Source organism: Malaclemys terrapin, chromosome 16, assembly GCF_027887155.1.
Source record: "Malaclemys terrapin pileata isolate rMalTer1 chromosome 16, rMalTer1.hap1, whole genome shotgun sequence".
Taxonomy (NCBI): domain Eukaryota; kingdom Metazoa; phylum Chordata; order Testudines; family Emydidae; genus Malaclemys; species Malaclemys terrapin.
In genome coordinates this window covers 13777718-13917875 of record NC_071520.1, presented here as the reverse complement: position 1 = coordinate 13917875, position 140158 = coordinate 13777718, and the positions used below count along the sequence as shown (strand labels likewise).

At 48.8% G+C, this 140158-nt stretch overlaps 7 protein-coding genes and 1 gene segment (V, D, J or C); 3 read left to right on the top strand and 5 right to left on the bottom strand.

Annotated features, from left to right (window-relative positions):
• Positions 1–934: 934 nt before the first annotated feature.
• Positions 935–1442, bottom strand: LOC128824808 (immunoglobulin lambda variable 5-52-like). The segment is given in 2 exon segments: positions 935–1272; positions 1361–1442. Coding segments are annotated over 2 exon segments (387 nt in total).
• Positions 1443–12006: 10564 nt separating this feature from the next.
• On the bottom strand, positions 12007–12420 carry LOC128824736 (pre-B lymphocyte protein 3-like). Its single transcript, XM_054006582.1, has one exon. It carries the CDS (start codon positions 12418–12420, stop codon positions 12007–12009), a length of 414 nt encoding a protein of 137 aa, XP_053862557.1.
• A 7625-nt stretch (positions 12421–20045) lies between these two features.
• On the bottom strand, positions 20046–27655 carry LOC128824930 (uncharacterized). Of its 2 annotated transcripts, XM_054006867.1 has the most exons (5): positions 27491–27655; positions 25626–25988; positions 22109–22192; positions 20940–21091; positions 20046–20235 (listed from the first exon to the last, which is right to left on the bottom strand). In XM_054006867.1, the coding sequence occupies exons 1-5, from the start codon at positions 27549–27551 to the stop codon at positions 20116–20118; spliced, it is 780 nt and encodes a 259-aa protein (XP_053862842.1). In that variant the 5' UTR covers positions 27552–27655; the 3' UTR covers positions 20046–20115. The 2 variants fall into 2 exon arrangements, with proteins under 2 accessions (XP_053862842.1, XP_053862843.1); XM_054006868.1 differs by lacking the exon at positions 20940–21091.
• A 4405-nt stretch (positions 27656–32060) lies between these two features.
• On the top strand, positions 32061–42782 carry C16H22orf15 (chromosome 16 C22orf15 homolog). The gene is made up of 6 exons (XM_054006862.1): positions 32061–32133; positions 33828–33914; positions 34676–34801; positions 35268–35342; positions 35999–36130; positions 41729–42782. Exons 1-6 carry the CDS (start codon positions 32109–32111, stop codon positions 41878–41880), a joined length of 597 nt encoding a protein of 198 aa, XP_053862837.1. The 5' UTR covers positions 32061–32108; the 3' UTR covers positions 41881–42782.
• On the bottom strand, positions 38506–44352 carry CHCHD10 (coiled-coil-helix-coiled-coil-helix domain containing 10). 2 transcript variants are annotated; one of them, XM_054006863.1, is made up of 4 exons: positions 44227–44352; positions 42789–43011; positions 39497–39644; positions 38506–38847 (listed from the first exon to the last, which is right to left on the bottom strand). In XM_054006863.1, exons 1-4 carry the CDS (start codon positions 44271–44273, stop codon positions 38828–38830), a joined length of 438 nt encoding a protein of 145 aa, XP_053862838.1. In that variant the 5' UTR covers positions 44274–44352; the 3' UTR covers positions 38506–38827. The 2 variants fall into 2 exon arrangements, with proteins under 2 accessions (XP_053862838.1, XP_053862839.1); XM_054006864.1 differs by having other exon boundaries at positions 42789–43008; positions 44227–44351.
• A 22546-nt stretch (positions 44353–66898) lies between these two features.
• Positions 66899–99790, top strand: MMP11 (matrix metallopeptidase 11). The gene is made up of 8 exons (XM_054006949.1): positions 66899–67177; positions 82282–82532; positions 86973–87116; positions 88135–88268; positions 91154–91401; positions 92264–92477; positions 96140–96397; positions 98184–99790. Exons 1-8 carry the CDS (start codon positions 67070–67072, stop codon positions 98315–98317), a joined length of 1491 nt encoding a protein of 496 aa, XP_053862924.1. The 5' UTR covers positions 66899–67069; the 3' UTR covers positions 98318–99790.
• Positions 99791–102369: 2579 nt separating this feature from the next.
• SMARCB1 (SWI/SNF related, matrix associated, actin dependent regulator of chromatin, subfamily b, member 1) lies at positions 102370–121065 on the top strand. Of its 2 annotated transcripts, none has more exons than XM_054006102.1 (10): positions 102370–102529; positions 105187–105298; positions 105862–105891; positions 108797–108926; positions 109703–109840; positions 111997–112124; positions 112810–112976; positions 113463–113653; positions 119562–119693; positions 120672–121065. In XM_054006102.1, exons 1-10 carry the CDS (start codon positions 102437–102439, stop codon positions 120709–120711), a joined length of 1161 nt encoding a protein of 386 aa, XP_053862077.1. In that variant the 5' UTR covers positions 102370–102436; the 3' UTR covers positions 120712–121065. The 2 variants fall into 2 exon arrangements, with proteins under 2 accessions (XP_053862077.1, XP_053862078.1); XM_054006103.1 differs by lacking the exon at positions 102370–102529 and adding an exon at positions 103038–103235.
• Positions 121066–121790: 725 nt separating this feature from the next.
• On the bottom strand, positions 121791–132208 carry LOC128824520 (derlin-2-like). The gene is made up of 7 exons (XM_054006104.1): positions 132031–132208; positions 130018–130083; positions 129224–129297; positions 128493–128586; positions 125297–125492; positions 124602–124692; positions 121791–124013 (listed from the first exon to the last, which is right to left on the bottom strand). Exons 1-7 carry the CDS (start codon positions 132121–132123, stop codon positions 123896–123898), a joined length of 732 nt encoding a protein of 243 aa, XP_053862079.1. The 5' UTR covers positions 132124–132208; the 3' UTR covers positions 121791–123895.
• Positions 132209–140158: the final 7950 nt, after the last annotated feature.

Here is a 140158-nt window from a genome sequence, read left to right as displayed (position 1 = left end):
GTTTGCAGCTGGGCTAGGGACGTAACCACAGGCCTCCATTGCTCACAGGCTGCCCGCCCCACTGAGCAGGAACAGCCCTTATTTCTTTTAGCAAAGCTGTTACCATTGTTTTCACTCCGTCCACCAAGAACCATTATCTTTGCTCCCCCTCAAGCATCACAGGGGTCCCATTCCCCAGCACACAGGAACCGGTCCATAGCGGTCATCTTCCGTTTCTTGGCATTTCAGAGCAATGTTCCCCTCTAGGGACGGGGGGAGGTACTGCGCTGGGACTCAGCGCGTGGGTAATGTAATAGAAGCTTTAGGACTTGGGGACTAAGACTCGGGCGATTGTTCTCATGCTCGGGAATGGGGCAGACGTTGATTTCTGCCTCTGTTTGGCTGTAATGTTCTGACACTGCACTGGCATGGCCCAGCACACACACTCATGCTGTCCACCTGGCCGTCTGTCGCCTACCTCTCTCTCTTCATTTGCCTTTGTCTCCTTCTCAGGAGGGGACAGAGCGAATTTCCTCACTCTGTGGCATTATCCTCTTTACAGGTACAGTGCCTTTGTGATCAGGGACCCTTTCACTGCAAGGGCAGGGGCCAATCTTTTGGGAGCTGCACTTGGCACCATCAGCAGCGGCTCCTTCGGCTCTGCTTCTCCCTGCTGCTGCGTTATTGGAAAAACAGACCAGCCCTTCCTCAGCGCTGTGCTCCAGGGCGCTGCAGGGGTGAAATCAAGGCAGAACCTGCCAGGAGGCCATTCTGCAGATCTCATGGAGGCAAAGGCCTGTGCAGTTCCTTCACAGCCAGCTCCCCGCCACACTGCGCCTGAGGCCCACGGGCAAATCCAGCCTCTGCTGCCTTCTTGAGAGGAGGCCGAGGGGTCTCACACACAGAACGAGCCCAGTGAGGATCCGTGGTGCTCGGAGGATTCAGTCTCAGTTCCCTATCTGCCTGTCACACTGTGACCCACAGCAGCACTCAATGTGAGACAGTAATAATCCGCCTCGTCCTCTGCTTGGGCCCCGGTGAGGATTAAATGGCAGGTGTTAGTGGAGGCGTCTTTGGAAGCTGAGAATCGGTCAGAGACCCCAGACCCCAGCCCCTTGGCAGATTCGTCTTTGTAGTAGAGCAGGTATCTCGGAGGGTTCCCTGCTCTCTGCTGCAGCCAGCTTATGTAGTAGCCACTGATGCTGGTCCCATGGCTCATGGCGCAGGAGAGTCTGACAGTGGCTCCTGGGGACACAGTCTCCGAGGCCGGCTGAGTAAATAGGCCACCGGCAGCTGTGAGAAACAAACAGACATATTAGAAGTGACCACAGCCAAATCCATGCTGTACTCTGTGTGTGCCCTGAATTCCTAGCGTCATCACCTGCCAGGGACAGCCCCAGGAGGCAGAGAGCCAGAGCACATTGGGCCATGGCGCCAGGAGGAGATGGAGAGAGAAGAGAAAGAGCTCGACTCAGTAGCAGGGCTTCTGCTGGTTTGCAGCCCAGTGCTGACTTCGTAACCCCCCCGGTGGCTGCTTTAGAGCCTGTAGCTGTGGGGCAGGGGCAACCCACTATGTAAATGAGCCCTGCAGACCACGGCAGGGTCAGTGTGGCCTGAAATTATTAAACGAGGCAGAGTGAAGGAAACTCGAGGGGTCAGTCAGACCTCAGGGCCAGGCAGTTAGAGCAGCAGCCCACCATTGTGAGTGGTCAGGCTGAGGCAGCGCGGCCAGGGAACGAAGCCAGGCCTGGCTGCAACGCCCCAGCATCCAAATAATCCCTGAGATCCCCCGGGAGAGTCAGACACAGAGCACGGAGCCTTGAAGCGGCAAAGGGCCGTTTCTGACCCGGTGAGTGGGGTCGAGGAGGGTGGGGGAGCCTGTGTTTCATCTGACATCTTAGCTGCTCTTTCACCAAGCCAGGGGCTGGCAGGACCCTTAGCGGCTCCTGTGCTGACTTAGCTCTTCTGAGGGGGGTTTCAGCACCCATTGCCACAGAGCAAGACCCAAGCGTCGTGGGGGAGAACCAGGGAACTCCTGGCTGCTCCTGGAACCCTACTGGCGATCCCGAGTCAGAGGGGATTTCAGGGGGACCTCAAGTCACCAGACTCTTTTCATATGGCTTGTAACGGCACCCCCGGAGTCAGTGGGCACTGACCCTGTCACATGACAGACAGACGTGTTCAGCCTCCGCCCCAGGGCAGGTGACTGAGGCTTGGAAACAAAGCCAGTCTCTTCCCACCACTCCCGTGTGTCACGCTGCTCTTGTGTGACTCTCCACCTAAGTCAGAATTCCTGGAGCACCGTAGCAGCCACAGCACCATCCCATAGCAACGGCACACGGCGCTGTGACGCGTTCCCTTTGCCTGCGTACTTCCTACACCTCAAGACTTGGACAACTGAGAGCCGGGCGATTTATTAATCGCCGTGTCCGAACTGCGTTTGTAAATGATATTGCAATATGCTGGGACTCAGTTATGGAGAAACCAGAGGTTGGTTAGGACTCACCTGGGCCTGGCGTTCGCACAACAGTAAGGTCACCCACAAGCACAGCCAGATGCAGGGTGCACCAGCCCAGCAGCCATGTCACAGTCCAGCACCGGCTCTCCCAGCCCCGTCCCTCAGACCGCTCTGTCTGACACCGCTGGGCCTATGGGATCCCATGCACATGGCTACCATCGCCCCAGAGTTCATCTCCCCTCCTGGGGTCCTGTGCCAGTAACAACCTGCTGTGCACCAGGCCACCGGCACTCAGGGATTCACTGCTGTGTCTGGACCCCCCAACCCCAGGCCTCACACACAGGGATCCTGCCTCAGTGCTCCCTTGTAATGAGAGCAGACAGCAAAACCCCTCAGGGGCAAGCAGCTCCCAAAGGGCAGCAGGCAGCACAGAGTTCCCCGCCCAAAGCCTCATTCCTGAGCACGTTTTCAGAAGGATTTCCATGCCCAGCCTCGTTATATTGGCCAGCGAAGAGCCACTGACTGCTGTGGATACAGCATTGTTCTCAGATAGCCTGACCTTATGCACAGTGAGCTGTATTGGGAAACATATGGCCCTTCTCCCAGCGGCCTCCCGGGAGTCTGCCCCGTGAAACCAGAGTCCCCCAAGCAGCGGAATTTTCTCCATCAATGGAGATTCCACCATTTATCCTTCAAGCCTGTGAGCGCTGAGATGCTAGAAAGCAAGTGCCCTGGAGGCACGAGGGAAGCGTGCAGGCAGTTGTGTGTGTGATGCCTTGGGGGGTTTTGGTCTCAGTTCCCCGTGAAGCTGTTGTGCAGTGTTACTCGCCACCACTCGATGTTAGACAGTAATAACTGGCCTCATCCTCTGCTTCGACTGCAGAGATGGCTAAATAACAGGTGTTAGTGGAGGCCTCTTTGGTAGCCGAGAACCAGTTGGAGGCCCCCGAGGCCAGCCCTTCGCTGGATTCATCTTTACAAGAGAGCAGGTATCTGGGTGGGTTCCCTGATTTCTGCTGCAGCCAGCTCACGTGGGCGCTACTGATGCTGCTGCCCGCGCTCAAGGTGCAGGACAGTTTAGCAGCGATTCCTGGAGACACTGACACCGAGGCCGCCTGGGTCAATACAGCCTTTGTGTAGGGCACTGTCAGAAACCAAGAGACAAGTTAGCAGTGACCAAAGCTGAATTCAGACTGTATTTCATGTGCCCGATGAGTTGCTAGAGGAATTACCTGCCAGGGAAAGCCCCAGGAGACAGAGAGTTAGAGAAGCCAGGGCCATGGTGCAGGGAGGTGATGGACGGCGGAACGGAGAACCCCGATGTTGTACTTGGGTTTCTGTGGCTTTGCACCCCAGTCCAACCCCTGACTTTGTGCAATTCTACAGCAGCTTTTAGAGCCCTGAGGACAGAGGTGGGGCCGCCCAATATGCAAATGAGCCCTGAGGGGTGGCGCCATTATTCCACAATCCCACTCCGTACCCTGAAGCACCACCAGCATCGCCAGTGCTGCTGAGCCCTGAGATCTCATCCTGACTGCAGGCCTGACCCACTCACACCCATCACCAGGGTCCCCTTCGGGTAACACCACAGCTCCTGGTGTTGTGAAAGGGGTCACAGAGCTTAATGCTAAAGTTCTACATCAGTACAGGACACAGTAGCGCCCCCCGCAGTAACAAAATCACCATGCAGGGCCCGGGTGTGATGAGTTAATCGGGTGACACGTTGGTTTGTGGCCAGAAATTTACTGAAAGAAAATGCCAAGAGGCAAGGTTAAGAACAACTCATTAATCCCTGATCAGCCGTGTAGGTGCCTTATGCACTATGTATGTGTGCAGCACACAAACCGACGGGTAGGGCCCCCTTTCACTACAGCACTTACACACACAACTTTAACCTCATGCTTAAATTTAAACAGGTGCTTCAATGCTTTGCCAAAATGGGGCCTAATTTATTAAGTGCATATTAGTGTGTGAACTAAGTGTGTCATGCCATTTTAATGGTTCTATTTCCAGTTCTGTTTCCATCAGTTCAGTGACTTGTCCACTGAGATTTCCAAATGTGACTGGGGGAATTGCGGGTATATCACGTATGGAAATGAGGCTCTTTATAGCCATCCTTTCCCCTCTCCACTCAGAGAGGAAGCAGGCAGCTCCTTCCACTGACGCATCTGGCCATAGGCTCACAGTTCTGCACGTGTTTCAAGAGAGAAGATCCAAATGGGCTGGAACAGCACCAAGGCAGTCTCTAAACTGGGTCCCATGCTGGGAAACTTACTAAAACATTGCTAGTGCTGCCTAATGAACAGCTGTTCCCATGGAAATTAATGAGTGCAACTTGCACGTTACACTAAGTATTTATTTTGTATACGTAAAAACACCCTTATCCCATTGCTCTAAATAAATCACCTCACACTTCTGGTCAGGCATTTACTTGGCACTATTGAAAAAAGTTCATTAAGAACAAATCACACTACAAAACAAATCATGGTTTTATAACTCTAGAGACTTCTTCCCTTGTGCCTCACATTGGACAAGATTGTCGGTAACGTTATTGGGCCTTCTCCTATGCTGCCCCCTGGTGGTCATTATCTGTCTCTTCTCTATACCGTCCACAAAAAGAAGAACAGGAGTACTTGTGGCACCTTAGAGACTAACAAATTTATTAGAGCATAAGCTTTCGTGGACTACAGCCCACTTCTTCGGATGCATATAGAATGGAACATATAATGAGGAGATATATATACACACATACAGAGAGCATAAACAGGTGGGAGTTGTCTTACCAACTCTGAGAGGCCAATTAATTAAGAGAAAAAAAAACTTTTGAAGTGATAATCAAGCTAGTCGAGTACAGACAGTGTGATAAGAAGTGTGAGAATACTTACAAGGGGAGATAGAGTCAACGTTTGTAATGGCTCAGCCATTCCCAGTCCTTATTCAAACTGGAGTTGATTGTGTCTAGTTTGCATATCAATTCTAGCTCTGCAGTCTCTCTTTGGAGTCTGTTTTTGAAGTTTTTCTGTTGTAATATAGCCAACCGCAGGTCTGTCACTGAATGACCAGACAGGTTAAAGTGTTCTCCCACTGGTTTTTGAGTATTTCGATTCCTGATGTCAGATTTGTGTCCATTAATTCTTTTGCGTAGAGACTGTCCGGTTTGGCCAATGTACATGGCAGAGGGGCATTGCTGGCACATGATGGCATATATCACATTGGTAGATGTGCAGGTGAACGAGCCCCTGATGGTATGGCTGATGTGATTAGGTCCTATGATGATGTCACTTGAATAGATATGTGGACAGAGTTGGCATCGGGGTTTGTTACAAGGATAGGTTCCTGGGTTAGTGGTTTTGTTCAGTGATGTGTGGTTGCTGGTGAGTATTTGCTTTAGGTTGGGGGGTTGTCTGTAAGCGAGGACAGGTCTGTCTCCCAAGATCTGTGAGAGTATCTCACACTTCTTATCACACTGTCTGTACTCGGCTAGCTTGATTATCACTTCAAAAGTTTTTTTTTTCTCTTAATTAATTGGCCTCTCAGAGTTGGTAAGACAACTCCCACCTGTTTATGCTCTCTGTATGTGTGTATATATATCTCCTCATTATATGTTCCATTCTATATGCATCCGAAGAAGTGGGCTGTAGTCCACGAAAGCTTATGCTCTAATAAATTTGTTAGTCTCTAAGGTGCCACAAGTACTCCTGTTCTTCTTTTTGCGGATACAGACTAACACGGCTGTTACTCTGAAACTTGTCATTGTATGTAAAGTTAGAAGATTCCACTGTATGTAAGGGCAAGCTCACACCTTGGCCAGGTGTAAACAAGACCAATGGGCCATTACCTGCTCAGTGGCTCTTCATTGGTAGGAAAAGGGGCATGGGTGAAAAATCTACATCTTAGCAAAGAAATAGCATGGAGTTCCTGTCCAGTCTGCCTGTTGCCATGGTCTCAGCTGGTGATGCTTCTCAAAGAGGGAAGAGGACTATACAAAGAAAGGGGAGACACCCAAAAGCTCCCCCTCCTCCTCTCTCTCTGCCCATTGATTCAGTGCCCCAGAAGGAACACAGAGAGCAGCCATTCAACTGGGGAAGGGGTCCTGGCCTGAGAAGTGTGGCCACTAAGAGTCTGTTGAGAGCCTGAGATGAGAAAACTTTGTTTTGTGTTTAACATAGTTATTGAGTTAGGCACTAACTGTGTTTCATCTTTATTTTCCTTGTAACCATTTCTCATTTTTGTGCGTCATTACTTATACTCCCTTCAAATCTCTCTCTTTGTAGTTCATAAACTTGGAATGACTCGGATTGGCTATTTGTTGTATTTATTCTAGTGTGTTTGTATTTATTCTGTTGTATTTATTGTTGTATTTATTCTAGTGTGTTTGAATTGAAGTGTTTGGAAAACTCCATTGAAGGTAATAAGATGTATACATATCATCAGATAAAATGACGGACTTTATATAAGCTTGTATTGTCCAGGAGAGGGCTGGGCAGTGCAGGACATACATTCCTGGGGGGAAATCAGGGAGTGGGAGTGTGTTGGGGTCACCCTGCAGTATAATTCAGGCTGGTAAGAGCCAAGGTGTGGCTGGCTGGCTGCAGCACACACAGAGACACGACTTGGAGTGACCTACATGCCGGAAGCTGTTTGTGGGCAATCCAGGCTGGAGGCTACAGCAGCAAGGCATTGTACAGGGCACCCCAGATTGAGGGCAGGGGTGACACAGCTACTCAGTAGTCTGGATTGTACCCTGGGCATGTCACAGATGTGTGGATGATAAGTGCTATATTAGTGCTACAGGGTTCTCAGTATTCTTCAGTGTATCCCAGCCTTAGCAGTTGTGTTTTCTGCTCTTCCCCACCAGTGGAGTCTCTGCCCACCCCCATCTCCCACCAAAGGGGAGAGGCTGTTTCTGCTCAGGCAAGAGCAGCAGGTAAATACTGTTCCTGGCTACCCCTCTCAGTCCTTAGAACTTCATTGGCCATGCTGCGGTCAGTGCAAAGGATTCTGGGTGTCTTTGAGAGCTAAATGTTTCCCCCATACAATGACGCTGGAACCAGGGCACCCATCTGGAGGAAGGTTGATGCAGAACCAGGAGCGGTGGTGGGAACGAAGGGAGCAGGAAGGGGCTGGCAGGGGCTCACTCTCCTTGTTGCCAAGGTGCCCTGCACCAGGGGCTATTTTAGGCTGCATGTTATCAGGGGCTTCCCTGAGCCTCCCTTCCAATCCACCCCAGCCCTGTCAGCCTCAGCTCTTGAGTGACAAGACGACTATCAGAAACCAAGAGACCCGTGAGCAGTGACCAGGCCTGAGCTCACAGGGTATTTCAGTGCTGAGGGTGCGTCTCCCGCATGAGGAGCTGTGAGGGGAGCAGGAGCCAACGCCCCCCGTGTAAAAAGCAGGCTGGTGCTCAGAGCAGGCGCAGCCTTGCCGCAGGGCTGCAGTGGAGTGAGAAGGTTTTTGTCTCACTTCCCCATAGGACGGTAGCACTGTGCAAGCACTCCCAGTCCACGTAACACAGTAATAGATGGCATCATCCTCTGCCTGGGCCCCAGTGATGGTTAAATAGCCAATCTTGTCGGAGCCAGAGCGAGAGCCAGCGAACCGGCTGGGGACCCCCGAGCCCATGCCTTTGTTAGATTCAGTGAAAAAATACAGCAGGTATCTGGGGACGCTGCCCGGTCTCTGCTGTATCCAAACGACACGGTTGGCACTGACGGTGTAACTGCCCTCTAGCGTGCAGGAGAGCTGGACATTCCCCCCAGGAGACACGAACTCGGAGGGCGGCTGAGTCACCTGAGCGTAGCAACCTGCAGAAAGCAAAGAGCAGGGGGGTGAGCACCGCTATTACTGCCACGTTTTCAGCTGACCTCGGTTTCCAGGCGTGGTCAGACGTCAATCTGCTGTAGCCGTTACCTGTCAGGAAAAGCCCCAGGAGACAGAGAGGCAGCGTGGGCTGGGCCATGGTGCAGGGAGATGGGGAGAGGTCACAGGAGCTGGGTTTCTGCTGGTTTGCAGCCTGTTCCCTGCCTTTGTGAAACCCTGTGGCAGCCTTTAGAGCCCTTATGGGCAGGGGTAGGGCAGCCACATATGCAAATGAGCCCTCCAGGGTCAAGCTGGTGCAGCCCAGTATGCAAATGAGACTCAGGGGTGGAGGTCAGACATCGTGCTCTTTTCATGATCCAGATGCCCTCAGTTCTCAGCCCTGCTGCCCCGGGTCAGACCAACGCTCCAGCCACAGTTTCCTGGCTCCAGAAGTGGCCAGAGTAAAGAGTTCCACCCCCTTCTTGAACAATTCTGCAACGATCCCAATGGCCTTTTGCTCTGGATATGTCCCTGGGAATGGCTCAAGCCTCCCCCTGAGCGTGTGGGTGTGGGGCACTCGGCAGGATAAGTATCTGGGTACATCTCACTTAACCATTGCCCTGCTACTGGTGCACCTCCGTCCCTCCTGTTCTCTGCCTGTGGCACAGGCCAGTCTAGCCTCCCGAGGTTGTTGGGTTCCGTGTGCAGGTGCTGGGTAGGGATTAGTGGCCTGTGATGTACAGGAAGTCAGGCTAGATGATATGATGGTCCCTTGTGGCCCTTCTGAATCTAAGTAAGAGTGAATGACAATGACAGGGGTAGACAACAGAAAGCGCGTTTGTAGAGAAGGTTCAAAGATTCTAAGGCCAGAAGGGACCATTGTGACCATTAGTCTGGTCTCCTGTAGAACTCAGGCCATAGAAGTTCCCCACAATAATTCCTAGAGCAGAGCTTGTAGTAAAACATCCCTGATGGAGACTCCACCAGGAAGCTGGGTAAATTGTTCCAGTGATTAATTACACTCACCTTAAAAATTTACACCTTTTTTCCAATCTGAATTTGTCTAGCTTCAGCTTCTAGCCAATGGATCTTGTACTTTTGCTAGACTGAAGAGCCCATTATTATATATTTGTTCCCCATGTACGTACTTATAGACTGTAATCAAGTCACCCCTTAACTGTCTCGTTTTGGTAAGCTAAATCGATTGAGCTGCTTGAGTCTATCACTGTGAGGCAGGTTTTCTAATCCATTAATCATTCTCATTGCTGACCCCTCTCCAATTTATCAACAGCTTTCATGAATTGTGGGCACCAGAGCTGGACACAGGATTCCAGCAGTGCCAGGTACAGAGGTGAAATAACCGCTCTACTCCAATGCAAGATTTCCCTGGTTTTGCATCCCAGGATTGCATTCGCTTTTTTGGCCACAGCATCACACTGGGCTCTTATGTTCCGTTGAGACACTACTTCAGGCGAAGGTTTAGCCTGTTAGAGTTACATTTAGACTCTTTTAAGCGTGTTACCACTTTTGTTTTGTCTGTAACCATTTCTGTTTCCATTAGTATCCTTACCCACTAACCCATAACTCTGAGCCTTTGATAAGAGACGTGCGATAGTGGTCACTACGCAGCTATCTCAGTGCTGTGAGGTGATAAGGGAGCTGATCCTCCGCTGACTCAAAGGGGTTGCTGTGGGCCGAGTACTGCCTGCCCAGAGCCAGCAAGGCCTGCGGGGGCCTGGGAGGCAGGGCTGTGTTGCCAGACGCTGTTGGTTTCAGGCAGCTGAGCTACGGCCGGCACAGACACGCCGGCTTCACGCTAAGGGCAGGTCGTGGTGAGGTGCCTCACAACCCCGGGTGCCCCTGGGGAGCGTCACAGGAACCAGGCAGTCTGAGATTCAGACCAGCAGCGTCAGTAAAAGAGCTCTAACTCTGTGTTGTGTCTGGACCAATGGCAGCGACGCATCCAACTGCAGTTTAGAAAAAATAACAATTGGGAGAGGGTAAAGAGAGACTGTTCCAAGTGTCCCAATGAGCTCCACGCTGCACAGGATACAAGACACGCAGCTAATTATTCGCATTTATTCTTTGTATTGCAGAATCTCACAAAAGCCTCAACCAGGATCCAGCCCCCATCACGCTGGGTGTTCTGCATAGCAAGTGACACGCAAGGGAGAAGCGTCACATCATCAGAACGTTGCTGGACATGCCCTAAGGGCAGGATGCAGTTAGCTAGATAACACTGACAGCTGAGTCACCCTCCGTGGGTGTCCCATACACCAAACCTCTCCAGTGTACAACACTAGAGCGAAGAATGTGTTACAGCAAAGTAAGGCCCCAAAAGCACAAGCAGAGATCTGAAAATCGGGCCCTGGGATTGTCAAAACAGGCTCATTTTGGCTCCAAACCTGCACAGGCAAAACTTTCCTCTCCTGAGCAGCCCCTTTGCCATTAAATCTGGGTTTCCTTGGTCCAATAAAAGGAGCCTCTTGGGGGGCTGTTTTCCTCTGGTTTGGACTTGGGAATACATTGAATGGAATGCCCCGTGCTCAGCAATTGTGGTGGTGCTCAGAGTTAGCTAATCACCCATTCCCTGGTACACACCAGAGAGAGCGGCTGTTCCCAAAGATTGGCAGGCAGGTCCGCTGAGGGCCCCAAGGCCAGGCCAGCTGTGATGGAAAGTTATCATTCATGTTTATTATTTACCCAGCACCAGAGTGTGCAGGGCACTCGCTCCCCCTGCCCAGCCACGCTAACAATCTGTCTGAATTTCTCAGCTGCTGTCTTGGCGATGGCTGAACTCAACTCACGGAGCTCTTCGTTCTTCCCTCCGGGTCCTGTGAGTCTGAGCTAAGGACTGGTGGTTTTACCCCCTGGAACATGTGCATGCTGCTGGCTGATGGCCACGGTTTCATGGTGAGTGCGGCCGTGGGCAGTGATGTGCTGCCACCATCTTACGGAAAAGCCCCCATCAAGTTCTCTCTCTCAGCCCCATGGGCCAATGGCCTTGAAGAGAGCCGGGATGAGAGACCAGGAATTTATTTGTCTTTCCATTTAAACAAAAACACTTCCTCAGAACCTCAGAGCTGAGAAAGAAGGCAGCAGCAGCTGGCAAACACTTATGCTGAGTATAAATCAGAGAAGCCCCGAGACTGCTCTAACTTACATCAGGCACTAGGCAGGGCCCTGAATGGGCCCCGAATACAGGAAGTGCACAGGTCGCTTAAAGGGACTGTCTCTCTCCACCGCCATCAGCATCCTTTGTTCCTGTCCCAAGCCCCAGAAGCAGAGTAAGTGAGAACACAGCCCGGTGTATGTGGGAAAGGCAGATAACATACTCCTGAACATCAGAACTAGTGCTTTAGAAATCTGGCTTTTGTGTCAAGCTGTACTGGGTGCCCCACATGCAGTTGACAGGGATCTGAGCAGATGGACAGGGGCCTGCGGGCATGAAAGACCAGCTCCGTTAGGTAGGGTCTCTGTGCAGTGGGAGCTGCAGGTGCCAGCACCTGGCAGGATCTGGCCCTGCGTGTCTCATAGCATTCTGCACTCCACCAGGTGACATGCGTCAAACAGGAAGCCACCATCCGTCACAGCTCTCTGAGCATAACTGACCGGGGGGGCCTCACCTCTAGGCTAATTCAAGGGTGGAGAACATGAGCCGTTTCTTTTTTCCGTTCCTTATAGGGCTGCGGTTCCTTCAGCACGAGGCTCTGCAAGCAGGGGCTCTTCAGAGTCCCCCGGGAGCCAGCACAGGTTTTGGTTCCACATTTCTAGAGATAGTAGATGGGATACCTGATGGAGCAGTAATAGTCAGCGTGGTCCTCAGCCTGGACCGCGGCGATGGTCAGAACGCAGGCGTTGCTGGCGGGGTCTTTGGACGCAGAGAAGCGGTCCGGAATCCCAGAGGGCTTGTCCTTGTCCACCTCCGAGTTGTAATAGAGCAGGTACCTCGGAGGGCTGCCAGGTCTCTGCTGGTACCAGGAGACCCCGAACTCCCGGATGTTGTACCCAGGATTCAGAGCACACGAGAGTTTCACCGTTTGTCCCGGAAACACTAAAATGGAGGCCGGCTGTGTCAGCACCGGCTGCGCCCTGGAAGCTGAACGAAACAAGGGCGCAGTTACGGACAGAATGTGCCGATCCCTCCCCCAGTGGCTGAACTGTGACATTATCCCCTCCGGCATCGCCTCCGCACCAGCTACAGGTTAACCTCTCGCGTGCCACACCTCCGGCAGCCCACCTGACCACACCTGCCTGCCCCTCCCGGCCCTGTCTGCAGCGCAGCAATAGCTCAGCACAGGAGCCTCGCCCTTGGGTCCCTCCCTCTGCAGAACTCCCTGATCGCCTCTGCCTCCCACGGGAACCTACCTGGCACCAAAACCCCTGGGAGGAGGAGAGCCAGGAGGCGCAGCACCATGGCGAAGGCCTTGGAGGGAGCCAGAGGGAAAGGAATCGGCAGCCGCTGTGCAGCTGGGCCCCTGGCTCTGTGCAAACCTGCAGCAGCTTCAGAGCCCTGGGGGGCCAGGCAAGCCAGGTGGTCTATGCAAATGAGCCCTGGGGCTCAGGGACTCCAGCAGCTGATCAGGTGACTATCGGCTGCTCTCTGCACTATTCAGCCACAAGGCCGACACTTGAGGATGAAGCTTCAGTCACCGCAGGGAAGAACGGATTCAGGGCTGACACCCCGGCTGTATTTTGGGCTCTGGCATTTGCTGCAGAATCCAGCCTCCTCCTCTTGTCTGTCCCCCTCCCCCCTGCAGGTGCCGTGCGTATGAGACATGGAGCCGGGTTCCATTCCAGCTCTGCCCACAGACCTCCCGTGTTCCCGTAGGTAGCTCACGTTCTCTCTCTGGGTCTCCGTTTCCCCACTTTTAAAGCAGGGATAATAAAACCCACCTCCCCCACAGGAGCTGGAAGGTTGAACTCATCCATATTTGAGAAATGCTCAGGTGGAAAGTGCTACGGGAGGAGAATCTAAGACCAGGCTCCTTTCTGGGCAGAGCAAGCCGCTTTCCTTCAGAGACTGGAGATCCATCCAGAGCCGGTCCCTGCGCTAGGTGTCAAAGTGCAGGAGCCTTTCCCCAGGCTGCTGTCTAATCACAGACACTAACCACAGACGGACCTGAGACAAAATCACCATGAGAAGAGCTACTGCTGTTCGACCGTGGAACACAGGAACAACACTCCCGGCCTTCTCCCTGGATGCCAGCGCTGGAGCAGCCCTGCCGCAAGTGTGTGTGGAACCAGAGGATCGGTCTAGGAACCTGGTCTCTCTGCTATGGCTGCTCCTGTAATAATAGCAGCACATAAATACACCTAGGGGCACGCCCAGGCCTCCACTGAATCCCTCAGGCTGTGCTGGAGACAGTGACATGGAGAGTGTCTGTGGGATCTGGAAGCGGAGGAGAAAAGGGGCTGCCAACATCACACATGATAAGACACATCCTCAGGGACATCAGGCCCCAGAGGGGAAATGCTGCATCCTACATGGTACTGGCACCACCAGGAGAGGCCCAGAGAGAGACACCACAGGAACATTTTGCAGCAGTCAAAGGCCAAAGCCCCAAGGCTACAGACTTTAGAGTGACATGGGAGATCATTAGGCAAATTAGCTCCAGGCCCCTCAGATGTTATTGGACAGATAAATCAATACCTGAATGCTCCCTATGGTAATTCAGAGGATTGGCCTGTAGCTTCATGTAATGATTTAAAGGCCACGTCTCAAGTATCAGTGACGCACTCTCTGCAATTGCAGGGTAAGGAACTGGAAAGAAATTCCTGGGCTTGCAAATCTTTTAAACGGAGGCCTCAGCCGACAGCATGCCGGCCAGCCAGGGCTCTGGATGTAGAGGGGAAGGTGGTTTGTTAGAGGGCCTGGCTTGGCCGGACCAAACAAGCTTAACTGGGGATGAGTAGACCCTGGAGTATGGGAGAAGGTTCTGATGGACATTCGTGGGGAAGAGCAGAGGGATGAGGGATTTTCACAGGTCTGGAGGTTCGGATAAGCACCACATTTAAAATTGAATCATCCAGCATTTTGGGGGTCACTCATCACTACTGCCAAGTCAGCATCTCTTCAGGAGACCCCCAAGGCTGAAATAGCAGCAGATGCCATAGGTCAGGATTGGGGGGCGTTGGTGCAATTGTGTGGAGGACGTGTGCACAGGACCTGCCCATGTGAGGGGCACGTGGAAATGAGCAATGAGCAATAATGCCGGGGGTCAGTGAAGAGCAGAAATGGGTCCTGGCTGGAAGGGAAGCTCAGCTCCATTTGCTGATATGATTGAATCGAATCCCACCTTTGACGTCAAACGAACGGCAGTGGGTCAGCGGCGGCTCTGGAGATCGCAGTGCTGGGACACCTGCGGAGGGTGTGATTGGGGAAGGGAATGGAGGGATTTCCAAGCCTGCAACAGTGATTCAGAGAAAGAAAAGAGAGAGTAAAATGTACAGGAAGGCGAAAGAAGATGAGACAAGGAGAGATGTCATTGCTGGTCATGGCTGAGGGCCTGAGCACTGTCCTTCACGCTGTGTGCTATGAAGCTACTGAGGGGTTCCCACGCTGGTTCTCTATGTGACTATAGCACTGTGCACTTTGTGGGTTTTGTCCCAAGTTGAACAATAATAATCAGCCTCATCCTCGGGCTGCACCCGCGAAATGTTTAAATATCCTTCATCGAGGCTGTGATCTTTGGAGCCCGAGAATCTCTCCGGAACCCCCTCTCCTCTCTTTAAACCACTTTTTACACAGTACTCCAGAATGATACTGGGGGCACTGCCAGATTTTTGCTGGTACCAGTCTACACAATAATCCTTGAACTTGGCCGCACTCATGACACATTTCAGAGTGACTGGTTCCCCGGGTGCGATAGACACAGAGGGCTCTTGGGTCAGGACAGGCTGGGTCTGTAAGTCTGCAGGAAGCAAAGACAGTGTTATTGAGACTGCTAGTGGGCAAGCAATGCTGTCAACTGGGCTTGCAATAGTCATCGAACCAAAGGGTTCTCCAACCTACTGCACCAGCCCCCTAATCTGGTGTAGACCCAAGTGACATAACTTTACTAAAACTCCATACAGAAGGGGGACAGAGCTGGCTCTGCCCCCTGGGAGACGCTGAGAAAGCAAACCCTTCTTTGCTTTCAAGGGTTTCCTCTGCGAGGCTATAGAAAACTCCTGACAGCACTAAGTTAGCAAGACTCAAAGAACTATACCGAGAACTTATATGCTAAAGAAAGCACCAGGAGTCCCAGTGCCACAGGAAGCTGGGGTAGCATGACTGTCCTGCACCGAGGAGTCAATGAACGAGAGCACGGCAAAGTCCTTCTGTGCGTCTTTGGCTCTGCTATGGACCACATGACCTTTGCTGGGGCATTTAAAGCCGGAGAGAGCCATGCAAATCTGCCACTCCCTTGGGAGAATTTAGGTGGGGAATTGGTTTTCACCACAGCGCCAGAATTGGACCCAAAACCCTCCCATGCAAACAGAGGGGCCCGAAGAGATCAGCTGGAGTGGAAGCCCAGGAGCAGCGACCGGTGTCAATGAGCTCACTCAGGAGGCTGCAGTGCCCCAGGCAGTGTTGATACACCTGGTCTGGATGCACTGCATTGTACTGTGCGCTCCGAGTGCCACGAGGGATTAATACGGCCAAAAGCTCAGCAGGATTCACGGGTTAGACATGTATAAATGAACACGAGCGATAACTTGTTGTCTATGTACTATGCCTTTAAGTGAATACTAGTCTATGCACACAATGTATTACACCTATAACCGGAGACTGTAGAACATGATCTCATGCCCTGCGCCATCCCCTGGCCCCTGCACTGCACTGCCAGGCCAGGCTGATGGTCCATCTAGTCTGGTGCCTTGTCTTTAGCCGGGGCCGGGACCAGATGCTGAAGAGGAAGGCGTAAAACCCCCATAATGGGTAATTATGCAGCGATCCAGACGGCTGCGTGACCGTGATGTCGCCCTGGGATCAGACAGCGCCTAGTGAGAGGGAACGACAATGACTGCAGCTTCATCGGAGCAGCAAGGGTGAAAATCCCACTGAGCCCCACCCAATCAGTGCCAAGGGGTTAAAGGGTTTGAATTCGATTTGAAATGCTCAGCATGTGTGTTCGCACCGTGCCCTGCACAAGGGGGCTCTGGTCCTGACTGGGGCCTCTGGGCACTAATGCAATTCATCATCATCCTCTCCCATCTCCGAATGCAGCAGTGACCTGCAGAGACGGGGCAAGCAGCATGAAATCAGGTGTTGGAATGTACTGCCCTCTAGTGGGGACTGGGTGCTATAGCACTGCCTGTGTGCAAGCCTTGCTACGTGAGTGTCCAGTTTATAATGAGGGTGCTCTCCTGGTAACGGGAAATGAGCAATCCCCGTAGGGACACACTCGGCCCATGTGCAGCATGTGACCATTCCGCCTCCTCTGGCTTCTCTCACGCCAATGGCCTGGAAGGGATTTTGCAGATTTAGGGTCAGGCGGCCACACAGACAAACACAAACTGGGCTAAGCCGCCTGGATGACTCCTTTAACACCCTGGGGGCCAGACATGCCAAACCTGCGAAAAAACGCAGAAATTGGGCTTGGTTTTGGCTTAATCGTGAGTTGCTTGTTGGCTAGTTTTTGCTTGTAGCTTGTTGTAACTTGTTGCTTCTTTTTTTGATTGGCTCCTGGCAAGCAGGGGCAAGGGGGGGAGAGAGTCAGGGGCGCACAGCAGGCCCACCACAGTCCCAGACTGCACACTGGGGGGACCTAGTCACATAGGGTGTTGGGTTCTTAGGGACTGGCTTGTTCTGGCCTTGTTTTGAAATGGGATTAGCTTGATTTTTGCTTATTGTGAAAGACGCGGTGCTTATTTACCGTGTGAAACTTGGCAACTGTGCTTGAGGGCCAGCCAGTGTTAATGACACTCCTTCCCCTGGGTCCTGGCTGCACCGCACCTGGGGAATCTGGGAGGGACTGTGCCTCCTCCTCCCAGAACTCCCTGGTGCACAGGGGACTATGCAATCTGCACCCTCCCTTAGCAGTGTAGCCTGCTCCCCTCAGCAGGCCTGCCAGGGATTGGGGGTGCATGGAGGGAGCAGTCCCTATGCTCCCCTGAGCTCATGGACTAATATTGACCTACCCTTTGCCGGGAGTGGCAGTGCTCTCCCCAGTCACCCACACAAAAGTAAGGCACAGTCTGGCCCAGAACATCCCACCTGAAGGGAACCTCCACCAACCCCCACAGAGCATCCAACCCCCAGAAAGGCCTGCAGCCCCCAAGCCGTATCCAGCCGCACAGAGCCTGCAGCCCACAGAGACCAGTCAAGCCACACACAGCGTTTGACCCAGATGGAGTCTGACCCAGCCTGAGCATCTGAAACACACAAAGGATCAAACCCATCGGGAGCCTCCAACCCAGACCGACTGCCTCTGCCTAACCTCCCTGGGCCAGTCTGGCTCCCCCCCTCCTGCCACCCAGGTGTTTCTAACCTACTGAGAGTGTTCGGTGGATGCAGCTTCACATTCCAGACCCAGAGCGTGCTTGAACTTTGAACATTTCCTGTTCTGTTCCTGTTCCTGTCAGAGGGTGGTGATGGACGGCAGGAGAGAGATCACTTGATTCCCTGTTCTGCTCACTCCCTCTGGAGCACCTGTCATTGGCCACTGTCGGTAGACAGGATACTGGGCTGGATGGACCTTCGCTCTGATCCCATACGGCCATTCTTATGTTCTTATGGGAGGTCTCTACGACACACAGTTTGGAGCTGTAATGCAGACGGCAGGGAAGAGGGATAACCCAATACAGCCAGGACAACAGGACCAGCCTCAACCACCTGACCCTTGTGTGATGCCCAGTGGTAGCCTCTCAAAGTACACAGGGAAAACCAACATAGAAAGATTTGCTCAGAGCCAGTTTTACAGCAGCTGGTAGAGAACATACAGGGCTTAATCCAAGGACCATTAAAGCCAGTGGAGAGATTCCCATTGACTTCAGTGGGCTTTGGGTCAGCCCAGGCAGGATAGAAATAGGTAATGACTGGGATAGAGGGTGGTCTTGAAACATCCTAATCGTGTCTGAGAACTGTACACTCATAACCTGGGAAAATGCAAACTGTGAGTCCTACATTTCTGTGACCATTTCTTTTCAGACTCAGACATAAGCTTTGGTGTGGGAATAAACAGTGAGCGACCACCAGGTTTGTGTGTGAGAGAGAGATCCGCCCTCCCACGCAAACCTGGTGTGAATGTCCGCTCCACAGAGACCTAGTACGAACTCCCTGTGCATTGCTCTGGTGCAATGTGAGAGCAGAAGAGGTTCCTGTTGCTTGAGTGGCTTAGTGAGAAACCAAGACTCTCTTTTGGGTGTGTGGCTTCACACTTCATTCTGCAGGGGAAGCAAAGGGGGTGGAGGTGTCAGCACATCTCCCCCAGCAACAGCTCCCGCGCCTCACCACCAGAGCAAGAGGTCTCTGCAGAACCTGCCTCTGCTCTGCCTGGTTTCCTACTTCCTACAGCTCTGAGCTGTTCACGCCTTGGAAGGAGCAATGCTGTCCCTGCTTGTGATGATGTGGCAGTATCTGGGGGCTACCACAAGAGATCATAGTGCTGTGCAAAGGTGTGATTCCATACCACTCCATACCAGCTCTTCTTGAGCAGCCACATGCATCGCTGCAGAGTTTCACTTTTAGTTAAACTTACAGCCCCTGTGGGTGGGAAGAAAATCTCTAAACAGGACCCGCTGCAGCACTGTCCTGAGTCTGCAGACGATAGATTGAAACTGTGCCAGATTCTGATCTCAGTGGCACTGTGAATAACTCCACCAAAGTCAACGAAAGGCAGTTGAGTTACTCCACATTGATAGTGTAACTGAGATCAGAACGTGGGCAGGGGGGCGTCAGAGAACCGTGAGCTATGTGGAGCTGTGTGTAGTGTTTGGGGATGGGGCAGAGCCTGAGTAAAACACCAGCACTATTTCTGACCCATGGTGAGTAGAAATTATTGAGACTGGAGTGATTTAGGAAAATAACAACTGGCTTTCTTGGGGGATTTAGCTGAACTGTGGAGAGAGACTCTTCTCCAAGCTGGAGAGAGACATTTCAGATCAGAAATGCAGGTATGTGAAGCTGGGCGTATCCAGCACTGTGACAGTGTGAAAGGCATCTGTCCCCGGAGCATTCCCAACTCCCTGCGCCACAGATTGATTTCCTTGGGGTCCCTAGTTTGGGTCTTTGTCATGTAGTGTTAACGTCAGTGCCACACGTTGTGACCTTGCACTCCATATGCTTTATGAAAATATCCTTATAAATGTGAATATGATGTAACTGGATTATGCTTTATGCAAAAGGTCTCTTGTAAGGTATCATTACCTCTGGATAGCTCAGTGGTTTGAGCAATGGCCTGCTAAACCCAGGGTTGTGAGTTCAATCCTTGAGGGGGCCACTTGGGGAGCTGGGGCAAAATCAGTACTTGGTCCTGCCTAGTGAAGGCAGGGGGCTGGACTCGATGACCTTTGGTCCCTTCCAGTTCTAGGAGATGGGATATCTCCATTAATTTATTACAAAGCTTATCATCCCTGCGGGAATGGCAAAGAGGAAGATGGCAGAGTTTGGTACAATACAATCAGAGACAGGGAGGGAAGAGAGGGACCTCAGACCCTTCTCACTGCAGGGCATGGGCCTCAACAACAAAGGCCAACTGGACATTTCACAGCAATATTGTAGGGGCCTGAGGAATACTGTATTCATGTCCCATAGACGCGCTCCACCTAAAGATCAGCTTCACCCAACCACACAACTTTCATCAGTACATTTATTACATGCCAGAGTCACACCACTGAAGAAAAGGGGTGTTTGCTGGAGACATTTGTGTTACATGCGTCGGAGGGGAATACATTCACGGTGCCTGAAGCATGGCATACACAGTGTCCGTTCCTGGGTCACTGCTCCCCGCTCTGGGCTCCTTCTCTGTCACTGGCTCGCCAGAGTGAGCGCTCCCCCCTGGAGAGGACACCATCTGCGAACAAGCAGAACCCCAGATCAGCACAGGGAACAGTGACATTCTCTGAGCTGGGAACCTCAGCCCAAGGCAGAAGTGGCTGAGATGAAGTGAATGAGGCAGCTCCATGTATCAGCCACAGTGAGAGCGGGGCCCGAATGCTGGGCTGCACCACAGCCCCCACAACTGCAGCGGCTCTTCCAGTGTCTGAGCTGCAATAGCAGCCGCAGCCTCTCCACGCCAGCTGCAGGGACTCCCGGGCCCCTGGATTCATGTAAACACGAACCTGCGTCACCTTCCCCTGCCCTCCAAAAACGTGGCCTTCCAGGCTGGCCTGGGCAGAGCCAGTTCAGAGATCTGTCTCATGGCGCATAGCGCTGGGTAGACACCCCCCATGGCCATCCCAGTGGATCCCCTGCTCAGTCCCTGTGTGGGGCTTAGAAGGTGCAGAGGCTTTGCACAAGCCCTCTGCACTGGGGTGAATTTCACTCCATGACCTGGGGCAAGTCAGCTCATGCCTCAGTTTACTCATCGGTAACTATAGGAGAGGAATATCCACCTACCTCGCAGCATACGGTGAGGTTTGTAAAGCACTTAAAAAGCCACAGATGCTACAGAAGTACAAAAAGTTACTGCTCTCATCATCTACATTAGTTATCAGAGTGACTCCGCTGGGACTGGAATGACGTCTGAGCACTTTCAGCACAGAGATCAGCACTTACACTGGACTTGCTCCACTGCAGTTTTGAATAGATCATTTCACTGCCGACGGGCTGTGTAAAGGACTCTCTCCGGGCAGGGGCAGGGGTGCTGCAAATGGGATCGGACATTTCCAGAGAAGCTTCTGGTTTCTTGGCCTGGATTTGGCACTTTACTAATATAAAATACGGAAGGACACATGCATATTATGGAATGACCTGGAAATATCTACTGCAGGCCTGAGGGGAAAGACTGAATTCTACCTCAGTGTCTCTATTTATAGGCTGGGTTCTGGCTTTGTAGGGGCTTTCAATATTTTTCTTCTGTTAATTTATTTTACACCAAAAGGGCCTGATCTAAAACCCCTTGCAATTAAAGGGAAACTTTCCATTGACTTCAGTTGGCTCTCAATCAGGCTCTAGCAGCTGAGGGGCCATACACTGACTATATCCACGCTCGCAACTCCCGTTAACATCACTGGAAATTCTGCCTCTAGTGTGGAAATGTATATATGAGACCTTGCACTGGAGATATAAAGAGTGTGGAGATTTGGTGACCTTCTCTAGCTGTTAGGTATTAGAACAGGGGTGGCCAAACGGCGGTTTGCAGGGCACATGCAGCTCTTTTGCAGTTAAAGTCTGGCTCCCGGAGCCCACCATGCCTCCCATTCTCCACCTAACAGACTGGTGTACAGGGGAGCTCAGAGCTTCTGCCCTGGGATGGGGCGGTGGGACTCGGGGCTTCAGCCCCATGGGGCGCGCCTGCCAGGGCCCTGAGCCTTGGCAGGTGCCTCCTGGGGGACTGAAGTCTGAAGCCCCAGCACCCTGTTATGAAGATTATCGTATGCAGCTCAGAGGGTAAGTTTGGCCACCCCTGTATTAGAACATGACTGCTTTGTGCATGTACCAATCACGTCCTGTCATAATTAAGAGGTTTCTTATCTTCTCATTCTTTGCTTTGAACTTAAAGAATGTTACAGACTTGTCAATAAAGAAGAGAAATAGCATGGAGCCATGTATGAATTTAGGAAAGACATCCTGAACTGGTCATTTCCCAGAAGATTTGCTGTACCTCACTGAGCCAACAACAGTAACTAAGATCACTTAAAACAAACCATGGCTGCAACGTGTAAGATGATGCCTAAAGAGAGGCAGGGGAGGTTGTTTGCACTTCTTTACTAGCAACTACTTACATGTAAAATACAAGCCCAAAGCAAGGAGGAACAGAAGTAGCCCAGCAGTCAGACTGGAGATCAGCAGAACATTCTCTCGGGGGGCTATAAAGGAAAACAAATAATATTTGTGAAAAGTCAAAAAAAGGAAAAGAAAACTGAATCCCTTCCATTCGCTCCTGTGCAAAGCCTCGGGCAATATTGCCCCTTCGATTAAGGATGAGAAAGGCACTCAGATATTATCGTATCAGGCCCTGAATAGACTAGAAAGACAACTCCAGTATACATGCAGGATCGCAGCAAGTCTCCCAACCAAACCGTACGTAACATTCCTGGTATTTCAAAGGTAAAGCACAAGCCGAAAGCCCCTTACAAAAGTCCTTCTTCGTACATGTTAAAAGAGGGAAAAGACAAACCCCACAAACCCACTGTTGAAACTGTCCTTGGCAGGTCACCTTGACATAGACGCTTATCCTTTTTTGGCACTGTTCCAAGACTGAACAGACCAAGTCCTAACCTCAAAACAATGTGATTTTCACTCCCTGTTCACATATTTACCAGTACCATCCGCTGTGAATCAGAATTACCTCATCATAAATTCAGCTTGCTACCTTCATAACTTCATCCCTTGTCCACAGATTTGTTACACGGTAAATGCAGTGAGGATTGTCTCAGGACAACCTTTGTTAGTTGGTATCACACGTTACTTACTGTTACCTAACGGAATTGTAACACTAGCTCCATATCACCAGTAATCAGCAATACTAATCAGCCACCAATAAGTCATCTCACCAGCAGTAAACAGCCTCAGATACCCAACATTAATAGCAGACACTTAGGTCGGTATCTGTGTGAACAAGTGGCGTGTGTTTGTGGTTTTGTAGATGCTTTAAGTTTTTCCGTTGATTGATCCCCAGCTCTTTTTCTTGATAGCAATCACTGGACTTGCAAAACCCAACCTCGCTGCACTTCAAAGGGTTTCTCTTCTCAGCCAGGCACCATGAGCAATGCTATTCTACAGCCACGCCGTGTGAATACTGCAAAGCTTTGAGAAGCGTTTCCGGTTGGGCTAAAGGCACCGGCCAGGCAGTCTGTGTGGACGGGAACTCCATGCTGTTTCATTGCTAAAATGGAGATTGTTTTTGGCCCTGCCCTCTTGCCTGCCAAAAAATAGCCACTTAGCAAGCAATGGCCCATCGGCCTTGTTTACACCTGGCTGAGGCATCAGCTTACTCTTTTGTTTCCCTTCCTGCTGATGACTCTGTTAACAGTTTAAATGCAAATTAGGCAGAGCACACATTCCTTGGTTTGAGGACAGACCAGTTTGCCAGCTTCTGTTTGGGCAGGGCTGTGGTTTGGAACGTGCGTTACCACCACCACACAGGGGCATCTTACAACTTCACAGTGTTGCCGCACATATTTTACCAGCACAATGTGGACCAGCCAATTATGAGTTTTCAAATGATACCTTATAAGACATACCTTGTACAAAGATTATTACAATAGTGTGTGGGAGCTGGACACAGGGGTACATTCTATCACAGAGAGTGACTGGTTTCTTGGGACTGAGTGTAACCTGAATATGTTGTGATTTTTGGTGGAAGCTGGGCATAATTTTGCAGGGCAAGGGGGGGCATTGCCCCCCCACAAACTGCAAGCCTTGGACAGTTGCTGAATTTGCCTCTCCCCCCTCCCCCCACACACACGGTCCCGTTGGCCTGACTGGAGCTACCCCCTCAAATATAGACGTCAAACTATGCCTATGGGTGTAAGTGACCATTTAATATAGTCCAGCTTGCCTGGGTGGCAAGATAGACTGGAGAGTCTAAACCTTAGACTCTAAGGGGATGGACAGTGACTCCCTGGTAAGACTGTTACAGTGATCTAGGAGTTCTCATTTGTTACTCACTTGGTGAAATCTAATTATAGAACATACCACCAGTTTGGGGTGTCTGCCCTGCTTTTGACAGTCAGCCCGGAGGTAGGCACTCACAGTCGTGAGCTACTCTAAACAATGTGACAACAACGATCACTGTCCCTACTTCTTCAGACACACAGCTGAGTGTCTGTATTTTAAAAGTGCACTGATGCTTTTCTAAAATATCCAAAGAGGGTAAAGAGCAAAGGTTTTGCTAATATGTAAAAAACAAGCAAATCCTTTGCAGTTTTCTTGTGCAAGGAATCTGAATTCTCAGTTCTTAATTGTTCTACACAATCCAGTTCCCGATGTATTAAACTATGAACATTCATCCAAAACAATTAGTTTAATATAAAAATATGCTTAAAGAACAAGGGAAATGAGAGAGAGAAATAAGATGAACATCTTACAACAATCCACAGCAAATGCAATGTTGTAGGGATACTGCTAATGCCGTAATTTTTCTTGTAGTCCTAGGATATATCAAATATATTTGATGATAATGATGACTATACCCATCCTGAATTAATAGATCTAACAAACTAGATTCCAGAAAATAGACCTTGTTCCAGTTATTAAAAAAAATACAATCCAATATTAGAAAAATCAACAGATTTCTGTAGACCATTTGTTTTTAGACTAATATAGTTATTCTGTTATAAAAGCAACTTTAAAATTCTGTAACTGTGGACTACATTTTTATTTTTTCAATTTGATTACTATTTTATAATTGTCCATTAAAATAGGCTAAAATATTATTATAAATAACACAGATCAGGAACCCTTTTTTTAAAATAAGTTTTTTTATTATGGCAATATTCCATAATTTTGTGTTTAGATTTAGCACTGCTAAATTAGCAGGACATTTTTGAAAACAGAGTATGGTTCTGTAGAATAGTACAGGGGAGGCAAATAATTACTCTGTCTCATAAATTCAAGGAAGGAAATACAGTAGGTATAATAACTAGAATTTATAGTATAATTTTTGCCTTAGGGATGGAAAGTATCTACTAGAAAGTCTACCATTGCTATAAAATATGTCAATTTTGCCTTTTTCGTCAAAATTTGCAAATTCATTCACAGAAAATATATTCAAGAAGCTATGTACATATATGATTTTTTTTTGTAAGCAAACTGCAATTTTTTCTCCCCAATCCTCAACTACAGAGGTTATCATGGAGCCATCTCACACTATAAAATATATATGTATTTTAAATCAAACCAATGTAATGTCACAAACTTGTCTTGGATCATATTAAGCTCAGAGTTCCAGATAGTCCATGCACGGTGTGACATATTTAGGAGAATTACAGCCAACGTACAATTTCACAGCACCAGAGAGGGTGAAATGTAAGTATATCTTGGTTTGATAAATAAGCTAATGTTCCATGTAATGTTCAAAGAAAGTGATGCAATGGAAATATTGACAAGGAAAGTGTTATAGTTGAAATATAATTGCATGGTCATATGTTGAAGAACCTTTTAAACAAGTCATAAACATGCTTGCATCATAAGTCTTATTTCATAGGAAGCAAGAGAGCTAAGATTTCTCATACACACGCAACAGAGTGTCTGACAGAGAGAAAGAAATAGGAGAGACAGAAAAAGAGAGACACTCACCCGTGACAATGAGACAAGTCCCGTTTGTTTTTGATTTAACATGGTCTGGCACTGTGTTCACTTCGCAGTAATACAGGCCGCTGTCATTCACCCACACCTCGGGGATGACGAGACAACTGGTGTTCTTTTCAAAGTCTAAATGACCCCTAAAATAGCCTTCGGTGACTGAGACAGGGACGCTGGGATTGGGACGAGTCATCCTAAAGGACAGGATCCTCTTGGACACATTTTTATGGGTCATATTATACATCCAGATTATCTCGTAGAATGGATTGCCAACAGCAGGGGATCCATCAAAGGAACACTCAAAGGAGACGGGTTCCCCTTCAGTTACCAAGATCGGTGGAGGGTTTTCCCCAGAACCTAAAAGGGAAAAGTGTAATTAAAAGCAGGTATCTCAGCAAACTCTGGACCTTGCTGTTTTGTAGGGAATGACTTCAATTAGTTCAACCTACTTCCATTTTATTTGCTGTTAGTGGTTTTGTGTGTGTGTGTGTGAATGTAGCACTGGTGACAGATTGACACCTTGGAGAATTAATTTCTCTGTTTAGCCACTGATCAGACACAGCATAGACAAGTCTCCAGTGTTACAAGCTTCCACCACATTGTCCAGCAATATGCCTCATTGCTGACCTTGACTTTAATCCCTGTGGAGTCCTTGAGTATTCATCATTGTTACATTTCTGTTACTGTGTATGATGTGATGGGGTTTTGTGTTTTTCTATCCATTGAGTTAATTGTACAATCAGATACTATTGGGAACACCACCTCCATCTGATGCTGTGTGTGCCTTCTGTTCAATAAAGTAATCTTATTTAGACTGAACATAACTTTATAGGATATAAATGCCCTAGGCTTTTCATTCATCTCAGGGGAACTGTCAAGGATTTTGCAAATGTTCTTTCTTACATTTTTCGATAGCAATAAAATCTAGTTTGATACATAACAATGCCCCCAATTTTTAACCTGTTCCCCCAAATATTTAATGCTACGAAGATAATATTTCCTTATCAATTATATTACTCAATTTACTTTTATAATAAATTCCAAGAACTAATTATTTAATCTCATCATTATACAGAGCCCAAAAGAAAATATGACTGGAAAAAAATCTAATTAAATTCAATTAAATTGTTTCTTTGTATATAGGAAAAGGGATTTTTTTCCATTTCAAAGCAACTGGGTCCCATCTACTTTCCATGTTAATTCTCCAATATTGCAATCATGAGTTATATTTGAATGCTAAAGCATAATTACATAGACATTGTGATATATATTTTTTCATTTGAACACAGTTCAGAAGAAAACTACACCTGCTATTCATCACAAAAGCATTTTTATTCACTCATTTTTCCATCTATATAAAAGCAGGTACTCTTTTTGGTGAGTATCTCATTGCTAATCTGGATTCAGCACAGTTTGTATGTCAAGTTCCATAAAAAAACAAAACCCAAAAAGAATAATTCTCCTTCGATATACCAGAAATATTGTAATTCAAACAACGTATAAAGATTGTCAGCAAGAAAACACAGCCCTAATTAACAGAGCTAGACCTAGCCCACAAAATTCAATTCAAACCCAGATTTCAAGCCCTTTAGAGATCTGGAGGTGTTTGGATCTGGTGGTTTGGTTCGGCTCATTAGAGGAATGGGCCAGATCCATGTTTGGATTCTGAGTTTCTCCAAGTTCAGGGCAGTTCTGATCTGGGTTTGGGGTTCAGGCTCATCTTTAATATTTCATCTTTCCATTTTCCAGTCTCAACCACCCCAACCCCAGTACTGCAGGTTTACATCTGTCTCTTCCACTGAGCAAACTTTCCAAACGCCCAAGGCAGGAGAATACCTAAGTGGTGCGACTCTGCTTACCTAGGGAAAGGAACACTTCCGGCAAGAAGGAGAGCACCAACACAGAAACGAGAAGAGCCATGTTTATCCCATGTCCTCTTGTCTCTCTCTCTATCTCCAAAGCCTCATGTTGCTCGTAGAGTCTGCAGATACCATTAATTGACAGTAGAGGCTGCAACCTGGGCGTGCGTCTGAATAGGAAAGAGAAAAAATCTCTCACCTCACCCAGGGACGTAGTCTGCAGTGTGCATACGACGAAACAGTGTGATAAGTAACCCTAATAATAACCCTGCTCTGCCCCCACGGCCTTGCAGTGAAGACAGCCTAAAGCACATGCTTCAGAGGAGACGTGTCCCACATCAATGCAACCCCAGCACATTGACCTTTTCAAGAAATAACAACAGGGGAGAGTGGATAATGGAAAGAAGATGATCAGAGAAATTAATTGCCATACTGAAATTACCTGGATGGAAATTTCCTTGTGCCTGCTTCCCCTGGAGGAGAACTCCCAGTTCCCTGATGGAACCCCATATTAAAAAGGACATTTTCTGCTGGAGAGTTTCCTTCCCCCTCACACTTTGACTCTTGACTCTTCCTCACCTCACAGTCCCTCATCACCACTGTCCATAATGTTCAACTTTTACACTGTCCCATCTCACCCAGCAGCCTCACCCTCACTGCCTCCCTTGGCCTCCAACCCCAGATCAGCTCACCTCTCATCCCTCAGGCCTTCCTACACCTAGGCAGCAAGTGTTGGAGTTCTGCTCTGGAGCGAGAGGGCTGGGAGCCCTTGTCCTAGGTAGCAGGCGATATTCTTATCACACTTCAAGCTGAAAGCCCCTATTTTGAATGTGAAAATCTCGTGTTACTAACATTATGAAATTTGCGGTGTTGTTGTAGCCGTGTTGGTCCCAGGATACGAGAGAGACAAGGTGGGTGAGGTAATAGCTTTTATTGGACCAACTTCTGTTGGTGAACGAAACAACTTTTGAGCTAAACAAACCTTTGTGTAGCTCAAAAGCTTGTCTCCTTCAGCAACAGAAGATGGTCCAATAAAAGCTATTACCTCACCCACCTTGTCTCTCTAACATTATGAGGAACCTCTACCGTAAATGAGAGTGATGCAGAGGGCAGAGGAGTCTGATGGACTGAAACGAGGCGGAGAAAGTGGGATGGGGGAGAGGAGCTGGAACTGGCAGCAGCACCCCGATATGACTCATTTACATTTTCTTGATCGCCTCAGGGCAGCGGGATGGTGAAGATGAGGCCACTATAGGCAAGTGCAGCTGTGGTGGCAGTGTCCATCGGTGAACCAGGCCACACCGACTGAGTGTGCAGGGTTGGATGGGAGATGAGGGGTCATGGATGGCAGTGAGTTTAATGGGGACAGAGCAGCCATTCCTGATTGAGCAGAAGGGGGTGAAGAAGGGTAGGGGGGACTAGGGATGAGGCAGTCAATTCACAGAAGAGGAGGTGAATCAATGTTAGATAATGAATTCATTACTTAGAGAGACAAATAAAAATGTCAGTTAAATCAGTTAATGAATCGATAATTAATTATCAGGTAGACAATTAAAGCTGCCAAATAAGCGTGATGGGCCAACTAGCAGGGCAATGGATGGGCAATAGGGAAGGTGGCCGGATGGGCGGCAGGCAGTGCTACAGGAGGATGTGTAGCCAGTTACCAAGGAGCAGTTCAGCCAGCTGAGGCGAGACATCAGCAGCAGTCTGTGGAAGTAGAAAAGGCTGCTGAGGTCTCCTCCCCAGCACTGCCGGTGAGACGGGCTGGACTCCCCAGGGCAGGGGACAGGCCGGAGAGGGGAGAGCCATGCAAGAAGACAAATGACTGGAATTCGAGCATGATGCTGGCACAAGCAGCCCTGCTCTTACCAAAACTGCCATGGGGTCTTTAATACACGGTGCTCAGAACCTCGATTTGACATCTCATCTGAAATACAGCACCTGTCCCAGCTCAGTGTTTGCTGATGCCATGCTGGGTCCTTGCATTCAGTGCTGACTGACTGGGACCCATGGCACTTTTCGAGTCCCCAATACCCCTTCCTTGAAGCCCCTTGAGTTTCCCCTGGGGAGCAAGGCTTAATTTGTCATGAAAGAGGTGGCGGGGCTCCAGCAAATTTTTTTACATTCATAACTGACGCAGCAAGCCCAGAGGCGCCGGAGCAATGAACTGCCGAGCCCAGAGGCGCCGGAGCAATGATCTGCCAAGCCCAGAGGCGCCGGGGTTATGAACTGCCGAGCCCAGAGGTGCCGGGACTATGAGCTGCCAGGCCCAGAGGAGCCGGGGCTGAGGCCTGGCAAGACCTGGCACAAATTAAGCACTGTTTGGGGGTCTCCAAGCCAAGGACTGAGCAGAACCGACCCTGCCAACCGGCTCACAGCACAAGGTGCTATGTCTGCGAGTCGTGTGTTTCACCATAAACAAATAAATACTCCCCTCAAGTGGTGGCTCAGTGGTATTTACATCTTTGCATCTGGAAGGAAACCACTGAGATCAGTGAAGGTGGGGTCATCTCTGAAACAGTAACACAGAGGTGGTTGGAGTGCTAGTCGTTGGGAATGGGTCTGCTTTATGGGGGGGGGGTGAACTGGGTGTTAATGTTGAGGCTGATGTCAGAGTTGTTGAGGTACCTTTAGCTGGTGATTTCCTTAGCTTAGTTTGAGGTGGGGATTGTTCTGTGAATGACTTCGATTACCCCTCTTCTCTTAAATTGCGCTTAGCAACTGTAACCATCAACCAACCAGATCCTTTGTTTCTGGATAATATCATAAGCTACGTAGCTCTGTGGTATCAGAACAGACCTGGGTCTAACCCATGCTGGCCCTATGTTGTAAACATGCTACCCACCAGTGAGGCCTGGGACTCCCCTGAGAGGATTCTGGGCAGATTTGATGCCTCCATCAGCTCTGCCCCCCTCTTCCCAGCTAAAGCTGAGGATGAGAGAGTTTAGCCATAACATGAGAGTTTGCACCTTATTTCCCAAGACACACCAATCCACTCCCACACACACACGCACACTCTCAGCCATATAAGGCAACCTTGTCAGCTACACACTTAGGTCTATAGCCATGAATACACAGCAGAGGCTGTGTGGAGATGACGCCACTAAAAGGCCCCAAGGGACCAAAATATAAATACCTCACTGTTTGCCTGGCAACCATCGCTATGGGGACAGTTTGCAGCAGAAAGTGTTGCATTTAGGGTTATATCCCAGCTCAGAGTTCTTCCAGTGTTTTGTGTTACCATGGAAACAGTCCCAAAGCCAGGAGGAGGCATTGGGCCCCTTGCTGGGAGAGGGAGAGCCCGCCACTGTAAATAAATGGATTGATAGAAGTAGGAAAGGCCCGAAGGGGAGTCAGCATGAACCAGAACACCATTCAAACTGGCATTCCCCAGCGCCTCCAGGCCAATCCCAGCTCCCCCACTGACTCACTGGGTGGCCTGGGGCGTGAGTCTCAGTCCCTGTTCTGTAAAAAGGGGATAAATGAGGCTTTGCCCATGGTGGTCGCGAAGCAACATGTATTCCCTGCTGTTTGTAAATGGCTCAGAAGAGGTGCTGTGCACTAGGAATGATCACCATTCAAATGGAGGGAAGGAGGGCTTTGAACCTGAGGCACAAAGTACAGCAGTGGCTAGAAATGCAGCCCTGTGATCATCTTGCTTTGCCAGCTTTCCCCACATCCATCATATTGAACGTGCTCTGTTTACAGTACAGTTATCTCCATGGGACAGATGGGGAGGCTGAGATACAGAGTGACTTACCCAAGTCACCCAGCACAAGAGCTGGGAATAGAACCCACAGCTGCTGTGTCCCTATTCAGCCCGCTATCTCCTGGACACCACAGCCCCTCTGGCCAAGCCTGGCCTGGCTGCCAGGCCAGACGCTCAGCCCTGTCTCTGGAGCCGCAGCGATTGCTATTACTCTGCCAGTTCTCAGCACCAGCAATTGAGACTGTGGAGTCAGGACTGTGCTGGGGATTCGCTGATGCAGCAGACAGCCGAGACCAGAGACGCCCTTGTGCAGTCAGCCTGGCTCTGCAGTGCGGACGGCTTTCAGTGGTGGTTGGTTCAGCTGGGCCGGGGCGAGCTGGAAGACATGCAGGGAGAACACAGCGCAGCACCGGGGTTGCTGAGGCCCTGAAAAAAGATAGGCAAGGAATCCTCTGAATCCAAAGCAGAGGCCCCCGGGATTGTTATTTGGTGGCAATGAGACAGTGGCATCAAGACGGTCTGGAACAATACGATGCCTTGATGGGCTGGGCAGCCCTCCCAGATGCCTCTGCCTGTTTCAGCACAGCCCCTGCCCCTAGCCCCTGTCAGAGCTTCGCTGAGAAGCTTTGGAATCTGCAGGAGTTATTTCCCCGTTGCTGGGAAATCGGGTTGTTGAAACCAATAAGAGCATTAACAAGGGAAATGCTCACCCCTCCCCCAGGCTCTCAGCGGGCTAATTATGCCAGTCTTAATAACAGCCTTTTGTCACCCAGGCTGCCTGCAAGTCTGCCCCAAAACACAAGGCAGTCGGAGCACCGTCCGCAAAGTCCTCTGGCTTGGGGGAGAGGGGCAGCAGTCCCGACGAAGGGGGCTGCTGAGGAGGTTTGGGCCCAGGAGAGTGGAAGCACCATGTTCGTTACGGTGAGATATGGAGGTAAGTGGGGGAAGCTCAGACTTTGCCCTCTGGACCCAGCTTCTCCGAATCAGCTGGTTTCTCTGATCGTGAAACCTGACAGCATACTTTGTGTTCCTCTTGCCACCGTTCAGTGATCCTATCCGTTTCCCTTAAGTCAGTGGCCTGGGCAGGTGTATTTGGGGAGACAGTGTTGTCTAGTAGCTAGGGAACAGTGCAGGGAGTCAGGAGACCACTGACTCACTGTGTGAGTGCTCTGTGACTCAGTTTCCCCATCTGTAAAACCGGTATTTCACCTCCTTTGTAAAGAGCTTTGAGATTGAGGGATTAAAAAAAAACTTAAATCAGAGCTAAGCATTATCTGGTATTATTTGCAGACAGACCTCAGACTTTACTCCATCTTTCTAAGGGAGGATGGTCACTGCAGACTTTTACTGTTCTGTGGTTTCAGGGCCATACAGCATAATGAAACAATCTGAGAAAAGACACCTGATGAAAACCAAGTTCCCGGGTTTTCCAGCTGCCCCTGCTCCACAGAGGGGTCTGTGCTTCTCTGAAGTGCAGCTCCTGCATCCTCAGCAAAGTAACTGTGTAGAAATGGCATCTCTGCTCCCTGTGTGTCTGCAGAGTCATCTCTGATCACATCAGTGACTATAGCTTTTATATTCATTCGTACTCCATGTCCCCTTCCTGCCGAGTCTCACCTGCCTGCTGGGCAACACTGGCAGCTTTGGGCCCCTGGCAAAACAGGGGCTGGGGGCAGCTTGTATCACTGCAGCCCAACTCCCAGCTCACTTGCTCCAAGTGGACTTGCTGTGACCCCGGGCCCACAGCCTGGGCACCAGCAGCAGAGTGAAGGTAGCCCACTGACTGAAGGGCTGTTTAGCTGCAGAAACGGCTCCCCTGAGAAAATGATAGTTTGTTGATTTGCTTTGCTTTTGAGCACTCTTAAAATGAAGGATTGACAGCTCAGGCGAGGCCCAGCAATAGCATTAGTGGGCACCGTGGAGGCCTTCCCCAAACTCAGCTAATGGCCCTCAATCGCAACCTTACAAACTCTGCTATCCAAGCTCTGAGCCCTCAAACATCTCTTCGAAAGCACTGCAGTCCTGACCTGCAGCTCCCCCTGCTAGCCTCTCTCTGGATCCCTGCCCCCAGTCTGTTGCTGCACGTCCATACTGGCCTGCACCACCCCTTGCTGTTCATGTCCCGGGCCTCTCCAATCTCGCTGAATTAGCAAGTTTTTTAGGCAAATATCCCCTGGTGACTAAGCTGAGACTCCCAAACTCAAGTCACATGTGACATTCGTGGGTTTGCAGAGGGGAAAGCGAAGAGCCCGATCACACCCTAAGTTTCCTATTTCTTCTATTTTATGAGACCAAGTTTAAAAAACCAAACTGAACCCACAGGCATCTTATGAAGCAGTGAGACGTATTCCTAAACCACCAGAAGATTCTGGATGCCTCCTGGTCCGGTTTGATTGTGGTTCTAAGGACCAGGGAAGGAGAAGCACAGGTCTGCAGCACCCCAGGTCTGGCTGTGACACATCCCCTTCTGCAGTAAAACTTCCCCTCCCTTTTCTGTCTGCCACATTCGCTGACATGAGCAGATAATGTCTGTCTCTTCACTGGTTCAGCTCATTGGGTTGTGCAGCCCTTAAACTTGGGGAAAATCTCTGTCTCCTCCTGTGCTAATTTCCTTTCCCTGCTTCACAGCTGACTGCCAAGAGATTGTGAACGTGCACTGCCGGGTCCTGAGCCTCACCGCGCATCTGAAGAAGAAATGCCAGTGCAGGCCAGAAGGTACTGTCTCTCCATCCCCCTCTTAACGGGAGTGAAGGCCACCTGCCTGATGGACAGACACAGATGCTCTTAGAGTATCAGACATGATGAGGGAGCTGGCGGAAAGGTGAAAAATGGGTCAAACTGGGATTAAGGAGATCAGACTGAATCACAAAAAAGAGGGGGTGGAGCAGATAACGTATTTCTCTGTCCTGTCTCATAAAGGGTCATAAACTTTGTGATCAATGTAACATACTAAAGATAATACACTGGAAAATACATTTATAGAGCTCCTTGGGATCCCAAAGTCTTTTACTAAGCAATAGACAAATTAGACAGTCTGTAATGGTTTGCTGGGTGTTTTAGTGACCTAAAAATAGTGATGTTACAAAACATGGGGGCATAACCACTGCATACCAGAGGAGGCAAGTGAATTTCATGTCTCTGTAACCAGGTCACTTGTCAAGGTTGAGTCTCTCCCTGGCTGTGCCAAATGGGAGTAGCTCCACACCGGTCCTGGACAGTGCGGATGCAGCTGAGGGCTGCACTGGACACTCAGGAAAGTTAATCCAAATGAACTAAAGCTGAGAATTTAAACTGGATTAGTTAAACTGCATTAGATGCTTGTGTGGACACACTTATTCAGAATTAAAGTGACCTTAATTTGGTTTAATTTAAGTCACTTTCCTGAGTCACCCTGTGTAGATAAACCAGCCCTAACTCTGTATGAATTGTAGAATTATGGGTACATAGGAACTTCTTAATCCAATCTCTCTCTCCAGATTGCATTGATCTTCTAGATGAATCAGGGACCCTGATGAACCTGAGCGAAGTGGAAAGTCCTGCATCTGAGCTGGCCAGTAAATATCTACAGGAGAGACAGTGCTACATCCTCATCAGAGTCATTCGTAAGTTACTTGCCAAGTCCTTCTGTGGACTGAGAATGCTACTGTGCTCCCTCCAGGGCAATGTCCCCCATTATAAGAAAGGATCCCCACTCCTTCCTTCTCTGGGATTTTGTCTGTTCTAAACAAAGGTACATGAACGAAGTTAGTGGGCTATCCATCCTACTGTAGGGAAATGAATGAAAAGCACACGAGAGCAAAGGTACAAGTGAACAAAGGAAATTATCAGCATCCATTGCAAATGGACAATGCAAAATAATGTATGGATGTAGGTAGGTGGATAGATAGAAACCATGTGGCAATTGTATCCTGACAAACTCCCGAAACAAAGTGCCCTGCTAGTGTGAAACAATTACTTCTTCTTGAAGTGACTTGGCAGAACTACCCAAGCTAAAGCAGGTCTGATGGCCAAGTAATTTTTTCCAGGCTATGAAATGAAGGAGCATGGTTCTGCTAATTCTGTTGGCAGGAGGAGAAGGCTCGGAACCAACCTACTACGAATCTCTACTGGAGAACCTGGGAAAACACCACCCTGAGCTAGCAGGTGAGAGCTGGGCTCCCAGTGCATCAAAGCACCATAGGGAGACCAATGATATAGATGTGTAACATCAAACATTGTCAGTCAAATCCTTGCCCCATGCACCCTCATGAGCCCCTGTATTTCATACCCCTTTTGCAGAATTTGGCCTGAGGTTTGATTGTGACTTTTCCCAGAACTGACTTGGCCAAAAAGTGTTGTTGGTGTGGCTAAAGGAACAAAAGATCCAAGGAACATAGGTGAAAAAAGGAACAAAACTAACAAAAAGCCAAAATATGTATATTTAGCTTAAGCCAGAAAGTATTTCCCATCGTACTAGGCATGCAGTTTTCCATCTTCAGTGTTCTGCAAACATTGTCTTACTAATCCTCATTACATCCAGGGTTGGTGGGTAAGTTACCAACCCCATTTCCTGCACGGGACAACAGAGGCAGAGGGATGAAGTGTTTTACATTAGGATAAAGAGAGATGGATGGTCAGAGCAGGGATTAGAAAACACAGGAGTTCCTGTCTCCTAATCCTGGGCTCAGGCCACTAGCCTTCATCACTCTTTCTATTGCTCTATAAACAAAGGAAGGAAACAGTTAGCTGGCAGAATCCCTGGTTTAGTAGACAGGAGCCTAGCAAGAAACTAACAGCGGGTTTCTGGGTTTGCTTCCCAGAGCGGCTGCAGAAGTTATCGGCACACCCTCAGCTGAAGGACAACACAAGGAGGAGTTCTATGCAGAGAAAGTTTCGCCCACTTAAGGAACCACTCCTGGGCTCCCCAGCCAAAGTCAGAAGCACACAGCAGAGTAAGAAAGGCTCTGCTCTCTCCAGCAGGCCCACCTAGGTAGGGTATCATCCCTTGCGGGAAACAAGGCCTCCAGCAGTTTGGAAGCATCTTCCAGAGATCCTACACAGGGTCAAAGACAGCCAGCCAGGTGTAGTCAAACTGTAGGGCAGGATGCAAAAGGCCACTGCTTTATAAGCAGCACACTGCATCCTCCCCACAACCAGACTGAGCCATAATCAGAGACCCCCTGGAACATTTTAAATGGAAGGCTAGCTAGGCTCATGCCACCCTCTGAAAAAGAGTTTAGAGCTGGCAGGGGTAACAGACTATAGTAGTACAGACTTACGTTTGGTACTAGCAACTGACACACACAGAGCAGGTCTCTTCTGCAAGAAGGTGCCCCATCTATAGTCAGTCACAACCCAACACACATTAGTTAGTTCCCAATGAAGTGTACAATGGGAACACCTTCTAACAACCCCTACTAGAACTAGGGGAACTTTGTGATCCGCCAGTGTTCTCAAGCCTACTTGCTGCAAGCCCTTTCTCCTGCACTGTAAATTCATCTCCCCTCCTCACGCTAAGGGCAACTAGTACATTTATTTAAAAAAAAAAAAAACTATTGACATTAGTGAGAGATAAATGTGTATTACTTTATTCCTGTTCCCACCACCCTAAGTATGGGAGAGCAAAGTGGATTGTATTCTGTCTGCTTTATCAAAAGCATTATTTACATTCCAATGAGAGGCTCTTTATGCCTGATCATGCATAATCCAGAAAAAAACTCAGCTTGACTTTCAATTGCAGGTTGAGTTTGTAGGGCTGGCTATCAAAGAGAAAATATAGTCTTGGAGACTGAGCAAGTCTGATATGGAAACTTTGCAAGGCAGCCAGCCAGGAATCCCCATGTCTTTCACAGCAACTGCTCTGGAAGTGGCCTTTCTGAAAGCTCAGTTCCAATGTCTCCTGCCTCAATCCGAACAGGTTCTCATTGTACAGTAGGTTTTTTTTGACTGATAAGGGAAAATGGCTCCTGAAGGAATATTTTATGAACCAGACTAGAATGTAATTCATAAAATACTGAATACATAGAATAAAAACAGTAGTTTAAAGGATTGTGGGAAATGCAGTTTAGTTCAGCGGGGAACTGGTTTCTTTCACAGATGCTTTAGCAGATGTGCAAACACTGGTCCAATTTTGATCTCATTTTCACTATCTGTTTAGAGTAGCTCTGACTCATTAGTTATTCCAGATTTATATTGGTTTTCCCGAGATCAGAAACTCACCCTTTATTCACAAAGCGGCAAGACTTCAGAGTGTCCTTTGCACTTAGATTTTCCTTAGCAGTCTCTCCCAGGACACTGCACAGGGCAGTCTGACTGCAAGCCATGCATCGTTCAGGAGACAATAACCACTGCCAAAAAGTTAAGGTCATGAAGTTTGGGGGGGGGGGGGGGGGGAAGAGAGGGGAGAAAGAAGAGGCTTACATTGCAAGACTGGGGTATATCCACCGTTTTGTTAGTTTTAGAGGATAAATACAGCTTCCCCGTTTTGCTAAACAGCAAAGAGTAACCGAACTGCACCAGCATAGATTGTTTCCAGCCACTGTCTTCCTTACAAATCCATACAAGGAATGAGATTCAGACAATACTGTCCAGTGTTCAGCAGCAGCTAGAAAGCTATGACAACTAAAATAATCAAGAGTTAAGAGATTTTATCCATCTGTAAAGAAAAACATTAGTATGCAAAGCATTCTTTTGCTGGTCACACAGCAGCTACATTCCTTCCAGCTGAAGCCTCCTGACTGTTAGTGTCAGTTTCACTTGTGCCAAGGTAACTGGAGTTGCTCCATAGTCCATAAAACTGAAAATGTTGGCTTTCTGCAGAGCCAGGTCTGTGTGGAGTGTCAAATGCATTTCAATTACTGACTAGTTGTACCTGATTTTGTTAGGTGAAGCCTTGCAGCTCCTAGTCCAATGTTAAAGCTACATGTGGCACCAGTGAATTTAACCTGATGCTAATGACCTTCAGCATATTACTTAACCCACTAAGACCCAAAATAAGATCAGCCAGCTGTGTTCTTAGTCAGCCAATTGACCAGGTCACATTTTTCCTTCCATGCCTCTGTCTCCATCATGTCCGTGAGCGGAGAGGATACTGAGATTTACAAGAATCCTAGTCAATGAAGCACTTGCAGGGCAGTGCTCTTAAAAATTCTCTCTGCTCTGGCCTTCTGAGCAGATAAAAGTAATACAGCAGTGGGTCGTATAAGTGTCCTGTGAGAGGAAATCCAGGCCTGGCCTTGTTTGGTTTTGCTGAGTCATCCAGCTACATGGATTTTAATTATTCTGCTCCCCTTGTTTGGGGAGGAGACGAAGAAAACACATTCAGAGATTAGAATGACATCCTGCAATTTAATCTACAGTAAGAAACACAACATACAAACTATTCATAGATTAAAATAAACCATCTCCTTTTATTACATATTTCACTGTAGCAAATCAAACGAGATCTGGATTCTAAAAGCCCAATCAAATTCCAACCATTGTTCTTTCCTGGCCATTATAGAAGCATGTTAGCACTAAGTGGTTCTTTCCGCTGGTCAGACTAGCATTCCCTTCACCTGGTTACTTTGGTCACTAGCTATTCCTTCTAGTCTCTTCCGTTCTTGTCTGTACTCCAGGCTCCTGTTTCCCTGTGTTAGCGCTGAATGTCTTCACAAGAGGGAGGAGACACCTACAATAGGAGAGATTGGAGAAGCTCAAGTTCAACATTAGGCAGAAAGGATCCTCATATGTCAAATGCCTGAGTGAGGTGAATGCCCCATGATTAGCCAGAACGTGCAAACAGGGGTACCAGTTCAACCAAGCACAAAAGGGGGTTTTGTCTACTCATCACTTCATTTATTTAGCATGTTGCTCCAGGAGAAGGGAACCCTTCTCCCCCGGCAAATGGGCAAGAAACCAGGGAACTGGCTGGCAGTGCTCTGGGAAAGGAATAGGCTCCCCAAAGGAACATGGCAATAGAGCATCCAACCCCTAAAAAGGGATCTCCAAGCCCACTATCGGGAACACCATTTTCATTCTGCTAAGACATGGACCAAAGTGTCCCTCTTCCCCTTTCCATAATTCCTGAGCATCTTTATGGAGAGGACTACATTACTGAAACGGCAGAGATGTGAGACTTTGGAGTTACTTCAAAGACAAGGCCAGCGACCTCTTCCACATTTAGAGGGTTTGGTTTCTTTAGGAGGAACTATTAACAAGCTGCTGTTTGAAAGCTCAGAGCCCTACCACACTACTCTTTCAAACATTAGCTCGTCAGTCCCAGACTTCATAGCTGCCCATCTCTGCACCCTGCAGCAAAACCAAGCAAAAAAACTCACCATTATTATATTTGCACTGCTTCAGTGCCTCGCTGAAACCTTCACACAAGGTCAAGTCACTCTGATTGGTAGCACAGTCCAAGAACTGCTTCATCTCATAGTGGCAAGGTCCATACTGTGGCTGCTGGAACGCAGGCTGCCTGGGCTCCTACGGACACCCCAAGAAGAAAAAAACATCCCAGTTTAGGGAGAAACTCTGGGACAGAAGGAGATGAATACAATGATCTATCATGTCTAGATTTTTCTGTTTACTTGCCAGTCAGGGCAAATGTGTGAATAAACTGAGCTCATATCCCATCATCTTGATTTGTTTTCAAAATAATTACAGTCCCAAATTCTCAGTGCATAATCAAATAGAAGGGAGGGCCATAACTGAGAAATAAAAACCTTTCCTAGACACCAATAGTCTCACGTTAGCAAAAGCAGCATTCCAAATGAAAGGATTTTCCCCCATTCAGAGAGGTAATGGAAGCTTCCATCATGTTACTCAAGTTGTTCGGATGTATACACTTAGGACTATGTTGTAATAATTCAGCCTGCAAATTTGCCCTGATTGTGAGCTCAGCTGTGAGAAGTGAGTGAAACTTCATCACATCACAACAAATGCTGATTGGAAAAGGTGTAAAGGACAGACTAACTAGTCCAAACAAAAAAGGCCCACAACTATAATTTAAGGACTGTGTTAAGATCATGCCTAGTAACAAGAAAAATGCACCAAAATTGGTGTCAGATATTCTGTCAACCAATTAGGCCTAATAACTTGGGAATGGGCTATTCCACCCATCACTCCCTTTTGGGGTCCTCAAAGAAAGATACTTTGGGGAGGAAAAATTGGCTACTGGAGCAAGCTTCACCATCAGGGCTGCCACCCCTACCATCTCCTGAGACTCCAGGCCTCATCATCCTGATCCTGAGAGATGTCCTGACCTGACCAGGCCACAGAGTGGAACCCAGATGACATCTGGGATATGAGACTTCCTTCCCTATCGTCTCTCTTTTTTCCCTTCTGTCTAATAAGCATCTGGCGTATCTGGCCATGACTGCATATTTGGCAACAATGCTATAACCCAGTAACCAGAAAGAGGCAGCTAAAAGTAATACCCCAAGCAGCTCAATGCCAGTACAAATTTGCCAGATCTCAGTGCTGATAGAACCGTGTGCTGTGCCTGGGTTTTTCCAGCATCCAGGTTGCAAATAAGAGAGTCAAAACTAGAGACAAAAGCTCTATTGTCTCTCTTTGCGGTTCTCTCTCCCTCGTGTTCATCTTGTTTTGTCTCAAAAGAAGCAGGATTAGACTTAAACAGCAACAGCTCCAAACCACCTCAACTAACTTATTCTCTTCTCCCCAGAAAGGACAGTTATTTTTGATACTATCAAAGAGACTGTCGGACAAGAGGGGAGGAGAAATCCAGCTAAAAGGGAAAAAAGGCCTTAAAACTTTACATTTCAAATGCTGTAATGGTCTTTCATTCTTTTCTGAATCTTTTAATAAAAGTTAAAGGATTTTTAATGGTGCATTTGCCATGGTACTAAGCAGGCTGAGGTCTCTGTATGCCAAACCCCAGACCTTGTTTAAAAAGATTTACTGTTGGGCAGTGACTGGGCTAGGTTAACACCTTTGACTCTTTGGGACCATACATCCATGTAAATTACTAGAACAGCGACCAACATTCAGCCAAACAAACCACATTTTATGTTGAGTTCCAGTGAGCTCCTGTTTTGATACTTTGTTCCTTCAGGACAGGTGGAAATTGGAGGTTTCTGGACTTTAACTGGCTATGTAGACTGCACCACTAGATACCAAGGCAGGGATTCTGATCTGTTTTCACAGTGGCTAGTACAATTGGACCACAATCCCCATTTACAATACTCAGGTGCTACCACAACAGAAATACAGACTGCCTTATGTCCCATTTAAAGAAATATTCTAGAGAGGGCAATGATGAGAAGCAGGGAGGCAGAATGACTGGGAAGGCAACATCTCCATCAGTCTGTACTGGGGGCCTTTTAAGAAACAGCTCCACATCGAGCAAGTAACCTTGACTACAAGAGTCCAGAGCTTTGGAGAAAAAGCCTTTCTAAAGGAGATTCTAGGGTTTCTTGTACAGGCCACAGCCTGCCTTCCCAGCACCTAGAGATCTAGCTAATCCTCATGGCAGGCTCTGTTTTATGTAATAGTTACTCCACGGGTTGCACTTTGCTAATAATTTCTACTTTCGGATGCCCCACCAGGTGATGGGAATTGCACAACATCTCTCCAAGGGGACAGGTGGATCCCAACACTGCTTCCAGGCAGAAAGGAAACAAGACTCACTGCTCTGCATCTCCAAAAGCTCTTTATGGACCTCAATCTTCAACAGCCCAGTAAAACTGGTCAGGATTAGTCTCCCTTTACACAGAGGAAGTGAAGCAGAGCAATTCAGCAACTCCAGTGCCAAAGAGTAACCATCATCAGGGGCAGGATTAGAACTAGTGAGTTCCTGCCTTCCAGTCCCAGGACCAGTTCAAACAAATGGGGGCCCAGAAAAGTCATCTAATTGCCCCTCCTTTTAAGCAGCAAGGCCCAAGGCTAGTGTGCTCTGCCCCAACTGGCTAGAAGGTCAATCTCACAAGTGCAGGGCTGGAGACCAGAGAACATGTCTGGCACTTTGAGAGTTTGGGATGACAGTTCAGGTAACAGGGAGTGGAGGTTTCCTATTAAACATGAAAAAGGGGGAGGCAGGGAAGAGACATGTTTTGTGCCCCAGTCAGAACCAGTGTTAATTTCTCCAGCTAGGAAAGATGAAGGCAGGTTAATGTCAATTGATTTATTTTAATCTAACTCCTAAAGCCAAGGTAGGCTTTCAGAAATTAAGTTCAGCTAGTTTCAAAATACCTATACCCATTGATTTTTAATAGATAAAAATGACAGGTTTTTTTCTCTTGTAATAAAGGCATCTTATTAAGTTTAAAGCCAAACTGACCAGCAAAGTTCAATAAATCAATGTTCCAAATCCAGAGAGAGAATATACATGTGGCTGTTTCCTCTACCGACTAGCATCAGGTTCTGTTCTCCTGTCCCCACTTAAATCTCAGGTTTAGCCTGACCAAACTGGTTCTAGGCACCAACACACCCCTACACACAAGGGCACCTCAGAGGCTTCTTAGTAATAGCAGGACTTAAAGTGGATATTGTTTTTGTGATCCTGGAGTGTATGAAGGCCCTCTAGGACACCTGACAACCAGCCCTGCTTCCTGGACTCCAGGAACCTCTGAAGAATAGTTTCTTGGTGAAACCATGGAGCTGCATTACCTGGATAGTACTGGCTGGTTTCGCTGGCTCAGTGCTGCTACCACCACTGAATGCCCCAGTGAGAGCACTGCCAACCACATGGCCCACTGCAGATCCAACAGCAACCCCGGCAGCAGTGGTAGCCATCTGGGCCATCAGGCCAGGCTGCTGGGGCTGACCTGGGGCTGCAACAGCTGAAGGTGGAGGATGAGCTGGTGGGTGAGCATGAGCTGGGGCTGCACTGCTGAGCACAAGGGAAATGAACAAGGGGAGGAGAAAGAGTTTAGTGAAATTTGTAAATGAAGGAGCTTACATTAGACATAACTATCATAGGAATATCATACCCCAGCAGCTCACTTGCTTGTGGTCCCACCTAGGTATATGCCAAGGGGGGGTAAGAGGGAGACTACCCTGTGGGGTACTTTTCGGAGACTGATTTGCATCCAGTTTAGCAGCAAGTGAAACAAAAAGGACCCCATGCCACTGCTCAGTTTTCACACAAGTCAGCTCAATAGCTTTGTGGTTACAAATCTGGCACTGCCACCCCAGAAACAGATCTTATTTACTTCCTCCCATGCTTCTGTGGGCACAAACTCAGGAATTTATTCCACCTTCTAAACATACACCCACTTGCAGACAAATATGTCAAGATGACACCACCATGGCTAAAGTCACCTTGAGACACCCATCCCTGTCAGCTAGCCAAGGGCATTGGTAGGAATACAGCTGGCATTGTACTTTCACAGCTGGTTAGTAACTAGTTGTGGAGCAGGGTCAGGATCCCAGAGGGTGAGGTTGGTCTTTCCAGCCACAGGAGGAAGTGCAGCATTTATAGTTGGTGTGATTATGGGGGAGGAGCAGGTGAACAGACAGACCAAAGGTGACCCCACAGCTGACTTGATGAGTGACTATGTGAGGCCCTCCTTGGGGTGATCACCAGGGCAAAGGACAGCCCAGGCTGGAAACAACGGCACCGCTAGCCCATTAAGGGGCAGGGATTATACATTACCAGTCGGGAGAGATTCACCACGTCACCGTGAATGGTCCCTTACAACGTGAGCTAAGGATTTGTGCTAAACCAGCTGTTTGACCTTGTATGGGGCTGGGAGGCTCAGCGCACCTGTCCCAGGCCCGAGGAAGAGCTGGGTGCGTGGCCAATGCCACCTCCCCCACCTTGTCACTCCGGAGAGAGGCGCTGCTTAAACACAGGGCATGTTAGGAGCCGGCCTTGGGGCGCAGGGCCTCCCGCAGGAACAGGGCTAGCGCCAGCGCTAACTAATGCCCGCACCTTTCGCCGGGGGGTCACAAAGGAGCCCGGAGCCCCGGGAGCAGGGGCTGGGCTGGAGCCCACTCGCGCTCTGGAGCAGGGCCAGGGACTCACGCGGACTGTCACTCCCGGGCAGCCCCTGGAGCTCGGGACCCTGCACCCGCCATAGGGTCCCCCCTGCCCCAGCCCCACCTGACTGCGGCCGGCCGGGCCGCCGCGCTTCTGCTCCCCCTGGGCATCCTCAGGCCGCCTCCGTCCCGAGTCTCCTTGAGCACAGGCGCCGCGCAGCCGGTTTAAAGGGCTGGCGAGGGAACCCACGTGGCCAGGCTCGCCCACTACTGAGCATGCGCCCCGTGAATCGCGCATGCTCAGTGACGGCACGTGAAGCCGCTGCCCAGACTAGGCCTGCCATCGCTTTGGTCTCTGCGCAGGCGCCCTCCCTCCACGTGGCCCCAGGCCAGAAGCTGGCTGTCCTAGAGCCACACGTTTGACCTTCAGCTGCTTTCCAGAGAGTGCTGGCGGGAGCCAGGCAGGGACGGGCCTTGTGGTCAGTGCAGGATAATGCCCAATGAAGGCACCTTGGCCTAAGACTCCAATGCCACTGGGAAGAGTCATTCCCACTAGATCAGTCTGTGTGTCCATGAGCTCTCAACCCTGCCACAGCATAGCATCATCCAGGGTCATCCTGGCCAGTCTCCCTGGCCTTCTGGTTAATTGGGGGAGGAATCCTGTAAAAAAAATTTTGAGATAACTTGAGGTCATGAGTGGAAAAGGCTGAAAACCACTGGTCTGTCTGTCCCTGCATTTCTAAAGCCCCCACCATGGTATAGATATGAAGAGCTGTAGATGAGTGATACAGAGTGCCCCTTGGTATATTTCTCACATGGCCTGCGACTGTATGGCTTGGGCTGTGAGCCCATCACACCCCAGCAATTAAGTAGAGTTGGTTCTAGGGGCTTCTTGGACAGGGCACCTCCAAGGGACGTCCAGTGATAGCGCTTCTGCTCTTCCTTAGTAAGAACTGAACTCGTGCCCTGATGTTGTGGGAGGGCGTGCTGTGCTGTGCTATTGGAGGTGTCCTCTGCTTCCAGGACAGCCAGCCTGCTCCCTTCTCCTGGCCAGGCAACATTGTTGGAGACTAGTTGTTTGTCTCTGCACACCACTGACCTCCAGTACAACATCTTTAGTATATCCATAGCATTCCCATTGTTGTTCCAGAAGACACATAAATTACTGCAATGGCAATTAGTTTTCCCAGGGCTAACATCATAATGGCAAGTTGACGTATTTTTGGTAAAGTCTCCTGTACCTGCTCACTAATCATAGATATAATTATCGCACCAGAATTCAGTCAGTTTAAATGATTATCACTGTGTCCTTTTGTCATGAGACAAACAACTCGTGTGTCACATGGTTCAGTAACTAGCCATGTGCCCACCAGAGGGTGCTATCTGACTTCTTTTAGCTGCAGTACCATAAAGTTCAGTATGGTGGGTGTATGGAAGGAAGATACATGCACACACACACACTCACCTCTGAAGGTGCTCCTTTTACGTAATCTGTTACAAAACATTGTTCAGCTCTCACGGGAAATCAGGATTTTAATATTTGTCTATCAGGTATTTCTAAGGCATCTGTCACCTTAGTATCTAAATCAATGCACATTCAATGAGCATTTTACCCCAAACAAGGTTTATCACAGTTGAAGAAGTCTTATATTGCTAGCGGTAGGTTTAAATTGAGAGGTAGGGTGCTGGCCTGCGGCTTGGAATACCTGGGTCAGTTCCCTCTTCGGCCCCAGACTTCGTGTTTGATCCTGGGGAAGGCTCTCTGGACCTCAGTTCCTTGTTTGTAAAATAGGAATAATAGTACGGCCCTGCCTCACAGGGGCGCTGTGAGGATATATCAGAGACTGAGCAGAGCACAGATACTGCAGTAATGGGGCCGGGTAAGTACCTAAGATACTTTGTCCCCAAATCAGTAGTAACTGAGTGGGCTATAGTATCAAACAGAGGCGTTGTCTTTTCATTTTTCTGAAAGTGGCTCCAACAGGTGTACCCTCAAAATCCTTAGGGGGTGCTTTATTCTCTGCACTGGCTCTCCGATGCATGTAGAGCCCCGTTCAGCCTCTCTGTCTTCATAGTCTAAAGTTTCCAAGGGACTGGCCCTAGCTACTTTTCCCTTCACAACTATCAACTAGGACTTCCCACCAACAGCAGAGGTTCACAAATGCAGGAGAAAGAATTTCAGGAGCTGGCCTTAGCCTCTGCAATTCATCTCGCACATGATCAGAACAACCCATAGGCTTCACCCTTCAGCATTGCCACTTCTCCCAATTTGTGAAAGCCCCAGGTGCTGGAGTCGCGGGATTAGGTGAGCATCTGAACTTCCATTTAGAAAAAGATTTTAGCTCTGATGGTTGTAGAGAAATGCTTGAAAATATGAATCCTAAAGACTATGACACCGGAAGACAAGTAAAAGGAACCCACAAATTATTCCATTCAAAAATCTCATGATTTTTAATCCTCTCTCATGTAGGTTGGTGATAGTGCCGCTTCCAGAACTAAATGCAAACCCAATCGTTTTAGCTCAGCTGCTGCACTAATGGGGGCTGCATAAGTACCGATAGAGATAGATTAGAGAGTTATACAGACAGACCTCTTGACGATTTCTTACTCCCCTTTCACCCTGCTTTGGCATCTCCACCAGTCCGCAGCTCAGCCCCATATTTTTCTGAGAGAAACGGAGTTAGTGTTTCTGGAAATGGCAAGTAGGTGACGCGTCACTTCTATGGTGTAGGAGAGACACTCTCCATCCTGACCTCACCCCGCTACTAGGGTCTATGAGATGCAACCCCCAGCTCCAGACTCTGATCCCTGCAGGGGCTGAGCACATCCAGGAGGTCACAAGCTACTGAACTGTGCCCCACATATGTTCCCCTTCTCACCAGAGAGCCCAGCCAACCACCCCAAGACGCCCTGAAAACCAAATGGAAAGACACTGCCCCAGAACCAGGGATTTTTTCCATTGGCTGCTCAACCCTTTTCATTATGGCAGGAGGGGGAATGGAGAAAAGGCACCAAAAGCCAAAGCACCGTAGGAAACCTCACCGTCTTCACCACCAAATTCCAGAGAGCTTGTTCACCAAGGCAGAAAAGTGGAGATATTGTGAGCACAGCTGCAGGTTCATGACACCCTGTGCAAACAGACCCAGTTCAGACAGGTTACAAAGTAGCAGCCGTGTTAGTCTGTATCCGCAAAAAGAACAGGAGTACTTGTGGCACCTTAGAGACTAACAAATTTATTTCAGCATAAGCTTTCGTGGGCTACAGCCCACTTCTTCAGATGCATAGAGTGGAACACACAGACAGAAGATATTTATACATACAGAGAACATGAAAAGGTGGAAGTACGCATACCAATTGTAAGAGGCCAATCAATTGAGATGAGCTATCAGTAGCAGCAGAAGAAAAAACTTTGAAGTGATAATTGAGATGACCCATAGAAGGTGTGAGGAGAATTTAACATGGGGGGAAAAAATTCAATTAGTGTAATAACCCAACCATTCCCAGTCTCTGTTTAGGCCTAAATTAATTGTGTCTACTTTGCATATTAATTCGAGTTCAGCAGTCTCTCTTTGGAGTCTGTTTTTGAAGTTTTTTTGTTGCAAAACTGACACCTTCAAGTCTGTCACTGAGTGGTTAGAGAGGTTGAAGTGTTCTCCCACTGGTTTTTGAATGTTATGATTCCTGATGTCAGACTTGTGTCCATTTATTCTTTTGTGTAGAGACTGTCCAGTTTGGCCAATGTACATGGCAGAGGGGCATTGCTGGCACATGATGGCATATATCACGTTGGTAGATGTGCAGGTGAACGAGCCCCTGATGGTATGGCTGATGTGATTAGGTCCTATGATGGTGTCATTTGAATAGATATGTGGACAGAGCTGGCATCGGGGTTTGTTGCAAGGTTAGGTTCCTGGGTTAGTGTTTTTGTTGTATGGTGTGCGGTTGCTGGTGAGTATTTGCTTAAGGTTGGGAGGCTGTCTGTAAGCGAGGACTGGTCTGTCTCCCAAGATCTGTGAGAGTGAGGGATCATCTTTCAGGATAGGTTGTAGATCTTTGATGATGCGCTGGAGAGGTTTCAGTTGGGGGCTGAAGGTGGCGGCTAGTGGCGTTCTGTTATTTTCTTTGTTGGGCCTGTCCTGTAGTAGGTGGCTTCTGGGTACTCTTCTGGCTCTGTCAATCTGTTTTTTCACTTCAGCAGGTGGGTACTGTAGTTTTAAGAATGCTTGATAGAGATCTTGTAGGTGTTTATCTCTGTCTGAGGGATTGGAGCAAATGCGGTTGTATCTTAGAGCTTGGCTGTAGACAATGGATCATGTGGTGTGTCCTGGATGGAAGCTGGAGGCATGTAGGTAAGTATAGCGGTCAGTGGGTTTCCGGTATAGGGTGGTGTTTATGTGACCATCGCTTATTAGCACAGTAGTGTCTAGGAAATGGACCACTTGTGTGGATTGGTCTAGGCTGAGGTTGATGGTGGGATGGAAATTGTTAAAATCATGATGGAATTCATCGAGGGCTTCTTTTCTATGGGTCCAAATGATGAAGATATCATCAATGTAGCGCAAGTAGAGTAGGGGCGTTAGGGAACGAGAGCTAAGGAAGCGTTGTTCTAAGTCAGCCATAAAGATGTTGGCATGCTGTGGGGCCATCATGTGCCAGCAATGCCCCTCTGCCATGTACATTGGCCAAACTGGGCAGTCTCTACGCAAAAGAATAAATGGACACAAATCTGACATCAGGAATCATAACATTCAAAAACCAGTGGGAGAACACTTCAACCTCTCTAATCACTCAGTGACAGACTTGAAGGTGTCAGTTTTGCAACAAAAAAACAGACTCCAAAGAGAGACTGCTGAACTCGAATTAATATGCAAATTAGACACAATTAACTGAGGCCTAAACAGAGACTGGAAATGGTTGGGTCATTACACTAATGTTAAGTTCTCCTCACACCTTCTATGGGTCATCTCAATTATCACTTCAAAGTTTTTTCTTCTGCTGCTACTGATAGCTCATCTCAATTGATTGGCCTCTTACAATTGGTATGCGTACTTCCACCTTTTCATGTTCTCTGTATGTATAAATATCTTCTGTCTGTGTGTTCCACTCTATGCATCTGAAGAAGTGGGCTGTAGTCCACGAAAGCTTATGCTGAAATAAATTTGTTAGTCTCTAAGGTGCCACAAGTACTCCTGTTCTTTTTCCAGTTCAGACAGGCTGACTTTGTTCAGAAGTAAGAGCCCCAAACCGTAACAGAGAGCGGGGGGAGGCACCACATCCGCCGGAGTCTGACTAGGGGAGTTTCATAGCCCTTTCCCTATTATCGTCTGGCAATCGCCATCCCTTTCCGTCATCACATGCACCCTTAAGAGAGGATCTTTGCAATGGACCTTTGTTGTTTCTTGCCCAGAAGCTACTGCAGGCTGCAGGGAGGTTGCTAAAGAGAATAGCACATTCCCAGGGGAGTTAGTGAGGCTGGGGAAGCACTGAGGGAAACCTGCAACTGAGGGAGAATATCCTAAGCTGACTTAGATATCTGTATCTGTGATGTCAGGAGTCGCCATAGGGCTTGGCTGATGCCCAGAAGCTGCTTCCTGGTTCAAACCACGGTGCTCCCAATCAGCATGGAAGCTTGTGCTTGTCAGCCCTGGGCAGCAATGTCCGGGAGTGATACCGAGAAGGCTGTGTTCCCAGTATACCCTGGACTGCAGGCTGTGGCTGGTTGCTTCAAATCACCTGGCCTGCAAAGTGTCCACCTTTGGGGCCATGGCGGTTTTGTTTTGGAGAGCTTCTCAAAGGGGAATTTAGTGCTAACAAATGTGTCACAATCCAGGTGTGGCCCAAGCACAAGTAGCCATGCAAGTGTTCCTACCTCCCAAGCTCAGTGGTGAGAGGGTAGCACATCCAATCCTTAGCCTAGATGCTGATACTGCCAAAGAAGGCACCCGCTGGTTCTGATAATACATGCACCAGGAACTGGACTGAGTTGCAGACTCGTGTCAGGAAGGCCACTGAACAAACCTCAGATGCAGAATTGGTTGGGCTGTTCTCCCCGCTGCGCTGAGGTCCAGGCTCAGTATGTGTGTTCTGCAGTTGCTGAGGTATTTGTTACTCAGGCTTTCCAGAGTGTGCTGTGCAGTGTCCCACTGAGTCTGGTTTTCCTAGATTACATCCCAGATGCTCTGCATGTTGTTATCTACAGGAACGCACTCAGAGCTGACAATAGCCAACTGCAGCCAGCTTCACACGCTGCTAGGGAAGCCGGAGAGTTTTGTCATGTCTGCCTCAGTATCTGATTTTCAGGTCTGACCCACCCTTTGCTTTATCTGGCCCCTATGCACTGTGATGATGACCCTGTAGTTGTGAGATCCAGGTTCTCAGAGGTGAGCTGACAGGGGTTTTATTACAGGGTGGAATAACTTTTCTCTCTCCTGATGGCTTTTACCTTCTTATGAAGCAACCCGCGAGGAGACGGGAAGGCACGTGAATGCAGAGCTCACACTCTGACGTCTGTTATGAATTTGCACTTCACTTTCTACAGCACAGCGCTGCCAGATAGAGACAACAAAAAACCCTGAGAGGGCAAACCACTCTCTTAAAGTGCTTGGATACTTAGTTTTTTCTTACTACCCCAAGCAGACAGTATCTCAGGGATTAAGTGATACGGGGCAAGCGGCTTTCATCTCTGGACACATCTGTCCAAATGTGCCTGACTGCGTTTAGCTGGTCTCAGTGTACTGGGCCACATCACAAAACCACCCCACAGTGTGGCATGGCTAGCAGCAGTCTCTGCCCCCCCCCCCCCCCCCGAAGGCCAGGGCAGGTTCAGCAGATCAGAAATGAGAGGGATGGGTGGAGCTGTGTAGGGGAAGCTTTCACACTGCTTGTCTGCACTATGTCTGGCTCTAGCCATTGCTAGCCCTCTCTTCGGAGAACGCAAAATCACTGCAAAATGAAGAAGCCTCGCCTGTCCGTGAGACTGGCTGACTCAGGGGATGGCTAATGGGACAAGGAGCCTTGCTCTTGTAGGTCACCGGCCCAGACCCCAGTCAGGTCTATGATAACCAAAAATCCTGTCGGAGGGTTGTGCACATCCCAAGAACACTACGACTGGTAAAGAGGCCAAGAACTGAACGTGCCATGGGGACTGGCTATCTATCTTAGGTACTCATCTGGCCCCTGTCACTGTCGTATCTGAATGCCTCACAATCCTCCCCACGGCCTGTGAGGTGGGATTGGGAAGACGGAACTCTCTTCCCCGTCAGGGTTGAGGCACATTGGCCCGGCACCATGAGGGCAGCTTGTAATGTGGCTAGATCCAGGACTTCTGTCTCCAGGGCATTACAGCCACTTTATAAGAGTTTAATGGAAAGAGGACATTGCAGCTTGGGAGCAGAACAAAGCTACTTGTTAAAGAGCTGCAGATAAGATGTATATGAATTTGATTTCAGTGGGATAAGAAGTATCCTTATCTGCTTATTTATTAAGCTGTTCTTTGCAGCAGGCATTTCCCTAACTAGATTCCCCAGAGGGGATGCTCCTCCGCTCTGCTCTCTCTCTTCTCTTTCTTTGATCCTCTCCTCATTCTCTTGCCTTGGCTTTTGGTCTTTGCCCTGAAATGGAGATGGGGAATCTGTCAGTGCCACCCACGCCCCTGGCGGATCAATCCCAATGCTGCACCCTGCAGAAATAATTCCTGAGAGCCAATGAATCATCACATAGCGCAGGCCACACCACAGCCCTCTATAATGTTTCCCTTATTTCTTCAGCTTCGCCTACCTCTATGGTTATTTCTCTCTCAGGCCGTATGCCGTAGTGAACACTTTTCCTGGCTGGTGTTTTCACTCACAGCCCCTGTGTGCCACTTTCTCAGCGACTCAGGAATTTCTCACATCTTCTCAGAACTTACAGGTTGATGGGGATTAGTGCTGGTGAGACTAGATGAGCATTGACGTGTTTATGGGTTTCATGTCATGCACCCCAATAGTAACACCACGGGTACATGTTGCAAGCCTGGATTCACAGAGTGCTCACAGGTTCCAGTCGGGGCAGACTGAGATGTTTAGTAGCTTTGACTGTGCTCAGTTGAGAATTTTTATTATTGTTATTATCATCACCCCAAACTGAGTATTTCTGAAAGTCAGCGCAAGCCAGGGCAGAACTAGAGATCAGGATCTGAATGCTGCCCAGGGGCTGGCAAAGGCATTCAAGTCTTGGTAGACATTAGACATCTGATTTATGGGCACAACCCTTGAGAGACTAAGACCCTGAACTGGCTTTCTGTGCCTATCTGCACTGGGTTCTGGGGGCAGCTCCTGAGAAGAAGGATCTGAACTGGATTTCTATCTCTATACTTCTATGGGCCCCATCATACCTGAGCGCCTCACAATCTTGTGACATATTGATCCCCACAGCCCCCCTCGGAGGTAGGGAAATTATATTACACCCGTTTCATGTACAGGGGAGTGAGGCATACAGTCAGTCAGTCACACACAAACAGGAAATTGAGCCTTGGTCCCCCAAGTCCCAGGCTAGTGCCCTAACTACTGTACCATCCGACCGCTCCTCTGTCGGAATCTGGCATGAGTGAATCCACCTGCGGGGAGGAGAACTCGAACTGGATTTCAGTGCCTGCCTGGAAGCTAGCATGGATTCCTGGCACAGTGCAGCCCTGGGAGGCAATGAATCGTAGAATCTGTGGCATGAGAGGTGGAGGAGGTCTGCTTTCTCACCTAGCCCATCCCTTACCAACGCAGTGTGTTGTCTGGAACCCAAACTGGAGTTCTGGGCCTGCCTTCAGTTGCACAGGCACAGAGTTTATTATTGCTCCTTCCAGCTTTAGTGCATGAAACTGGCTCCCTCCAGCCTGTGCAGCAAAAGCGATTTAAAAAGTAGACAAGAATCAGGAGGTTGCCCTGCCTAAAAAAAACACCTCAGCTATGTGATGGCTTAAGGGCTGTGTTCATACATTCAGTATCTTATAAAAACTCCTCTTTTGGCTGGCTTCAGTGACTGGCAGGAATTAGAGTGCTGGCTTGGTAATTAACTGCTGCATAAATGTTCTTGGCGGCTAGTGTTAGAGCGCTCTCCCCTAGCACATGTGCACAGAGGAATTAGCGCACATTAGGGCTTCCAGGGTATATTTCCCACAGTCATACAGTGTGGGTAGCCCTTCTTTCATGGGTATCTTTCCTCTTGTGTATTCCGTCAGCATGGCCCCTTTCCTTGGGTTACTCTGTGTTTTTATGGTAGCCCCTGGTAATGGTAGATTGCCATATGATTCCACACAATCCTAATCCATATGGCTGCATATGGTAATTGCCTAATGGCACTGGGCATTGCATGGGTTCACACAGCACAGCCCTTTGATGCATCATTTGCAGATGCTTATTGCATTTACTGTCTGCCTCCCTACGCGTTTGCACATGGAATCACCTAATTACCACATGCATGGGCAGATCTGGGCAGTGCAATGGGTGTATAGACACTTTTGCCCTTCTTCAAATGTTTGGCTGCATGTAGTTCGTTGGCACATCACACGGTATGGTTGCTTGTAGAGCTGGACAAACTATTCAGATGAATTTAGCCCCTTGTTTGTGAATTATCGTCCAAAAATCTTTGATGTTTACAAACGTGCTTTTTACTCAAAATGATTTCATGACAGAATATATTTCACCCTGTGGGTTTCATGTCCTATTTTTATTCTTATTTTATTATTCACCACAACTACTGCTTGGTATGTGCACTATTCATAATCCACTATTTGTGTCAGGTGCTTGATCACCAAAATCAAGTCGTTGTAATTCTACTCCCTAATTGGATGACTCCCAAACGCACAAAGAAATTTCAAACCTGGTGCAAATACTTCGGAAAGCAATATGTATGCAAATATCTAGGTGCATGCATAATCACAACACTTCCTTTATCCCATAAACCTTTTTGCAAACAAAAATTCACTCATTTGCTGGGAGAAAATCTATGAGGGGTGAATCAAAATAATTAATAGGATTTCTTGGAGCAAATGAATAGACTTTTTGCAGTATTTGTCCATCTCAGGTTGAATAATGCATGACTTAGCAGTGGATGGTAATGACACGATAATAGCATTGTGACACATGGTAATATATCGAGAACAGAGACATAACATGGATTGTCTTTTTGTTCTGTGTTTGTACAGTACCTAGCACAATGGGGTCGTGGCCCACCACAGGGGCTCCGACCTGCTGTGATAATACAAATAATATAATAATGAAAATAACAACATGGACTTTTGAAGGTATTTCCTCAGACAATGAATTTCCTGTTACCCCTATCGCACCTCAGCCACTTCTGATTTGAGGGTTTATTTTACTGCAAAAAGACAAGTGTTAGAAACCAGAAAACTGAGAAATGAAGAGAGAAAGCCCAAGAGAAGAAAAAGGAACGTCAAAAAGGCCAGGGGACAGACAGGTAGGCATGACGGAGAAGGAACGAGTGCAGTGGGTAGGAAGATAGCAAAAGGAGAGCAGCGTTTCAGCTTTCAAGTCTTGAACTCTCAAGTTTTACATGCCATTTCTTGGATGTGGTTTACCCCGAGGGCAAACACAACAGCTGTGAAGTTTCAGCAGATGAACAATGTAGTTTTCAATAAACTTCATAAAGCAAATGAAAAGGACTTTTAACCCGTTCACGTTGGCCTAGTGTCAGTTCTGTAGGTTCTTATCCCCTGATGATTGACCTGAAACGATACATGTGACGTTTGTTTCTCGATTGAACACCAGGAATTGATTCCAGAGCAGACAGGCTTATGGTATATACAGAGCGGGTATTGCCGAAGAGATTGCTCTGTTCTCTGTCTTCTGAAGACCGCTCCCCCAAAACGGACTCTTTCACAGCAAGGCCCAGCGGGGTACAGGGGGGTAACCACATTCCTGTAGGGCTTTCTCCATGTCCTTATTCAGAGTCTGCTGTATCCACAGAAATCCATTGTGGAACATTTGGGACTTGTCAAAGCTTCAGCCTCTGAGTTATTGTTCAATTGCCCACATGCATAAACATTGTGGATGGCTCGGAGGCAGGCGATTCTGTGGACCTGGAGAAGCTTCTTATAGTTAAACTATGTAATCACGAACATCCAGTCCTGTAGGAAGAGTTTGTCCCTCGCGATGTGGTGGGGAACTTCCCAGATCCCCTTGTCATCTCCGGTGCCATTAGGATGTCATAAGATCAAGACAATGGCCCAGTTCTGGCCTCCATTGTAGCCACACCACCAAAGTTTTGCTGGGAGAGAATTCTGGATAAAGGCTTCCAGATTTGGCCCATCTCTGGCTGTCCACGGAAACATCAAAATCAGTGTAAAATACAAATAAAAGTCAATCCACGTGGTGAAATAGGATGAGGAATCCTGGGGTGTTTCACTGACCACCGCAGTGTGCATATGGCACATACAGTGAGGTAATGCTAGCATATTATTCTGTAATAATAAGAAGATTAAGAGGCCAGATATCTACAGCTATTGTCCATGGAACGATGCTGACTTATACCAGCTGAGTCTCTGGGCCATAAAGCTTATCTCTGAAACCTATTGAGGTGCAATCAGTCTGCAAGGAGGAGAGATCCATTGGCATGGCTTTGCTGTGGATAATGTGTTATGAAGATCCTCCAGGGCTGGTGTCTGTGAACTGAGACACTCAGCATGAGCCAAGGTGACAGAACTGGGCCTTTAGTTTTTTACTGTCAACTGTATTCATGGGGATTAAAGTCAATGGGGGTTTGCCTGAGTGAGGACTGAACAGAAGCCGAGCGAGGGCCTCGGGATTTGGATTTTATAGAAGCAATTATTTGTTGCGTTTCCCCTTTTGTGGTGCGGATTTGCCCGGGTGGCAGGGAGTCTGGGACAATGAGAGCTCAATCTTACAGCTACTCTAGCTGGGGAAGGGCTGTGGTGCCATTTGATACTGAACTCACCCTGGCTCTGCGGGGAGGTAATGAGTCTAAACAAATCCTTGAAGGCATTTCACACATTTCACGCAGCATCACTTTTTAAATTGAATTCTATTGGGTTTTTAGCTCATGCCTTAAAAGCTTCTGCCTCATCCAAGTGCTGAGGACTAAGTCACGTCCCTCCTCTACCATCTCTCTGTGTCTTGCCCCTATTTCCCTCCTGGCTCAGACGTATTGCACACATACAGGAAAGGTCACCAGAAAGTGCCTGAGTCATTTACCGGAGCAGGGCTAGACGGGATTGGTGGCTGAGCCATACCAGGGCCGGGCTGTATACCTGTGGCAGTGAGGTTACTTTTTCTGGTTACGTTAGAGCAGGGGTCGGCAACATTTGGCACGCGGCTCACCAGGGTAAGCACCCTAGAGGGCCGGGCCAGTTTATTTACCTGCTGACGTGGCAGGTTCGGCCAATTGCGGCCCCCACTGGCCGCGGTTCGCCGTCCCGAGCCAATGGGGGTGGCAGGAAGCAGCGCGGGCAAGGGATGTGCTGGCCGCGGCTTTCCGCCGCCCCCATTGGCCCAGGACGGCGAACCGCGGCCAGTGGGGGCCACGATTAGCCGAACCTGCCGCGTCAGCAGGTAAATAAACTGGCCCGGCCCGCTAGGGCGCTTACCCTGGCGAGCCGCGTGCCAAACGTTGCCGACCCCTGCGTTAGAGCCTGGATTTGTTATGCTAAAGCCCATCTCTTCCCCACAGGCTTTTAGGAAGGGGGTAAGCTGTGTATTACACAGTCCTGTATGACTTTGGATACACTAATTTATGTGACGGGCACCCAGAGCACAGAATGAGAGCTAAGAGAGTGTTGGTACAGCAGCCAGCACAATGGGGTCCTGGTTCAGGACTGGTTCTCCTAGAAGCTACCCTAATACAAATAATAATAAACACAACTACCTTCTTCCCACTCACTCCCTGAGCTTCTCTCTCTCTCATGCCCATTATCTCCTTTGTTTTTCTGCCTAATCCCTCACCTCCCTCCCCTGCTGTATCTGCCTGTCCCTCTGGCTCATGAACCGCTGCTTTCATGTGGCTTGCTTAACCCAGAGCATAACCCAATTGAAATGAGACGGGAAGCCCTGAGCCCTGCCTGTTTCAGCCCACCTGGCATCAATCAAGGCAGCCGCTTCCCTGGGGAGAGCCCAGCCGCCCCTCCGGCGCTAACGAGACTCGGGGAGCACTCCGGAGGGCGCCTGGCACTCGGCCAGTGCCCTCTGCGGTTACTACTAATGACCTCAGCTTTCGGAGCTGACCTGTGCGTCTTGAGGCCCTCATGCCTTCCCCTTATCAAAGGGGAAAGCGTGCCCTGTGGGGAGCAAGGCGGGGCAGGGGCAGGCGACGAGGAAGAGCTGGGAGAGATGAAAAAGTTATAGGAGTAAAGCCATACCCTCACCCCCCAGCTCAGCTCATGGCACAGCTGGTAGTACCTCACCTTGCAGAGCCTGCCTCCCTCTCTCTTCTCCCCCCCCCCCGCCCTTGCTGGATTTTATGAACACAGCCTCCCTAAGGCTAGAAGGAAGAATATCCCATCCAACATTCCATTCTGAACGCTGCCTTTCAAGGGGATCAGAGAGAGGGAGGGAGGAGGGGACACCTCACCAGCCCGGGTTTCCTTTGTGGGGAACTGGCAGGGTGGAAGTGCTGCAAGACGGCACTAGCAACCTCCGTATCCGTGGGGCGAGCCGCAGGTTCGAGTCAGGGGCTCTGCAGCGAGCTCTGCCTGGCACACGCTCCCTGCTTCGGCTGCCCTCTCGCAGAGCAGTGATTGAGGCTCTGTCCGAAGGGCAGTCGGACAGCGAGTTAGCGGTGCCACGGCTGTGCTGCTAGCGGGAGTGCAACCACAGTGTGGATACCACAGGGCCGGAAAAGTGTCCGTCAGGTCACAGCTTCCCGGGAGGGAAATAGGCTGTGAGCTCTCACCCTGCTGGGAAACAGCATTTCTCGCCCTGCCCTTTTAACGCCCACTCTGCACTGGGGCTCCCCCAGCTTAAGGACACTTGTAGTGAGGCCGGCGTGTGAGACCGGCTCCCCACAATTCTCTCTGCGCACAAGTTGGGGCTGAAACATCTCGCCAGAAAGAAGAACTGGTTCCCAGGCATCTGGCCAGGTGAATTGCGGTGTGTGCTGGGCCAGGGCCAGGAAAGCGCCGGCGGATGAAACTCCGTCTCAGGCCCATAGATGCACAGCTGAGCGTGTTTGTCTTCCCCAGCCTGACAGGCAGGCAGGGTTTGTTGATGTTTGTGTGCACCGGGATCACCATGGCTCACATTTCTGAGCCTGTGTTCAGCTTATGGAGAGCCGCACGCTGAATACCGGCCTACTGGGAGCTATTTGCTTTGGGGCAAACCCTGCCCCCACCTCTGAGACGCTGGAGGAACCTTGGCAGCGTAGCCAGTGCAGTTCTGCTGTGCAAATGCCTGGAGAGTGCATGCAAAGGAGCCACATGGGGCAGTGCAAGGTGGAGCCCTGCCCCGTGCACCCTCCTTGTGTGGCTGTGTGAAGTGTGGGGAGAGAGTAGGATGTGGTGAGGCTAAGGGAGGCACAGGGCTGGAGGATCATGCTAGTTCGCAGATTCCCCCCTGCGCAGAAGGGTGATATAAAGGCCTACGGAGCACACAACTCCCACTTGCACCTCACCCAGGCATGTGCCTGTCCCCTGTTCAGCCCCTTCGGCCTGGTGCTGGGCTCTAGTGTGGTTTTCTTTCTCTCGCCCGTGTTCTCTTCTGCCTGAAGCTTAATGGGCCTGATTCTTCTGCGGTCAGTGGAGTTATTCCTCATTTACACTGGTCGGACGGGAGTCTCGGGCCCACTATCTTCCTCCTGCTTCCATCTTCTCTTCTTCACTTTCTGTACCATCCTCTTTGCTGGGAGTGTTGGTGCAGGGCTGCCATCGGCATCTCCCTGTCTGGGGCAGCTGGACTAAGCTCACTTCCAGCAGCCTCCCCTGTCTGTGCCTATTCTCACTTGGCCCCCGTGAGCGAGTGTCTGTAGGGTGACCAGATAGGAAGTGCAAAAAATCCGGACAGGGGGTGGGGGGTAATAGGTGCCTATAAATTAAATTAATGGAGATACCCTATCTCCTAGAACTGGAAGGGACCTTGAAAAGTCATTGAGTCTAGCCCCCTGCCTTCACTAGCAGGACCAAGTACTATTTTTGTCCCAGATCCCTAACAGGCCCCCTCAAGGATTGAACTCACAACCCTGGGTTTAGCAGGCCAATGCTCAAACCACTGAGCTATCCTTCCCCCCCCCCAATATATAAGAAAAAGCCCCCCAAATCGGGACTGTCCCTATAAAACCAGGACATCTGGTCACCCTAAGTGTCTGTGATGGGAGGAGAGGGACGTGGGACAGAGAAGCGTTCGGAAAACGAAATCAAAGGGCGAGAGCCTTTTGCTTGAACACCCCTGGCAGCATAGCCAGGGGCTAGTGAGGCACATGGCACTCTGATAACAAGTCTTGCTTTGGTTCCACATCACACTCGATGGGAAGACTCAGGTGACCCTGCTAACCCGGGTGAGGCTTGGTCTGTCATTACGTGATGCTGAAATTGGGAATTCCCAGGCAGAGAGTAACTGATGCCGTTTTGTCACTGTTACAGTATGCGACATGGTAGAGAATGAAACATTCTGGAGAAAAGGCCAGCCAAGGGCTGGAATCCTGCTCAAAATTCAGTCAAATGGGGATTATCCAGAAGAGCGGACCAGTGGTTGGAGAAGAAGAGCAGGGCGTCTATCAGGATCAGGCAGAAGGGGAATCGTCCAGTCTTGCATGGATACACACATTTCACTCTTCCAAATGACCATGCTGAGATCACATCATTCATTTCACGTTACCTGGTACAGCACACATGAACCCACGTTTCCCTACAGCATTCACTCACTGTCCTGTGGAAACTGGTCCTGGCCCCCCACCCTCCTTGCAGAATTCAGCCGTAATTGGAATAACCTTAACTCCTGGTGCTGTGTGATAGGGTAGAAAATGGCTCCTGGTATTTTAACGCTTCCCCTCAAACTTCTTTTGTGGTGGGGGTGAGCGAGTGGAAATGTCTGCCGGGAGCAACAGAGGAGCCGTAGTTACTGTGAGCCCTCAATGGGACAGAGCCGAGATGCCGACACCCAGTGTCCCTAGCACTGCGGAAGTCCTCCACCATCACCATCCTCCTGGTTATTTGTACCACACCCTTTACAGGCCCCTGCCCCCAGGAGCTTACACACATGATACATGCACAAGGCAGGATACAACACGGACGGCAAGAGGCACAGCATGAACCTATTGTCCTCAGCTGAACACATTGCTCCTGTTAGCTGAGACTCTTCAGTGACCCTGGAATGAGTATCAGTCTTTTCCAAACCAGGACCCTAGTCCCATTACCCGTTCCACAGCCCATCTCTCTGGGCTCTAGCCAGGGACCTTCTCCCATTTGGGAAGGGGAGGGTGGTCGCGAGCCCCTGACACCTGCTCACAACCCCCAGGTTGAGAGACTCCTGTTATGTTGTATTGGTGAAAATAAATCAGTTAAACAAAATAACCGGAGGGAACTGAAGCTATGATTCACAGCTCTTCTGCACTCTGGGCTTCTGGCAGAGCCAGGCAAGCAGCCAACAAGGATCCTACCGTGGCGTGGGCATGTGCTCGCCAAGCCCTGCCTGACATGCACACGGTTGTGCCCCAGTAGCCAGCTTGTCTCCTGGAGTTGGGAGTGGGGCAGTGGAGGATAAATCCCATCTGTCTACCTCGCGGCTTACAAGTCCCCCCATCACTGGAGCGTTTGAGCTCCAGAACAGCCCTGCCTCCTTTCAGAATTGGCGGGAGAGCGGGAACGCTGGCTGGGAGGATTGGAAAAACACTGCACCAACTCTCTAACTTGTTAGGACAGGAACATGTCAAGACAGTAGCAAAGCAAGAGGGCCCAGGTGCGGCGGGTGCGGTATTGCTGACGTCCATGATTGTGGCTCAGGGAAGGCTGCAAGGACTCCAGTGATCTGTCTCCGGCAAGCAGTTGCAGCCACAACGTCAGGAACCGGTTGCTTGGAAGGTCAGTCTCTGGCCATTTGACAACCGGCAGGTCTCCCAGAGATTCCAGGCCAGTCTCTCTGCAGAGCAATGCCAGGCCTTCAGTATCAAGGTGGCCACAATGCGAGCCCCTGAGCTAAGCTGCCAGCAGACTGATTAAATTCATCAGGCTAACCATCTGAATTATGCGTAAGTGATGTGTGCATGGCCATGATGATTAGCTGAAACCCACCTGTCTCTCCCAGTGGTGGAAGGAGGGATCAACACCGTTCAGACACCTATTTACCTACCTCATAAGTACGGCCCCTATCATAGTACTGCCTGAGCTGATGAAACTAGTTAATTCAAAGGAGCATCTTCTTGTTAGTAAAAAGGAACCCGCTCTGCATGCTGCGCTGGGAATTCTTATTTTGGTTAGAGACAACTCTGAAATACATAGTGCCATTTAGGTCTGTATACGCATCTTTGCAGGAATCTGAGCTTGCATCACTCAGACTCACCTGCAATTCTCCAACACACAACAAAGTGTTTCTCTCTTTAAAGGGGAGCCCCTGCCTACTGCTGGTCCACACAACTGCAGGAGGTTTATTCCCTGCAGCACAGGTGAGGGTCTGGCAGGAGCTGATCGAGCTCCTTCCAGGCAGCATGGGGTGGGGAGAGTGGATGGCTAGATAACAGATTCACCAGCCATTCAAAGGAAAAAGACAAAAAAGGAAAGGTACTTGGAGAGAGTCAGGAGAACTTTTTCTCATTGTAACCAAAATGCCTGGATCTCCAGGTAAGACCAGCCAAGGTGTAACTGTTTTCTGCCTGCAAACCCCAAACCTAACCCTGCCAAGAGAGTAGGAGCTTCCCCAGAGGAAATCACAGGAACTCTATCCTCATGCGCTCTGGACAGAGCCAGGATAGTAGGAGAAGTCTTAATTCTGCTCCTTGAACTCTGAGCCCCATGAAAACTGGTTCCTTCCTTCTCTTCGGCACCTCTTGCAGTTAACTCCTCAGGGCTGCTCTAAGCAGGCTTTGGACTGATGCGGAGATGAGGCAAACTAGACTTTGGAGGGCAAGATAGTGGAGTTGTGCTTGATGCCAGGGCATTCATCTGTCCAATTAGCAGGGTATCAGTTTTAGATACATTTGTGGGGCAGTGGACTGTGCATGGAGATGGGAGTTCGGAGACCTGCGCTGATTCCTGACTCTGCCGGCCCCATGCCATGTGGTCTTCGGCAAGTTATTTCACTTCTCTGCCTTGGCTTCCCCTGTCTGTCAAATGTTTGTCTCCTCTGGTAAAGGACTTAAGGATCTGTGGGGGAAATGCTCCATATCAGTATTGTCATTGTTCTATTTCTTTTTACATCTGTTAAATGTATGCAGTATTTACATTCTAAATATGGTTCATATCAAACAAAATGTGAACAATACATCACAGAAGTGTAAATCAATAACGTAATACTGCGTGCCAGGAAACTTTACTCTCTCCACACACACCAGGAAGAGATCAAAGCTTTATTACTTGCATACATTTCTTGAAGCAATTTGTAGTCAAACTTACAGTCCGCGCAGGGGTTGTCGATAAAGACCAGGACTTCTCCCATATAATGCACCCAGAGACAATGCTGCAGTGCCCTCACTGGCTTTGTCTCCCAGCTGATTCAATCCAGAGTTCGCAGTCTCCAAAATGGACTTGGATGGCTTCCTTTCCCTATCTCCACCCGCTCTCACGTGGTGAATTAGATTGGGCATGGGTAAATGAATGGTAGTGTACGCACAGCTGACTTCAGAACTGTCATTCACACACAGTGCATGTGACATGAATACACTTTGTGCGTTAAAATCAGACATATATCCATCCTCCATCAGGACTGAGGGGTCAGGAATTTGAGTGGAGGCTCTTGCTTCTAAGAACAAGCATCTGCTTCATTAGAGAGGGTATGCAAATACGAGGATCACTGCGGGAAATCGCTCCCACCCAAACACCACAATCCACTGTCAGAATGCAGTAGGACGTATGTGGCGGGAAGGCAGATGCCTGGATCATGGTGCCGCCAGCTGATTGTGCACTTGATCACTGTTGTAACTCCTCAGACTAAACTTCTCTTCTCTCTCAGTCTGATCTGGGATGGCTGGAGCAGTCTGTATGAAACAAGGACCAGAGGAAACCCTTTATGACAGTGCTGCCCAGCCTTATACCACAGGAGGGCCGCAGAAATCTCAGCACAACCTTGTGTGGGCCAAACAGAATCTACATATTTTAATAAGTTTTAAAGTCAACTGGTCTGATTTGTATTTTAAGTTCAGCTTGTTTCGTATGTATTTAGACAGGTTGTTTCTATGTACAGTTTTATCTATTTACACACTTGTGTAAACTAAAATGATGCAAACATAATGACAAAATGCTAATGAATTGTTGAATGCTGAAGCAGGCTGTGGGCCTTAGGAAATGCTCTGGGCACCCCTGCCTTCTGAGGTGCAAAACACCTCAGCTGATTCTTTTAAACCGGTTAAAACCTTGCCCACTTCAGGCCCTTTGTGTTTTCAGCCGGGAGAGGGAGTGGGGATCTGAAAGTCCTAGGGGAGCAGTTTGTGCAGAACCCCCAGCCCTGGCAGAAGCAGAAAGGACTGGAAATAGCATTAGAGCATGTGCTCTCGTAGTAAGGGTCTGGGACAAATTTTGTGTAGGCAGTCTGGGCCATACCCTCTGGCAGGGGCAGGGGGAGACTTACATGCATGTAAACCCGGCTTACATGGGTTCCGCTTGCACCTGTAGTACCTTGTGCATGCACTGCAAGCTAAACTAACTTCAAACCGACAGAAGTGTGCACTCACAGAGCTGCGCTGGTTTAATTAAAACACGTTCACATCACGCCTTTAGTTAAAGTGGGGCAGCCGCTTTGCATAGAAAATTCCTGAGTGACACTCATTGGAAAAAAGAAGCCTCCTTCCCAGCTAATAAGCCCTGGGTTTAGTGTCCCTAGTAAAAAAAAAAAAAAAAGTGGCATTCCCAAAACAATAGCCAAGGCCGATTCCCCTCAGGCCCCAGCTAAGAGGGTGAAATGCGCTCTTGAGAGAGGGAGACTCTGTTGGAAAGAACTTCTCTCCCCTTCATGCTTCTTACTGCTGTGCTAGCTACTCTGGGAGGGAGAATGTAGGGAAGTAAAACAATTCTTTAAATGGAAAATTGGAGTATTTTGGATGTCAATGAAGACCTGAGGGAACAGCTGATAACAAATAGCAGCAGTTAACAAGTAATCGTTTACATTTCGATGTACAACATCATTAATCCCAACATACATATTTGGCTTGAGAACATGGGTGAGATCTCATCTACACTACAAAATGAAAATGTGCTCTAATCATGTCAGGAGACATTAACCATTTCACTTCTGCTCTTTGCAGAATCCCTTGTCCAGTCCCTGATTCTGCACGTCTGACTTGAAGCATGAGTTGTCCCAGTGACTTCAATTAAACTCAGCATGACTGCTCATATGTTTCGAGTTAGGCACATGCTGAATCAAGGCCCTAAAGGGCTTATCCTGTGTGGCTTGTTCTTATAGACATGGAGATGGAAAACCCCACTAGGGTCATCTAATCCAGCCTCCCTCACACTTGGAGGCTAGATCATGCCTTACAGCCTATATCAGTGGTTCTCAAACTTTTGTACTGGTGACCCCTTTCACACAGTGATCCCCCCCTTATACATTAAAAAACACTTTTTATATATGTAACATTGTTATAAATGCTGGCGGCAAAGCGGAGTTTGGGGTGGCGGCTGACAGCTCGCGACCCCCCATGTAATAACCTTGTGACCCCCTGAGGGGTCATGACCCCCAGTTTGAGAACCCCTGGATATACTAAGTCTGCATCTACACTGGTAAAATGTGGACCTGGACCAACAGTGGGAGCTGTAGCATAGACAGGACTGAGGTGTTTTTACCCCCATATCTAACCCTGCTCTGAGAAAATCTTGATCCATTTGGATAGCACCACAATATGAGTGGATGAAAAGAAAATGCATTAGTAAAGTAATTGATAGACTGCCTCACAAAACCCTACTCTCCACATTACTTCTAATTGTCTATTACTGTGCCACCATGATGTGGACTGAAAACTGGCAAAGGAACTGTCAACAAAAGCTAATTCCATTTCTAGTGCTAATTTGTCGAGTTTGCAGTTTGCCCATCCTACTCCCTCAAGGCGCATCAACAGCAACCTTCAAGAATGCATGCGAATATAACACTGCAAATGAACGGCATTGGCTACGTTAGAACCGGGGAGGTGTCAGGTAGGATACCATGCATAGGTCTGGTTCTACTTAACATCTTCATTGATGATCTCGAAGAGGGAATAAACAGCGTGCTAATGAACTTCACAGATGAATATACATTGGGCGGGGTTGCAAAGACCCATGAGGAGAGAGAAATAAGACAAAGGGACCAAGAGAAGTTTGCAGACATGGACAGAAAATAACACAGGGAGATTTTCCTTGGTAAAACGCAAGCTAATACGTCAGGGAAAAGTTATCCACATCAGACACGCAGGAGGAGACAGGAAGCTGGAAGCAGGGGAGGAAGACCAAGAGGTGAGCCGGGGGACCATTAGATATGAATTTGCCGTGGAACATGGCAGCTAAAAGGGCCTGTGAAATCCTGAGTTCCATATGCAGACATTGCACGATGCGGACAAGGGGGGATGGCTTTTCTAAACAACTCTGGTGCGACTGCACCTGGAATGCTGTATTTAGTTTTGGGCAGATAATCAAAAAGGCTATAGGCAAACTGGAGGGAGTTTAGAGAAAAACAACCCCAGTGATCAGGGCCTGGGAGGACCTATTGATTGATTGACTGATGAGGGAAGATGTAAGGAGTTAAATATGTATAGCTTGGCTAAGGCCTCGGTCCTACAAGCCTTTCCACATGTGCAGCCCCTGATGCCCACACAGAGCCCCGCTGCAAAACGTAACAGATCACACATCCACGGAGGTCCTGGAGGCAGAGGGATTGTTAGAGGTGGCACAAGGGGATATAATCAGGGCTAAAGGATGATAGTAATAAAAGGTGAATGTAGACTCACTCTGAGGTCTCCGGGGCAGGTGCTGCCTTTGTGTTGTTTGTACCTCATCCAGTGCAATGGGACCATAACAATCATGAGATCTACCGGCCTGGAAGGGAGGAGTGTGTCCCAGGGGAAGTGGCAGGAGCCCTGTGGGGATTAGTCTGGCACTGCAGGGATGGCGTGGGTCACCCAGTCGGGACTGATGCCGTCATGGCCCCGATCCTGCAAGTCACAACAGCTGGGCAGACCCTGTGCCTGCCCAGGGGACTGCCTGTGGACATCAGTGGGTCTGTGCGGACAGAAGGGCCCGGCCACACTCACCCTGCAGGATTGGGGCCCCCAGGATATTTAAATCCTTTCCCCAATGCTGCAACTTCCATTGACTTCAAGAGAGTCAGGATCCCCCCCCCCCTCCCGGGACACATCCTCCATTCAGCTACTGCAGAGCGATGGGGGCACCTGAGCGAGCAGCAACGGGTCCTGCTCACCCCCCCCCCCCCGCCCCCACGGTGAACATGCCCCATAGCAGCACTCTCGGGGATGGCGTTGGGAGCTTGTGCCCAGGCAGGGCTGATTTCCTGCCTGCTCGGCCAGCGGGGTCCCCCCGTGTAACGCTGTGGCCGGGGGGCGCGGGAGGGGAAAGCGGCCTCTCCCCGGCGCGGAAGGAGTTAACGCCGCCCTTGTCCTGGCTCCAGCCGGGCTCCCGGGATTCCGCCCCCCGCCGCCCCACGTGGTGCCGCCGGGATGTGTCACTTCGGCAGCCCACGAACGTGTAATTCGAAGAGGGAGAACAAAAGGCAGGAGCGCGTATAAAAGGGGCTGCGGGACATCCCCGGCCCCATGTCTGCGCCAGGCAGCGCCCGGACCCGGCACGCTCCGCTCCGGCCCCGGCCCGCCTGCACCCTGCGCTCGTCCCAGCCGCGACGGGGATGGCTCGGGCGCCGCTTTCCGCCCTGCTCGCTGCCTTGTTCCTGCCCTGGCTGCTGGGGGGCCAGGCGCTGCCCGCATCGCGGGGGACCCGCCGGCACAAACCCCTGGTGAGTACAAGGGGCCCGGGGGCTCCCTGCGCCCCCAGATCTCTGCACGGACTCCTCTTGCCCGGGCCATGCGGCTCCCTCTGTGCCCTGGGTCGCAATCCCATCTCGCCCCTTCCTACATTTCAAACGCCGCCGCTGCCCTCCCCTCTCGCTGTGCGGGGGGGCTGGACAGACAGACAGATGGCCGGAGACCCCCACTCGGGGACACCCGTCACACGCTGTGCCCAGGGACACCGCTTCCCAGAGTGACTGCACCCCTCGTCTTGTTTACATCCCGACTAGCTGCCCATTGCGTGCCGGCTCTGGGAGAAACCCTGCCCGGGGCTGGATGAAGAATGTCACAGCCCCTCTGGCTGCATGTGTTTGCTTTGCTGCTATTGTGTGTCCCTCTGCGCCCCTTCAGAGTCCCATGTTCTTTTGTGCATTCCCTTTTCTTTAGGAATCAGCAGCTGCTGCCCATTGGGACATTTCCTTGGCAAACCCCTCCCTGCTCCAAAAAAGAACTTGGAAACTTTTTGTTGTTGTTGTTCTGCTGGGGAAACAAACCCACCCCTCTCTTTTTCTCCCCTCCCCCCTGTCCTGCCCACCCTCCCAGTGAAGCTCCCCCAGTAGCAGATGCATGTTTGTTTTAGAGCTGGAAGTATTCTGTAATATCAACCTGTCTCCTGCTTTGTTGCAGGGCAGTGAAATCTGCATGCTGGCTTTTTGCATGTCCGGATGTAGTTTTAAAATGTGCCCTCTTTTGTGGGGTGGGTGGGAGATGACCGTAATTACTGGTTAGAAGACGACAAGGGATTTTTCCCCTTCTCCTTAAAGGTATGGTGGCATTCATTGCCTGGGGAATGCGGCAGTTCCAGATGAAAGCGAGAACTGTTAAGGGGTTACAAAACTAAATAGATGAATAAAACCTACAAGCAGGGGGGAAGCACAGCAGGGCTGTCCTTCACAGACGTGCCTGCCAAAATCTGGCACTTGGGATGGGGCCGTTAGCTATTGGAGGTGCTGATGCTGGCATGGGGGAGAAGTTTGGGGGATTGGAGAGGACAGAGTGCTGCCTGCACTGGGGCTGTGTGTGTGTAATTGGGTTATTATATGCACGTGTTTTCCTGGTGCATAAACTGGTGACAGAGCAATGCCCGGTAGCATCACTGGGGATTAGCGCAGGTCCTGTCGATGGTTTTATTATCAAGCTCTGTCATCTGAGAGGTTTATAACTTGGCTGTTAAATCTGCTTGGGGGCTGGAGCTTGGCTTAAACATTCTTGGCCTAGGAAGCGCTTTTATTATTCAAAACAAAATGTCATTGAACTCATCCCAGCTGTGCCTCCATGGACAGTAAGGCAGAGCACATGCTGAATGGAGATGCATTTCTTTGCACACCCCCAGCTGTGTTAGGGCTTCAACTACATTTAGCAACTGGTTGATCCGTAGCTCTGCCAATAAGCCAGAGTTAGTAATTTACAAATCTGGAGCCCTGCTCCTTCCTGCAGAGACATGAACTGGTATGGGGGGAGGGGGAAGGGGGAGCGGCGCTGAGCCACCCCATGGTGTCCTAATATAAAGAAACAAAGGAATCCCCATTCTTGAATGGACCAACAGTGCATCTAATCTGGGTCCTGAGGCCAACAGGGGTCCATGCTGGATTCTTTGTAGGAAGGCAGTGCTAGCCCTAGATTTAAAGTGTCCTGTGTAAATTAAGGTCCCCATATAACTTTGCCCCCCTGAGACTAGTGCCCCCCCATACACTCTCTCATACCCATGACCCTCACTCAATGCTGCCAAGGGAGTGCCAAAGTTGCTGAGGCATTACAAACTGGCCAGCACGCCTGGAGCACAGCAGGGAGCTGGGAGGAAAAGCGAGCTGGCACAGTGCCTTGGTAAGACGGAAATTCCATACCAAATCAGGCCAGCGGGCCGTCTTGTTCAGTGTCCGATACCAGATGCTTCAGAGGATGGTATAACTCCCATAAGGGAGTGAGTGCAGTCCACCTGGCTATGAGAAAAGCTTCTCCTTAATCCCAGGCAGCCAGCTGTTGATTTATATTATTCTGTTAACTACCCTGATATAGCAAGAGTAATGCTGGATGATATCCATATTATTCCTAACCAATAGCTACACCTTTTTGGCATCCTAATAAGCATTTGGTTCAAGAGCTTCTTCTGACAGAGTGTTCCACCCACTGGCTGTGTTAATGGTGTGTCACGCAAAAAAACTTACTTCCATGGTTTCTAAAGGGACACAGGCAATTTGGTCTTTTTAATCATCTGATTTTTTTTTTAAATCCTTTTCTGGTGGAGCACCCCCTCAGTACCCAATAGTGTGGTCCCTTTCCACAAGGATTTTCTGATCTCCTGGCAGCGTTTATAAGGATCTTTCCAGCAAGCGAGAAACTAACTTTGCAGTGCAAACAGTGACACTAACGGTACAGGAGGTATTCTCAAATATACCAAGTAAAGAAGCTGAAAGAGTAGACACTACTTTCCACCACTAACTTCTTTCAGTCATTGAAGGTGTTACTTGTAACTATAGTAGGTCTAGAATTTCAGAGAAATGTGATTTTTCAAGTTGGTGTCCATTTAATCTTGTTGCTATTTAATTTAATTGGATGCCGCCTGGTTATTAAATTAAGACAGGGTTACCTGGGATTTCTGGATTGACCTCTTAATGGAGGGCAAAAATCCTTCACTGCACCCAGACAATGTACAAAAACATACCATGACATGGTGGAGGGGGGGGTGATGGATTTCTTCCTGACCTCAGCAGGTCAGTTTTAGTCCTGAAGCATGAGGTTTGATAGCTTTTGATACACCAACATTTACCGTTGGGGTGCTCAAGGGCTAAGGTTTGTTACAAGGTAAAACTAGGTGGGGGGAATTTAGAAGTCCTGGAGCTCTCAGAGCTCTGGTCAGGAGGGCACAGCTTTTAAGTTGGCACCTGAGGAAGGCAAGTATTAGAGCAAAAGCCAAGCTATCTGCAGTGGTTCTTTTAAAATCTCAAATTCTCAGGGCAATGCACACCAGACCAAATGAAACACCTGGTGATGGCCTGGCTCAGGCCCCCTCTGGGAAATTAACATCAATGCATTTCACTGAGAAACTAGCCTTGGGGAAAACTGGTGGCCTCATGCCTAGTTGGCTGGTGTAATCCAGCCATATGTTATTTCCTGGAACTCTCGCCTCTCCAGAGCCAGCAATCCTACCTGGAATGCACTGTGCTTCCTTGTAGCTGCATGGCATGCAGATATCTGGGCCAGGAGCAGAGAGGGGTGACATTAGGAGAAGTAGCTCGGCCCATGCAGGCTCCTCCCTCTCCATGCAGAGAAAGTTTACAAAAGCGGTTGATATATGCTGTTTGTTTTCACTCTTTAAATATTGAAATGAGCGTTCAGGATAATTTAGACATGTTTATCCTTCACTTCAGCAGGGAATCAAGAGCACATGTAAACATTTACTCCAGGGTTTGTGCATGCTTTGGCAGTGTCCACCTTCCCCCTCACAGAGACACATGCACACACCAGCAAACTGCAGTTCTTGAAGGCTTTGTGTTAGCACCTGGGCTCTCGCAAAGTGGACAGGAAGGGAGAATAGGAGCAAAAGGAAATTAGTGTATCCAGGTGCTGTGCCCCATGCTCTGAGTCACATCTGCCGTTCTCCTGGGAAGGATAAAAATAACAGCAAAGACTATCAAGCCTCATGCTTCTGGGCAGGAACATGTTGTCAGCTGGGGTCAGAAGAGATTCCTCACCATCCCCTGGGGACCCTCTTCTCCCCATAATAGAAGTGGCATAAGGAGAGTGGCTGGTTTTCTCTGACAATGCTGTCAGGGGTGGAGGATTCTCCAAAGGCTCAGAGCAGTGGGTCTGATGAGCAGCAAAGAATGGTATCCAAATCTTATTGGCTTATTCAAGCCTCATTGGTCTCTGAACTAGCCCGGAAACATCACAAGAACAAGCTTTCTCCTGAGGTTCGGGTTCTATCCCATTGCAGCCAGGACAGCGAGAATGGTGGTTCTTGTGAGATCTGGGTATTTGGGCTGTGGGTGTGGCTTAAACCAGGAAGCAGAAGGCACATGGAAATGAAAGAGTCACCTGAGCATTTGCAACCTTCAGAAAAGCATCACTTTGGGTTTGGCTCAAGTTTAGAGGGCCAAAGGTCTGTTCTAAGTGTATTCAAAGTGCGGCAGACATCTCTAACTGCTTAGGCCACTGAGGAACAGATGGAACAGGTGGTGTCTAGGGAGGACAAATGGAGGATTCCCTGGAGAACCCATCAAAGGGCTTTGCTCTGTCGAGAATAGATGAGAATAATCAGGCTTGGATAGAGCCTGTGGAGTTCTCAGGATGTTGCTGGGGGCAGAGGCTCCGGGGCTGGTTTATTACTTACGGGGTGTGTGTGTGTGTGTGTGTGTGTGTGTGTGCAGATCATATTGTTAATCAGCTTGATGGTACGACATCCTTGCTGTGCTTCAGAGTTTCCATACTGAAAAGGCCACCATGCAAGGGTAAAATAGAAACCTGTGTCAGTCAGGAAGATGCTCTGAAGTCACTACATATGTATAGAACTCTTGAGCCCACACAGATGCAGCTCTTTTCATTCCATCCTCCCAGGAGCCGGAGGATCTCCACTTGTGGGCCAGAGAGTTGGGGATGTCCCTCAGCATATGTTCAAAGTTCAGGGGTCCCTGGCCCAAGTGGGTTCTGCTCCTGTAGATCCCGGTCCCTGGCGTGGACAGGCACATCCTCCCCATAAATAAGGGGTGCTGGTCCCTGGCCCAACTAGTGCTTGTCCCCCATGGGTTGGGGGAGGGGGTCAATCCCTGGCCCAGGCTGGCACATGCCCCTTATGAGTGGGGGAGGGGGTCCCAGCACATGTGGCCCCATAGGTCAGTGGGTCCCAGTCCCTGGCATGTGCTGAGAGCTGATGCTTCATTTTAGCTTTGACCTTACATATGCATAAAAAACAACCCTATTGTGACTGGACTGCACAAAGTCCCAGGGTGGGTTTCTTGGTTTTCAGGGGATTCCTGTCATCAGATTAGGGGCTCGTGAGATCTTTGTCCAGCCAGGGCTCCTGGTGAGTACTCTTGCCTCTGGTTGTCTAGGCTTTCGCTGTGTTGCCTGCTCAGGAATGGTGCCACTGATGGACCAAAGCTTGGACTATCACCTAACTAAACCGGCTGCTAATGAAAATAACCCTGACGAGTTTATTAATTCGCCCTCCCTCTTTGTATCAGCTTAGGCTTTCACTGGCTTTGTGGGCATAAACATTTGCAGTTCTCAGTGTTTCATGTTTCCTGTTGCTTAGGAAAAATAAACATTTTCTTTCTGCGTTGCCAACAACAACCACCACCAGATAAACGGGAAACAGAGTCTGGTCGCAGGGAGATTGCACTTGCGGATTCCTAAGGCGAATGGCAGGAGAGGGGCCCTTGGTCTGTGTGTACAAGGAGCTCTGTTCCTGTATCCTCCCCTGCCTTAGCCCATCTGACTTCACATTCCTGATGGCTTTCTCTTCATGTTGATCAGAATGCAGCCCAGCGGACCAGAGGACGTGGGCTGGTCCTGTGATGAGAGTGCTCTGTGTCTGTGTATATGTAAATAGTTAATAGATTCGGTGCCTGAAGATGGCATTTAAGAATATGCACCGTTCTGGGTTTTGTAAGATCAATAAAATATCTCGTGCTGCCTTTCTTTGTGCAACTCTTTACATCAGCACCTAATAGGTCCCATTGGGCAGAGATACCAGGGTGCTATACACACAAAACAAGCAGGGGCTGGCCTACATCACCGAATACTGGTCCCTTCCAGCCATGAAATGGCTACAATTCTCTGGTAGCATTAGCATCGGTGAGCATGGACTCTGGTCTACATGGCCTAGTGTCTGAGATGCCCTGATTCGGTGTGGAACTGACTCTCTCTGAGGAAGCAGAACTTTACTGCTAAACAGCAGCTCCAGCAGCGCTTGGAATCCAAATCGGCTCTGGGTTAAAGGACGGGCTTGCTAAACACAGGGGGCGAAGGTGATCAGTGCTACTGTGTTGTTTTGAACCAAGGCAGGGGCTGCCGCACCTCTTGGGGAGCAAGAAGGGGTGCGCACACCCCAGGAATGAGGGGGAGGAGGCTGTCCTGGAGCAGAACCACAGAAACAAGAATCTGGGCACAGATGGCAGCAATTTCTTACCCTACAGTGTGGGAGGAAATAGCTTTACTTGCGTGTGTAAAGACACGGATCTTTCCCCTCCCCTGGGGGTGGAGCTGAGAGAAGAAGGAGGAGGGCGGGTGCAGAAGTACAGTGCCCTTGTGTGCAGACTGTTGGATGGTCCTAAAGGATGATATTTTGTCCCCTCGAGTGGCTAGAGTATCCATGGGATCAGTTGTGGAAGCAGCAAACACTGTGACAGCATAGATGGCTTGGAGGGAGAGAAGGGGGCTGGTTGAGAAGGAGACTGTCTCCGCTCCCACAGGGAAAGGAGCGGCAGGAGAGACCTGGGCTGTGTCACAGGAAGCTCTCTGAGGGTGGCCGTAGTTCTGATTCCAGACTCCCGCGGTGCCTCTCCATTGTAGGAGAGCAGGTGGCCTGGCCTGCTGGGAAGGGATCAGTGAACTGCAAAGCTCTTGTGGTTACTGAGCAGCATCTGTGCCACTACAAAGCCCATAAGATGAGGAGTGACATGACAGAGAGAATTGCTTTGTACTAGTTATCCCAGAGGGCTGAGCTCTGCGTGCTCCACACAGGTATTTCTAGGAGTACCATGACACAGAAGCACTAGAAAAGGGCAAATATAGTACTGGTCTATAAATGGGAATAAGGACAACCCAGGGAAATATAGACCAACCAGCTTAACTTGGGTCCCCAGAAAGATAATGGAGCAAATAATCAAGCAATCAATTTGTAACTGCCTAGAAGAAAATAAAGTGATAAGTAACACCTTTACAAATAAACAGGGATTTGTCAAGAACAAATATTAAACCAACCTAATACCCATCTTTGACAGGGTAACAAGCCTTGTGGATAGTGTGGAAGTGGTGGTTGTGTTGTATCTCTACTTTAGTAAGGCTTTTGATACTGCATCTCATGACCTTCTCAAAAACTAACTAGAGAAATGTAGTCTAGACAAACCTACTATAAGGCGGGTGCACAATTGGTTAGAAAAGCATACATGGAGTCATTGTTAATGGTTCTCAACCAAGCCAGAAGGACATATCAAGTAGCATCCTGTGGAGATCTGTCCTGGGCTTGGTTCTAAACCAAATCATTTATGAAGATACACTTCTACCTCGATATAACGCTGTCCTCGGGAGCCAAAAAATCTTACTGTGTTATAGGTGAAACCGCGTTATATCGAACTTGCTTTGATCCGCCCGAGTACACAGCCCCATGCCCCCAGAGCACTGCTTTACCGTGTTCTATGTGAATTCATGTTATCAGGTCGCATTGTATCGGGGTAGAGGTGTATTGTAAATAGCCTAGAGAGTACACTCATACAGTTTACAGATGATTCCAAGCTGGGAGGGATTGCAAGCATTTTGGAGGACAGGATTAAAATTCAAAATGATTTTGACAAACTAGAGAAATTATCTGAAATAAGATGAAATCTAATATGGACTAACGCAAAGTGCCACGCTTAGGAAGGAATAGTCGACTGCACAAATACAAAATGGGAAATGCCTGCCTAGGAAGGAGAGACAAGGTGGGCGAGGTAATATTTTTGATTGGATCAAACTCTTTTTGGCGAGAGAGACAAATGTTCAAGCTTGCACAGAGCTCTTCAGATCTGGGAAATTTATGCCCAGTGTCACAGCTAAATACAAGATGGAACAGATTTTTTTTTAGTCCAAGTAGTTAACACATTTTTCAAGGGACTATTCAAGGTGATGTGGCCTGCTAACACCCCTCCAGTCATAGGGAAGAAGCAGATGGGGGAGGTTGTTAGTGGATTATCGATTGTTGTAATAAACCATAAATCCAGTGTCTCTATTCAGTGCATGAATTTTAGTGTCTAGCAAAGTTATGAATTCAAGCTCCCTGTTTTTTCTTTTGAAAGTGCTGTGCCGGTTCCCTGTGAGGATGAGGACTGATAGGTCAGATATAGAGTGATCGCTTTCTGAAAAATGTTCACCCACAGGTGAGGTGGTGGTTTGTTTTTCATCATTTTCCTGTGTAAGCTCATTGGAGAGTGCAGTGATTGTCTGGTTTCACCTACATAGTTGCTATTGGGACATTTAGTGCACTGGACAAGGTACACCACATGTTGTGATAGGCATGTGTAGGACCCCTGGATCGTGAAAGGTGTGTTGGGGTGTGTGTTGATTGTAGCAGTGGAGCTTTGTGGAGCTTGAATGCTTGTTTCTTTCACCAACAGAAGTTAGTCCAATAAAAGAGATTACCCCACCCACCTAATATCCTGGGACCAACCATGGCTACAACCACACTGCCTAGGAAGGAGAACTGCAGAAAAAGATGTGGGAGTTACAGTGGATCACAAACTAAACAGGAGTCAACAATGTAACACTGTTGCAAAAAAAAGCGAACATCATTCTGGGATGTATTAGCAGAAGTATTGTAAGCAAGACACAAGAAGTAATTCTTCCAATCTGCGGATAAGTTGCAGAAAGTTCAGAGGAAAGCAACAAAAATGATTAAAGGTCTAGAAAACATGACCTGCGAGGGAAGATTGGAAAAAAATTGGGTTTGTTTAGTCTGGAGAAGAGAAGACTGAGAGGGGACATGATAACATCTTCAAGTACCTAAAAGGTTATCAAGATGAGGGAGATAAATTGTTCTCCTTAACCACACTGAGGACAGGATGCAAAGCAATAGGCTTAAATTGCAGCTATGGAGATTTAGCTTAGACATTAGGAAGAGTTTCCTAACTGTCAGGGTCATCCATGCCAGGAAGTGAAATATGTCAGAAAGGCCAGTCTGGAGGTCGGAAAGCAGGAGAACTCTCAGGTTCCTTGAAGGAGGGCGAGTCACTGGGTTTTCCACCTTGAAGGTGGGATCACAAATGTAAGTGATGGAGGGGAGGGGGAGAAACCAGCTGAGTCTGTTCCCCTGCAGGGCAGGCTATAGCCCCCCAGTAGGAGTCGTATCCAATATTAAACGGATCTAAGCCAGGATTGCAGGATAGTAAGCCCCTCCCAGCTGGCTGGGAACAAGGATGTCAATGTGGTATCTGTGTTGTGGTGGTGCCTGGGAGCCTCTGTCATGGCCCAGGGTCCATTGTGCAAGGCACTGTACAAACCCAGAACAAAGCAATGAACCCTGCCCCAATGAGGGAAGACCAGACACCAGGTGGAGACAGCCAGCCCAGTGTGGGAGCGCAAGGAACCAATGAGAGGGTGTTGGTCAGCAGGACGGGCAGTGGGCTTTGCACACCAGTAGCCTCATTGTTAAGTTTTTTGTTGACAGAAAATGTCCTGCTTTGCTGCTGCTCCTGGGTCTCTGTGGCGGGGCTGCCCTGTTTGCAGCCTCCTTCCAGACACGGCATTTGACCTCTACATGCAGAACGCTGTGATCTCTACATGCCAGCTCCAGGACAATTGCCCTGCCCCTAACTGGAGAGGTTAAAGGTCCACTGTATCTCATGAATGCGGATGGGACACTGACTGGGAACCTGACTGTTTTCCATGTGGCCTCATGTGATGTCTGTCATGTTCTGCAATGTGCCCGTGTGCACGTGATGATGTCGGTGCAAACCCTGGGAGAACCGAGCAGGCAGTCTGTTCCTTGCGGGGCTGTCTGCTCTCCACTGGGATTAGACCTTTCCTGCTCTCATTCCGGGCTGGAGTCTCAGTTTGCTGGGAATCTGTTCATTTTTCAAAGGCCACCCTCCCAATGTGCTGCTTAGCCCTGTGTGTGTATCATTGCAGCCTGCCCCACGAGGGAGAAATACCTACAGAAGGCAGAGACCTTGGCTCATTAGTGTCCCCAGGGCTTTTACTTGGGATTTTCGCCAGTATGGGATGTACAGTTGGATAGTCATCCAAACTCCATATTGCAAATCCTTTGCCCCATTCCCTTGGCTGGGAGACATCAGTTCACAAACCCCTGGCAGTGAATATCCCCCTCTTAGCGGGCTCTTGTCTGTGCTCCGTGCGAGGGTTTGGAAAGTCGTATAAAAGCCAATGAGAATTAGCTGCATAAATCCTCCCTCCTTGTCCTGAGCAAGACAGACTCATAGGACCACCCTGATAGTAAGAAGCAACCTACCCATGGGCAGTCAGGGGGACCATTGGCAGAATAAGACACTCCCCCAGGCATGAGTAAGGGTCTCACAATCCAGCCTGCTGCCAGCAGCCCCATGGGAGTGAGGATCGTGACACTCACTGGCAGACATTGCTTGAGAGTGATGCGTGGTACTCCCTTCCGCAGACGGTGCTGATTTCCGTGGCCCCAGGCTCCACCTTCACAGGCTCCAGGAGCAGCTTTTGCTCCTCAGCTGTGATGGCTTCTCTTTCCTTTTGGCCCACTGGAATTTTATCTCCCCTCCAGATCAGGGAGGGGGAGGGAAGCCCCTGACACTGCTAAGTAGTTAATGCTTTTCTTAGGAAAGCAAAGCTGCCAAGAAAGGCTTTTGCAGCAGCATTCCAGCCCCGGTGCGCACTCCTAATGGAGCTGCGGGTCAGGAGGGGCGATCACGGTTTACAGAAAAGGAACCGAGGCGACATCAAAGCCGACAGCCAGGTCTTCTACCCCGTCCCTGCTCCAGTGCGCAAAGCGAGCCCGGTTGAGCACATACTGCCTGGCACATGGTTTCAGTGCAGTAGCGGGTGGAATCCCCCATCGACAAGCAGGGCATGTTTCCTGAGCCACCTCTCTCCCCTTGAAAGGCGCCAGGCCAGGGATGTGTCTCCGGTGACCAGAGAGATGAGTCCAGCCAAGTAGGTTCATATCTCTGGCTAGAAAAGTCTCCAGAGAACTCCGTGGCAAATGGCACCAGCCTCTCAGCCAGCCCCTGGGTGGCTTTGCATGTCTGGCTGTGGCTAACGCCAGTGGTTTCCAGGAAATTTCCTATGGTTGTGCTAACACTCGGACAGCTCCAGCAATGGCAACAATGATGGGACAGATTGGCTGTGGCAGTGAAGTCTCTTTGCACCACCTATGCTGGTGCAGAGGGAACCACAGGATGGGTAGAAACCCACACAGCACAAGGGGCCCGTATACCGTGTGCAGAGCCAACTCCGTCAGCTCCGTGCTGCTCTTCTGGCCTCCCTCGCTCAGCAGTGCAGGGTGCTCTGAGGCCTGGCAGAGGTGCACAGGGGACAGGTCGGGGTGGGGTCAGAGCTGGGAGGGGTGGGGCAGGCTGGGGGTAAGCCCAGAGGTCCAGTGGCTCTGGATAGCTGCAGTGGCCCATTACAACAGGGGCACAAGTTAGCCAAATCAGCCCCGGAATAGGGGAGAGAAACTGCCTCCCCTCTGTCTCTGGACCGGCACCAATGTGCATCTGACCATTAATGTAGACAGGGCACAGGTATTTCTACCACCACACAGCTCAGGGCAGGATGATTGCCTCCACCAGCATAGGGTGTGGGTATAATAGGCCAGGGCAAGCTAAGCCTGCCTTGGCACAGTTGCGGCCGCTGATTGCGGAGTTTGCAGGGAAGCGTTTGCTTATTATGCACCATGCAGGTTCCAGGGTGGCTGAGGAGGCAGTATGTGCTGCTCAGCTTCCTAGGTTCATCCCTGGACTCCAGGGAGATTACTGATGAACCCAGGAAGCTGAATAATACACACGACCTCCTCAGCTGCCCCAGGACCTGCATGGCGAATATAAAAAGCTCAAGTTCTTTGGAAGAGTTCAGAGTGGCTTGGGGTCCCAGGAGGGGAGCCACGGCATGGCTGGGGGGGCCTCGAGCCACGGCATGGCTGGGGGGGGCCTCCAGCCAGCCCAGGGCTCCTTCGGCCATGGGGTGGGGGTGAGGGAGTTCGGGGCCCCAACTGGCCTGGGGGTCTTCCAGTCACAGAGCGGGGGGGTTGGAGCCTCTCAGGAGGAAGGGGTGAGGTGGGAGGGGGCTAGCCTCCCTGAAGGGGGGCTCCATCCGCCACCCATGTCCACCTGGACTTGCACCTGTGGAGCTAACAAGATCCCACCATCGAGAGACCCACCCGCTCCTCCAGCAAAGCCAGGGAAACCAGGGGGATGATCCTAATACTACTAAGGTTAATAAAAAAAACAAACAAGCAGGTGGGAAAAATTCCTTCCAGGCCTTCTCTGTATGTCAGAAGGGCCCAAGCTCAGTTGGGTAAAACTCCTTTGCGGGTACCTCTTTAGTCAAACCAGCCCAGGACTGCACATGCACGACTCGGCCAACTGTCCTGCAGTCACGAGGGGCCCTGAGGCCACAGGCCACTCCCCACCCACCACTGGGGCTCATCTCTGTTGTGCAATTCACTGGCTTCCCCCCTTGCACTTCTCCTTTGCACCAGTCCCGTGGATGCTCCCTGCAGGGTCCTTTCTAGGCCTGCGGAACCCAGACACCTCCATCTCTAGCTGTTCTTGCTGCGTAGCAGGTCCTGCTCCGGCGTCTGAGGTGAGCACCCGTTAGCTGGTGCAGCCTGCACGGTGCCTGACAAAGAGAGAGCCCCATTAGTCTGGGACTGCCCTGGACTCAGCCTCCGAGTCCATAGCATGCATCCCTGGTGAGCAGCACAGCAATACGCTGACAGCTCGTCTTGTTACCAGCCTCGTTGTAAAAGTCTGGGTACCTCTTATTCTGTAAGGCTCTGCTCTTGTGAGCCGCTGGTGTGAGAGGAGTGCCCAGGGGACCGATCAGGACAGGCCGCACCTGCATCCCCACCTCCTCTTTCTCATAAACCGTCTAAAAGCTCGACTGGTTCTTGGGGGCCTGGGCCTACGTGCTGAGCGCAGTGTTCCTGGGTGCTGTTCATCCTCCCAGAGCTGGGGGATGGGGCGATTGCTGTGGCCTGCAAAGCGCTTTGGGATGTAAGATCAGTCTGAGGACTGAGGCTGGCTTCTCAGACAAGGACCGCAAGAGGTGATAGCCGCCGAGCTAAAGGAGTGTCTGGCTGGCTGCGGCAGGGCAGGACGGGCTGGTGGAATAATGCTAGCAATGAGTGGCGAGTCTACCATGTGCCTTCCTGTGACCTGCCAAGTTCCTGTGTCCATCACTGCAGCCCGTCCGGAGGGCCGGGTGCTGTGATCTAGATGTTAGCCCTGATAGTGGAATTAATGCCAAGGGCTTCACACTTCATTACAGCCCACATGAATGGAACTATTGTGCTGGAACAGAGAGATGGCAATTCATGGGATTAAACTGCAGCTCCATCCGTAGCAAACCAGCCAGCGCCGCGCCACGCTGACCGTAAGGTCCCTGGCTGGGTGATGCAGGGGGCCGGCCTGTCTGCTGGCACCTGAGAGACCAGGCTGTGTGAGTCTGTCGGCACAGAGAGGCCCCAATTAAGTCACAGGGAACTAGAGAATTATAGGAAACAAATGGGCAGGGCAGAGCCTGGAGGCTCCAAGGACCCTGATTCCTTCAGGATAAAGGGAGCTTCCCTCACCCCAGCATCGTGCCCCGTCGGTCTTGCTTCTAACGTGTCCCAAGGGATATCTCCCATACCCCGTAATTGCCCCTGGAGGGAAGAATCCAAGAGTCAGCAGCAGCGAAAGAGTTTGCTGTATGCTCCTGTGACACCAGTGGGCTTTGTAACCTACTGGAACCACATCAACTATAACTTCTTAGCTGCTGCCGGGGACGGAGCAGGCTGTTCAGAGACTGTAAGAGAAGGGCGGTGGAATAGCCTGAGAGTAGGGCTAGGAGGCAGGAATCCACAGCTTTTACGCTGACTCCCTCTGCCACGTCACTTGGCCCAACATTTTCAAATGTGGATGCCTAAAATTAAGCAGCTGAGTCCACGTTTGGGCACCTGAATTACGCAGGCTGATTTTCTACAGCGGCTGAGCGCTGTGTAACTCCCACTGGCTGCGCTGTGGATTTGGGTCGCTTACTTTTAGGCACCCACGTTCGAATATGTTGGCATTAAGCTCTCTGCGCCCCAGCTGACCGTGCTGTCAAATGGAGAATTGTAGTACTGATTGAGCTCTCCGGGGAGACGGCTGGGTTAATCGGTGGCACTAGCTGTAAAACGCTGCTGATGAAAAGCACTATATATAATGTTAAGTATCATCATCATCACCACACAAGAGTGGTTCATGACTTTCCCCATGCCAGGACCCACCCGCTCCTGGTGCTCCCCTCCCATCTAGTTGGGAACATCTCCCTCCCATTTAGCAATATGGGATGGGCAGGGTGGTCCTGACCCCTGACACCTCTTGGGAACCCATAGGACACAGGTTAGGGGCACTTCATTACAGTCACCAGGGTGGGGGATCCCACAGCTAATGCTCGTGCACTGAGCAGTGGCTGCCAGGAGTCGTGTGCCATAGGTAGGGGCAGATGCTAGAAACGATAGGAAAATGCTGAAGGGGGAACAAGGAGGTAGGAGAGACCAGTGTGGGCCCCCCCTTCTCCCTCTGAATCCACGTGTTCTTGTGCCCAGCCTCCTGCTTTCCACTGGCAAAGCAGAGGCTTCTGCACCCCCCAGCACAGCATCCAGACTCAGAGATGCTTCTGTCCCAAGTGCAAGGGAGAGTGAGGTGCAGAATTAAACCATTTCCCGAGCACTGTGTGCTTCTGGTTAACGACAATGAGCAGCCAACTGGGAAAAAGACATGGATGGGGGAATTTACTGCCTAGCAATTCCCTTCTTTTTCTGAGGGTCTGGTTCCTGCCCAAAGCATTTCCCGCTGCCCAGCTGCCAAGGGAACACAGACCAGGAGCTGCTGTGGCTTACTGGCGTTGCAGCAGGTGCACCCCGGCCTGGAGAGTAACAGCCCAGTGGAGGGAGAGTACCAAGACCGGGGTGGGTTTGCTGCCCAGCGTGGTGGGAAGTAAGGAGGCTCCTCATCTGAAAGAGAGTCTTCGGGGGGGGCGGGGCAGTGTAATGGCTGGAATGCAGCAGGACGGCACTGCGGCAGGGTTGTTGTGGCATTGGCAAGAGGACAGGTTTGTGTAGCTATCTATATGCCATGCTTTCTCCTGCCATCTGCGCAAGTCACAGCTCTGTTTGTCTCTTGCCTAGGATGGGGCTCGGAAACACCACTCCTGGAAGGAGCAGAACCCCTGGATTTCCTCCTCGGGTTATACCATGGAGACTGGAGTCCCCATGAAGGGCTTCTCCAGGGGCACGGACGGGCCGGCAGCAAGCTGGAACCCACCCCGCTGCGGCGTGCCAGACCTACCCACCCTGCCAGACGGCCAGAATGGGCGGAACCGGCAGAAGCGGTTCGTCCTGTCGGGAGGACGCTGGGAGAAGACGGACCTCACCTACAAGTAAGACAGGCCCAGAACCAAAGTCACAAGCAGGGAGCGAGTGCCGGTCAGGATCTCCTTCCTAAAAGAGCATTTCTGTTTGGTGCTTTCGCCTGCTGAGCCTCGCCCATTATGGGCCTGTCCAAGCTGGGGAACTTGTTCAAGAAACAGAGTGCAGGGCGCTGGGGTGACAAGGGTATATTCCACACACACCAGTTAGCCCCACGCTGTCTCACACACAAGCTCACCATAGACATGACAGCCTTCAGACCCTCAGCCACTCACACACCCCACCATCCCCAGGCTACTCGCACGCCCCCCTGCTCTGAGCATCCACGTGTGCCTCCACAGCCACACACTCTCCTTCCCTCACATGCACAACCACACTCATTAACACACCCCCACTCACTCAGACTTCTAAACACTCCAGCCCTCATCTACACACACCCCACCAGTCCCACATGCTCACACGACACCCTCTCTTCCCAAGGCTTCCCTCTGTGTTTATTTTAAATACCCCAGTCTAGTCATCGTTTATTGAAGTGCTTACAAACATGGCCTCAGTGTCCACGAAATCACACCACGTGCTCTCGGATAGGAGCTTGCTGGATGTGGTTAAGGGCCAGGGTTCTGCTGGCTGCTCACACTCCCTATTCTCCCCTCTGTTAGCCTAAGGGAGTAAGATGCACATGTGGAAAGGAGATCATGCTCCTGTGCATCTTGATAGGGCCCAGAGAAATGTCTTCACCGGGTATGCGTTTAACTGAGCGCAGGGGATGCGGCTAAGCCAATAGGCTCAGGAGACGATCAGGGAAGTGTGGAAAGGCTTCCTCTTATCCTTGGCCCCTGGCATCCGAGGGGAAAAAAAACTTTGCTGATATGAACAAGCACCAACATTGTGCCTGGGAATAAAAATCCTGCTGCATCCGAGATGAAAAGCATCACACTATGCAAGGGCAGAGTTACAGGGGTGTGGGATATGAGGGGCTCATGCACCCCAGTTAGTGAAGCAGCATTTCCCTCAGCATGAGCCAGATGCTAGGAGCTGAAAGCGTTTCCCATAGCTTTGAGAACGCCCATGTATACAGGAGCACACAGGGGAGGTGTGTCCATACACTAGCTCAGAGATGTGCTAGCAAAGGTGTGTCTAGGAATCTATCTAGACTAGTATCTGAGCACCTCACCACACTAAATAAATCCACACAAAGAGTCTACACCCATACCCAAGTTCTCACTCTCCTCCCGTTTCCCAGGAGCAGGCAGCATTTCCAGAAATGTCTCTTCCCTCTGCTTCCATCCAGCTGTCCCCATACTACTAGAACCAGGGGACAGCCGCTGAAACTGAAAGGTGGCAAATTCAAAACTTGCAGTCCGTGCACAATCAGACTGCGGAACTCATTGCCACATGATGCTGTTGAGACCAAGAACTTAGCAGGATTCGGAAAAGGGTTAGATGTTTCCATGGGCAACAGGAGCAGCTAGAATTCTAATAGTACATTTTAAAAAATAAAGCAAAGCTTTGGGGTGACCTTTAACTACTAGGGTTTAGGAGGGCAGGTTATCCCATAACTGCCTACCGTGGGGTTTTTCTTGCACTTTCCTCTGACGCATCTGGTGCTGGTTATTGTTGGAGCCAGTATGCTGGACTGGGTGGGACGCTGGTCTGGATCCAGTATGGCAATTCTTCTGTTCCCCCTTTCACAGCTGAGCACATCTGGATCTGGGCTTGATTCACCCCAGGCAGTGCACGGAGGTGCAAGCTGTAGCTCCCTGTGCCAGCAGAGCCCACTGCAGTTCAGAAGGGATCTGTGGGAGGACTTGAGGGGTTGGCATAAAGGAGGGGTGCATTAGCAGGAAAAGGAGAAGCAGAATGTCCTTAACAGCAAAGCTACCCATCTCCGACCCATCGTGACTGTCCTGCAGGTTCTCTTCCATACGGGGCAGTTTGTTCTGTCTCTCACTCCATTACGCTGGTTTTAGATGGAGGACGTCTCATTCACTGATTGTTCTGGGACAGACCTGACTCAGACACCGAGCATGTTTAAATTCACTATGGAGGCCAGGGTAACCTCCCCGGTGGGAGTGGTGGTGCTGCATGACTTGAAGCCATTCTAACCGCAGTGTCCTTGCACTATGGTCAGGGGCAGGGAGTGCGAGTTAATGGGGAGTCTGGGGATTTCCAGGTGATTCGGGGACAGTCCCGCTTGCAGGGGCAGTTCCCGCAGGGCTGTAGCGATTGATGGTGCTGGCAGCGATTATGCCGATGCAAGCGCTTGTCAGGGTGAGGGACCAGTGGCATTAATGACGACGACGCTGCTGGTGACTTTATCAGTGATCATTGCGGTGATGAGTACATTGTAACATTGGTTGTGCTGATGGTCAGACTGAATGTTGGTAGGATGGGCCGGCTGGGACCCCCTCCTAGGCTTTGAGGAGTCAAAGGTGCCTCGGGTCAATGGCAAATGTTCCCTGACTTGTACCCAAGCCTCCGATGCACACATGACCTGGCTGGAGGGCGTAGTACATTAGAAATGTTTAGTGTACTCCTCTTCCCTGAACTGTGCTCTCCACTGGAATGACAATCCTGTCCCTGTTTACAGCAGGGATGCTGAGTTAGCGTCTGATTTTGGAGCCTTACTTCTACTGCAGAGCGGTGACGCGTGAGCACCTACCCCCCACCCTACATTCACTTTAATAAGGCTGCTCGTGAATGTGCTGTTCACTGTGCTAAAGGGTCGCAGAATCAGTCCCTTGGGGATCAGGATGGTAGTTTTGGTGGGGAGTGGAAGGGATCTGCTGACGTCAACAAGCACCAACCTCATGGGAATAAAATGCCCTTGCAGCAGAGATTAGAGAGATTCAATCACCCCATTCAAACACAGAGTTACGGGTGGGGATAGACTGGAGGGATTATACCCCCTTCTAAGTAGTGTTGCAGCATTTCACTCCAGCACATTCACCAAACAGCCTCCCTCTCCTCCTCCAAAGCCCTCCTAAAAAATACAACATGTCTGCAAAGCTGTTCCTAAACCACCTATGCAGGATTCCTTGTACCACCTCAGACTCAGCCTGATATATTGTATACTAGGACCTGAGCTATACAGACTGCGTCTGATCTAGAGTGTCCTCTTCTTGTGGCAAAGCCCAGGCCTGTTACTATGTTTACATGGCCCCGGGCGAACCAATGTTGTGTGGCAGATTGTGGGTAATAATGGAAGGCTGATGGTGGGATTTGCTATGAGGGCATTCCCTGTTGTCTAATGAAATTGTGATTTGCAGCCAGTGTAATGATGACAGAAATTCAATGACTCACTAGATGAAATTAGTGCGGATTGCAATGATGATGGACATGGTGGCATTTGCAGTAATGGCCATTCTAATGGTGGCTGTGGTGACAACGAACACATTGTGGTTAATACTGACCGTGATTTGCAGGTGAGATCAGGATTCATTGCTCTGGTGTGGGGCTTGGTGTGATAGTGGTTATGCTGGCTGAGGTGTTTTGATGTTAACAGAAGATGGTAGCATCCTTTTTTACTATAGATGGGACTCCCTGCTGCTGCTAATGCCTGTGATGACACTGCCAGTCTGACACTGACCATTGTGTGATGTTGGGATGATAGTTCTCTGGAAACATCCGCTTAATGTGCAGCAACAGTCAAAAAAGTGAACTGAATGTTAGGAACTATTAGGAAAGGAATAGATAATAAGATGGAAAATATAATGCCACAATATAAATCCATGGTGTGCCCACATCTTGAATACTGCATGCAGTTCTGGTTGCCCCATCTCAAGAAAGATATATTAGAATTGGAAAAGATACAGAGAAGGGAAACAAAAATGATGAGGGGTATGGAACAGCTTCCATATGAGGAGAGATTAAATACGCCAGAACTGTTCAGTTTGGAAAAGAGTCGACTAAGGGGGGATACGATAGAGGTCTATAAAATCATGACTGGTGTGGAGAAAGTGAATGAGGAAGTGTTATTTACCCCTTCACATAACACATGAATCAGGGGTCACCCAATGAAATTAGGAGGCAGCAGGTTTAAAACAAATATATGGAAGTACTTCTTCACACAACACAGAGACAACCTGTGGAACTCATTGCCAGGGGATGTTGTGAAGGCCAAAAGGATAACTGGATTCAAAAAAGAATTAGATAATTTCATGGAGGACAGGGTCCATCAATAGCTATAAGCCAAGATGGTCAGGGATGCAACCTCATGCTCTGGGTGTCCCTAAATGTCTGACTGCTAGAAGCTGGGACTGGACAACAGGGGATGGATCACTTGATAAATTGCCCTGTTCTGTTCACTCCCTCTGAAGCATCTGGCCAAACCGGCCACTGTCGGAAGACAGGCTACTGGACTAGAGGGACCATTGGTCTGACCCAGTGTGGCCATTGTTATGTTCTTATGATGGGCAGTACCTCTAAATACGGTATCTACTGCTCTTTAGAATTATAAGATTCCCGTGGCAACTTGTGAACACTAAAGTGAGACGGACCATTGCGGAAGCCTTGAAAGTCTGGAGTGACGTGACACCATTAACCTTTACCGAAGTGCACGAGGGCCGAGCCGACATAGTTATTGATTTCACAAGGTAAGCATGGAAGGAGAAGATGTTCTAATCCAAAAGGAAACGCCCCTCTTCCCCCATTGGGCTTTGTGTGAAAAGGACAGATCCCACAGTCCTCACTGGAGCTGGTCCAACTATTGGCATCAGATTATTTATTCACTGACGTTAGTCCCATGTTCTGTTTCCAAACTTTGGTTTTCTTATTTAAGTAATAGGCTGCCTGGGCAAGAGCTATTGGTTTGTTAGGTGCATGTACAGTACCTAGCGTACTGGGGCCCGGATCGGGTGCCACCATACAACAAATACTCATTTATTTTACTACTTTGTTTATTATTGAAAATTGTTCACCAGTTAATTTATGCTACCACTTGGTCAAAGATCCCTGGCTGACAAGTGTTTGTTTTGGCTGCTTCCAGCTCTTCAGTCTCCCCCCGGATTGAATGACCTGACCTTTTGCCCCAAAACAAATTTAGCTTCTTGGATAAATGAATCTTGACTCCAGGCCTGCACTTCACTTTCTGCAAAATATTTGCAGGAGCGAAACTTCACTCCAATGAATGTTTGCACAAAGCCAATAAAAGGGATTGTGGAACCCATCCAAAGGAGGATGTGGGCTGTATTCATTGTGTTTGTCTCCACTTCTCTGCACTGTTCACCTCTCTCCAGGGCTTCCTCAGTTAACAGGAGTTTGGCTCGGGTGAGGACTTGAGGATTTGGCCCAGGAAGACTCCATGTGTTCTGCTCAATTCAGTTGTGCTACCTTAATGCTAGTAGCTTGATCAGCCTTCAGTTTTCATCAAGCCCATAAAATTCAGGTGAACAGGGGAAGGAACAAACACCGATGAGAAACTAATAACGGCTGTGGCCTGGCATGAAGGCACTGGGCTTGTGTGATGGTTCAGCCTCCCTACTTAGAATGAGGTTTGCAGGGACACGACGGAGGGCTGGAAGTTGAATGGTGGGAAGCGAGAGGTGCTGTTCTCAAGGCTCACCCTGGCTGCCAAGTGCGGTTTCACTGAACTGCTATGTGCTTGCCCTCCAGGTACTGGCATGGCGATAACCTGCCCTTTGACGGACCTGGAGGCATCCTGGCGCATGCATTCTTCCCCAAGACCCACCGCGAGGGAGATGTCCATTTTGACTACGATGAGACCTGGACCATTGGGAACAACTTAGGTGTGTTGTGGATTCAGATGGAGGCGTGTGTGTGTGTGGAGGGGGAGGCCCCTGATAAATGTAAATTTATCTCTTAATTCATAGAGAAGAGGTCGGAACAGGCTTGTCCGCACACCGAGGGCACTTTACATGGTCTGTGTCCTTGTCTCTTTCCAATCACAGTTAAGTGGGGTTCTAACACCAGGTCACTCAAAGAGCCACCGCTAGAAAATAAAACAGGGGTGAGATGAAGGGAAACTAAGCCCCAGACAGTGGGGTGGAGTGTTTCTCTGCCAAAGTCCTATATAATTGGCAGGTCTCAGTCCCAGTCCCCATTGTCCACCATCTGTTTCCAAAACCTTTCTTCTTGAAAGTCTCTAAAGGGAAACAACGCAAGCTCCCAATCTCTCACTTTGGCTTGGGAACACACTGTCCCCCACACAACATCTCATGGTCAATATGAGAGAGTGACTTGATTTCCAGATCAAGTAAAAACTATTTTCTTAATAATAGAGCCAGGCTGGTATCATTGTGTTGTTCAGGGATTAATGCCATATCATCTCACAAGATACATACAGTATCTTGAGATCTAGCAGGATCACTGCCTAAGGCCTCAGTTCTTCTGCAAGATGCACAGATAATAACTCCCTTCTATCACCCTCCTCCACCCCAACATGATCTACAGGGAGAAGGGGGGGGGAGGTACAACTAAGCTAACACCTCCCCTTGAGGGCCTCCCTGTACAGCTTGCCTTGTCCGGGTCAGTGTTTAGGGCTCAGTCTTGCACCCACTGAAGTCCATGGCAGTTTCCCCATTGACTTTACTGACCGTTTGTAAACTCCCTGCAGCCAGGGACTGTCTTTTTGTCTGTTGAGCATCAAGCACACTCCAACACTGGATAATAAATAAACACCAGTAACTTTTGAAATATCTGAGGTACTTCCCACCAGTTTTGTAATGGGAGAATCTGGGAACATCTGCAATCCATTTTCATCACTCTCTCAGAAGTTAGATAAGCCATTTGAAAAATGTCCTAATATATTCCTCTTCATTAATCCTGTATTGGAGGAGAGCTTGAAACCCTGCTGAAACAGACCAGGCCACGTTCCATCATCATTCAGTCTCTTTCATATGTGGCTTCAGAAATAACTGGGGATAATAACACTTAGCATGTTCTTCCAATGTAATATCCCCCAGAGCTTTGCAAACATTAATTAACCCTTGCAAGCCTTCTCTGAAGTAGGGGAATATCCTTATCCCCATTTTATAGCCAAAGAAACCAAAGTACCGAGAGGCATAAGTGACTTGCCCAAGGGTCACACAGCATATCATTGTCAGAACCAGGATTAGCCCTCAGGCGTTCCTGGCTCCACGCTGCCATTCTATTATGGCTCTTCCCAGGCAAAGATTTTTTTTCAGCTGCGCTGTTGTTCAGCTCCCCATAAAGTTGGAGCAGAGCACAGCGGATTTGCCAATACTGGACAGCAGAGAGTGGGGAGTCTGCCAATCTAAACAGGATTGTTCGAAAGTGTTTAATAAATCACTGAGGTAGAAATCCCAGATTCTCAACTGACCTAGATGTGATCACTTCAATTGCATCAGTGCTGAGCAAACACATTTCAGGGGGCTGCTCATTTGCAGATAAGCCAAGTTCACTTTCCCAGGTGTTCGTACCACATCCCACTGGAATATTCTGCATGCCCATGCCTCCTTTGGGAGCTGCTCCTTCTCCCTTCTGGGCAGTAGCCCATGCACTAAACACACCAGCTCTGTTAGCTGACTCTCTTCTTTCCAAGGGGGCTGCAACTCGGAGATTTCTGACTGAAACCAGGGAAAAATTAATTACATTTGGGCTCATAAGGAAACAACATTAGGACTCTTCCTCAGTCTTTGTTGCTTAATTTGTTCTTTTAAGGTCTTTTTATCCGAGAATTTTAAAACCTGAAAGCGATCAGCAGGGCGCTAAAGGAGACCTCCCAAGTGTGGTCTGTGTTTCTACATACCTGAATCCCTTTACGTTCCCTTTAAAGATGCTTTCAAATAATTTATGCCTAAGCATGTCCTCCCTTAAATCTATTAGAGTCTGGCGGGGAGGGCTGGATAAAACATCAGAAATGGTTTATTTATTTTGCCTTTCATGCTTTCACGACAAAGCTCCAAAAAGCAATATGTGATCGCCCCCTGCTGTCTGTGTGGCACCATTTGTTTACAATTGCTGTTCTCAGAGTGGTCCTGGTGGTGTAGTTCTGCTTCACACCAGATGTTCCACTGGATGGTGTCTCGCTGTGAACCCCACCGTGTTAGTTGCTAATCAAGGAACGATGCTCCTCCTGTGCAAAGCTGATCTAACTGGGCACCACCTTAGTGTCTGCTTCCTGTGGGCCAGATTCCCACAGATGTGCCAAAAGCAGAACCTTCCCTCCAAAAGTAGGGGGGAGATTCTACTGGGAGCTGGGGCCATTGGCCCCTATGCTGGTGACATGAGGCAGAATTGTAACTTGCTGATCTGTGCAGGCGAACACACGGGGAAAGGTGAAGACACTCAGTGACTCAACTCACACAGTTCCAAAGCCCTGGCTGGAAAACCAGCCCACCCCCACCTCTCTGCGTGGCTGCTGGGATTGCCCCCTTAAAGAGGCCACAGCATCTAGCGCTACCGCAAAGAGCTGGGAACCAGGAGGGTCCTGAATTCAACCCCCTGAGGTGCTCGCTCACTATAGGACATGAGGCAAATCGACAGACCTCTTTGGACTATGGTCAACCCAACTGGACCTCCCTGAAAAACAGATTCCCTCTTGCACTGAACTTTTTGTGGTCCCACCATAGGGAATGAACAGTGAGGGCCCAGCCCATCCTGGGTGTCTTCCAGCACACTGAAAAATCCCTGCATCCTCTTCCCTTTGCAGGGACTGACCTACTGCAAGTGGCTGCTCATGAATTTGGTCACGTCCTGGGTCTACAGCACACTGCTGTCTCCAAGTCACTGATGTCTCCCTTCTACATATTCCGCTACCCGCTGAGCCTAAGTGAGGATGACAAACAAGGCATCCAGTACCTCTATGGGAAACCAAAGACCGATCCGGTGCCAACCCCGACACAGGAGGCAGAGCCAAACCCACCAGACATCGAAACAAATGAGATCACCAACGTGGGGGTGAGTGACCAGCAATGCTTGCGTCAAAGCCACTATTACCAAGTGCCCCCAACAGTACTAAGACAGCCCCAACTTTATTATCATAGAATCACCCCCTGGTGAGGCTCTGGGGAAACCACAGCAAAGAAAAGCAGGAGAATGGGGGACTCCTTGGGAATCTCACTGCCCTGGGAGTTGGCCACACCAGGCCTGGGTTCGATGACAAGTGAAAGGGGTTTGATTGCAGTTGAACCCCCTTCCACCTCCTAGCTTGGCACAGGTTAGCATGATTGGCAGTTCCTGATGAAGAGGAGTCCAAGCTTTTCCTTGAGGGGGCAATGAAGGTCAAGGCAGGAGTGTGTTGGCAGAGCTGTGGAGGGGCCCGAGGACTGCAGTAATAACGATACCTAGCTATTCTACAGCACTTTTCGCTGGCAGATCTCAACGCACTGTGCAAAGATGATCAGTGTCAGCAGAGGTGGGTATCACCGAGCAGAACTGAGAGACACCAGCAGAGCTGTGTGGAGACGCTTGCCCAGCACCTGCGCATGCAATGCCTGGCTGTAGCCAGGGCAGGTTACCGGTCATGTTAATAAACCAGTCAGTGTGTATATATAGGCACAGAGCCCAATTCACCCCGGGGCAAACCTCCTACAGGCAATGCAGTAAGTCAAACTCCTCCTCACTCCCAGGCTCCTCGATTCAAGCACTTGTCTTGATCGGTGAAGCATGGGGAGGATTTAAATTTTATTTGGGAAAGACCCTATTGTCTGCAGTGACTATCTACAGACACCGGGCCAGGGCAGGGTGACCCCCTGCTTGACACGGGGGCAGGGTGCCCCTCAGAGCGCTGCACCTGCTGACTGGCATACGGTGTTCTCAGTCTGTGCAGCCTGACGCCTGTGACACGGATTTTGACGCCGTTTCCACCATCCGGGGGGAGCTGTTCTTTTTCAAGTCGCACTACGTGTGGCGGCTCAGGAATGGGAAGCTGCAGGCCGGCTACCCGGCCCTGGCCTCTCGCCATTGGCAGGGAATTCCAAGCTCCATCGACGCGGCCTTTGAGGACTCCCTAGGAAATATCTGGTTTTTCCAAGGTAAGCGAGAACAGAGATGGGATCAGAGGGCTAGAAAGGACGAACTCCTGTGGTGGGGTGGGGGACACAAAACCCAATAGGTTCCAGGGCATGAAAATGTTGTTGGCAGCATCAAAAACCCACCCCCATAATATAAGGATCCCTTTGTTTGTTTTCCTCTCTTTAGTTTTAATATTTTAACAGATGCTGGGGGGAGGCGGGGGGGTCACTTTCATTTTAGACAAAGCCAAATAGCAAACTTTCCTCCTTCGGAACAGGAGCACTTTGCTTCCAAGTCTCTGCCTAGCGGCTCTGAAAATGTGCCTCACTCACAGATGAGGAGTGAAGGCCGCACTTACCGCCTATCATTTTGGTATGAAAATTGGTGAAGAGGAACAGGCCAGCTCTTCTTAAAGTGGCGTTGCCCAGCTGGTAAATATTCTCACCTTGGTTACTAAGAAGCAAAATAGTTCCCCACATCTAGTGTATTGAACAGGAAGAGTTCTAATTGATTTTTCCACTATTTATGGGTATTTGTTTATTTCTGGATCTCATTCAGCTTGGACATTGAAATCAGAGGCCGGATTGACTGGTTTTACATTGGTGTAACTCCACTGACTTCTATGGAGCTATTCCTGATTTGCACCCCTCTACGTGAGATCATATAAAAGCCTTTGCTCGGTCAGTTTTACTTTTTATAGCCAGTGGCCCCAGTTCTCTGGTCCGGCCAAGGAGTGCTTTAATGGCAGTCCTGAGCAGGGGCAAAGATGGCTCACGCCTGCAGTGACTTCCATCATTGTCCCAGCCGTCTGGAGTTCAGTCAGGTGGAGTGACGCCCTGGCGTCCATCTGGGCATTATGGGACAATACTTCCTTCAGTGCAAGGACTTAAAAATGTGCAGTGCAATTTGTCAAACAAACACAAACGTTTTAGGAATCTATACACCTAGGACTAGATTGCAGCAAGCCTGTGTGTGCGGCTGCATGGGAAAGGAGAGGGGGTATTAGGAGCATTCCCCTCCTAGTACTGTCTGAGGGGCCAGTCCTGGTCATTGCGCTTCCTGCACCCAACAGTCTGACAAACACTAACAGTAGTAAGGCCATGGCCCGACCACCCGCCTTCTGCACCAGCCATAAGAGGAAAGTCGGCGCAAGAAGGGAGCGCATGGGGCACGTTCAAAGTTCTCACTCTAGCATGAGTCTCTGCAGCCATGGCAGAACATCTGCACACCACCTTCCCTCTTACAATGGGGCAAGAGCTGGCCCAGAGATTAAACAAGGCCCTGGCATTCCTAGTGCTGCTGCCCGGAGCCAGATATGCATTCTCTGGTAAGTGCAGTGACTTTAAAAAAAAAAAAGTGTAGACACCAAATTTGTTCCTGAGGATCTCTGAAACCCAAGAATAATAGTTTACCCTATTTCACCCAGATAAGCACTCACCATTTTCTTTAACTCTCTTTCCAACTCTAAATTACATAGAGAAAATCCAGAAGCTGGTAGAATATTGTTGCCCAGTTCTGTGTGTGTGCGCTCTACATCATTACTCAGTATATCACAGACCATATCAAATGGCTCAGAATCCAGAATTATCCTACATCCTGCTAAAACTGGCAGGATTTTAACTAGAACAGTGCTATGGAGTGTTGCTTAAAGAAGCTATGAAACGTCTAGGAGTAATCCTGAAGATTGCAATTTTAATCTAAACTCAAAACATTATTTTTGTCTTCATTTTATGTTGACTATTTCTTGCTCGTTTATACAGATCCCCCATTTAAATGCACATGCACACTTACGGATGTCGAGTATCTGAGGGGGAGACGTGTTAGTACTTACGGATGCATTATTAATCATGTTTATTACGGTAGTGCCTAAGGGCCAGCCAAGTATGGGGCCGTTGTGCTAGACACTGAACACACAGCGTAGAAGGTGGTTCTTGCACTGACCAGTTTACAGTTGGTTCTTCTTTCCTCCACCACAGCCTTAGTACCATCGTCTGGACAATCTCTCTTAGAAATAGTTCTGACCAGAACTGGGTACGTTGTTTTGTGTTTCCACAACCGAGGCATTGCCAGGGAGCTATACTTTTTCAGTGAGTGACAAGAAAATAGGCAGAGTGAGGTTTTTAAAAGAAAGCAATACTTTCTGCTGAAGGATTCCGGCTACATCCAGTAGTTAAATAAACAAATTAAAAGAACCCTCTCAAGGACTCTTCATAATTTTAAATTTAATTTCCATTTTCCACACTTTACAGTACTGCAATAAATATAAACTTAAATGTTTTTTCCCCACTGATTTGGTCTTTTTCCAATTAGCAAAAAAATATATATATTTTTTGCCTTCCTGTGTTTCTCTTTCTAGCGAAGTTTGACATTAACAGGGCTGCTTTGTTTGCTTGTTTAGGCACCAGCATCACCGATGTCCCCATGTGGACAGCTCACTGCAGCAGGAGCGTGAAGCGCTGGTTATATGTGGTCCCACAGAAATGGATGTTTAATTTCAGTCATTACAATACTGTTTGGTTTAGACCTACATTTTCAAATAATGTGCATGCAGCTGCATATTAGTTTGCATGTGCAATTACAGCAGTTGCATATTCAGTTATCATAATGGATCGTGCAAATGACCAGTTACATGTCTGTCATTTGTATGTGCCATAACAGTAGCTGGTGTGCACAATGTAGGTGCATAAGTGCACACGCATGTTTACACATGCAGTTGCATAGCTAGCCTTCTCTCTATTTAAGGCTTAGACTTCAAGAGCACATCACTCACAACTCATTATGCATAGACTCTCAGTGCCCAAAGACCTTACCACCTCACTTAATTCTCTCCCCCACATAAACGGCAGCCCATTTTTCTTCTTCCCTCTCCCCACATGGTAGCCTCAGGCTCTTGGGCAGGGAGACTAAAACAGACGCAAGGTGTGGATGAGATGTGGATTATGCTTGGCAATGTTGCTTCATGGATTTCCACTGCCCCCCATATATTGTCTTCCTTTAGATTAAAAACTCAACAGACTCATAGATGTCATGCTGGTAAAAGGGTTCGGACCTCCCTCGGCACATTCAGAGCAAAATTCAAACCCCATTCTTTTTTTATCAGCCTACCCACAATCAGGAGCGCCGCCAGCTTTTCTGCCGCCCTAGGCGGCGGAAGGTCCCACCCCAAAATGCCACCCCCCACAGAGGCGGCGGAAGGTCCCGCCGCCAAAATACCACCGCGATCGCCGCACCCCAAATTGTAGCCCTAATGGGTTGCGCCGGCCCTGCCCACAATAACTACTTTAAAAAACAAACCTGCTCTCTGCTGCATATGTACACGTCACACTATTGGAGGCATTCCCACACCAGTGATGGGCACCATGTAACAAGCTAGACAGACTGCCTGGCAGCTGTAGAAAATGAAGTCATCTATTCTTTCAAGGAACAGATACAGCAAAGGCAGTAGCTATGTAGATTTTCTCCCTGGCGTCAGCCTTGCTTAGAGATGAGATGAGAGTTTATTCTCCCCTGTCCATTTGATGCATGGCGTCTCAATGGCCATCAATAAAGGTACCAGTTGTGCTAGTGGTTTGGGACTGTCCTGAGAGTCCAGGTCATTTCACACAGGTCACCATACAGTCATTAGACTGTAAACAACTTGTGGTCACTCCTGTCATTATATATTCTTTTGCCCCATCATCAGGCTCTCAGTACTGGATTTATGATGGCGAGAGACGCGTGTCTGGCCCTGCTTCTATCTCGGAGCTGGGCCTATCTGCTTCTCCTGTCCAGGCAGCTTTGATGTGGGGGACAGAGAAGAACAAGATTTACTTCTTCAAGGGAGGCAGTTACTGGCGCTTCAACCCTAGCACCCGCCAGGTGGAGACCATCTACCCCCGCAGGATGGCCGACTGGCGTGGCATCCCTCAGGAGATTGATGCTGCTTTCCAGGATGAGTTTGGTGAGTGCAGATCGGAATAGAGGCCTATGGGCTTTCTTGGTTATTCTTGCACCTCAGGTGCGAAGGGAATCAGCAGGATTTGGACATTTATTTTAATCTGGATTATTAATAGTGAAGCACTTTTTTGCAAATATTCATCCATAAGAGAAATATAATAATAAATGTATATAACAATTTGTATAGACATCATCCAGTTAAGCTTGCAATGGGTGTGTAAGAGGTATTTATCATCAATTCTGTAGAAGATCATGTGATTAAACAACTAAAACCCCAATAGTACCATTATCCCCTAAAAGGAAATACATGTAGGACATTGCAGGTGCTTTTTTTTTTTTTTTTTAAGGGGAGCGATGGAGAGACTCCCCAAACCTCTAGTAATAGGAGAATGGCACAAGGAAACCTGCTCCTGTTGTTATACCCTCAAGGAAGAAAAAGATACACAGGTGACAGAACTACAGACACCATTTCACTGCTTATGATGGTGTTGGGAATATAGAAAACATTCCCCCAGACAGGGCTCCTTGCTGAAAACTGCACAGTGACACCACACAGCTTCATCATCCAGTGATACATCTATTGTCAACTGTTCTCTATGTATCAACCCCTAAAACCCTCCCCTTCCAAGGGATTCCCTTAGCAATGTTGTGCATGAACGGAAGCAATCCTTACAGGTTGGGGGACTCTATCCTGGGAAGCAGTGACTCTGAAAAAGTTTGCGGGGGCGTCATGGTGGGTAATCAGCTGAACATGAGCTCCTAGTGTGATGCTGTGGCCAAAAGAGATAATGCGATCCTGGGATGCATAAACAGGGGAATTTCGAGGAGGAGGAGGAGGAGGTTATTTTACCTCTGTATTTGGCACTGATGCGACTGCTGCTGGAATACTGTGTCCAGTTCTGGTGCCCACAGATCAAGAAGGGTGTTGATAAGTTGGAGAGGGTTCAGAGAAGAGCCATGGGAATGATTAACGGATTAGAAGACATGCCTTATAGCGACAGACTCAAGCAGCTCAATCGATGTAGTTTAACAAAGAGAAGGTTAAGGCCATGAGACTTGATTAGCCTACATGGGAACAAATATTTAATGAGTTCTTCAGTCTAGCAGAGAAAGGTATAACACTAACCCATGGCTGAAAGTGGAAGCTTGACGAATTCAGACTGGTAATAAGGCATTAATTTTTAATGATGGGAATAATTAACCATTTGAACAATTTACCAAAGTCTGTGGTAGATTCTCCATCACTGACAATTTTTATATCAAGATTGGATGTTTCTCTAAAAGATCTCCTATAGGAATTTAGGGAAATTCTATGGCTTGTGTTATACAGGAGGTCAGATTAGATGATCACAGTGGTCCCTTCTGGCCTTGGAATCTATGAAAATCTATGACCTAAATCCCAAAGAAATCTCTTGGTAGTAATAGAATCCTTTCGGCCATATCCTACACCTATTCCATCAAGTCCTTGCTGTAATGATAAAGGGCCTCATCCTGATCCCTCTACTCTCACTGACCTTTCCGCAACCAGGCCAACTGGTGAGTCACAAAGCTGGGTGGAGAGGACATGAAGCTTGCAGCATCTCCAAGTTCCTCCTCATCCTTCTTTGCTAGTTAGTGAACCATCCTTCATTGTGGGTCTTTGCCACCCCTTTGCCCACTTGCAAATTGAGCATGAAGTCCACTATGGGACATAAATACAAGGAGTAATAATGCTAGAAAATGAAGAGCCCCATAAATCGTATCTGCTCTGTCTTTTCTGATACTTCTCTGTGCCTCTGTCTCCTCCACAGGTTTTGCCTATTTCTTGAGAGGCCGGCTTTACTGGAAGTTCGACCCAGTGCAGGTGAAAGTGCTAGAGGGTTACCCACGCCAGATCAGTCATGACTTCTTCAGCTGTGCACCCTCCTCCAATTTCTTCAGATGAAGAGAAGGGTGCTGGCGTCCTCTAGATTCCCCTCCCATCTCCCCTTGTCTCCACCGGTCACTTTGAAAGATGTCATGCTCTCAGACAGAGAAATCTCACATGCATTCCTGGCCTCCTGCTGTGCCCATCACCTGACACAATGGGTTGCACAAATGGCTTGAGGAGACCTGTGGCTTGTGGTTGCCCATTTTCAGATTCCAGGGACCCCCAATCACAGCTTGGTGTTGGAAATAAGGATGCAGCCTGATTGTTGTTGAGTGGCTACTTTAACACTTCCAGCACTTAGATCCCAGAGGCCAGCCTGGAATGGGTCATGCTTCCAAAGTTATCTGGGCCCCATCCACTTAGAAAATGGATCCCACTGGTATTCCCTGTGTTAATATTGCCCACAGCACAGACACCTTTGCTGTTCCTGACATCGGCACTGTTGAGAATGGATTCCACTGATGGCCACTTTCCTAGCATTGAAAGGGGAGTTTTAACTGTTCCCAAATTCAGATTCCAGACATGTGCCCAGGTTGCTGGAACTGCTTCACCATGGTAATAAAGGTGAGTTTGGACCCCTGCATTTCAGCATCTTGTCCCAGGTCTATCAATATTTCTGTTTTTGTTTTGTATTGTCACTAATATTCATTATAATTTTGTATTGATTTGTAAAAATATTCTGTGGGTTTTTTAAAGGTGCTAGGTTTCAGTGCTGGACACTGCCCTATATCTCCATATATTGTTACTAACTCTGGGATCTCACTAAGACACTAACTCACCACAATACTGGCCGGATGCCTGTAACTTTACCAAAATTTCAGGTTAAGTCTATCCAAATTCAAAACCAATGTTTGTGCCTTGTTTTGCTTCTTTATTCTCTACCTATTGCTGAAAATCAGTACACAAAAGAGGGTCGTGCATTTTCTCTATCTATTCTTCACCCATCTACCTTCTCATCTTTCACAAGCTATTCTTCATCTTCTTCCCCATATCTCCAATTGAGCAAAAATGTATCTGCTTCCAGATCTCATGGTTTTTGCTGCATAGCAAAACTTTATGTATTGTAACAATCCTGGTTAGCAAAATAAACCTACGGTGGCCCTTTCTGATTGCCCAAGAAACTGAAGTAAAGAACGGGTAGAAACCTACTCAGTTATCCTTACTATTTATCAGCTTTCCTTCAGACCTAGTTATAGCAGAGACAAAGTGGGATTTAAACCTACCCACAGCAAATAAAGAGATACGGCTCAGTGGCCTTTATCATCCTTAGGCCTGCATGTTCTCTCTAAGCATTAAAGTTTTTTTACCTCATTCAAATTTCAGGTCTATGTTTTTTACTTCTTCTCAGTGTTTGTTTTTACAACCATGCTTCTTCAAAGCAAGTATGTAAATGTTTGTACAATGTGTATAAAACCTTTTTATATATACTGTGTGTGTGTGTGTATATATACATACTGTGCTGTATCAATAAATGTGGTCTTTTTTCTATACCCTGTTTAGTCTGAATTTCTTTTAACATAGCTTTTAACCACAACTTTAAAACAGATCCCACCTACAGACCCTTATCTTGAGCACTGTCTATGCTGTAAGTACAAGGGTATTTTTTGTAATCAAGATTGTGACCTGCTCCGCAGCCCCAATTGCAACAAGTATAGGTGAGTTTGGGTCATGCTGTCATTATTGAACTTTTATATTACAGTGGCACTTAGAGGCCTAGATCAAAACTGAGGCTGTGAGAAACATTCCCTTCTCAAGAATAGGAAAAGGAAAAATATAGCAAGAATAAAAAGCATTTTCCCTCAGAAAGTATAGGAAGCATAGCAAGTAGTAACTAGCTTCAAAATGGCTACTTTAGGGCTGCAGCTGTTTGACTCGGCAGTATTTAAAGGGACAGATACAGAAAGGCATGCTGGGGGAAAAGTTCTTATAAGAGGGCAGCATCTCAGCTGGGAAAGGATCAAATAGCTGTAAAGAAAGGGCTGTGTGTTGCTCATGTCTTGCAAGTAAGTCCTATACAATGGTATAGTCTCTGTCTTGAAGAGGTTGCAATTTAAGACAAGTGATGTAAGTAAGGGGTGAGCAATGCATTAGAATACATACAATGTTCATGTACAATGGCAATATAAATGTTTAAAAATATCAGTAGTATAACTAGTTAACCTTATCTACCCTGCAGTCCATTGGTCACTGATTGTAAAAGTGGGCCTTGAGAAGAGTGTCAGTAGCCTTATAGATTTAGTGCCTTGTGTATGGCATTAAAGGAGGAGGAGGTGTTTGAGAAGCTCATAAACAGGTGGTTAAAACAGATATTGTGATAGAGGAAGAGCTAGAGGCTGAGATGAGAGTGGACGAGGTGGGAGCAGAATTGTGAAGGCTCTTGAAGATCAGAATAAGACTCTTGAACTTGGTGTGGTGATATAAAGGGAGTTGGAATTCAAAGAGGGAGGTGATAGGGTCAGAGTGACAGGCAACAAAAATAATCTGGACAGCTGTTTTCAATGAACTAGAGGATTCTGTGGTTGTCAGGGAGATGTAGAGAAGGCAACAGGAGTGAAGATGAGAAATGCTGAGGAGCTGACTGAGTTTTTGGCTTTCTGAATAGAACAAAAAAAGTCAAACATTATGGAAGAAGCAGCTGCAAAACATAGACATAGCTTGGGTATGTGTGTGGAGGGGGGAAGAGAGAGAGAGAGAGTGTAGAGGAAGACTCCAAGGTTGACTTGTATGACTGGGAAAATGGTGATGCCATTAATACTTTGAAGAAAGATATGATCAGCTTATGGAGTAAGGGGTCCATGTTGGAGAGGGGCTGAGACGTGACTGGACAGAGGGAGATACCTCAGCAGTAGAGAGGTAGAGCTGAGTCATCTACACAAAGATGGTGGTTGCAATTGTGCAAGCAAATGAGATTGCCCAGAGAAAGGGTATAGAGGGAGAAGTGTCAAGGCTAGAGCTCTGTGGAACCCCTACAGAAAAGAGGAGCTACCATTGAATGTACCTGAAGGAACAGCTAAAGAGGTAACTGCTTTTTTTCACAACATACCCATGCTTGCATATCTGCACCTACTATGTGGCATATCCAGGGTGGTATCTGTGCATCCTGTGAAAGTTTAAGCAGATATCCCTCAGAAGGAAACCGTGTACCTGGAGAAGGCGAATAGAGCTACATGCACAGTAGGGCCATCTGGGATCTAAGCTGCACAGGGAGCTGGGAAGACAGAAGATTGGCCAACCCAATTTATGTAAATCCTCTCTACATGGCAAAGGGAGGATTTTCCTGAAGACAAGCATGTCCCCGTTTATACTGCTGGCTAGGTCACATATGCCTAGATGCCATGATTACTAATCACGGTGTGTGGACACAAATCATGTTTATAGCAAACAATGATACAACCTGGCAGTGGCAACAACCCAGGAGCCATAGCATCACCAGGGCTTTACAACTAACACCATGCCAATGCTAGCCTCAACTATTCCTTAGAGCAAGAGAGATCTGGCTTGAAGTAGTTTCCATTATATACAGGGTTTAGTTTGGTTCAGTGGCTCTCAGCACCCCCACTACACCAATTCTTCCAGCACCTCTGGGGATCTGCTGACCCTGCTCCCAAATATACTATTCCCATGGTGACAGCAGGGGTGGGGCAGGGGCAAAGGTGGCTGCAGGGCTCTATGAGGTGGGGGTGGACTCACCCCCATGCACAAAGTGGTTTAGCAAGGGGTTGGACCCACTCAACTGCAATGGCAGATTAGCCACTGGGCTAATGGGGGCCTGTACTTGGGGGGGTGCTGGAAAAAATAGGCACTGCCTGGCAGGAGTGAGGGAAGCCCCCATGCCCCAACCCTGCTCTCCAGCCCCTGTCCGCACTGCCCCGGGCCCGTGCACAGATCCAGGCACCGCCACGGGGGCGGTAGGTGCCCGCGAGGCGGGGTAGCCCGGACGGAGCGTGCACGTGCCCCCGCGCGCCTCGTAGGGGGGGGGGGGTGTTATTTGGAGGCGGCTCCTTTAAGGCCGCGCCCACTGCGGGTGGGGGCTCCCCGAGCCGCGGGTTCGGCGCATGCGCATTGATCCTGCGGAGTAGGCCGCAGCCCCCCGCTTGCTTCCCCGCCGCCCCCAGCCCCGCTCCCGCCGCCGCGATGATGATGATGGCGCTGAGCAAAACCTTCGGGCAGAAGCCCGTCAAGTTCCAGCTGGAGGAGGACGGCGAGTTCTACATGATCGGCTCCGAGGTACCGGCCCGCCCGGGAGGAGGCTGCGGGACAATGGCCCGGCCGGGCCCCGCTCTGCTGTGGGAGCCTCCTTCGGCGGGGGCGCGGGGCTTGGGCCTGAGGGGAGAACGGGCTGGCCGGGTGGTTGGGGCCTGGCCGGGTGAGGGGAGAGGAGTGGGGGCAGGGTGTTGCGTGGGGCCTGGCCGGGTGAGGGGGGGGAAGAGGAGTGGGGGCTGGGGAGAGGAGTGGGGGCAGGGTGTTGCGTGGGGCCTGGCGGGGTGGGGGGGGTGCGGGGAGGCGGAGGGAGGATCTGGGGGAGGGGGGAGGCGTTGTGTGGGGCCTGGCTGGGTAGGAGGAATCGGGCGGGGGAAAAGGGGGCATTGTGTGGCGCCTGACTGGGGGAGGGGGGGGTTGCGTGGGGCCTGACCGGGGGATGGGGGGGGTTGGGTAGGAGAAATCAGGCGCGCGCGCGCGGGGAGGGGGGGGGGAGAGTTGCGTGGGCCTGGCTCTGGCCTGGTAGAGATGGGCTACAGAAAGTGGGAGGTTAGGAGCAGGACGATCCATCCTGGGGCAAGGAGGCTCTGGCTGAGAAAAGCTCTCCCCTACTGTGCGAGCCCCCAGGAGCAGGGGGGAGGCAGCCTTCGTAGTTGCACCATGCTCCCATCTCTCTCTCCCACTACTGCTTCGCTTGGCCCCCTTGGAGATGGGCCTGATCCAGTAGGCTGAGGTAGCTGTTGTTTTCCCCAGATGCTGTCCGACTCTCTCAATCCAGGAGGGGCACTGCAGTTGTTTCCCCTCTTCAGGGCAGCCTGGTTCATACTGCCTTGTAACAGGGGCATCTTCAACACCCACAAGGTCCGGTTGTGCTTCCAGCACCTGTGCTGTGCTGGTTGTCAAGCTCTGGCCTGTGATGTTTATAGCTAGGAGAAGACTTTAGGAGGTCTTCAGTTGTCATGATTGGGGGAGAGTGACAGTGCGAGTGGGGAGCAGGATCTGAGTTAGTGGGTTTCAATGAGACTGGTCATATATAAAAAGTTAAGCATGTTTAAGTGTTCGCCACATTGGGGCCTAATGCTCGGCCAAAACCAGGAACTTGTCTCTGTGTTCTCCAAGTCTCAACTGCCTGAGCATCATCACATTTCTTAATGACATGATATATTGTGGATATCTGAACATTTATTTTAGAAAGATCCTGAATGTCCAAAAACTGCCATATGATTAAGTTAATTGAAATGATAATTTTAGGTCCAGGCTTTTTGGCCAATAAGGAAAATCCAGTTAATGCTCCTACAGTTCTCATTGACTCCCTTTTGGGTTTTTAACATAGTGGAGTAACTATTTGCAGAAGCAGAGCTTCTGTCAGTCACAGAAACTGCACTACCTCAATGAATTGACTCATTTGAGGCAAGAACCTTTGATTGGCCCAGCAGTGTCAGAGATCTGGTTATACTCTTAAAACAGGAAAATGTGTATTTCAGACCCATTTGATGGGGGAGAGGAGTCATGGGTAACTTGTGAAGTAACTCCCTGCTCTCCATATGTCAGTATATAATGCCTACATCTGTAACTTTCACTCTATGCGCTGAAGAAGTGAGGTTTTTACCCACGAAAGTTTATGCCCAAATAAATCTGTTAGTCTTTAAGGTGCCACCAGACTCCTTGTTGTTTTTATGGGTAACTTAGAATTCCAGATGCATATTTTTTAGCAATGACAAGGCTCCAACCAATGGTACTTCTGAAAGAACTGGAAAGGTTGTAAGGTGAAAAAGCAGAGGTGTTACTCTGCAGTTCTCTAACAAGCAAGATCACAATCTCAGTGGTATAGAAGGAAAATACAGCATTATTCTCTTAGCTACCAGCTAATTTGTAACCCTATTTACTGATAAACATCAAATAACAAAAAATAGTATTAGAAAACCTGAAGCTAGAGTTAGAACCAAACTGGGTCTTTTTTAATATAGAGGAAAACCCCATTGTATGACATTCTGCAGGCTGCTAGTGTGTTATTGCCTTAAACGTTAGTTTCATAGTCTAGAAATAGCCTCATTGTTCACTAAACCTTACTGTAACATTTAGTGCTTAGATAAAATAACACAGGTGTGGACATTATGCCAGGAAGAATGAAACTGCTTTACAGATGTTGACTGAATTTTAAAAGGGATTGTTGGCAAGTGAGTCATGAATTGATTTGTGTTCTCTGCATGTTCCTCAGAGCCTTTAAAACACAAAATACAAACCAGGTCTTAGGTTACTAGGTTCTGCACAAAGAAAAATGTTAGAAACATAAAAGGTTCAATATAAAAGATGGTAGTGAAGGAATAATATCAAAATATACCATACAAACCTATAGTGGGAGATCTGGGTAATTCCAGCTGGTGGAAGACTAGGAAAGGTTAGATGGTTAAGAAATTATATAAAAACTACTGGTCTTATTAAATTGAGAATTGTTAAGATGGGTTTCTTTCTAACCAGGCTGGCAAAAGAAATGTTGGTCAATATAAGTTTTGTTTCCTGTACTGCTACAAAAGTCTTGGTGTTATCTAAGAAAGTGTTTTGTTGCTGAAAGAACCATCATTAGGTGCCCCACTTCACCAGCACAAAGGAATCAGTATGCCTCAGATTCCTGCTCAGATTTGAGCTGCATCCCTTAAAACAAACCTTCTCCTTTTTGCTTGTAGGTGGGGAACTACCTACGTATGTTTCGTGGCTCCCTGTACAAGAGGTATCCCTCCCTCTGGAGGCGACTAGCCACAGTAGAAGAGAGGAAGAAAATAGTTGCATCTTCGCATGGTAAGAAAATTGATAAATATTCCTGATGTTTTAACTCTGAAAGGGTAGTTTTAAAAATTGAAATAACTAAGTACATTCTGAAAAATACCCATAAGCTGTGATTTTAATTGAACGGGTTACACATGTTGAATTGCAAAAGATTTATACATTTCTAAATTAATCCCATACAATTTCATTTGGCATGGGAGGCTTCGTGTGTGTGTGTGTGTGTGTGTGTGTGTGTGGAGACACAACCCTTTTGTGATGTTGCAATTTTTTTTTTGCTTGGAAACAAGGTGTTTTGTCTGACCTTGGTTGCCCCTCAGGATAAGGGGGTGGAAAGGAAGAGATTCAGAACTGGTATTGTTCAATAGCTATATCAATAGAAACAGAAGAGAGTAAGAATCTTGTTATCTTAGTAGAAGTCTCCTTGGCAAGAGAAGCAAGTAATGAAACAATTTCCTTTTAAAAGATAATCTTACAAGCTACAGGGCTGGAGCACAACAAACCTGACATGTTACAGATTTATGTCTACTTCTCCTCTGAGTTTTCTGCTGACTTGTTGCTTTTTATTTTTTCAACAGAGTCTCAGCGGAGTCACAGCCCCAGAAGATGTAAGTCTTCAGCTTGCATTGTTCTTACCTTCTGCTGGAGAAAGAATCCCTCTTGTGGCCCCTGCTGCTATCAAATATGTGTAGTCAAATGTTGTTTAATTCTTTTCCTCTTCTGGCTCATTAGACTCAGATATGTAAAGAACGGGATAATGCTTTTCCCTCATGATTACTCTCTCCTTGGCTCTTGCCACTTTTAAGAGGGAGATTTTTTTCCTGTGATTGCTCTGACTGGACATCCTAGTTCATGGGCTTTTCTCTTCCTTTTCATGAGACTTTGTGAGCACTCAACATACAGATGGTTCTTTGCAATTTATTAGGGTCTGCCCCTGCCACACTACCAATTTTTGTTCTTATAGTGTTTTACAGACACTAATTCTCCTATATGCCGCAATGGAATCAGGCCTTTATCAGTGTTTTTGATGGGTCTGTTAAGCGATTCAGTTCTATGGTTAACCTTTGTCACCACTTTCTAACACACCATTCCAGATCTTTATGCATCCCAGGGTTCATTAGTTTCTGGGATATTCCTCCCATGCTGCAGTGGGTACTAAACTGTGTCACTCCAGAGGGCTCCAAGTGCACATGGGTTCATGTGTATTTGGTAAAAGTCTCAGTCTTTCTGTGGACTCTTGTCCACGTTACACAGCCACAGCCCAGTTCTCGATGGTCTGCTCATGAGACCCAGCACTGCCTAGCAGAGTTAGGAGGTTATCACTGAGGTACGTTGGTAGGGATGTGTGAGGGGAACTATCACAGTTCCTGCCCACAGCACAACTAGCCCCTTCTCTCTTTGTAGCAGTGTCTTTGCACAAGCAGTTGATTTGCTGTCATGCTGCACCGTCACTAACCAGCCCTTCAAAGCTTTCACTTTGGGTCTTCTTTTCTGTGTCTTTTCTCCATTTCACATCATAGGGGGGTTGCAGTGTCTTCCCTGGGGTATATTTGAATAAGACCTAGTGTGACATTTTGAGGATCAACCAGACCAGTAAGGGATTCTGTCAGCACCTGCCCTGCAACGTTGGGTGCCTTAATGCTCTGCTGCTGTGGCTCAGGGTACGTCTATGCTGCAGAGAAAAATCTGTGACACAGAGTCTCAGAGCCCAGATCACTTGACCAGGCTGCAGAGCTAAAAACTGCAGTGTCGATGTTGCTGCTGGGGCTGGAGCCGAGGCTCCAAAACCCTCCCTCCCCCTCGCTGGGTTTCAGAGCCTGGGCTCCAGCCTGAACTCAAACTCCTACGCTGCTATTTTTAGCCCTGCAGCCTTGGTGCTGGCAGCCAAAGTCAATTGACCCGGGCTTTGAAACCATTGCTGCAGGTTTTTCTTTGCAGTGTAGACATCACCTCAGACCCCTAACCCCCAGTAGCCACCCTACAATCATCAAGGTCTCGCCCTGGCTTCCACCATCCTAATTATTTTTTTGCAGGGTGACTTCTCCAGCTTTCTGGGCCTGAGTCTTCCCAAATCCATCTACCCCAGGTTCTTAAGTACCAGACACTTGGACTCTTCCCCTCTGATTTGTTTCCCCGACTCTGTGAAATCTCCCCAGTTATCAGTTCATGTTGGGGGACATTCTCCACACAGTTTGCACTAGAGACCTTTTTGAGGTACAAATAAAAGGTTTGCATAATAGAAAAAAATCCCAGATTCAAAGATGAAATAGTGAGAAAAAGCAAACACAAGATGTACAGAAAATAAATATAAAGGTGCAATTTCAGGTTTACACTTCTATTAGCTAAATTCCCTTTTCTAATACAAGTTACCTGTTGCCTCTGACCAGTTTCCCAATGTGCCCTCTGGCCTAGAAAGGATCCAGTGTTTCACCAACAGGAAGTGACAGTGGATGCTGGCCCTGCTTCGATGCTGGCCCTCGGTTTTTGGATGCTTTTTACTTCAGACCCTCTCTTTTTAAGGGTTTGCAAGGTTTTTGCCTCTCGGGGCTTGTCTACGCTTACAATGCTGCTTCAGTGAGGACACTAATTACGCCAACGGGAGGGATTCTAGCTAACACCTCAGAGGTGGTAGCTAGGTTAATAGGAGAATTCTCTCATCAACTTAGCACTGTCTACACCGGAGGTTAGGTTGGTTTAACTGCATTGCTCATGTGTATGGATTTTTTGCACCTCTGAATGACTTGGTTATACCGACCTAATTTTCTAGTGTAGACCAGGCCTCAGACTGGTGATTCATGGTTGTCCAGATCAAGGGAATCTCCCTCCTTTCTTAGTTTTCCAAGACTGGGGTTTTCTTTTCAGTTTTAGTGTCTTTCCACTAACTTTAATAGTCCTCCATTGTCACTTCCTGGGTTGTACAAGGGTAGATGCTTGGAGCTAGTCTCGTCTGGTCAAGGAAGCAGCTCCCCCCTGCCTGATTCATAGCCATAGTCTGTATACGTATCTCAAATTACCATCAAAGTCAGAACCTTACAGACTTTCATAAAAGGCCTTACTTGTCATATTTTTATATACAATAACATTATATACAACCATGTGATTCAGTTGTGTATTCTTTGGGGTTCAAGCCCCCTGTTCTCCCCTTGGGTGATTGGACCTGACTGTCACATTACCAAAGAAAATCAAACTTGCCTCATCTGGCTGAACTGGCCCCGGAACTAGAATATGTATTCTTTGGGGCAAGGACCGTCTTTATGTTTGTACAGCACCTAGCACAATGGGGTTGGGGCCTGTTGATGCTTCTTGTGGGTAGGAGTGGACCAGCAGAATTTCACAACTCTTCTAAAATGAAGTGCTTTAAAGGGACAAGATGAAGGAATCCAAGCTACTCACAGATTTTTAGAGGCTCTCAGTAGAAGTTAACATTGCCTATCCCCAGCAGCAGAATCATTAATTAGTACCATGATTGACACTATTTCAAAGACTAACCAATTACATGCTTTCTGGTCACAGATCACGGTTATACGACACTAGCCACTAGTGTGACTCTCTTGAAAGCCTCTGAAGTGGAAGAGATCTTGGATGGAAATGATGAGAAATACAAGGCAGTGTCTATCAGCACAGAGCCTCCCACCTACCTCAGGTAATAAACATTGCTGAGGGTTGGATCCGAGTTGAAGTGATTGGAAGAGCTATTTTACCCTGTCAACCTGTATAAAATTAGGGTATTATTTAGTGAGGTATCTATTGCTCTCTGTGTTCCCTAATATTGCTAATAAATTTTATAAATAGGATATCTCCATTAATTTATTTTATCTCCTAGAACTGGAAGGGACCTTGAAAGGTCATCGAGTCCAGCCCCCTGCCTTCACTAGCAGGACCAAGTATTGATTTTTGCCCCAGATCCCTAAGTGGCCCCCTCAAGGATTGAACTCGCAACCCTGGGTTTAGCAGGCCAATGCTCAAACCACTGAGTTATCCCTTCCCCCAAGTAGTATTACTTAAGCAATAAGTCCTGGCAATGGATTCTTTGTTTGGCCCAAAGAGGACTGGTGGGGATAGATAAAACAAAGTGAGATCAAACAGAAAAAGCTGGTCGATGGATTGGAACAATGGTATATGTTAAATGAAGGGCTGTGAGCTCCTCTGAGGTGAGTACTGTAGAAGGGCCAGGTATTACCAGATGGCTAAAATTTATTTTCCAGAAGGCCAGCCCCACACTCTCCCAGCTGACGTGGGGATGTCTCCACTCAGCCAATTGGAGACTTATGAATGGAACAAATGCACCATGCAGCTTTCAGGTTACCATTGCGGGAGCCTGCGATCAGGCTGAGAGCTGTATATATGACCATACCATAAATGACAATGGAAATATTCAATGCTTGAACCTCAAGTTTAACACGAAGTCTCCTCCTTCAGAGAGCAGAAGGCAAAAAGGAATAACCAGTGGGTGCCAACCCTACCCAACAGCTCTCATCACCTTGATGCTGTGCCATGCTCAACAACCATCAACAGAAACCGCATGGGCAGGGATAAGAAGAGAACCTTCCCACTCTGGTGAGTTGGAAACTGCTGGGTTTTTCTGCATGATGACAGTTGTCTAGAGGATGGCTCTGAGGCGGCAGGCATGTTGTATTGACTTGTCCAGGGTTTGTAGATGCTGTTAAAATTGCACATTATACTTAGTGATAAAGACCCAGCTGTCCCCCCAACTAAGACGCTCTTGGTTAGACTGGGCTACTTGAAGCTAAGTACTTATGCCCCCTGGCTGAAATTCCCACCCCTGCGTAGTATATGAGGCCTCGTTCATTAGGCCTTTGCACCATTTAATGCCTCAGGAAACTTGAGTGGCACATAGGCCTTGCACTGGCCTCTGCAAGGCCGATTAAAATTCAGTGGCAGCAGAAAATGTGTGTTCCTTGGTTTTTAATATTTTATGCACTTCTAGGGGTGACCTCCCTTGCTGGTCTGTGTTTCTCCCACGGCTGCCTGTCTCAGAACTGCCAGGTCTGCAGTTGTCCATAGAGACAGAATGGTGTTCTGAAATGTGTTCTGCTTAGCAGTAGCTGAAAGAACCTATAGACCTGTATCCTGTAAGGCATTAGCTTAAGTAAGCATAAGACTTCGAGGCCTGTGAACTTTAGCATAAATCAGTGGCCTCACAGTCCCCCTGAGTTTTGGGGAACTGGGAATATTGTGCTGGGGAGAGAGGGAGTCCATGCAAAATGATATCCCTGCAGTTACCTGCTATTTGAACTAGCACTAGGCTTGTTTAGTTTAGGATAGAAACGTTGGCAGATGTTTAACCATGAACTTGCTTTGGCAACAGGTTGGTGTATGTGATAAGTTAAGATTATTAATAAACTGCCCTCTAGGATAAGGACACTCCAACATTATTAGGGTGAGGAAGTCCGATATGGACAAGGGAGGCTGGATATTTGCATGAATAGTCATGACAGCCCTTGGGCCCTATAATAGACCAGACCACTATGTATGTAAGGAGAGATTTGGCCCATCAGACTTGTTTGACATGCCAGGGACAGAGAAGGACCCTTGTAGGCAACCGGCGGTCTCTTACCACCAGATCCCCAAGCAAGGGTGTGAGTCTATGTGACATATGATACATGATTCCTTAACTCTGTACTGTTGCTCTCTTTTTGTGTGTGTCTTCACTTACTGTGCTAATAAAAGTGCATAAAGTTTTGCTTTGCCCTTGGCGTGAGTGCCCAGGGTTCCCAACCAGACATTGAAGTGGATAACCTTGCTTCTCGTGTGCCTGATTCTGGAACTAGAACCCTACAGTTCCCAGCTCTTTATAATTGATTTCCAATTCATTACTAATCAATAACCACTAAAAATCAGGTAATGTGCATTTTTTAAACTTGTTTAATCTAGTGCTCATGGAAGGTGCTGGATTGGCAGCCAAGGATGCAAATCTCCTGGTTTTTGATAGGACACTGCACAGGTGGCCATGCGAGCTTTCCCATGCTGCCTCCGTCTCAGGAAGGGCCGTCCTCAGGAGTGAGGAGAGCAGCTCACTCTCATTTCCTATCCACTCCTTGGTAGCTCTGCTAAGACTGTCAACAAGGATGCCAGTTGTGGTGGTGGTTGTGAGGTGCACACCTGTCCTCTGGGCACTGGACTGAGACTACTGCTCAATTCACGTAGGCCACTAACCAGCCACACAGTAGTAATGGCCTTCATTTGCTAAAGATGTGTTCTGAAGTTGAACACCCTGGCCTAGAAGAGAGGAGCTTTGTATCCCACCGAGTGATCATTAAAATCACAGAGTCATTCTCCAGCTGCTAGAGCAGGTCAAATTGTGTCCCCCTACATCATACTAGATATGGATTTTACTGCCTTTGTGCAAATATTTCAATAACTGTAATTTCTCTGCAACATTGTCCAGCTGCTATGACTCATATGATGATTTTATATCTTCCATAGAAGACTTGACCTGAAGAGTTCAGAGGGAGCCAGTCATGCAAACTCGAGGAACTTCCTCACTGTATTCTCTAGCATATTATTTTATCTCAGACATGTTAAAGGTGAAAATGAAACCTAGGGTCCTGTAAGCTTATGTTTTAGAGCCCACCCAAAGGCTGTGATTGTCAGAGGGAGGTACTCCTGGTAAATCCTGTCTCTTTTCTCATGGATGCTCGTGTACTTTCTACCGGTGTCTAATGCTGCATGTTGTCATGGTTTGTTTTCAGCTTTGATGATCATGACCCAGCAGTAATCCATGAGAATGCATCCCAGCCAGAGGTTCTGGTTCCAATCCGATTGGACATGGAAATCGATGGGCAGAAACTCAGAGATGCTTTTACGTGGAACATGAATGGTAGGTAGGCAGCCAAGTCTTGTCTAAGGAGCTTGGAGGGATTCAGTTGCATCCATACAATAGCATTTTTAATTTTATTTTTTAGAGAGAGAGAGAGAGATCCCCTGCCACATATTGGCAAAGCTGTCAAGGCCTCACATTTCACTGGGATTCCATTTAATTGTCATGTCTCATCCTGTATCATGTGTCCTTCCTGCTGGCTGCAGTGAGCACTAGGCGTGTATGTGTAATTTGAGGCCATCTTTTGTAATTGGCCTGTTCTCCTGACCTGATTCAGTGATGCCACAGTCCCAGTGTCTCTGATCTCATGCGGTATTCAGATGAGATAAAAATACAAAAGCACAGAAAGCCTGTATCTCCATAGTCTCATTCACCTGTGTAGTGTATTAAGATTGCAGCTACATTGTTTCCATAGGAACAAATAGTAAACGTTGTCCATTCCTTAAGTCAGAGTTTGTAGATCGTTTATGCCCTTACAAACCAGAGTCTAAAATCATCCTTTGACTCTTACTAGAAAGAGGTTAGACTTGAGGTTTCCCTATGCGTGGCAGGTTACAGCAGAGGTCTAATGCCTTGTAATCGGTGAGTGAGAGGAAGATTGTAATTGCTGTAAGTCCTGACTGAATTAACTGGGAATACTGGCTTGTTCTAATGAAATTGGTTTTCCTTTCTTCACCTCCATCAGAAAAGCTAATGACCCCAGAAATGTTCTCAGAGATTCTCTGTGATGACCTGGATTTGAATCCTCTGACCTTTGTCCCTGCCATCGCCTCTGCAATTCGACAACAGATTGAGTCTTATCCGACTGACAGTATCCTAGAGGACCAGTCAGATCAACGAGTTATTATTAAGGTAATAAAGGAGGAAGGCATGACCCGAGTTAAATTATTTTGTAGAAGGCTGTTTGGGGAAGGAAAAGCATGTGGGCTCCTCAAGCTAGGAGTTCCTGGCACCCAATCCTGTGTCTAGATCACATCTCTGTCCTCTGTGTTGAGGCCCTGGTGGCAGACTACTGAACACTGCTGTCTGTGCCAGGAATTGAGATGATAATGTAATATATGAGTTCCAGAGGGGGAAGGAACAGTCACATTTTGGGGAGAGGAGCTGGAAGTCCTCACACATCATTTGGGTTTCCTAGCACTAATGGTAGTAAAGAACCCAAATACAGTAGTTCTAGGAATGCATGGAATTGGTTCAGCCATTTATCTTCTTTGCCCCTGAACTTTACCTCCTGCATTAAATAAGCATGACCATGACAAGGTAATGCAAGAGATTGGTATGTGTAAGAGCATTTGAAATGCAAACAAATCTGACTTGTGTTTATGGCGTTGTGTCCAGCTAAATATCCACGTGGGGAACATTTCCCTGGTAGACCAGTTTGAATGGGACATGTCGGAGAAGGAGAACTCCCCGGAGAAGTTTGCACTGAAGCTGTGTTCAGAGCTTGGGCTGGGTGGGGAATTTGTCACCACCATCGCTTACAGCATTCGGGGACAGCTGAGCTGGCATCAGAAGACTTATGCCTTCAGGTACAGAACACTCTAGTCTTACCATCTGTTAAATAGCTGCCTCCTTGTGGAAGATATTTTCCTGCTGATGTACCACTCTGGTTCCTACTCTGCTCTTCCTAAGGATGCTTGCATGGAAACAAGGTTTTGGCTTCTCGAGCTCATGTGGTCCTTCTGTCACCTGAAGCCCTCCGCACTTTGACATTAGTTAATTGCTGTGGAGTGGTTTATCAGAGGAGGAAGGAGCAGATGAACTCCTAAGCAGTGAAGATATTCCTTTTGTGTAAATGTCTTAGTAACACACACCAAAAGAATTCCCAAAAGCCAATATTATATATAGGCCATTTCCTCTGTGGTGTTGGCAGTTCCTTTATGGTCACCTATTGGGAATCCTGCAAAGACTCTTCCCACTTTCTTGGGGGGGTCACAGGGTGGCTGGGAGGGCAAGGTGTGAATGTGCTGAGGCTGTTTGGGAGAGGTGCTATTTCACTGATGTAAGCTCATTTCAGAATTGGTGCCTGCCGTGGGGAAACGGCGCATAGCCTCACTTGGCTGTAATGCGCAGGCTGACTCTGGAGAGCATGAAGTTTAGCTTTAGTGGGGCTGGGAATGGAACCAGTGCAAACACCACAAACTCTAGGGAAGCCTGGCTCTGCATGCTGCCCCTCAGGCCTGTGTCTCAGTCATACCCTGAGGCTCTTGGTGGTTGGCTAACTTGAGGAATCTGCTTCACCCATTCAAAAATATCAAGTATGTTTTGGTTTAAAATAGAGCCAAAAGACTAGAAATGGCTGCTTCATTCCCTAAGTGCCCTTTGCGTTGAGACGCTGGGGGTGTTATGTACAGTTTGTAACTGTCCCAGGCAATGCTATTCTGTGATGCTGAAATATCAGCTCTTACCACATTACAGCCTTTTGATACAGCTAATGGGTAACAGCTATTGGTTCATCGTCTTCGTACAGAAAATGTCCCCTTTAATCATGTTCTCCTTTCATAACATACATACTGATAACTTTTTCTAGAGGCCTCTAAGCCATTTGTGTTCCCTGTGCCACGATGACTCATGAACCAGGGTGTCTTAGGTATTTTCAAAGCCTAATGTTGATTAAAACAGTAACTGTAGTGCTCTACACTGGCCAGAATAAAAGCTGGTGTGATTTACTTATCACCAGGAGATAGGTTATGAATCCTGACAATAATCGGTTCCAGTTGTATTATGTAGTGGTCTGTGGTGAATTAGTATATGGATGGTTTTTATCCTTAATGTATTTCATTGTAATATATTACAAGTGTGCAAGTTGGGAATATGCATTAATGAGCTAGTCTCTGAGTTGGCCTGGCAGACTAAACTCTGCGCATTGTGATACTATGTGAAGGATCAGAGTTCAACACCTGAGATGATTTGCAGGGCCAGCAGTGGCTGGGGGAAAGGAGGTGCCTTGCTTTGGCTTTTAGTAATTCCCTGTGGCCATTTCAGGCCATCACCATGGTACACCCCAGCAGCTGGAAGAGAACCGCATCCAACCCTTTATTGGAGGGATGGGCAATGCCTCGAGGTCAATTCCAGGGCGTGAGGGAGCACAGAAGCAGAAAACAGGAGATAGATCCTCAAGGTTCTGAGACCTCCTGGAGTTAGTGTAGAAGTAGGCGGCTAGTCCATAGAATTATTCTGCTTAATGGAGCAAATAAAGAGAATTCAGTGCTGGCACTTAGATTGCGAGCCTGACATGTTTATTGCATAAGAGGCAATCCTGAGAGTGCCTAGGGTTATTCTAGTTCACATTGTGGTTTAATAAGTTGCTGTAGAAACCAAGGAGTTAGCAGTCAGCTTTCAGTATTTTAGAAGAGCCCCAGCCAGTTAGCACTCGTGGCACCATGAGCATATGTCTGTGTCACTGTAACCTTCTGCCCTTGCTCCTGCCGGTCTCCGTGGTCTTTGTATATTCCCGACTGTCCACACCCAGCATCGCGGCAGCCTCCTTTGCAAATGGAGTGCTGTAGGCCAGCTGCTTTTTACTCCTCGTCTGCTCCTTGGCACTTCTCCGTTCGCTTTCCTTCAAGGATATACCCCAGTGGTGTCCCCAGAAACAGTGTCATTCCAAGATTATCGCCAAAGCAATGTCTGTTAGAGACTGGAGAGAGACTCAGTGTAAACCAAAGGTAAACCTAAAATCCTCTCTGCTTAAGTGTGGAGAACAGCCTCTCTGGAGAAGAGTTTGTAGTTACGGATTTAAACAAGAGTACAATCTAATTGTTAGAGCTCATGTGCTTGTCCTGTGTCTTGCTGCCAGCGTCCCCTCTCTGTTAGCATCTCAGGATGTGACTTATACCTTCCTTTGTCAGGGAAAGCTGATTGGTATCTCCTGGTGTGGTTGGGGACCAAACCATTTTTGGCACCATTGCCAAAAGTGCTTTTAGTCTTGTCTGCACTAGAAAAGCTGAAATATGGACCGAAATCTAGTGTCTTTCCCACTGTCTTCTGACCCCCTCTCAGTAGAGTTGTATGGCATAAAGGGGGAAATGCCCTAGGCATGTCTACGCTACAGCCTCCACCAACACAGAATCACAGGTGTGTCCCTGAGGTAGGGTGGAAGTATGTCTCCAGCTCTGTGCAGTGGTGCTGGGCCTGGCCACGCTGGGGAGTAAACTCTTTGAAAGCAACCAGGGTAGGGGACGTTGGCTGGTTTAGCAGTGTGTGCTGATGAGCACAGCTGGGCATTCAAGCTTTCTGCTCCGTATCTCCCTCCTGGCTCATACTTGTGACAGTCCTTGAAGTAAAGAGCAGAGCCCTCTCATCACTGTTGGGCAGAAGTCCTCTTTTGGATTAGCCCAGACACTATTCCTTCATTCCTTCTGAGTACAGTTAAATTGCTTTCTGCCCACCCCCCCATTACAGTGTATCCCATAGCCAGTGGAGACTAGCATTCCTAGATGGGTCACTCTTCCTAATTCTTGCCCCTTAGTGCTTCAGAGGGGCCCTATGAACCTGCATAGGTACCAAAAGGCTTTTCTAATATACCTCTGCTTCCCCATTTATCACAGATGACCTAGTTTGGATAGGGGCTATTTGCAGGTAGCTAGTTATTTTTCTCTTGGGAGGTTGCTTGCATGATATGAAAATGTACCTCCCTTTCAGTCAGACAGTGCTGATATAATACCAGCCTGTGGTCCCAACAGGTGACTTCACATGCTGGCTTGTTAAAAGCCAGGTTACCAAGGATTTCTGCATGGCTCTGATTATTAAGGAGAGTTTGCATGTAGAGAGTGTTTGTTTGCAATAGGTAGACTTCAAACCTCCTTTCAAAGATAAAGGAACCGTATCGCAAACAATGAAATCAAAGTGCTGGCTGCTGCTGGGAGAGGAATGGGGGTAAGGAGGCCCCAGCAGAACAAAGTAACCATCAATACTTAGACATCATCTCATTTTAAAAAAACACTAATTAAAACCTTGTTTTGTTTCTCTTAGTGCAAATGTCCTCTTCCTTCTCCTCCAGCAGAGGAGTGGCTTTGAAACCTTCTTGTGATTAATGATATTTGGGTTCTGTGGTTGGTTAGTTCCTGAATTTCCAAACCACACTAGTGGTGGTTGCTAAAGAGAGACATTCCAGTGAGCAGGAGAAGGGTCTGCTGTAGCAGTATCAAAAGAACAGCCTTAATATCTCCAGGGACTGACACAGTCTGAGGAGTCACGCAGATCTTAATCATCTGAGGGAGAGGTGAAACCATGCAGTTCTGTGGGGTTCTGCTTTTGCTGGTCAGCACTGTTAGTGCAAAACAAGGACCGAGCCAAGAAGCATGATATCGCAGTACAGGGTCGTGAGCCGCTATACAGAATTGTTTATATAGTAACGTATGTAAAATAGATATAAGGAGCAGTAAGAGGAGGCTGAAATGGGACCCATCAAGTTCTCCTGTCCCCATGACTTATTCAGTACATAGTGACCATATACACAGCCCCTTACAAACCAACTCCCTGGCCTAAAGAGCTTCCATCTGACTATCTAACGGAGGGAGCTGTTTCTACCAGACACCAAACACTCCTTGCCTTAGGGGTCATCCTCGCGTCCAGTAGAAAACGTCACCCTGCTCAGCTGGCTGTATGGACCCTGCCACATGTGAATGTTACCTCAGCCTGTCACCAGAGGGTTGGACCAGGGCATAGGGAAGGTCAAAACTTTGTTGTGTTACTTCGCCTCACTCCACTAACAATTATGCAGCTGATGGTGCGTTACACAGCGCCTCCTACGCTGGGAGTATCCCCTCTGCCGCCACTCCTGCCTGGCAGCAGCATTGTGCCCTTGAGAAGCTGGGGTGTTGTCACAGGAGTGCAGATTCCCTTCTGCTCTGTCTGACACCTGCCGTCCACGGAAATGTGGGATCCAGTTTGATTGTGCTGAAATCATGCTCCTAGGCCCAGTCCTGCAGCCCCATTGAAGTCTGACTTGTGCAGGTGTGAGGCTGAATCTGGCCCTACAGGTTTGCTATTCTAGAGCAACAGCTTTGCTGCAGACAACCCATTGCCATGGCGATCAGCAGTTGAATGATGTCCTGTGAATCAGAGCGCTGCGATTAGCTGCATGTAAGTGATCGGATGCTGGCCTGTGTAGGGGTCAGACATGGCCGTGTGCACCTGGGATAGCCCCCCACACACTTTTTCAAAATTTGAACCAAATATTTACACTGAGACTTGCCTGTGTTTACGCTGCATTTCCAGCTCCTCAGTATTTAGGAACCCATTCACATAACCACAAGGGACCGTACCAGTTAATTCTGAAAGGCATAGTGAAGGAAGCCCACTTTGTGAGCAGGTGATGATGGTGTAGCTGCTCGTAGCAGACCAGTTTTTAACTTGCACTAGCAGACTAAGCTCTTTGGGTCAGGGACTGTCACTTACTCTGTCTATTTGTAGAATACCTAGCGCAATGGAACCCAGTCCATGATGAGGGTCTCTAGATTCTATTGCAACAGTGTGTTGCTCTTCAGTGGAAGATTGGGAGAGTCTATTGTCACCAGGCCGTATGAACATCAGGAGTTGCCAAAGGCTGCGAAGGAAGAGCAGCTGTAGTAGGCAACTCAGAATTACAGTACCACGTGCAGTTTGCACAGAGGCCTTGTCTACACTACTCCAGCTACGTTATTCACGTATCTGGAGTCGATGTAGTTTAGGTCGACTTACTGCAGTGTCTACACCGCGCTGCTTCAACTGGAGACGCTCTCTGGTCGACTTATCTTACTCTTCTCGTTCCGGTGAACTACTGGAGTTGACCGGAGAGCGCGCTGCGGTTAATTCAGTGGATCTTCACTAGACCCACTAAATCAACCCCCACTGCATCGATCACAGCAGCCTTGATCCCCAATAAGTGTAGACATGGCCTCAGAAATGCTGGCAGGAACCTCAGGAAGCCACATTTCTGAGCAGGCAGGGTACTCTCCCAGTTCATGAATGTCCCCTTGGATATGACAAAGCTTTCAGCTTTCATAAACTGGTATGATCTTTTCATTCAGCCTGAGTGTCATCTGTCCATTAGCCAGTTACATAGAGAGCCTTCAGAGGGGGGAAATCTACTGAAACTGTGGTTGGTATTCAAAACCTGCATGGCTCTTTAAACTGCAGTCTTCAAGTTGTTATTAATATTGGTCATATACCTCCTGACGGCTAAAACTTTCTAAAATACGAAGGACTTGTTCAGCATTTGCTTTGATGACTCCCCTTTCACTGGTGCATACAAGAGATGATGGCTTCAAAGTCGTTAGATTCATGGCAGTTCCAGGCTCTAGGAACTGTAGCTTGTCTGTCTACTGGGCAGGAACCAGACTGTACAAGCAGATGTAAGAATGAGTGCCCAGGGGAGTGAAAGGTCGGTGTGTCTTGGCTTTTGCAATTCAGATTTGGCTGAATTCTGTTTTTTGTCTGGACCCGGTGCTTTAGTGAGAACCCTCTGCCAACCGTAGAGATCGCCATTCGCAACACAGGTGATGCTGACCAGTGGTGCCCTCTGCTCGAAACCCTAACAGACGCGGAGATGGAGAAGAAGATCAGAGACCAAGACAGAAACACAAGGTGCTGCCCGTTCTTACAGTTTTCATTCTGGCCCCTCTCTAGGATAGAATTTAAAAGCTTTGATGTTTTATTTTTCTCTGCTGAGAGCCAACTGGCAGGATTTCAGATCACTACACCAGAAAGAGGATTTCTCTCTCCTTTGCTTCAGGATATTAAACTGTTATCACATCACTCTGCAAGTGTCTTCACATTTTCATTTTAACCATCTCCTGCTCAAAGCCAGCTCCCCTCTAGTGCAGTACGATCTGGGGTCTCTAGGAGTCTTAAAACTAAATGCCACATGCTGACCAGCATCCTGACAAAGCGTCCCTTTTATGTGTGGAGAGGCACTGTGTGAAGTAGGAGTGATGCTCCAAACCCCAGCCTGCACTTCTGCCTATTTGCTGGCACAGATAGGAACACCGTTGAGACACCTACAAAGCAGCACTGCAGAGGCAGCTTAGGCTGTTCAAAGCTGCCTGGATGTGAAGTGAGATCAGCCTGGTTTATCTCCCCAAGACACTGTAGGTAATAAAATTGAGAGATTCAAGCAACGTCCATGGGTTGCTCAGAACGATGGACACCCTGCCATTGGTGTCTGATAAACCATCTCCCAGTTATTAAATACTCAGTTTGATAAGACTGAGACATTCTGGTACTCAGTAGCTGTAAGCTCTTGCAGTAAAGCTGAGCTGTCAATGGCTGATGGATGTTGAAACACAATTTAGGCTAAAAACACATGGAAACGAGTAACCCGGTTTCTCAGCAGTGGCAGAAATGCCACACACACTTCAGGAACTGTGCAGATAACAATGTGGTTCAAGTAATTAGTACAACCAGGCGAGGGTGTTAACTAGTAAGTTTGTCTAGCAGCCCCGAAGGCTGTGCAATAACTTGCCCTTTAGCACCTGTGAGGGCTGTGGCGCGATTCCAGGCAGCTCTACTAAAGCATCATTTCCCCATCACTTACTGTGCCTTTTTCTCCCTCGCTTCCTACAGGCGCATGAGACGTTTGGCCAACACTGCTCCAGCCTGGTAACGCTCCCTGACATGCCAGTGGTGCTCATCCTACGGACTCTGTCTCCACTCCTCTCCCCCAAAAGGACCTAGGATTGGCAGGGGTTTGTCTTGAATCTTTTTGGCCCTGAATGAGGACACACATTCCGCTTGCCAAGCAGTTCAGAGTACTGCTGACTCCCGCCCCTGCCCCCACCATAATGCCATGTGCCGAGAATGTTGCATTTGCACGTTATCCATCAGAGACCTGTGGCAGCTGTCAGAGCCCTCATGTACCTGTGTGTGGACTGAGTAAAGGTTTTTTTGTTTTGTTTTTTTGGTATAGGTGCAAGGTGCACTGTTAAGACAACTTTTGAAATAAAAGGAATGCATAATGGTTGGTTTGAATCAGTAACTTACATGCATGGGAGTCCAGCTCCCATTGCTTGGGCTCCTGACAATTGATCCTTCCAATGGCCTAACGCTGGAGTTCTTGGAGCTGCATAGGCTGTTTCCAGCCCTGCTCTTGCTCCCCAGGTCAGCAAGAGCTGGACGTTCACACCTGGTAGGGAGTCCTGTCCTCTAGCTGCTCATGTGGAATAGATCTAATAGGCTTCAAAGGGAATCCTGCCCAGGCCTTGCCTTTCACCAGGGGACTGGGCTTTGTGACTCAGTAGGGTGGGAATAGTGAAGATCATGAAGGAGCTATTTGTTTAGTGCACTCAGTGCGATCAGAACCGGCCCGGTCTGTCTATAATTATGTCTCAGTGAATGGAGCTTGGTGAGCATGGTATAGTCCATGGCTTCAGTTAGGCTTTGAAGTTCATCTCTGTCTAGTGTCACAGTGTGTTGGTTGGAAGCCAAAGTTGGGGAGAATACCTCAAAATTCCCAGAACCGGTGGTAAGACTAGACTCTGCATTTCAGTTATCTGACTTCTAGTTGCTGAAATTGCATCTTTCCTTCAGTAAAAAGCCGCCACTGTGCATGATCATGTGCAGTCAGTTCCTCCCTTGCAGCTAATGAATGAACGAACTAAGCTCAGTGGGAATAAAGCTGTATTCGCACATGCTGTTAACGCTTTGGGGCCAGGATTCTAGAAAGCTGGTGAGAACGCAGAGACCTGCTCTTTCCCAGGAGGAGTTTAATTTGGCTGTTTTAAACAAGATACAAATTGTCAGCTTTTTATTTATTTTTTTTTAAATAGAATCAAAGCCAAGTTGCTGGCTTGTTGGCGCTTTGCTGGAGCTTGCACTCCTCCTCCTCCAGGAAAACCAAGAGAAAATGTTGCAAGCAGCGCAGATTACATTGCCAACCGGACACTGGTGTCATGGTCCTTGTGCTAAAGAAAGCTGTAAACCCTATTCCAGCATAGTCCACCCACGCTTCTAGCATTGTCAGAAATCTCCTTTTAGCGTGATTATGCTTCATCTTGCACCATGGCAGCCCCAGGTCATAGCTGTTTGAAAGCTAATAGGTTTCTGTGTCTGGGGGGAGGGAAGAATAAAAATTCAGCTGGCAGGGAGTTTGCAGAAGCCATGAACTTGCAAACTCAGCAGCTTTATCCCTGCAGCCTTAACTCTTACACTGACCAACTGTCTGTCCCCCTGCTACTCTTTGCTGCTTACCTTTCATCAACAGGTTATTCTAACATGGGGGGGGGGGGGGGTCCTACAGCCAAAAGCTGCATTTATACACTGCTAAGCTTAGAATTTCAGTGACTCCATGAGTAAATCTCCTTGTGCCCCCCTCCCCCCTCCCTTAAATGGAGCTTGATTACAAGGGATTTTTCAGGCAGTGGTAGTCAGACTCTGCCTACTGTGTGGTCAGGAGGCTTCAGCCTCTCCTCTGGTAGCAGCACTTGACATAAACAGCAGAGAATTAAGTGATGGGCTGGGGACTGAGTTTCCTTTGCCTTAAGGCTCCTGCACCATTTTGCTTCAGCTAACTCCCTACTAGTTACCGTTTGATTCCAGTGACTCTGGTTGGTTAGAGGCTTGCAAAGCACTGTGACACAGGCCAGCCCCCCAAAGATGGCTGCATAATATAAACTTTGTGCTTTGAAAGAAACACTTAAGCCTGATCCAGACACACACTATTCAGCCTTGTTAACTGGTTCAGCTCAGTGGGGAACTTTAGTAGGTGAAACCTGTTTAGCTTTCATATGTAATTCACAGGCCTTGGCAGTGGTGTAACGCAGTGGGCTTTTAAAGCAATGCAACTTGGTGGCTGTAGCTAAGGCCTAAAACTTATTGCTTGGCTGTACAGGGGCAAACTTTGTCATGATTAAATTTAGTAATTTAACATGCGTCACTGTACCACGACTAGAGGAGACTGGAAGCCTTTCAGCTCTGAGCCTTTAGGCAGGTCCTGGCACAAAACTGTGACCATTGCGTTAAGAGGGTCTTGCTGCTGTCTTTAAATATCCTGCGTCTCCCTCAGCCTGTCTGGCACCCGCACTGCTTCTTTCCTTTCCATGCAGCCCTCAAGCTCCCGTCTGTCCTGGCAGTGGGGCCCTTCCCTCGTTGGGCAAGTGCACTAGTCTAGGTCTTCCCTTGGTTTGAGCAGAATTTGAAATAACTTGCACCTAGGAATGAAGCCCTGGCTGAGGGCCAGGGCCTAAGTAATAACGGTTCTGCATAACAGCCCTGGGTGCCTCTTGCCCTACCAGGCACAGCTACACCTTTGAAAAATATACATTTTAATGTAAAGAAGCTGGGAGAATGGAAGGGGAAGGAGCAGAACCCAGGCAATGAGCCATTCTCCAGTCCTGGGGGGGTGTACACATTACTACAGCTGAGTGTGACCTAGAGCATCAAGCACCTCCATGGCACAAGCAACAATTGGAGCCTTGTGGGAAGGAGGGCATACTAGTGGGTGTACCGAGGAGACAAGTGACTTGGCACACAGCATAGCTGTAGCAGAACTAGACTAGGAAGAACGTTTGAGGCCCAGGGTACTGTGGGATTTACTGTAGCCAGGGGCCAGCCTCGACCCTGTCCCTACACCACTTCTGTACACCCACATCTACATCACTCCCTTCAGTTTGTAAATGACACTCCAGAGAACAACTTGGGAAATAGGTTATCCCCAGGGAACAGTGAGATGGTAATACAGACTAATCTAGTGACTGGAGCTGTTCTTCAGACAGCATCTGTCCATGGCACAGTATCAGTCCAGCAGGCAGGAGAAGAGTTCGGTCACGTGGGGGAGAGCAGGTTCTCCCCCACTATTGAGGTGGTGGTTGCTGGTTCTGGTCTTGGTCAGCAGCTGGCTGGTTCGCTGACTGATCCTCAGGAAGGGGGTTGTAGTTGGGATCCTCTTCAGGAGTGTCAAATACCAGCTTCCTAGCAGGGAACAGGCCCACCCCCAAAAGTGAACAGTAAGAATAAGGTGTGAGAGGGATGAAAGCCACCCCCATCCCTCCTAGGAACCCAACCCACTCTCAGGAACAGCCACATGTACTGCACCGGGGGGGCTTCCATAGTGCCTAGTTCTCAGCGGAGTCAGGGAAACAGCAAATGCATTGATGGCTGGCTGCCCTCCCCCCTGACTTCATCCAGTTACCTGTGCACTGTACTTAAGTTCTCAAGCCTGGAGCTGCCTTCATGCCATGATACCTTATTGCTCAAGTGTCCAACAAGGGCCACTTCCTTCCATAGGAAACCTGACTCCCAGTAACAAGGGGGCCTGAGTCAGAGTGTGTACAGATAGCCAGTTAGGATAGTAGTTTGAGGCATGTGGTGCTTTCCACAATAGAGAGGGTTGAATGTGGACAGCTGTCAGCGTTTGCACAGACTGGCTATGAACTAGCCCGAGTGGGGCTGAGGGTGTTTCCCAGCACTGAGGCAGGTTAGCTATTTTGTTATGAAGAAAACCCTTGGACGTGGTGATGATACACTGGACCCAGGAAAGACGACTAGAATTTCACTTACAGGAAGCCTGGAGTGAGCAGCAACTTCTTCCCTCCGGGCTGGTTGGGAAAAACATCTTCAAGGAAGTAATAAATGTGACCCACTGCAATTCCTATAGAGAAGGTGAAGGCAGACGTGTTACCCTCAGACATGCCTCTTCCCGGGGGGCGGGGTGGGGGACAGCTAGCTAGCTGCTCAGTGGAGTTCTGAGACAGGAGAAAAGCTACCTGTAAGCAGCTGTCCCAGGAGACAGCTGCATTGCCTCTGCATACCCAGTTGGGAGAGCCCTGCATGAGTCACCAGTGTGTGTTGGGGGGGGGGGGGGGGGGGGTCACCTTTAGCAAGGGCCATGGCTGCAGAGAACTCGGAGTATGAACTGGGAGGGCAGAAGGAATGGGGCATGAGTGTCAGCTTAGAGCTCATTTTCTCCCCACCCCCATTACTGAAGAGCCATTCATAGATGGTACCATCCAGGCTAGTTGTTGGTGCCTCGTGGGCACACTACATAGGTGCTATACAAAGTGCACTTAGTTAAACAGCGAGACTGAACTTGTGTGTCTGGCAATCAGACTAGGCCAGCTGTACTCCTCTGAGAAAGGGCATGCCACTACCATGGGTGAACCCAGGCCACAGGATGTAAACCACTGGGGTCACAGCTGGGAGATCTGTACGCACACAGAAGCCACCCTTCCTCTGGGCACCCAGTGTCCTCTTACCCAACAAATCAATGATGATGGAATTGCCCAGCAGCAGAGAGAATCCCATCAGAACCCAGGGCAGGAAGGGGGCCTGGAAGTTCAGAAGCCCAAAGAAGTTCATGCGGATGTAAGGGTTCCTGCGGCTCCACACGTACACCAGCATGATGGTGAAAGCCTGGCCCAGGAAGAAGAGGCTGGCAAAGAGGCCGAAGAGCTGAGAGCTACAGAGTCAAGGAGAACAGCATGTTCTGCTTAGGCTACAGACCAGAGCAGCAGGACAGAAGATGCAACAAATACCTAAAGTTCTGACAGATTAGATAGATACTTGGGCAGCTGCCTAGGATTTCCGTGTACTGGAGTCAACTACATAAGTGATCGTACACACCAATCCCTCTGCCCAGGCCTACATCCTCTTCCCCCAGTAGCAAACCATGCATTGGATCAGTGTCATTTACATCTCAGCTACTCTGTGCTCGTGGCAAGCAGGGGCTGCACACCCTCACTTCTGCAGCACACATGCCCCTTCCCTTTCCCAGGACACTGACCTCCCCTGCAGCAGAGGACAATATCCCCTACACTGGACATCGTTTTTCTTTAACGAACTCAGAGAAGTGTTCCATAGCCGGGAAGAGACATGAAACAGCCTGGTACAATAATTAAGGCTCTATCACTAGGCGTTAAGCTTCCAGGGGTGTTAGTATAGCCGAAAACCTCTGTGCAAGATGAGAAATTGGACATGAGAGGTCCCTTTGGACCTAGGCCTCGTATGAATCTGTGAGCAGGGCCTGTCTGGATGCAGCTAACATGGACACCAAAATGAGTGGACAAGTCACCAGCTATATCCTGCAGAAGTTCATCCCTCTCCCATGCATGGGGACAGCCCCCCATACTCACCCCTCCGTAACAGTGCCTGCAACAGGAATTAGTCAGCATGCCATTCTGCTGAGGAAGAGCGCTTTCCACCCCAGGGCAGGCATAGCACAAACCGCTGTTATTCCCTTGGAAAACCACCTGGCTCTTCCGGAGCAATGTCCAAACTGATGTTTATTGCTGCTACGGTAAGTGTCCAACCTGCTCAGCTCACAGGAGAACCCTATTTTGTAAATTCTCTCCTGTAAATCTGCAGAGCATGAACTTAGTGTTAGTGGAAGCAGCTTGACTGACAGCAGGGAGCCCCAAGCCCTCTATGAAATCCTTAGAGGCAGCAGCAGGGCGGTTCATTAGCCCCTCCCCATTGCTCTGAAGGGCGTGGTTCTAATATCACCGTGATTCAATACTTCAGCAAAAGAGCTCCAAGCACTTTCCAAGGTGGGTAAGTAGAATTATCCTGCTTTCCCCCAATGGGGAAGCTAGCAGAGAGAGGTCAGCTTGCCTAGAGTCCCAGTGAGTCAGTGCTAGATCCCGAAATAGAAGCCATCTCCACCCACTCCGTGTACCATGCCCTACCCACAAGACCAAGCTGCCTTCCAAGGCTGTGAGGGATAGGAGATCAGAATCCATGCCAAACCCTTCCTTGCTCTTTGCTGAGGATGCCAGTTAGTGCGACACGGTGGTTTTCATTACAGGGACACTGGTGCGGTGGGATCTGGACTGAGAGGAAACTCGTCTTCAACAGGGCTCTGAACCACCACCAGAGGATTATAACTACTACCCTGGGCTAGGTCTGAATGGCTGCCCTAGAGAGAGAGAGATTCTGTATCTGCTTACAACGGTTAGGCGCCAACCAACTCCTTAAAGTTAAGTTTCATGTTTTGAGCACAAGAGGTGGACCTGACATTTATCAGCATCCAAGCTGATCACACTTGACAGAACTCTCTTGCAGAGGACAAAGATAAACCGTAACCTCTTCTCAATTAGAGCTTTCCCTGGAAGGGAGATGAGTGGGTTGTTTCTAACATGCCAATGGTCCTAAGGCCTAGCTGCGGGTTTGCAGAGGTGAGACTGCTTCACAAATCATTTTTTCTGCTGTGCTCAGGGGCTCTGACACGCTCTTGGCAGGTCAAGAGCGTGGACACCACAGATGCGTTAGCATTTGCCTAGCTAAGCACTTAGACATGCACCAGGATGTCAGAGTCTGCTCAGTATTTGCATATGAAAATACACACAGCTTTAGGGAAAGCACATCTTCTGATACTGCTCGTTTCCATCTGGACACGCGTTTAACACCCTTCTCTGAGTGCACCTTGCAACAGATGGCAGCGGCTTGTCTGCAGAGGGAGTGTCGTCCTTCCCAGACATGTTTCTCTTACTTTAAAATGGTTCCAAAGCGTAAAACAATGTTCACACTAGGTACAAAAATCAGAAGTAGCCCTGGTCATGCCCATGAGCTATAACACCACAGCGCAGAGCCTTATGGTACACAATCTGCTAAAGATTCAGGGCCAACCTGTCTTCAGCTACATACGTGCAGCTCCTTGGCCAGCCCCACACACTCTGGGAGCTTGGAGCTAAATGTTTTAATGGCTGCTGTTTTCTCTAAATTAGCCACATTCCGGTGTGAGCTGTTATTGTGCAGTAACCACCCCTACTTCCCCTCCCTTCCCTGAGATAACATGGATCAGTGTAGAGATATGGGACTAGGAACCTCAGAGCTCAGTAGGGTTACTTAAGGTTTTCACTTAATCTGGGAAGAGCTATATGGCTCCATTTCTGGCTAAGCCTACTGATCGGACAGCTTTCTGAATCCATGATTATACAACATCCCGCTCCCTCACCCCCCTCCCCACCCAATTATATGCGACTCCTCCAGATACATCAGAGCTCCTGTGGTCAGTGGAAGACACAAAAGTCAACTTTTTGTAGCTAGAGCATAAATTTTAGACGAGTCCTTTCAGAGCCTGGTGAGTATGAACACAATGTACAACAAAAGGAATTAGCCTGGGGAGTTGCCAGCCCACTATTTGAGAGCCTGCACAGACAGAGGCTGGTGTACGTGAGAAGAGCCATCCCAGGAGCAGAGACTGCATCTGTCAGCCAGGTGGCGCCAGGGTTTGTCTGCCTTAGGAAACATGCGCCTCACATCCTGCAGTCCAAGTTTTGCCACTCTAGGCAGCCATCTGTTCTACTTTATGGTAAAGCCAACCAGAACATAGAGAGGCATACAGAAGCGCTTAAGAAGGTCCTTGGTACAAGGAGTCAGTGGACTAGCAGCCTATTCATAGAGTATCATAGGACAGCAGCCCAGAGGGCCATGGCCAACTCAAACAAAGGATACTGTCATGAGAAATCCCCCGAAGAGAAACATGAAGACAAAGTCTGCAGTCCTTCCCCGAAAGGAACCTTCCTCTAGCATTCGGCAATATCTGTACCTGAGAGCAGGAAACAAGAGGGTTTGCAGTATAGGAAACTTAACAGCTGGCTGCCCTGCATCACTGGCTGAGCCACAGGGGTTTGCCGAAAAGCTCTCACAAGAGGTTTCATTAGAGGAAGCTGCCAGCCAGCTGCCCAAGTCCCCGAGCCAGAGCAGTGAGATTCGTCTTGTGTTACCAGACTCAGGGAAAGAGCAGGTCACCGCTGTCCAGCATGGCTGCAGAAACCACACTGCACTGGCAATGGACAGCACAATTACAGGAGCTGGTATAGCTCTGTAGTCTCTGGTGGCAGCTAACATTGCCTGTCTCACTGATACCACACTAGGCATTCCTCAAGGGGGGCTGCCCCAGCCAGACAGGTCCTTTGGATGGCAGAGTGAATGAGTGATGGGCTAGCTGGATCTCTTCAGCAGTGAGCTTGGCCATCTCCCATCCCAAGACACCAACAGGCTCTGGAGCGACCCTGTCTGGGAACTGACTTTTCAGTTCAGACTGGCGGAGACTTGAGGAAGGGGAACTCTACAGCCCAGCCCTGCTGATGAGACAAGCCAACTAGATCAGGAAAGTGGGCAAGTGGAGAGTCATATTTAAAACTAAAAAGGGAGCAGAAAGTGCTGCTGAGACCAAAGGATACAAAAATATCATGTTGAAAAAGAAACTGAATCCCAAGGGCCCAAAAAAGAGGAAGTTGGTGATCAGCCTCCAGATCTGCAAGAGAAGAGACAGGAGAAGAACGAGATGGACAGCCATATCTCTTCCCCAATTTGGAAGGCCCCCCGCACCTGGGTGCCTCCATACAGCCATTTACCCTACTAGGTAATCACCCCCACAAAACCAGATGCTGGTATGACCCACCTCCTGTGGATTCTATCTACCCTCTCAGAACCAGACAGTCTTTCCTCCTTGGTGAGTGATATTGCCACACCTTCCCCAAGGGAAGAGACAACTTATGATCCCATCACCCAAGGCAAGACTCCTTTCTAAGGGAAAGCTTCCCCCATCCAGCCCCAAGAGACTAGATGGTCATAAATTTCACCCACCATTCTTCTTGAAAGGGGACTGGAGTGACAGTCTTAGTAGGATCTGAGTAAAACAGGAAAGGGACCGAAGAACCCACTGTGGCGTGGGGCAGAGAAGGGTGGGGAAAACACTCCTGTCTGACTATAGCCACGCCTCCACAGCTTCTGCTAGTGGGAAAAAGTCCCACAAGGCCCAGCGGCCACTTTCACCACCAGACAGAGCACAAGAGAGTATCTGGAATAAAGAAGCTCCTCCAGGCCTAGTAGGACTCCTTGTGATAAGGAAAATAGGGAAGTTGGGCTGGCCTGCTGGCTCCACCTCCAGCTCATGGAATCTCTGGATTATCAGGCTAGGAAGAGAGTGAAGGACTCAGTGGAAAATTAACCCCTTATAAGAAAAGAATCTCACCTGGAACTTTCTGAAAATCAGATCTGGGTTGAAATACAGCTGGAAAGGGGTGATGAATTCTAATTGCTGCAAGAAACCAAGAGAGCGACCATTTAACCCTGGAGTGAGACAGGAGAAGCAGGTCATGCTGCACTTAGTGTTGTTAATACAGCACCCAGAGTATGCCAGACTTTGCCCCAAGAAACTTGCCACTTAATTTTACACACGATGTCATGCATGAGAGCATCAAGAGATGCAGTGAGGGATGAGGAGGACAAAGGACACAGTGATTAGGTCACACAGCTACTCAGGGTTGTTATGTAATAATGATGGTTGACAAACCAAGGTAGTTTTTTATTTTTGGGAGGGTGGAAGGGAAGGAAGTGGGCATATAACATCAGGCAAGGTAGGAAGCAGGAAGCTGGAGGGAAAGAGGAATGGGGCCAGGACAGACACAAAGCAGCAGAGGAACAAGGGAAAGAATCAGCAGACAAATGCAGGTGGAATGGTCAGAATCTGTTTCAATGGGAGGATCTGTGTGCAAGCAATTTGGAGCAAAGGCGGAGTTTGCTGGAGACCCGAAAGAACCCTGGCACTGGGGGAGTGGAAATGTAGGAAGTGTTTTCAGTGGGGAATGAGCCACTTGCTGCATAAATGGAGCAGTCATTCTCTTTTGTTTTTTTGCTGTGCATGCTGCTAGACTTGTATCTGTTGCTTTCTGAGCCCCTTGTTATCATCCTCTGATGCTCTTTATTCAAGCAGGTAGCATTTGGTCTTCTGATTTCGGGTGAACACTGTATGTCAGTGTATAGAATCGTAGAACTGGAAGGGACCTTGTGAGGTCATCTAGTCCAGTTCCCTGCACTCATGGCAGGACTAAGTATTATCTAGACCAGCCCTGACAGGTGTTTGTCTAACTTGTAGTGTGTAAGGGGGCAAAAACATCAGCCCTCACAAACACATCCTACCTGCCATCCCATGGAGGATGTTAAATGCCACCTCTGACAATATGGCTCATTCCAACCCCTACCCAGCAAGGTAAGAGGTGGTCATTTGCAAGGATGGTTCAGGGAAGACATGGTGAGCTTCACACATGACTATTGAAGCATCTACTCCTAGCAGAGTCTGGACTCAGAGAGCATTACAGATATTGCACCCTGGCTGAGGGTCAAACTTATTTCACTGCCAGCTGATGGTGGGAAAGAAAGAGAGTGTGTGCTTTAGAGAAAATTATGCAAGTGCTGAGAGCCAGAATGCAAGCCCACCAATCCCACTATTAGCAGAATTTAGCCTCACACTAGGGAATAAGCTCTAGAAAAAAAGCTGAAATTCTTGTTGCTCTTTAATTTTTTGAAGGATCCCTGCCACGGAAAGGAAACAAGGAGCAGGCAAACCCACAAACCAAATGTCCAGCTCCTGGGCACACAGTCTGACTCCCTCCCTAGCACTGAGGAGAGGAGCACAATGAACAGGGACCAGCCTCAGCCCAAATCACCCCCCAGTCCTTCCCACAGCACCCGGTGCGCACGGCAGAGAAAACACAGGACCGGTCACTGGAAAGGAGAATCCAAGGGGCCAGGCCTGCTGCAGGGTCGGGTCGGGCTCGTTAAACGGGGCAGGCTGGGGAGTGTGAACAGCCACGGGGCAGTTAAACCCTCGCGTTGGGCTTCGTCCTCAGCGCGCCTGGCCAGACCCCGAACTAGCGGCGCGAGCGATCACCCCCATAGACCGCCCACGGGCTCCAGTCCCAGGGCACCCGCACAGCAAACCCCCGTCCTCAGGGCGCCGGCCTGAAACATGTCAGAGCCCGGAGCCCGCGTCCACACTGCAGCGCGCACGTGGGCAGGGGCGGGCGGCTGTACGCCCCCCGGGGGGAGAGGGAGACAGCTGGGCAGGGCCGCAGCGAGCTCCCGCAGATGCCGTCCAGACCCCGCCTCCCCCCCGGGCCGCCTGGGACCCGCAGCCCGTCCTGGTGCCCAGGGGACCTGGGAGCGGCCACCGCGCGCCCCGCGCACCCCGCCCGGCCCCCCTTACCACGGCGGCGGTGGTGAGGACGCAGGCGGTGGTGTAGGCCCGCGTCACGGCCGGGATCCCCAGGTACTCCTGCGTGAAGCCCTGATAGGCCATGGCGCCGCCCGGGGGAGCCGGGTCCGGGGCAGCGGCGGCAGAAAACGGCGCTACGGCCCCTTTAACACAGCGCTACGGCCGTAGCGACAGAGGCACGCTCAGCCCCACCCCCAAGCCTCCGCTCGCCAATCGCTGCGCCAGAGGGAAGTGACAGACAGCGCTGACCAGCCAACCACCGCCTGCCACCCGCCTCCCCAACCCGGAAGAAACTCGCGCTGACTCTAGGGGAATAGAGCGGGTAGCGGCGACAAACCAATCACTGGGAAGCGCAGCTCTGTGGGGGTGGGACAGAACAGAGAGTGAGGAGGCCCGGAGCCAATGGGAGGGCACGAGTCCTGCCCCTCTTCTGAAAGGGGCAATGTTGTTGTGGCGGGAGAAGAGAGGGCCACGTGTCTGTAACAGGCGGCCAATCAGCGCACCAGAGGGCGACAGTCTCGGACCACCTAGACCAATAGGAAGAGCCCACGCTTGCAGGGGGTGGACGTGGGGGTGGCCTGGGTAGGATGTCACGATTTTATAGGGACTGTCCCGGTTTTTGGGTCTTTTTCTTGTATCGGCTCCTATTACCCCCTGTCCGAGTTCTCACACTTGCTGTCTGGTCACCCTAGGCCCGGGCTGCCGCTGCCTGGGGGCTTATCGCCGGCTTAGGGGCACCGGGGGGTGGGGGGGGGCAGAGCCCCTTGGAGTTTCCTAGTGTGGTTCAGTCCCCAGGGGTCTGTACTGGGACAGGCGCTGTTCAACCTAGTCATAAGTGAGCTGGGAAAAGGCGCAAACAGGGAGGTAGCAACATTTGCAGATGATACAAAGGTTTCAGAGTAGCAGCCGTGTTAGTCTGTATCCGTAAAAAGAACAGGAGTACTTGTGGCACTTTAGAGACTAACAAATTTATTAGAGCATAAGCTTTCGTGGACTTCTAGAAGTGGGCTGTAGTCCACGAAAGCTTATGCTCTAATAAATTTGTTAGTCTCTAAGGTGCCACAAGTACTCCTGTTCTTTAGACGATACAAAATTACTCAAGATTGTTACGTCCAAAGCTGACTGACAAGAGTTACACAAGGGACCTCACAAAACTGGGTGACTGGGCGCCAAAATGGCAGATGAAATTCAATGTTGATAAATGCAAAGTAATGCACATGGCAAAATAGAATCCCACCGATACAGACAAAATGATGGGGTCTAAATCAGCTGTGACCCAGCAAGAACGAGAACTTGGAATCACTATGGATAGTTCTCTGGAAATAACCTGCTCCGTGTGCAGCAGCGGTCAAAAAACAAACAGAATGTTAGGAACCATTACAAATGGGATACATAATAAGACAAAAAATATCATATTGTTGCTATATAAATCCGTGGTACGCCCACATATTGAATACTGCATGCAGATGTGGTCGCCCCATCTCAAAAAATATATATTGGAATTGGCAAAGGTACAGAGAAGGGCAACAGAAATGATATGGGGTATGGAATAGCTTCCATATGAGGAGAAATTAAACGAAGACTGGAACTTTTAAGGGTGGAAAAGAGATGACTAAGGGGGGATATGCTAGAGGTCTATAAAATCATGAATGGTGTGAAAAATTGAAGAAGGAAGTGTTATTTACTCCTTCACATAACACACGAACTAGGGATCACCCAATGAAATTAATAGGCAGCAGATTTCAAACAAACAAAAGAAAGTATTTCTTCACAGTCACCTGTGGAACTCTGCCAGGGGATGTTGTGAAGGCCAAAACTATAACTGGGTTCCAATAAGAACTAAAGTTCATGGAGGATAGGGCCACCAATGGCTATTAGCCAGGGTGGGCAGGGATCCAACACCATATTCTGTATGTCCCTAGCCTATGTTTGCCAGAAGCTGGGAGTGGGCGATGGGATGACTCACTCAATGATTGCCCAGTTCTATTCATTGCCTTGGAAGCACCTGGTATTGGCCACTGCTGGAAGACAGGACACTGGGGTAGCTGGACCATTGGTCTTACACAGTATGGCCATTCTGATGTTCTTCTATAGAACCCAGATGTTTCTGCCCCCGCTGTAACCCAATACCATACCACTTCCCTCTCAGAGCTGAGTTAAAACCCAGGCGTCCTGATGGGGTCGCCCTCTCTGCAGAGCTAGTAACATTCAAAATTTTAAATCTAATCAGTGTCCGTTAAGTGACTTGCCACAAGATGTCAGAACATGTTAGTATTACAGCTGAGTGGGTCTAATATTTATTTAATTTTCTTTCTTTTACATAGGAATTGGATACAGCACTCCTGTCAGCTAATTGCTAAATTATCTGCCAAAAAAACCTAAGAGTTTTCAAGTGCCTAAGTAGCCCCTGGAATCACTGTTAAAATTGCCCCCCACCCCTGCCAAAATCTGAAATGGCGCCCCTGGCTGACTTGTCAAAGAACTCTCCCCTGCCCTCCCAGCTCAGCCCTGCTACAACTGGAGTTATGATCACAATGGTCTCGGGCTGTTTTTTAATAAATGAATCATTGGATGTTCCCTAGGTCTCCCCCTGCCGCCCAATGTGATACTAGCCTGGGATGGGGGCTGGAGTGTAACATTCAGTAAGTCTGGATTCTGGACCTTCCCATGTAAAAAGGCTTTTCCAAAAAAGAGACTAGGAAAGGCCTAATAGTGCGTCTCAATTTCTCTGACTGGAACATTCTCTGAAGATGTTATTTGCTTACCTAGAATTGCAGCTGTCCCCTGCAGCCACCAAGACAGCAATCAGGTTGTGTGATGCTGTTACATAGGATTTGCATCCTCTTTAGAGTCTTTGAATGGGCAATGGAGAGTTAACTTCTGCACCTAGATGCTAGTTTTCAGCCAGGATGCACTGATTGTCTAGTCCTAAATCGTAAGAGCTGAGTAAATGTATACAGGCACTGCTTACGTACCCACCCCCGAAACGTAACGGCAGTGGTGTAGCACCAATGAAGCCGGCTTTAATGAAGTGCTTCTTAACATTTTTATTAGATCAGCAGAGGGGTCAGAAATGACACAAGCACCTCTGCCCCCCTCTATCCAGGCAGTGGCCTCTGAAAACTACCCAAAGGCATCACACAGCAGAGAGGCAGAGACCCACAGCAACTAAGTGATTTATGGAGGAGATGAAAGGCACTTTCAAAGTTTCCTGAATAGGACGCTCAGTTACAGGTGGACTCTGCACAAGAGCTGAAAGGCCCCGAGGGGGCAAACGTGTCATCATTAATCACACTGGTGCTGGAGTGCAGGAGCCTGTGAGCCTTTTGAGGTCATTCCTGCAACATGAGACAGGCAGGGCTGTTCCTAGGATGTAGGGCACTCTCCTGAATGTCCTGCCACAAAAGGAGGTTACAAATATTGAACTTCAGTAGATTTGTGATCAGTGCAACCAAACAGTTTGATCAGTTTGGCCTAATGGAAACCTGGCAAAAAAAGCCCACCCCAAACTGGGTGATACACAATGACTTTGCTCTTGGTAAAGCTTTAGGGGGAGGATCACAGGGCGCTCTCTCAGATACTCAATGTGCCACACTGTCTAGCCCAGTGGTTCTCAACCTATTTACCATTGTGGGCCGCGAACCACATCCAATACTACCTGTATGGCCCTGGGGATGTCACAGGAGCTGCAGCTCTGTGCTGATTGGGCCGCAAGTGGCCTGCGGGCCGCAGGGTGAGAACCACTCTAACCTGTTTCTGTCACCTCACAGGCACACACAGGCTGTTTGCCAGTCACTCCGTGAACCTTTTATTCCTCTGCACATTTACACACGCAACATAGCATATAGCTCCTTGTACCAGGAGCTTTTCATACACGCTTAGCGCATCGCACCAGCTGTGCTTCCCCTGGCTTCCTGTTCCTGCTACTTATAGCCTCCCAATTACATCCTTAGCCCAGCAGTTACCATCTGGGTGCTCATAATGCCCCAGCCGAAAGTGTTTCATCGCTCCCAGCAGAGCCTGCAGCCTTTTACCTGCTGCAGCAAGGTCAGTGATCAGGTGTTGCTGCCAGCACTCTGTCATAGGGAGGCTTTTTTTTTTAACTGATTCGTACTAAAGAGAAAAAGACCAGTTCCTCTGGTGTAGTAGAGGGAAGGCAGCGCACCAGAGTCAGAGGGAAATAAGTGGTCAGTGTAAATGGGACAAAGTTCACTGGCAGAATAACCACCAGAAACTTTTCAACAACCCTACACTCACCCAGTGCATTTCTGAGACATGCTCCTGCAGTGTCCTTGGGTATCATGGAGATTAGCATTCAGTTCTTGGGGAGGTGGCAGAGAGACTCAGCTCCCTGCATAACCGTGTCAAATATTTTATGAAATGCCCTTTGAAATGAAGATCTGATAAAGGTCTAAGTAAACCTCTTGACATCCATTTATGCTGCCGCGTGATCATGCTTTCCAGAACTCTCCAGTGGAGTCAGAACTAACATTGCAGCCATCCCGGCTTTAGCCACAGGGGAATTGGTCTGGTGTTAAGTTTCTCCATGAGAAGGTAAAGCTGTCACCAGATTCTTAATGAGCCCTGAGATTTCTTTTTAAATCTTCATTAATGGGAAATGAAGTCATCAATTGTGGGAGGGAGGGGTGAAGAATCTCTCCTTTTCGCTTCCCCGGCCAGCTGTTTGGTAAAGAACAAAACCCAGCAGGAAAATGAGAATCATGAGGTTAAAGAAAATATGTCAGGGGAGGAATCAAAAATAAGACAAGTGGGTACATGTGAAACTGAAACAGTTTAGTGCTAAAAGTGCTGAGTGCCCTCGGTCTGAAATGCTGAGCAGGGCCGGCTCCAGGCACCAGCTTACCAAGCAGGTGCTTGGGGCGGCCACTTCGGAGAGGGGCGGAACGTTCAGCTATTCGGCGGCAATTCGGCGGACGGTCCCTCACTCCCGCTCAGAGTGAAGGACCTCCCGCCGAATTGCCGCCGATCGCGATCGCGGCTTTTTTGTTTGTTTGTTTGGCTGCTTGGGGCGGCCAAAACCCTGGAGCCGGCCCTGGTGCAGAGGAAGCACGCTGTGCCTGACAGCTCTGAGGTGGGGATACCTGATGGATGAACTCTGGAGTTGGACTGTGGATTGAGTGAATCCCAGGGATGGAGTGGGGGAAGGATGAACTTGGACCCTGAATTTAACCTGTGTTCATAAATGTTGTTTTGTTGACACAACAATCTTAGTGGGAGTTTGGAGGGACATTGTGCATGGTGCTTAGATACATGCCCTAGACAGCAGACAGACAGGTCGATGAATTAGGTCTCTTCCATCGGGCACATAACTATTAGTTTCCTATCTATTAAATGAACATAAGGCATGGAGAAGGCAAGTGCCCTGCCAAACCTCACCCTAGATGTAAGCGGGGGAAGGTCCCGCTATTGTGGGGAACTTTCCTGGCTTATACACGACCCCAGCGAAATGGGCTAACGAAAGGATCTGAGTCCTCGTTCCCACTTCCTTTACCCAGACGCTGTCTGACCTCGAGGGCTCCCTTTCCACTCTCCTGTCTGGCAGAGTCCTCGTAACCCCAACAAGGCTGGGCCCAGGATTCCTGGGGGGCTCAACCCCCAACCTTGTCGTGGTCACTTAGGCCAGGGGCTAGGATGTCCCCACTCCGGGGTGCTCTCTCTGCACTGGATGCTTCCCTGACCCACTGATTATTCCCTACAGTTCAAAGCAAATACAATTTATTAAACAGCAATCAGTTAAAAAGAATAAGGAAAAATTGGGAAAGGTTAAGGGAAAACATCAGCCCGCTCTGTCGCACGGGGACGTCACAACCAGCGTCTCTGAAATGTCAGGGAAGTTCAGTCTGTTCCTCACAAGTCCCAGGCTCTTTCTCAGCCCCGGCTGTGCTGCAGGGACGCTGCGGGTCAGACACGTGCTCTGGCGGTGGCCACACGCCCTCAGGCTCTAGGTGGCAGGACCCTTCTTCCCAGTGTTACCCCCACCCTGTTGGGGTTACAATCCCCCTCCAAGCCTGGCCTGCAAGGCATCTTGGCTGGGGGCATCTCCCTGCGCTGGACCCACTGCCCAGGGTCCCCCTCGCTCTCCCCAGCTGCTCACTGCACCCGGCTCTGGATTGCCTCAGCCCAGCTCCAGCACGGCTGCCGCTGCTGCTCTGCCTCCAGCTCTCTGGGCCCTCTGGATCTGGCCCAGTTCTGCTCCCCAGCTCAGCTCGGGCCCCTGCTCTCTCCTTCGCTCAGCCCCACCCTGTCTGACCCAGGCAATTCCAGCTCACAGCGAGGACGGGGACCCCCCTTACAACAGTCCCCTACCTAGAGAGTGGCAGAGCTGCAAGTGGAATGCAGGAGGCCCGACTCCCAGCGCCCTGCCTTAACTCCGTCGGACACTGTCTGCTAGAATGAACGATCTCAGTGTCAGAGTTAAAGGCACTGAGTCTTGGTAACTGTAGAGAGGAAAAGTCTAAAAATAAATAAACAAATAAATATTCGGTGCCCAATATAAAAGGCTCGGTCCTTATGGAGAAGGAATGTCTGTTAAGCAGGTTTAACTTTCACAATCTCATTGTTTTTCCTATTTTCCCCTTATATGCAGACTAAAGGGGATAAGTGCTGCTTGTCCACTCTCTTTTTTAAGCTCTTTCTTGCTTTTTGTTTTAAGGGCAGCGCGGGGAGGGAATAAGTAAAATGCAGTGAGACGATTGCCACCTAGTGTTGGAAGAAGCAAAAGATGCTAGAGGATGTAGAAATCTTAGGCAGTTTCCTCTCCAAACACCAACCCTGCCTGACCTGGCTTCGCTGCTGAGTTCAAACAAGGCTGGGGGCATTCAGGGTAGTATACCCCGAGACAGTTTTAATCTTTTTACCATCATGTCAACATTTTATGGGATTCAGGAATTATATTTTTCCTCTCTTGCACATTAATACAATTGCACAACAGAGTTACACTCATTTGTGTATGGCTCAATTCTGGCTATTTTTTATAAAGTTAAAACTACAGAGGAAAGAAACCATGTTTATTCAAAAATTAAAATAGAAAATACTGTATGTCAGGGGCTCGCACGAAAAGTAACATTGTTCCAGGGCTTCTTGACTGATTCCATCTCTCTGTGGCATTGTCCTATCAGCCCCTGGCCATGAGGGAGGGCTCCAGGCATAGAGCTAATGTTGCTCCCCTCAGCAATAACTTACAGTAGTTCCTCTGCCATTCACTGAGTCCCTCGCCCCTTTGAGGGGAGGTTTGTGCAACTGCTGACACCATCTTACTGCGTAGTATCCAGTTCCAGGACCTCTGGGAGCTGCTGTCCACTGAGGTTATGATCCAAATTTCTATAAAACCAGCCTGACTGCTAGATCCAGATCAAAGCTGTTATTAAATGGCCCTTGAAAGGTGCACATTTAGTAGATCTCTTGGAGCTGATGGACATGCTAATGGCAAAACATTTCCATCTATAACCTTCACTTGACACATTTGTGCATGAAACAAACAAAACTGCACAGGAGACAGGCAGCCTTGTCAGTGGTACAGTATTACGAAACCACGTTGCAATCCTAACAGCTATTATCAGCTGCACTCAAAAGCTTTGCAGTCAGTACATCAAGCCAGAGGAAAACGTCCCTGTAGCCTAAGAGCCCAAATAATCTCTAGTGCAAGTCCACTAAAGTTACACCTGGGATAAATTTGGTCCTGCATTTCTAAATGAAATATTTCCTGAATGTGCAGCAGCTTTGGGTGAGCGGGAATATCAAGCTCCTCTCTCCAATTTAACCTGCCTCTAGTCCTTGACCTCTTGCAATCGTTTCTCATGTTTTCTCTCTGTTTGCTTTCGAGGAACTTCTGTGTATCTCTCCAAGGTCACAGGTAAGCGAGCCCCTTCAGGAGGAGCTCAGCATCTTCCTCTTTCCTTTTGTGTTGGACCCAAAATAGCTAAGGGTATGTCTACACTACGAGAGTATTTCGATTGTACTTAAATCGAATATGTGAAATCGATATTACAAAGTCGAACGTGTGTATCCACACTAAGGACAGTAATTCGACTTTGTGAGTCCACACTAATGGGACAAGCGTCGACACTGGAAGCGGTGCACTGTGGGCAGCTATCCCACA

Excerpts from the sequence above, each read along its gene's own strand:
- SMARCB1 (XM_054006102.1), top strand. The coding sequence starts at position 102,437 with ATGATGATGATGGCGCTGAGCAAAACCTTCGGGCAGAAGCCCGTCAAG. Across the intron at positions 105,892-108,796 it reads GAGTCACAGCCCCAGAAGAT|ATCACGGTTATACGACACTA; the intron begins GTAAGTCTTCAG and ends TTCTGGTCACAG. Across the intron at positions 108,927-109,702 it reads GAGCCTCCCACCTACCTCAG|AGAGCAGAAGGCAAAAAGGA; the intron begins GTAATAAACATT and ends CTCCTCCTTCAG.
- C16H22orf15 (XM_054006862.1), top strand. The coding sequence starts at position 32,109 with ATGTTCGTTACGGTGAGATATGGAG. Across the intron at positions 34,802-35,267 it reads CATCCTCATCAGAGTCATTC|GAGGAGAAGGCTCGGAACCA; the intron begins GTAAGTTACTTG and ends TTCTGTTGGCAG. Across the intron at positions 35,343-35,998 it reads ACACCACCCTGAGCTAGCAG|AGCGGCTGCAGAAGTTATCG; the intron begins GTGAGAGCTGGG and ends TTTGCTTCCCAG.
- LOC128824930 (XM_054006867.1), bottom strand. The coding sequence starts at position 27,551 with ATGGCTCTTCTCGTTTCTGTGTTGGTGCTCTCCTTCTTGCCGGAAGTG. Across the intron at positions 21,092-22,108 it reads TTTGGGCTTGTATTTTACAT|TAAAGTGCCAAATCCAGGCC; the intron begins GTAAGTAGTTGC and ends ATTTTATATTAG. Across the intron at positions 20,236-20,939 it reads TGCAGTGGAGCAAGTCCAGT|ATGGTGTCCTCTCCAGGGGG; the intron begins GTAAGTGCTGAT and ends GCTTGTTCGCAG.
- LOC128824520 (XM_054006104.1), bottom strand. The coding sequence starts at position 132,123 with ATGGCCTATCAGGGCTTCACGCAGGAGTACCTGGGGATCCCGGCCGTG. Across the intron at positions 129,298-130,017 it reads TGATTTTCAGAAAGTTCCAG|ATCTGGAGGCTGATCACCAA; the intron begins GTGAGATTCTTT and ends CTTCTCTTGCAG. Across the intron at positions 124,693-125,296 it reads CATCATCATTGATTTGTTGG|GAATTGCAGTGGGTCACATT; the intron begins GTAAGAGGACAC and ends CCTTCTCTATAG.
- CHCHD10 (XM_054006863.1), bottom strand. The coding sequence starts at position 44,273 with ATGCCCAGGGGGAGCAGAAGCGCGGCGGCCCGGCCGGCCGCAGTCAG. Across the intron at positions 43,012-44,226 it reads GCCCGGCCGGCCGCAGTCAG|CAGTGCAGCCCCAGCTCATG; the intron begins GTGGGGCTGGGG and ends CCTTGTGCTCAG. Across the intron at positions 38,848-39,496 it reads GCAGTGCAAATATAATAATG|GTGTCTCCTCCCTCTTGTGA; the intron begins GTGAGTTTTTTT and ends CTCCTATTGTAG.
- MMP11 (XM_054006949.1), top strand. The coding sequence starts at position 67,070 with ATGGCTCGGGCGCCGCTTTCCGCCCTGCTCGCTGCCTTGTTCCTGCCC. Across the intron at positions 91,402-92,263 it reads ATGAGATCACCAACGTGGGG|TCTGTGCAGCCTGACGCCTG; the intron begins GTGAGTGACCAG and ends CGGTGTTCTCAG. Across the intron at positions 96,398-98,183 it reads TGCTTTCCAGGATGAGTTTG|GTTTTGCCTATTTCTTGAGA; the intron begins GTGAGTGCAGAT and ends TCTCCTCCACAG.
- LOC128824736 (XM_054006582.1), bottom strand. The coding sequence starts at position 12,420 with ATGCCGGAGGGGATAATGTCACAGTTCAGCCACTGGGGGAGGGATCGG.